General features: G+C 40.4%; 2 protein-coding genes, 1 long non-coding RNA gene and 1 pseudogene across 5 annotated transcripts; 1 reads left to right on the top strand and 3 right to left on the bottom strand.

Annotated features, from left to right (window-relative positions):
- Positions 1-29,246: 29,246 nt before the first annotated feature.
- On the bottom strand, positions 29,247-69,944 carry dnajc18 (DnaJ (Hsp40) homolog, subfamily C, member 18). Of its 3 annotated transcripts, none has more exons than XM_043703703.1 (8): positions 69,741-69,944; positions 64,303-64,474; positions 62,317-62,462; positions 56,429-56,614; positions 52,110-52,219; positions 51,340-51,449; positions 45,309-45,481; positions 29,247-32,853 (listed from the first exon to the last, which is right to left on the bottom strand). In XM_043703703.1, exons 1-8 carry the CDS (start codon positions 69,871-69,873, stop codon positions 32,729-32,731), a joined length of 1,155 nt encoding a protein of 384 aa, XP_043559638.1. In that variant the 5' UTR covers positions 69,874-69,944; the 3' UTR covers positions 29,247-32,728. The 3 variants fall into 3 exon arrangements, with proteins under 3 accessions (XP_043559638.1, XP_043559640.1, XP_043559639.1); XM_043703705.1 differs by having other exon boundaries at positions 64,303-64,452; positions 69,810-69,829; XM_043703704.1 differs by lacking the exon at positions 69,741-69,944 and adding an exon at positions 69,600-69,663.
- Positions 69,945-70,129: 185 nt separating this feature from the next.
- On the top strand, positions 70,130-126,400 carry LOC122556678. Its single transcript, XR_006313607.1, has 3 exons — positions 70,130-70,200; positions 75,816-75,904; positions 124,308-126,400. It is a non-coding gene; the product is annotated as an uncharacterized LOC122556678 (long non-coding RNA).
- si:ch211-39i2.2 (DNA damage-inducible transcript 4-like protein-like) lies at positions 94,313-96,926 on the bottom strand. Its single transcript, XM_043703702.1, has 2 exons — positions 96,566-96,926; positions 94,313-95,523 (listed from the first exon to the last, which is right to left on the bottom strand). The coding sequence occupies exons 1-2, from the start codon at positions 96,786-96,788 to the stop codon at positions 95,036-95,038; spliced, it is 711 nt and encodes a 236-aa protein (XP_043559637.1). The 5' UTR covers positions 96,789-96,926; the 3' UTR covers positions 94,313-95,035.
- A 4,270-nt stretch (positions 126,401-130,670) lies between the features above and the next one.
- Positions 130,671-131,045, bottom strand: LOC122556994 (annotated as a pseudogene).
- Positions 131,046-144,179: the final 13,134 nt, after the last annotated feature.

Below are 144,179 nucleotides of genomic sequence, written 5' to 3'. Positions count from 1 at the left end.
TTCAGCTGAGGCAGCTGAACCCACAGCCACCAAATGATATGATGAATAAATTGACAATGTGCAAGAGACTGAAATCAATGGAGCACAGAGATTGTAAGATAGTAAGGCTGGAAATTACAGGGTGAAAGAAGGGCAAGGCAATGGACGGATTTGAAAACAAGGATAAATAAGCTAACGTTGAGACATTGCCAGACCTTTGCTTATCTTTGTTCTCAGTGCGTGGAGCTGATGAGAAGTGAGTATAAGGACACAACGCAGAAATATTTTGTGACACAAAATAATAAGGAAGTCTTTAAACATACATCAGAAAGTTAGTTAGATCTTTTCTCATTCTATTATGAGCAATTCAGCAGTTCAGTTCCACTTTCCCACTTTGCCTGTCACAGTATCTTCATTGGCTGCATTCATCCATAGGAAGGTTACCTACAGGTCACATAGAAAGCTTAAATTGAGCATTTTCACTGATTTGGAGTTAATTATTGATTTGAACTGATTCTGTATTCTGCTTTGATATTTCCTACTAGTTATACATTTCCAAACAATCAAATGTAGTCAAGACAAGTCAGTGAGTAAAGAAATTTTTTTGCATGAAGAGATCCTTTCATAAAGGATCAGCTTTAGAATGACTGCTTTGCTTTTATAGTTTGTACCGGTTTGAAAAATTGATTTTCAATGTTTGTATTAATTGAATTTTTTTTTCTATTTTTTGCATTTACTGTCTGGTGCAACATATTGATATGAATATTATCAGATTTTAAAGATATATGAATGTGTACTCAACTGCTTGAACCTTTGCATTTTGCAATGGTCATGCACACAGACATAGAAGCGACTCTATAGTGGAGAAGCCAACATGACGTACTATTTATAATCTTTCTTATCGTAAAACTCCAGCTAACTTCACACATATGTCAGGCAATGATATATATATCAAAGAAATATAACTCTGTTATATAATTGTTTTAATGAACAGATTCCTATGTATATTTGTACTTTGACACCATAATCTATTCTAGTAATTAGCAAAGTGAAAAAAGATAAAGACATTAGATTTAATAGATCCAGCAATGATACAATATGAAGTCTGCAATCAATTGGAAAAAAGATATAATACTTTTACCTGGTATGCAGGCTTTTGCAATGACCTTCAGAAATAAATGGAAAAGTTGAGTGTGCATATCCTTAACTGGTGAATAAAAGATACATTTCCATTTCTCATCTGGAATCCTTTCAGTCTAGTCAGAGAAGTCGATGGTGTCAGCAGCCATGCACAACCAGACTGAGGCTATCACAAGCACAGCAGGTCAAAGGCTCCATGTTATAATTTTAGTCGAAGAAGCATGACAACCCTTGACTTACAGCCAACACAAATGTGCATGCTCCCAGTGCTTAACTCCTGAACCATACAACTTGAAGATATGTACAACCAAAACACTGTTCCTTGTGTTTGATTTGTTAAGCTGTTACTATGATCAATGCTGAGGTTGCTGACACCATTGTAATATACAGTCAAATCTTCTGCTAAAACAAATTCTACACACATATTAGATTTTTAAAAAAGACTACCTGTTTGAAATGGCTACAAAAACTTCCACTAGCAATAATTCCTTTTAAACAGGCACTTTTGCTTTTGCTCCAAATGAACATGTCCTTGTCTGTAGCAAGGTAGTTATAGTTAACAGCAAGTGCCAAATCCACACTCAGGCAACAGAATATGAAACCTTCTGCTGGATTTGTCATGTGAATAGCTAAATTTACCCTTCAGCTAGAATAACAGCCATGAGCAAATCCTACTTCAAGTAATTGAAAAAGTTAAAATCACATTTCAAAATTTGGGGCTAGTTATTGTTTTGTAAGCTTGAGGAGTTTAATATAAGAACAAAATTGTTTTCCACAATAATATTCTGTAACTGTGTTAGGGCACATACAAACTTATAGTCAAATATTTGTAATGTTTAAAAATATATACAGATTGCAACTTTATTTCATAAATGGATAATAATCTGCTGCAATTAAACTTAGTCATTTCTCTTAAAAGCTTATCAGACTGTATCAGGTATCAGAACAAGACATAGTATGTTATTTCTGCAGTCATAAACTAGGGACAGGGATCTTGTGTCCAGTGACTATCCACTGACCACTGTTAGAAATTGCATATAAGCAGTTATTAGATGAGGAGAGCATTGACACCAACCGTGATGCTCCCTAAACATTTATAACATAAGATCACATATAAGAACCGCAGCTGAGTGTTATACTTGAAGACATCCAGAACTATCCCAATCATAGTCAGCAACGTCATGTAGGACAGTAGAAAGGAAAACAATACATTTTTTTGTTGTTGTACTAATAGACAGCACCAGGTGGAAAACATGACAATGAATTAAGATGGTGGATCCCTTTCATTTTAAATTTGACTGTCATTTTAAACTAAAGTATGTCTAAGGTAAAGAATTGTACTCTTCCTGGCAAGAAGTTATTTTTTAATTTCCCTTCAACGCAAAGAAATTGACTGATCTATTCTTTCTTTTGATGATAAAGCTTTTGCAAGAAAGAAAATCTTTTTATTAATTGAGTAGAATAAAATGGTGGACTTGTCCACAGCAATATCCCTCTAAGTTGTTCTGCAATTAAAACTATTTTTCATTGATGATTTATTCAACTTTTGTTCAGTTTCCAACAAAAGTGTCATTATACTGTGTGCAACTGAATACAGAGACAAACTCTAATTAATAGTTAACTGAAGCATTGTTTTCTATGTCTACTGCTACAATATAATTGCCTTACAATCATTGCTGTCATCCCTCAGTTACTGTCCTCAGTGTGTAATAGACATGGGACGGTCTTGTGGTGCAAAGATAATGTTCCTACCTCTGGGCCATAAAAACCTCAGTTCAAGGTTGACATGTTCCAAACACAAGTGATAACATCTCTGAACAGGTTATTAGAAAATATCCATAATAAACATAATCACCACTCTGTAAGAAAAGAGCAGCCATATTATCCTCTAAAAACATGAGAACTTTTTTTATAATAGGCACACCATCTTATCTCAGAGAACAGTCTGAGTCAGATTTTTACTTGACTCCCTCCTTTTGAATGTTGAAACATCAGAACTGTTGAGATCTTTCTAAATTATGTAATACAATTGCAGATCTATCTTGGTCTATGGCTCAAAGCCAAGGTTAGAGCTACTGGAAAATATTTCTTGCATCATTTAAAGCTTTTTTGTGATGTGATGTGACTGGTGGTAATTAATAGTCTAGACTTGGCTTAGTTGAGCGAATGTTTGCCTCTGAGTCAGAAGCACATGTGTTCAGGACCCAGGCCAGTGATTTTAGCAGAAAATCTAGACTGATACTTCAGTGTGGTACTGAGGGAGTGCTGCAGTATCTAAGGGGCCACTTATGTGATAAGACATCAAACTAAACCAAATCAAATCAGACCATCAGGACAAATCACTGTCAGTTTTTTTTTCTCATTGTTGGTTGTAGGAACTTTGTATACATATATTTGATTGGGCGTGATTTTATTGAGATTGCATAAGTGAGAAATGTGGCATACGGAGGTGATTTTTTAAAAAATGAAATGTGAAATGGTGATTTCCTGATGGTGGAGGGAGATGCAGATTTAACAGCAGTAGCATGTGTGTGGCATGTTGAGACACATCATAGAATCATGGAATCCTTATAGTGTGGAAAGAAGCCATTCAGCCCATCAAGTATGCACCAAGCAAGAACATCCCATCCAAACCCAATCCCCCATCCTATTCCTGTAGCCCTTGCTTGTCAGCCGCCTGTCTTGCATGGGTACAAATTTTAATACATTTGCATGCCATGAATTTGAATAGAAACTTTATTTAATCACATCCTACAACCAAGATAAAGTCAGTGGTACTGAAGAGTCTTATTGGCACACAATTCACATGCATAGCAGTTTTCCTCATTTAACTTTCTGGCACAAAGGAGGGGATAGTGAGAATGGCAATTTACAAGGAGACATGGGAACAGCAAGGTGAGTCAAGAGTGAATCAATTTCAGTGAAGTGGGTCAAGTACACAAAGAAATAGAAGAGGCAGGGGTCTAGCCTTCTGAGTATGGAGGGACTGGGGTTTGAGGGGAGTGTGGTGATGTCCTTCACACTGCAAAGCAGAGCAGACCAACTGAGCCTATAAGTTCAAATATGTCCCCCAGAGTAGCATGTATATGTTGGACATCAAAATCAACATTCAACAAAAAATAAACAAAAACACACAGCATTGTTTATGCTACAATACAGGATATGCCCTAACAAACCTGTAGCATCTATGCACGTCAACCACAAAGGGTAACAATATTATTAGCCTAAACAAGTCTCAACAAATAGGAAAACATATAAACAATGTGAAACTAATATATTATGAAATAATTACAAGTAGATTGGAAAACTGCAAATGTGTTATTCGAGACAAGAGAAAGAAAGCAAGGAATTATAGGCAAGTTAGTCAAATAGTTGTTATAGACAATTAGCTACAATCTGTGTTTAAGGACTTATTAAGAAACTTAGAAAATCATAATGTGATCAGGGAGAGTTAACATAGTTTTGTGAAAGAAAATTATGCTTAATTTATTTATTACAGCAATTTATTACAGAGGATAAATGGGAACCTGTAAGTTTGGTATATCTGTGACATTTCATAAAAGACCACATCAAATTTTACTAGAGAAAATATAGTGTAAATGGGAACTTATTAGTATGGGTAAAGGGTTGGTTAGCCAACAGGAAGCAGTCTGTAGGGGAAAACAGGTCGTTTTTGGGTTGACAAGCTGTAATTAGTGGAGTGCCGCGGGGAATCAGTCTTGGAGTTGTTTACAATTTATATTCATGACAAGCACATGGGAACCAAATGTATGGCAGATAAACTTGCTAATCATACAAAGGTATGTAGTAAAGTAATTTTTCAAGAGAAGGTAAGGATATAAGTAATTTAAGTGAGTAGGCCAAAATGTGGCAGATTACATTTTAATCTGGAAAATGTAATCTTGTGCACTTTCCCAGGAAGAATAGAAAATTAGCATATAATTTAAATGCAGAGACATTGCAGAATGATGAGGTACTCAGGGTCTCAGTATCCTGGTACAGAAATCACAAAAAGTCCATTTGGAAGTACAGCAAATAATTAGGAAGAAAAACAGAATGTTGGCATTTATTGCAAGGGGGATGAAAGTAAGAATAGGGAGATTTTACTCCAGTTCCAAAGGGCTTTGGTGATACTTCATTTGGAGAACAGTATACAATTTAGTCCTCCTTTTTGTTAAAAGGATATAATTGCTTTCAAGCCAGTTCAAAGAAAGTTGTTTTGATTTCCTAGGATGAAGAGCTTATTTTAGGGACAAAGATCAAACAGGTAGAGCCTTTAGCCACTGGAGCTGAAAGCCGTCATTTCTGTCATTTCCAGTGAGATGCCACTACCAGACACATATTCCCCTCCCCCTCCCTTCTCAGCCTTCTGCAGGGACCATTGCCTTTGGGACATCCTGGTCCACTCTTCCTTCACTCTCAACACACCCCCCACCTCCACAGCCCCACAGTGCTTTCCCCTGCAACTGCAGAAGGTGTTTGCCTCCTCCCTCCTCAGTGTCTGGGGGCCTGAGCACACTTTCCAAGTGGGGCAGTACTTTGCCTGCCCTTCACACAATCTGGTCCACTGCATTTGCTACTCATGGTGTGTTTCCTCTGCATTGGGGAGGCTAGGCATGGACTGTGTCACTGCTTCACAGAGCATCTACCTTTTGCCTGCAAAAAAGGACCCTGGGCTTCCGGTTGCCTGCCACTTCAGTGCATCACCCCGGCCCTGGCCAGTATGTCTCTCTCAGGTGTACTGCAGTGCTCCAGCAAGGGTCAGTGTGGACTGGAAGAGCAACCCCTCATTGTCCTCTTCGGGACCCTACAGCCTTCTGCATTCAGTGTTGGGTTCGATGGCTTTGGGGCTTGGGCTCTCCCATGTCCTTGCCTCTGCCCCCATGCACCAGGCTTTGTTGTCATGTTGTCTGCTGTTGCACGCAGCCCATTGTTGCCCACTGGTGGTCCCCATTGATGGCTATTCAATCATCTATCCAGGTTGTTGTCCACTCTTTTGTCTGTCCAACTGTTCTTCTTGGTTATGTTGCAGCTATACAGGATGATGGTTAGACCATTTTTAGAATATTGTGTGCAATTCTGGTCTCTGTCCTATAGGAAGGATGTTGTGAAACTTGAAAACATTTACAATATGTTACCAGGGTTGGAGAATTTGAGCTGTAGGTAGAGGTTGAATAGACTGGAGCTGTTTTTCCTGGAGTGTCGGAGGCTGAGGGCTGACCTTATAGAGGTTTATAAAATCATGAGGGGCATGAATAGGATAAATAGACAAGGTATTTTCCCTGGAGTGCGGGAGTCTAGAACCAGAGGGCATAGATTTAGGTTGAAAGGGGAAAGATATAAAAGGAACCTAATGGGCAACTTTTTCACGCAAATGGTGGTACATTATGGAATGAGCTGCCAGAGGGAGTGGTGGAGGCTGGTACAAATACACCATTTAAAAGGCATCTGGAAGGGTATATGAATAGGAAGAGTTTGAAGGGATATGGACCGGGTGATGACAAGTGGGAGTGGATTACGTTGGGATATCTGGTCAGCATGGATGAGTTGGACTGAAGGATCTGTTTCGTATTGTACATCTCTATGACTCTATGACTTTATGAGTAAGAAGTGACCTTATTGAAACATACAAGATCCCAAGGAGATTTGACAGCACCTAAGAACATGCTTCCTCTTGCAGGAGAGACTTGAACTAAAAAGGACACAGTTTAAGAATACTTTTAAGATAAAAATTAGAAGTTTTTTTTCTCACACAGGATTGTTAGACTGTACAATTCTTTTCCCCAGAAAACCTTGGAGGTTGAGACATTGAATTTATTCAAGGTGGTGTTAAATGTGTTTTTGATTGGAAAGGGAGTCAAGGGTTACAAGAGGCCAACAGGAAAGTGGAATTGTGACCACACCTAGATAAGGCATTATTTTATTAAATGGAAAAACAGACTGAATGGAACAAATGGCCAACTCTGATTCCAAATCTGATACTCCTGAGTAATTTAATTTTGAAAAGCACCCATGCTATCTTTGTGCTCTGAGGTCTTATATTAATGGCAATGGAGTTTGGCCAGAAAGTTGCGGCTGTCATGGTGTGCCTGCTTGTTGAATCAAGAAGCTTTTTACAGACCACTATAAAAATCTTTGTCACAGTACCTCATGCTTTCTATCATAAAAGATTTATTTTTACTTGGCTTCATTAACACTTGTCATTGCTCTTCTAAGGAAGCTCCTTTGTTTTGGAGTTTGAGGTTTATGAAAAGATTCAATGCTAATTTGAGGTATCAGGGATGATCCATCTTTACCTGCTACAAAATTATCCAGATACCTCAGAAATATTACAGAGGTATCCTTGCAGAGAAAGTTGAGGCTGCAACGTGTATCCCCTACCTACTTAGATGCCAGAAATAATTGTTATAATTAAAGTTAATTGTGAAGAATCCAGAGATCAGTTCACAGACAATACATGACAAGTATTTTGTTATGAAAGGGAGAAAAGTGAAACAACTACTTACATTTCATATCTAAGTAAACTTAAATAGGATGAGATAGATACAGTCCACAGTACATTAGTCAAGTCGATTAAAAGTTTACTTCACAAAAGATCAGTGGGAGGCAACCGAAAAATAATTTTATATGATATAGAACAAATTTATGCCACTAAGAAGCAAGAAGGCTATTTGAACAAAAAGCCAGCCATGGATGACAAAAATGTGAGGAATAAGATAAATTAATACTTATAGCACACAACATACAATGCATAGTACAGATGTCAGCAACTGAGAGGAATGCAAGGAAAAACAGTAAGTAATAAACTAGTGAGAGCTAGAAAAAGAGAGTATGTAAATAAACTTGAAAGAGTTATCAAAATTAACAATTTGTTTTTGATGTTAGGATATAGAGATTGCTCAGGAACAGCAAAACCCTTGAAAACTGGTAATAATCATATCATCAATGAAACAAAAAAAGGAGACATGTTGAATAATTTGTGCTAGTATTTACACAAAAATATAGGATATAGGAGCTGGAATTGGCCTTTTCACCCTTTGGGCCTTGTTCACCTGTGTCTGCACAACTTTCTGCTGCCGACGTTGCTGACCACCTCATTCACACTAAACTCTTTGGACACAGAGGCCAGCAGAACAAAAGAGATGTTGAAGGATGCAGAATAATCTTGATAGCAAGACCTGGTGGTTTCATCAGGCAACACTGGGGCACTTATGTCTGGATTTCTCTGACAGAAGCAAGTGAATGCTTGAACTTCCAAGATTCAGAGGAGGGCAGGCCATCAATGGATTATTCTAAGAAGAGTTATCTGATAACCTCTGTGTAATTCCTCCTTGGGCTGTATGCCTCCTGGCAACACCATGTCTCCTTGTAAGGAAAGTGTACCTGAAGTACATGCCATACCTTCGGTCCTGAAGACCAATAGGTGTGGGTGATGAAATGCGAGGTGTGGGCATGTCTCTAGCAGACTCTGAGGGTGTTTGAACCTAGCCTTCCATGGCAGCCGCCAACCTGTCTGTGGAGGCAACAAATCAGTTGCATAAGTTGCTGCTCTGCTCAGCTTCTAGGAAACGAGAGCCATTGCCTCCCACATTCCTGTCTGCTGCTTCTGTTCCTCCCTGTGAATCCCCACTGAAGGGTCAGTATCTGAGCTAGTGGAAAGTGTAGGAGGCGGCCTCACTGAGGCTTCTTCTGAGCCCCCGTACTCTCAAATTCTGTAATTTAGCATGTTTTCTCAATTCTAATCTGGAAAAATACTCATCCAGGTGCCAATGTCAGAGTTGATGGAGGAGTCAGGAGGTACCCAATGCTTCGTCTCCACAGTTATGGTACAATTGGAGGCATCGTATTAACTATGGTGATGGCAGCAGCCAGAACGATGGCACCACGACTGGCTTTGTTACATAGCAGGGAGGATCAAAGTGCAGTCGAGCAGTCATAATAGGGAATCCTATAGTCAGGGACACTGATATGCATTTCTATTACCACAAGCAAGACTCCAGGCCAATGTACTGCCTCCCTGATGGCAGGGTCAACCATGTCTCTGACTGGGCATGGGACATTCTCAAAAGGGAGGATGAGCAACCAGAGGCCATGGTACATATTGGAACTGACAACGTAGGCAGAAAGAATGATGAGATCCTGCAAAAAAGGAGTTCAGGCATTTAGATACATTTGAAAGCAGGACTTGTAGGGCTATAACCTCAAAATTGTTTCCTGTGCCACATGCCCATGGAAGGCTCAGAATAGGAAGATAATACAGTTAAATAAATGGTTAAAGAGCTGCTTTAGGAAAGAGGCCACGCGTGTCATAGAGATGTCTTCTGCTGGGTATAACCAGTACTGTTGCTCCAGTATATAATGTGTGGGACTGCAGCTGAGAAGCTTATCTGGCAGAGTAAGTGCACTGGGGAGCTATCTCAACACAGGAGCTCTTCTATTTTCTCCATGACATGCCACCAGCCCCCGCCATTGATTGATTGTCTCCAGACTGACAAAACAGGGACGAAAATTGTGGCGTGGGAAATACACAGCAGGTCAGGCAGCATTCAAGGAGCAGGAGAGTTGACGTATCAGACATAAGCCGTTCATGAGACAGAACAGGGGGCCCTGCCTGCCAGTTTATGGGACAATTAAGAGAACTGATGAGAGAGAGAGAAGTGGCTATTAAAAGTCACTCTCTTGCCTTCAAACTGTTGTCTTCGCACAACTTCCACATTGCAAACCCTTCAAAATGACAACTTTACGATGATCTCAGTCAATATGACTGCATTTTAAAGTGGTTGCTGCCCTCCAACTGTCTTCAGGTGGGGTAGGACACCTTGATTGAGGGACCTGATTGGTCATGGATCCTGCTAGTTAACACGTAAGTGTCTGAGTGGTAATTGATCAAGTGGGATTGCTTGCTGGTGGGTTTGCAGGGTATTTTGACTATAAGGACACCAGGATCCAGAAATAGATGGCAAACCCTGGTCATTAACATTGATTATTTGGCTTGCCATGAATACATTCAGTCCTGCTTAGTTATTCCAACATTTTCTGTATTCATTTCTAGCTTTGATCATGATCCAGGGACCTAAAGTAATGACCTGCAGAGAATTACTCCACCACCATTTGAGAACTTAAAATCTATTAATTAAATTGAATCTGGAATGAAAAGTTAGATATTAATAAGAGAGACCTTAAAATGTCAATTAAAAAAGAATAAATCTGGTTTGCTAATGTCCTTACAGAAAGTATTCTGCTGGCATTCCCAGTCTGTTCTATGTGTTACTCAGGCCCACAGTAATGTGGCCAACTCTTAACTAGCCTCTGAAATGGCCTGGAAACTTGTGTTACAGAAGGCAGATCACCATTTCTCAAGGCAACTAAGGATAAGCAATTAATGCAGCTCATATCAATGACTCCCATATTACAAAAAAGGAAATTGCACATGTCATTTTGTAATTTAAGAAAGGCGAGAGGGGAAACCAAAGAATCATAAACCAGTCGGCTTAGCATCTGTTGTCAGGAATTTTTAGAATCTATAATTGGGGTTGAGTTACCGAATACTTTGAAAATATTCAGTGGACCAGAGATTTGTAAAAGTTGGCTCATGCCTGTAGAATCGTATTGATATTTTGAAGAGTTGGCTGAAGTAGTAAACTGGAAAATATGCGATTTTTGAGAAGATTTGTAGCTCAGGTTAAGGTTCAGGTTGTAAGTTAGCTCACTGAGCTGACAGGTTTGTTTTCAGACATTTCATCACCATGCTCAGTAGCTTCATCGGTGATAGTGTGGCTAGAGTTTCTGGGCTTGTTGTGTCTACTCGTTTGGGTTTGTTGTTTAAGAATCGGTGGACTGTGTTTATTGGGTCTAGATTAGAGTGGTGCTGGAAAAGCACAGCAGGTCAGGCAGCATCTGAGGAGCAAGAAAATCAATGTTTCAGGCAAAAGCCCTTCATCAGGAATCCTGGTTTCCAGCATCTGCAGCTAATCTAGACTTTGGTTTCCAGCGTCTGCAGCGAATCTAGACTCTGGTTTCTAGCATCTACAGCCTCAGATGCTGCCTGACCTGCTGTGCTTTTCCAGCACCACTCTAATCTAGACTCTGGTTTCCAGCATCTGCAGTCCTTGTTTTTACCAGTGTATTTATTGGGTACCCATTCTTCTTGAATACACTGTCTAGGTATTTTTCTTCGGCTGCTCGTAGATTCTGGGTGCTGCATTATGTTGTGGCCCATTTAAATAATGTCCTGATGCAGTGCCATTTGTGGGTATTGGGATGATTGCTTCTGTAGTACCTGGTCTGTGTGTGTTGCTTTCCTGTAGATGCTGGTCTGCAGTTCTCCATTAACTGTTTGTTCCACTGTGACATTTAGGAAATGGAGTCTGTTACTGTTCTCTTCTTTTGTGAAATTTATGCCAGTAAGAATGTTGTTGTTGATGTTGTAGGTTTCCTCTAATTTGTTCCATTTTATGATGACAAAAGTGTCATCCTCACAATGGACACAAAGTTTGGACTGGATTGATCCAATTTGGACAAACATTTTGATTGGATAACTCTAGCCACACAATCACACATCAAAGGCATCTCGGAGATGACTACCAGACTACTCTGACCCCTTGGCATCATGGTAGCCCACAAACCTACCAACACCCTGAAACAGCTACTTATGAACCTAAAGGACCCTATACCAACAACCAGCAAAATGAATGTCATTTACAAAATACCATGCAATGACTGTAACAAACACTACATCTGACAGACAGGCAGAAAACTAGCCACCAGGATACACGAACACCAACTAGCCACCAAAAGACATGACCCACTATCATTAGTATCCTTACATACAGATAAAGAAGGACACCACCAAAACACCCACCCTAGGACAGGCTTAGCAGAGATACGGGAATTCCTAGATGCCTGGCATTCAAACTGAAACTCCATGAATAAACACATCGATTTGGACTCCACTTACTCTGAGAAAAAGAACCAGCAATTATATCACCACCTTAAGAGACCAAAAACACATAAATAGAAAGCGGGACAGAATACCAGCGCTTCACTGGAGGCTCACTGATGATGTTACCGAGCATGGTGATGAAACATCGGAAAACAAACCTGCCAGCTAAGTGAGCAAACTTACAACTTGAACTGGAGAACATCTATACGTTGTACTCAGATAAATTTTCAGGCTGTATTTTATTACAATTCCTCTACAGACTGAGAAGATACCATTGAGTGATATAAGAATCATACAATATATCATGTTTTATGACTTTAACTGCAAAGAACAAACCGAAATCAACACTAACTAAATTTTATTTATTCAAATAAATACACAAAACTGTAGGGAACTTATTCTAGTTCCATTTCTGGTCAACACTAAATCCAGGATGTTGATAGTGGAGGATTTGGCAGTAGTAATTCTGTTGAATGTCAAAGGACAATAGTTGGATTCTATCTTGTTGGAGATGATCATTGCTTAACGCTTATATGGTGTAAATTGCTAAATGTCCTGAAGCTGAAATGACTGACACTCAACAACCACAGCTATCTTCCTTTATGCCACACATGACTCCAATCACTTGAGAGTTTTTCTCCTGGTTGCTTCAGCTTTGATAGGGCTCCTTGATGCCACACTCAGTCAAATGAGGCCTTGATGTCAAGGGCAGTCACTCTCACCTCACCTCTGAAATTCAGCAATTTTCTCCATGTTTGAAACCAAGAAGTAATGAGGTCAGGAACTGAATGCCTAGACAGAACTCAAATTGACTATCAATGAGCAGATTATTGCTGAAGAAGTGCTGTGTGATAGTTGATGTCACATTCCTACCACTTTACTGATGATTACAAGTATACTGGCAATGTAGTAATTGGCCAGGTTGGATTTGTCCTGCTGGACATAGCTGGGCAAATTTTCACATTGATGCTAGTGTAGCTCTGCTGGAACAAATTGGCCAGGGGCATTCCAAGTTCCGGAGCACAAATCTTCAGTATTATTGCTGGAATAGTGTCAGGGCCAATAGCCTTTGAAATATCCAAAACTTAGAAAAGTGTCTGAAAGTGCCAAATGAGTAACCTGAAAAACTTAGAAAAACTTAAACATTTCTTATTATCACATGGAGTGAATGGAATTTGGTGAAGACAAACTGTGATGCCAGGGCTCTTTGGCTGAGATGAAGTAGAACAAAAAACATTGCCTCTAAGCTGCAGTGCTACTCATAAGTACAGCAACTTCAAGATTCTGGGGACTGCAACCATGGTATTGAGTTCCAGTTCTGAATGTCACTGCCACACACAGACTTGGAGGTACACACGCAGCCGGAAAGTAAATTAGAGAGAATGCTGATCATCAATCTGCCACTTCTGGCAAAAGGCTTTTGAAAACCCTTCAGCGTTACCTTTTACACATACATACTGGGTTTCCCATCATTAAGGTTGGGAATATTGGTAGTCCTGGAGATAGTGAGGACTGCAGATGCTAAAAAGTCCAGAGTCGATAAAATGTGGAGCTGGAAAAAGCACAGCAGGTCAGGCAGCATCAAAAGAGCAGGAGAGTCAACATTTCGGACAAATCCTTCATCAAGATTCAATTTTAGTAGGCCAGCATTTTTTAGTGAATTATTTAATTGTCCACCACCTTTCATGAAAGTATGTGACATGACTGCAGAGCTGCTGGTTGTGGAATTGCTTAGCTCTGTCTATCATTTGCTGCTGAGGTAGGAGATGGCACAGGGCAGGGTAACACTAGGCACACGGACACTCAAGATGGCCGCTGAGCCATAAGGTGACCACTTGACACACAAGATGGCCGTCAGACCACAATATGGGGAGAGATAACAGACACTGCCTGGGGCCACCAGAATGCCAGCACAATGCACTCACAACCAAGTTGATTAGTTTAAGGCGGGTGGGAGAGAGAATACACATGAGTAACATAAACTGCCTGCCGAAGTGTCTGGGTCCAGCCAACACCTTTGATAGAAATGCTAACTGTTTGAAATGGACTCAATACAAAGTGCTAATAGCCAGGGTTGCAGTAATCGTCTTTCTCAGGGAGACTGATTAGCACCCATTACTATAGCAATGGATATTGAAACTGACAATGTCTGCACTGAAACTGACAACGACCGCACTGAAATTAACAAAGGCTGCGCTGGAACTGACAATGACTTCATCAAAACTATCAACGATTCTGCAATGTTTTCAACAAACAAACTATGTTACAGAGACAATAACCTCATCACTGACCTATTATATCACAAAATGTATACAAGTATCTTGACATGTGCTCCAGCTTGAGAGAAAACTCGCAGCTGACCACTGTACTGTTGGTGTCTTTCTCTCCCTAGAGCTCTAGTATTTCCTGTGTAATAAACTCTGTCGTTGAACCCCGACTCTGACTCCGAGGCTGGTAATTTTCCTACAACAATTGGCGCTGTGAGCAGGGCTCTTATTACTGGTGCCCTGGTTGAAGGCCATAATTGGGGGCCAGGATAAGAACCAATTCGTACCTGCAAATGGGAAGAGTCAGACCGGGCCAAGGACACAGTTTAAAAGGTAAACCAATTATAATGTCTAAACTTGCTACAATACTGAGTTAAAAAAGCTAAGTGCCTGTTTGTGGAGAATAAGTGTTAACTGTATTAACTGTTGTAAGAACCTGCTGCTTGTGCTGAGGACAAGCAGAGGACAAGGTAGTGCCCGTCTCAAAAACCCTGCCCTAAACAGGTTGTTAAGAGGGGTAGCCCCCCCCCCCACATGAAGGTTGGGATTTGAAGTGGGAATTGAGGTGCCAAGGGCACTAGGAGTTGTGAAGCACAAGTGGTGAAGTCAGGTAACATTGGACTCTGTGGGGGTGAACAACGCAGAGTCCAGTTAGAGTTAAGTTAAAAGTTGGGTGCTGTTTATATTTGTAATTTGCAATATAGTGAGGAAGAGGAGCTGATCACTCTGACCAAGAGCCAAACCTTAGCGGAGCGCACATTACCAAGGTGGGGAGAGTGGACACTATGACTACCGTGAAACCCTGTCAGTCCGTAGTCAGAGCTTGAATAGTGGCGGTGGCTGAGAGGGTAAAGAGTCCCATCAGAAGAGATCACACCAGGCTAGAGGTAGGTTTCTGGCCCTATTGGGAGGCTTTGGGTCAGTAGAGGTGACCGGGAGGGTAGAGGACTCCTGGAAGAGAGCACACCTATGGAGCCAGCATTCCCAAACAACCAGTAGGTACCGTCTGGTAGTGGTGGCTTGGAGGGTAGAGAAGTCCCATCAGTAGAAAGCACACCTTGCTAGGAGGCTCCTATGGCCATATGGATGGTGCTGCGATGGTATTATTGGCTAGAGGGTAGAGATGTCCCCACTGGTTCGGAACACTTTACTGTTGGTGGTATCCGGGGGTACACAATCTACTAAATGGCAGATCAAAGTTTTAAAGGGGATACTGTAGGTTCCCATTTTGAGAAATACAAGGCAGACAGACAAGGGTTGACAGAGCAAATGAAGAAAAATGCTTGGGATCCATCCCAGACATTAGTATAACAGAGAGAGTGGATGGATAAACAGAAACGGAATAAAACTAAAAAGATAGGGGTAGTGTTAGTGTACCAATTAGCAGGCCTAATTGAACAAGTGAGAGCCTCCACAAGTAGGTAGAGAAAGGACCAGGAACAAGTTAAAGAGTTGGAGGACAGGGTACAAGAGTTAGAGCAGGGAACAATGTAAAATACTGTAGCCACTGCAACAGAATAGGACACATAGAAGCAGTGTGCTGGGAAAAGCATGGGGCACCCCCAAATACCACCCAGAGCACAGCGGGAATCCCGAGGTCAGCAGACCTGACAACTAGCTGCCCCCACTCCTGAGGGTAAGGGACAGGGGAGAATTTACGTACCCGCAGTAATATCTATCACAAAACTTACCTTTACCCCAAACAAATAAAATGATTCACTTAACTGGGGTAGGAGGGGATAAAGCACCAGCTTACCTAAGCAAAGCTACCCTCATAGAAATAAACAATATATCTATCCCCATGAAGTTCTATGTCTGACAAAATAACGAGGGCACCATAATGGGCAATGATCTCATGAAAATATAAAATGTTCTAATCGATTGTGCAAAAGGGAAGTTGATTTGTCCCAGACAGGATGGTCGAAAGACTGAGATTGGGAAACTTACAAGTCACCTTGAAATTATTACAGTGGCTACAAGCACCAGTAGGGATTGAAACCTTCAGAAGGGGAGATTTGGAGCCATCTGCATCTCTGTCCCCGGAGCATGGGCAGAAACAAAGTTAGGTACAGGTCTAGTTAACATAGACCCAATAAGGGTTCCCCGACCGGAGCATAAGCCCCACCAGCAATACCCAAAGAAACCCAAAGCAGAAAAAGCAGTTGGTGGAGATAGTGAAAGGACCAGTGAAACAGGGAATCCTGAAAGTAACCACATGTACAACTAATCCCTGGACGTAGCCAGTAATAAAGCCTGATGGGAGCTACAGGGTCACCATTGATTATACAGGACTACAAAGTCACCCCCAAATTGCACCCCATTGCAGCAGACCTCTCCATCATTTTAAACGGCTTGACCCCTGAACACAAGATTTTTACTGTTTTAGACAGAGCCAATGGATTCTGGTCTATCCCGTTACACCCTGAGTCCCAGGATAAATTCACTTTTACAGTAAGGGACAGGCAGTAGTCTGTCTGCCACAAGACACAAAGGTTCTGCAACAGCCCCACTATTTTTCACAGGATGATAAGCAACATTCTGAAGAGATTAGACTTACCAGTAGGTAGCACAACCCTCCAATATGTAGATGATATTCTAATTGCCTCAGAGCCTGAGTCAGGACACCAGGAAGCTTTATGTCGCATATTACAGGAATTGGCAACCACAGGGTTAAAAGTTAGCACCACAAAGACACAAATTGGCAAAACATAAGTCTTATATCTCGGACACCTCATATCCCAGGGACTCAAACAAATGTCCAATGACTGCAAGAAGGCAATCTAACAGATGCCACGACCTGCCACTGTCAGGGGGGTAAGAAAGGTCTTGGGGCTGTTCAATGACAGTCAGAGCTTTATTCCCGAGTTCGCAAAACTGGCTGAGCTGATCCAGAGATTAATTAAAGGAGGCAAGCACGCCTTGGAACCTCCTGAAGAAAACAAAGACTTTGACTGATAACTTTAATTTAACTGCAAAATCTTTATACCTGTATGTATTTTACTGTGTTTAAGTGTCACAACTGTCAGGAGCATGTCAGGATTTGAAGATAACCTTTTCTATTAAACCCGCCTAAGTTTACATGGGAACCGAACTGTCTGTTTCGCACTGGCGTGATCAATAGAATCCCTATTTGTGACCACCCAGCGTGGACCCCTCGCGACCTGTATACAGTAGACACCTTGGGAGTGCCAGAAAAGAGCAGATAGGAAAATACAAACGGGGACTCCAGGGTAGATGTGTGCAGCTGGGCAGGACCACCAGCCCATGGAGTCGGATCTCCCAGTTGAGAGAAGGGAAAACCCACTTAAAACCTGGTAATTACCCACTTTGTTTCACTTTGGGGATGTGTTTATGCCCTGGTTCCCAAAAATAGTTCATGCGTCCAGACACAGTGCACTTATCAAGACTGTACAGTCACCAGGGGACAGTTTACCTGCACCTGCATTGAGCAGGCATGCTTGAATGTGACCACGAGCAGATAATTCATATGTGGTCAGTGCAATGGCACCCAAGTCAGCTCTGCCACATGAACATACCCATTTGATACTTACCAGCTCGGGGGTGGCACCCAGGGATCAGGGGCGATATGGGTGGATGGACAGACAGAAGGACAGGACAATGTATGTTACCGAGCAGCGCAGAGATTTGTTTTTCTATTTAAGGGGATTTATGCGACAGACATCCCAGGCCTCCCAAACCTGTTCACAGTGGGGACAATTGCACCCCTCACGTACCATGCCCAGCCAGGGGACATGTTCGAAGAATGATAGTGACCCGCTCCATCAGTCAGGAGTTCTGTGCTGTCTGGCAGATCCCCACCTATTTGAGGTCATCATTGGAATATGGATTCTTGGGATCTCTATCTTTGGGAGAAGCAGCAGGGCTTGTTAGTGCTAAAAACTGAAATTACCTTCTATGTGGCCTGACTATCTTAGGCAATAATACCTCGAAAGCTCTGAAAGCAATTAATACAGAGTTGGCTGAACTCAAACTCTACACATAGCAGACACGTTATGCGGTGGATTATCAATTAGCACAGCAAGAAGGAGTTTGTACAATTATTGGTGACAATTATATCACCCATGTTATTGATGACTCTTATAACGCTACAAAAGCCATCAAGAACATCTAAGACCAGCTAGATAATTTACAATAGGGAGCCAGAATTACAGACAGCTGGCTAAATTGGTTGATATGTAAATCTTGGGGACCCAATTTGTCACACAGGATAGTTCTCCTCATTGCACTCATGCCGTTATTCTGTGTGGGCCTCGGGTGTTTAAAGCTCTGCTGTAAGGCTCTACGGACGAGAACTGTACCAGCAGTGAGTGTCACCATAGAAGAACCCCCAACGAAAATTAACACTTCATGATACCCCTCGAGAGGAGGAGCTCCTAGAGATGACCTACCTCTACATGTAAATTGGGTGGTCTGCAGGAGATTTCCGAAGTCGCCTCCTTGACCACAAAGGGGGGAGTGAAGTGGGAGATGGCACAGGGCAGGGTAACACTAGGCACACGGACACACAAGATGGCCACTGAGCCATAATTGGCCACTTGACACACAAGATGGCCGCGAGACTACAATGTGGAGAGAGACAGCAGAGCAAACACAGATACTTGATTAGTTTAAGGCGGGTGGGGAAGAGAATACACATGAATAGCGTATACTGCTCGCCAAAGTGTCTGTGCCCAGCCAACACCTTTGATAGAAATGCAAACAGTTTGATATGTACTCAATACAAAGTGCTATTAGTCTGGTCGGGGATCCCCCTGTGGTGGTGAACCCTCTTCTGCCCCCATGCCACCATGTAGTCATGGACTACAACGAAGGCATATTGACTGTCTGCAGTAATAGTGCTGCAGTAATTGTCCTTATCAGGGAGAGCGATTAGCGCCCATTACTACAGCAATGGACTTCTGTGCAGAAATTGAAACTGACAATGTCTGTGCTGAAACTGAGAATGACAGCGCTGAAATTAACAAAGGCTACGCTGGAACCAACAATGACTATATCACAACTATCAATGATTCTGCAATGTTTACAACAAACAAACTATGTTACAGAGACAATAACCTCATCACTGACCTATTATATCACAAAATGTATAAAAGTATCTTGACATGTGCTCCGGGTTGAGAGAAGAATTGCAGCTGACCACTGTGCTGTTGGTGTCTTTCTCTCCCTGGAGCTCCAATATTTCCTTGTGCAATAAACTCTGTCATTGAACCCCGACTGTGACTCCAAGGCTGGTGATTTTCCCCACAACACTGCCTTATGCAGTTTGGCACATATGGAGTCCAGTTTTGTAGTTTCATCCATTTGACATATTATTTTTAGGTATGCTTGGTGCTGCTCTTAGCATACCCCCCTGCATTCAACATTGAAACAGGGATGATTCACCTCCTTGAAGTAAATATGATTCATTTTCAAAGCAAGGAACATTGACCGAATGACGAAAAGTTACTAATGACTGATAATTGTAATTTCTAAATGTTGCTAACCTTGAAATTCAAAAGATGACTTTGTGATTCTTGAAAATAGATAATTAAACTGTACATAAAATAATTACAAAGGCTAATGGAAAGGTGACCTTTATGTCTGAAAGACTGGAATATAAGGGGATGGAAGTTATGTTAAAACTGAAATTATAGATGTGCCCATGGAGTAGAATGAGCCAGTCTGATCACCAGAGCTTAGAGAGGATATATTGACCTTGGGGAGAGAGTAGCAAAGGTTTAGCTGAATGATATTGTCATGACTCATTGGAGTAGCGTGCTGGAGAACCAGCCCTACTATTCCCAGAGTTGATACAAGTCTGAAAGGATTTAATCAACTATCCAAAATTCCGACTTAGCTGACTGATGAATTCAGGTTAAAAGAAAACATTCAACACAATTTTGTATTTAAAATGAAAATAACTGTTTACTATAAACAAATTGTGTTAAACAATGACAAGGTGGAAATAACAGGTACTGTTTTCACTGGCACTATCTTGCTCTCACCAGCAGTAGTAGATATTTCTGCTGCTGAGTATTTGTAGATTTCTTGCTGCTGGCCACTGTACTTAGAGCCCAGTTCAGACACGGCAATCAGGAATTGGAATTCTCATTGCCAGTGTGAGAAGATTTATTTTGGAGATGGTTGACAGAGGCAGGTTGGCACCCTGCTTTGCCAGTGGACAGGGTGATGGACAGAAGGGCTGTATTCTTTCCTCAGGGCTGACAGAGGAGACCACAGCACCAGACCCTGCTTGCCTGGTCTCAGGTTCCCACCAGGGTCAATGTAGTTTCCGTGGCGTGGCATGGAGGAATATTTACTGCCGAAGATTAATGACTAGCTGTGCTATGTATGGGTAAGTGACACACATCTTCTCTCTGTTACCTCACACTCATTTTAACCATGCCACTGACATATTTCTCACCAAAGATTATAGTCTACAGCTCCCTTTGTGGCAGGCAGCATCTTACCTCAATCAGTCCATCACGATTCATACCCCCAACCTATGAACCTTTCCTGCTTAATAGTTCCTACTCACTCACTCAGGATACCTCACCATGTTGCACCTGCATTTGCAGCTGTGCCAGCCATTTACATCTCACTCAAATATCACTCAATTCCTCTCCTGTCTTTTTGCAGGAGAAAATGCCCCACAGTGGGACCGAGAGAGCCTAGATAGTGGAGTGTACAACATTCATTTTATCAGTTTACTATCAGGAGAGAATACTTGCCTTAATGAGAGCATTGCAACTGTTCATCTGGTGATGTTGAGACTTCCATGAACCAAGTAAGATTATTTGCAATGTATTATGCTGCTCTCCCATTACTAGCAATGTAAATGTATTTTTATAATGCCCAACTTCTTACCCTATTTTACATCTCATCCCTTCTTGTGTCTTTTGTAGAAATGGTCAGTATCTACACAACCTCTGTCATGAAATGAATAGCCCCCTTGGACATCACCATCTCCTCCAATTCTGATCAAGAAGCCCGAGATCCCACAGAGAATGCACCAGCAAGGCTATCTTCTGCACCCTCTACCAGCTGAGATACTGACACCTTGGTGCATACTGTAGACAGATGAAACTCAAGAACACATTCTGATGAGCACCTCACTGGCATGCCTCAGCAGCTGGTCAAGGATGCATCATCCAAGGTGACTGGCACTCAGAGGACTGACGAAGACCAGGTAACTGTTCAGCCCCAGGCACCACCTGGAGAGGATTCCAAGTACTTAACCATGAACAACTTTGTCAAAATGCACAAACAGACACAGGAGCAGCAAGCAAGTTTGTCACAGACACTCAATAAACTGAATCAAAATTTGAAGGAAAACACCAACTGTACCATACTGGATCATTATGCAGGCACCTTGATACATCAGTGGACAGGTTGGCGTCTGCCATGATAGTCAAAATCCAGCAGAATGCTTGCAGGGCTGGAGATACATGCAGACCTGCACTTCATCACTATAGCCATTGGTAGCCACCACCAACGGCAAAGCAACAGTATGACAAGGAACTTGACCTCATTCTAAGTGCCCCTTCTTCACAAGGTGTCAGGGTGGTGCCAGTAGGTATGAATCCAGAGGAGAGACAACATAGAGGCCCCAAAATGTGTCCTCTTAAGACTCACTAGAGATGCTGAGCCCCTCCACATTCACCTTGCCTGCAATCTCCAACACTGTAGGAGTTCAAGCCAAAGAGAGTGAGCATGCCTCCAGCACTCTCAGCATGTCCAAGCCCAACAGCTCCTGAGGTCCACCTAAAAGGCCCAGGCTTCAATTGAGGACAGGGTGCCTCCATTCCAACTACAGACACTGAGACTGCTCAAGAAATAGTGCAAGAGAAACTAAAATGACAGTTCATAGGTGGAATGAATAAAACTCCATTGTAAATAAAATCTCATATTTATAATTATGTGTTCACTTTACATTATGACCTGTGTGATTGACTTCTCAGCTGCAGCTACAAATCAAAGGTAGAGAGGATAGAGATTCTTAGTGCCACAAGATGTTATAAGCCTGTCTGAAGGATAGTTATTCTTTCCTTAGAGCCTACACTAGCATAAAACATTCTTCTTATTGAATGAGAAACATCAAATATTGTGAAGGCTTTCATCAGTTTGTAACATCAACTCTTAGTAAACAAGAAGCAAAAGGAGGAGACATGTATTGAAGGTACATTTGCAATTGAGATTATACAGGGGATGCTGGCCTCTCTAGTATCAAATCATTTACAGTCAGGAAATGACTTCACCTAAGTCAGTTTGGTTGAAAGTGGTTGCCAACGAAGTCTTGATTACGACAATTGTAGTGGCCGACTCTATTCTGAAGTAGGATGGTAAAGGTGATATTCCTTCTGATGAATACTCTCACTTTCATACTTTGATGAATTCTGTGGCTCACAAAGATCCTCATAGTCCAGCAGATCCCCTCATTGCATGCTTCAATTGTCCAGATTCAGCATGCAAGTGTTATGCAGTGCTCTCTGTCTGTCCTGCACTGCAACATAGCCCCAGACCTGTGCATATATGGTAACTTCTTCATCTGGAGACACCTTATGCCCCCAGTGACCACAGTAGGAAACGTTGTTGCGTTGACCATTATCCGTGTCCATACTAGAACATTCTGCACCTAGAATGCTCCATGGAACACAGGTTTGCCATGATGTCTCGGAACAGGCTCACTCAGTTATACCCCTGTGCCTCACTCATCTGGTTGATATCCCATCTAAGACAAAATACTTGGGGTCTCCTACACTTTCTCTGTAATACAGGGGATATTTTGACTGGAAATCCTGCAATGGCAAGCTCTTCCACATCCAATGCAGGTTGTTACTCATCCTGGGTTTCTATACACAAGTTTTCCCATGTGTAGCTGCTTGTAGTATAGCAGACATAAAGAAGATAACAAATTCTCTGCCTGGAATCATTGATGGTGTTTCCAAAGAGCTTTATGAGGAGAGAATCAAAAATAAATCTGATCCTCAGTCAAGTGATCAGTCAGCAGTTACAACACATATGAATGACATTTAACCAAGGACCTCCAAACACTGGGATATGGAGATCTTCAGCAGGGAGGGCATTAAGATGCCTTGACTTGAAAGTTTTACAGAGGTAGACCTGAATGTGATATATACCTCACAAGACGTGGCATATATCGAGTAAGAGATTGTGAATATGTTAGAAAGATCTTCTCCCCTACATCCACCTATTATAAAATCAAGAAAAGGCAGTATTCCATATAAGATAATAGCATTAACATTTTATTGTTCAAGATTTGGGGTAAATAGCTCATGGGCCTTATGCAAACTATGAAAACTTGGAATGTGTTTGTGAATCTTGGAGACAGGTGAAAATTTATAGGTCATTTGACGATATTTCTGCTTCAAAACAACTAATAAGATTAATTTTTCATGATCAATGACATGGCCAAGCTTGCTTGTGGTCATGAATTTTAGTCAAGAGAGTTGGTCATTGCATGAAGTTCATATTCAGAATTCTGCGACTACGAATGTATTTAACCTATGCTGTGTAAGTGCCTGATTAATTCACATGCCCTTTGGAGGGCCTCTCATTAGTCACAAGTACACTTGTTTAGACTCCATCCATTCTGCATGTGCTGTAAGCCATTTTTCATTTCCGTTGAGCACTTGCAATTTGAATGAGGATGGAAGGCAACATTAGCTTCACAGACTGAGTTGCAGGCTCAGCATGTCAATATAGTGACCACTACTTCCCCCTTACTCAATCTTCATGTTCCTGTCAGCTTTGTACTGTCTGTAAATTTCATCAGGTTTGAGCTTCCCCACATCCCTAACTATTCTACTTAACTGTTCATTTCCCCACTTTACTCCCTGAGACCTTGGCCTGCAGCTTAGTTATGCATTGCTTCCCCCCATCCTCATCAAAGTCACAGTCATGGTGGACCATTAATGAAGCTTGTCCTGAAATACCTGGCTGATGTTCGACTGTCTCCCATTCTTACATGTTGAGTTGCCCTCTCCTCCAACACTTTTGTAATTATTGTCCCCTCTGGATCTGAGGATGTTGCATGTAATCCCCACAAGTGATTTTCTAAATATCCCTACCACATCAGTAGCCTCTGGTAACCTTCCTTGAGTTTAACTTAACAGATGACTATGACTGACCGTGGCCCAACCTCCTGACCAAGGTAGAACAGCCCAATCTCATAATTAACCAAATCCCTGTGAGATCATTAATCCCGCATATGGTTAGACTCAACTGCAGAACAACAAAGGTCCATTCCCAGGCTCAAATGTTATGAAATCCTAACCCTAACTGTAACCTTGAACACCCAACTGGCATTGCCAAGCCCCTAGACAGATATTGGAATGATGCCCTTGCTTTTCTGTGGTGGTACCCCCAACCACCCCACCCCACTGTGGACAGTCACCCTTTTGTTTTATTAAGGACTGTTATCCTTAAACTTTGAGACATGGCTATTTGGTTGAAACAAGTGCAATGTATTTGCTACATAGGCTGTTAGTGCAGGTGTCATTTGCAGGAGCACAATGCCATCGAGAAACAAGTCATTCATCACTGCTCATGGCTGGCAACATGATACATTACCTGGATTGGTGTCTGCACTAAAAGGCAAGACTATGTGAGCCTGTACATTCTGAATGTAGTGCCAAAAAGGCCAAGTCAAGACAGAGGTACAGTGAGCATCCAAATATGTGAAATGAGTGAGCATTTAGAAAGCAAGTTCAGAATCCAGACACACCAGTGTCTGTCACTAAATGCAAAGCAGCAGGCACTTTTGTAGATTTGCCAAAATGACACAGTAAGACTGGTGCATTTTCAAATCCAACTTGCATGGACAGAGTACAGGCTGTTGCTGCCCATGGGATATGCCCCAAGATGTTGGGGAATTCTAGTTATTCTGAATGGTTGTCCAGAGAAGATGCCTGGAAAAATGAGAAGTTAATGCATGCAAATGGACTCCTAGTCTGTTACTAGTGAGATTCTCATCTAGCCATTGAAACTTTTTTGTGGAAATCACTTTCCTTTCCTCAGCATTGGAAACCACATTTTTCCTTCTCACTGTATTTTCCTGTCTTGTCATTATCCATGTCATTCAGGCCTGGGAAATTTAAGCCCAAGGAATTCTAGTTTTACAAGCTTGGCACAGCTGAAGACACTGCCTTCAGTGATGAGGTGGTTAAATTGAGGATGCACCAGAGTTTGTGTATTTGTTAGTTCAGCAGCATTTGACAACATCCAAATATCAGAAAGAGAATAGACCTTTTGGCCCCTTGAGCTTGTTTGGTCATCAATTAGATCAAAACTACTCTACAACTCAATCTTTGTCATTGCCCCATAACCATTAATACCTTTGGTTATCAAGACTCTATTAATGTCAGATTTAAAGTTAACAGTCAACCTTGAAGTAAGTCAGGGATGAGAGTGATTGAACACCACATATACCAGAAAATTAGTGACCAAAGAGAAAACGATCTGTTTTCTGACAAGGAATCATGACATTATCGCTTTTGCAATTTGAAATGAATGTAAATGCTTCCAGAACACTTCAAAAAGTTGATATTATTAGACTTCAAAAGTGTAGAAACATTTGCTTTCACTTTGTTTACCTTCTATCACTGTCAAGAGGAGAAAGTGAGGACTGCAGATGCTGGAGATCAAAGTTGAGAGCGTGGTGCTAGAAAAGCACAGCAGGTCAGGCAGCATCCGAGGAGCATAAGCCCTTCATCAGCCCTTCATCCATTCCTGATTAAGGGCTTCTGTCCGAAACATCGATTCTCCTGCTCCTCGGATGCTTCTTGACCTACTGTGCTTTTCCAGCACCACACTCTCGACTATTACTGTCAAGACTGTGGATAAATGCTTTTGGATCTAGTCACTAATCCTATCTCAGCACTTCTATGTTGAGTGCAGTTGGTATCTGTAATACAGGATGAAGTCCATACTAACATAGCACCACTGGATAATGCAATTGTGAAACACAGGACTGTGGCAGAGCTTCAAAAGCTATTTTCCAAGTCAACCCATTTAAGCTCAGTTCCAACTTCTCAATGACAATTAGTGATAGGCAACAAATATTGGTTTTACCAACAATGTTCACATTCTCCCATAAAGCAATATTGTAAAAACTCTTGAAAATTAGCATAGCTGCAGATGCTAGCAAAAACTGTAATAAAGTAATGTATCAACAGTCAGCATATAATTATTAAAGATCAAATAATACACAACAGCATAAATAACACATCATATTAATAAGAAAATTTGTGTTTTGAAGTACTTTGCACATATAGGTAGATTGCAGTCAAGACCTCCATGTTCCCTGGTGACTAAACTCTCTTTCTTCCCTCCAACCTCCTTCCTCTCTGATACCCACCACACATTCACACATGCCCCTCTTCCCAAATGTTTAAGAAAATGGGTAAAAGCAGACATCATTTTAACTATCTTTAACAAGCTACATTAAAATTACTGATTCCTATAATCAGTAACATCTTTGTGAAAATACAATTTCAAATAATTTTCAGCAGCTTATAATATGCAGCCTACATGATTTTATTCATTTACATAGAGTGATAGAGTCACAGAGCACGGAAACAGACCCTTCGGCCCAACTCGTCCATGCAGACCAGATATCCTAACTTAATCTAGTCCCATTTGCCAGCATTTAGCCCATATCCCTCTAAATCCTTCCTCTTCATATAACCATCCAGATGCCTTTTAAATGTCATGATTGCACCAACCTCTACCACTTCCTCTGGCAGCTCATTCCATACACATACCACCCGCCTCATGAAAACATTACCCCTTAGGTTCCTTTTAAACTTTTTCTTTGTCACCCTAAGCTTATGTCCTCTAGTTCTGTACTCCCCCACCCCAAGGGAAAGATCTTGTCTAATTACCCAATCCATGCTCCTCATGATTTTATACACCTCTATAAGGTCACCCTCAGCCTCCAACGCTGCAGAGAAAACATCCCTAGCCTATTCAGCTTCTCCCTATAGCTCAAATCCTCCAACCCTGGCAACATCCTTGTAATTCTTTTCTGAACCCTTGCTAGTTTCACATCTTATGTAACATAAGAATTGTCGAGATGTTAATGCAAGTTTCAAAAAATAATTTGTAAACGTTGCTTCTAATTACATTTACTTTGAAAAATAAACTATTATGTGCTCAATGTTTCTGAAACTTAATTAGAATTAATTTCCTTTAATCCCCTTCTAATTGACTCATGTACAGCTTGTTTCATTTCACCAGCAGCCTTCTATGTTTTGGTGAAAATGAGAGTTAGGAGGTTATCTCGACACAGGGGGCCCCACATCAAATCTATGTCATCCTCAATCTGATTTCACACAAATTGACTGGTTAACACCTCCACCCACATCTAATATCCAACGCGTCCTCTGACTGAAGCCAAAGTCGCCTTGCTTCCTAATATCTTGTATTCAATTCTCCTACCCTTGAATTTCTAATGTTCACATTCCCTAATATCTGATGTCCAACTCACCCTACATGTGAAGCATTCAATTCCCACACACCTCAATCAGAATGACCCTGCCTAACTCAGGAGAAGTTTTGTGATAAGTTGCTTCTATTTCCTCAAAAAGCAGTTTAAAGAACAGAGTTGACCACCCTCTCCATCACATCATTAATCATACCCTTATCATGCTGAACCATGACAGCCCAAAACACTTAGCTTGCTCAAGACAACTCAGTGTCACAAAGTGAAGTTGGACTAAATTGATCTCCTCTATTTCACCAAGAATGGCTCGTTCTGCGGATGCAAGTAATAACGGGGTTCAGCCAAGTACACAAGACTGCATGACAGAATGCCTGCATCTGCTTCAGATTCATTCCCAGCCAAATGAACCCTCAGATATCCCAGCCCTACATCAACCACAGACGGTTTCACTGCGCGCTGCATGCCTATCATTATACTCTCAATGCAGATGGCAAATCAGTGGGAATAACATGGGCTTCAATGAGATCAATTTGTCAGGTCCAATGACATTGTGGAAAGCACCTCAACCAGCATTTGAGCCCTGAATATTTCACATGTTCAATGACATGATTGGAAATGGAGTGTACTGTATTTTACTAGTGCATATTTGAAAAGTTTTGCCCTTTCATTGTTCTCCAGTCAAGCAGAAGTAGAACCAATGTTTTCTGCCATCCAATTGACTTGTTGTTGTCCACGGCATTTTCTAATTATAGGTCACTTCTAGCAAACAGCCAGTGAAGGAAGGGTTGACAATTCATGGTGCATACCCTCAGCACCAGTCTTGGCTTGGTCATCAATTACACTCGTGGAGTCTCCACAGTCTTTTACCTTGCATTACCCAGGCAGCCTATTTGCATCCATATGTACTTCATCCTTTCCATGTGGAAACCCACCACATAGAACTCCATATCCCCTAGCATTCCTACCCCGTACCCCCCATGCCCTCCCCCCAGTCAACAAAAGTACTGACCAGATTCCTGTACTTTCAGCTCCCCAATGGACGGTACTATTCTACCAAATGCTTCTGATGGCTGTACCAGACTATACTGCAATGTACTCCCTGACCATGACTGACCCAGCAGATGACTCTCAATGGCCTGACCCCTGGATTGTGCACCGACTTCTTTTGAGTGATTGCATGGAACCCCAAGCGATAGCAACATCCTTTGACTTGATGTAGGTTAAATCCCTATATTTTGAGACACGGCCATGAAAAGAAAATCAGACAGTGTTTGCCACACAGGCATATTCCTTGGTGTATAGCATAATTTCTGCCAGCCTGATCACCTGTGGAGTTTCTGGTTTGCGGTCGGTAATTTGCTGATTTTTCGGTGGTTTGTATCACTCCCAGATCCCTGGTTCTGACATTAGCCTTATTTAGGGAATGTGAAATGAAGCAGAAAGCAGACATATGTTTCAGGGCAAAAGAATCTCTATGTTTATTCAACTACAAAAAGGTAAGCATAATACAAAAAATAAAAGGCAAGTGCAAAGAAACAGTGAAATGAACACAATTATACAGAGGAAAGTAATTAGATACACTATTAAAGTGAATATAGGTTAAATAGCATTAGAACTAAACTGCAGATTTTTATCACAAAAAGTATTTTTGGACTTCCTACTCTGTACTGCACTCTAACCACCCATCTCCCATTCCCTGCTAGATTGGATTCTTTGGAGTCTCAGGAATTAAGCTTACCACTAGGGAGAACTCACAATTTTGAAGTACAAGTGGCTGGTCCTGTTTGCCATACCCAGTGCCACGATGAAGACTTCAGACAGTATAGGCCTTCAGGCTGAGTTGAATCCGCTGATACGGTAGGACATGTATTGGATTTATCAGGCGAGTACTTGGCTTTCCTCACTTTCTGGTGGTTTTTGCGAGTCGGTTTTCACCTCAGGATGTGTCTGAGGCCTTGTGGTGTTGGTACTTTTTGGAGGTTGTCGGTGCTCAGATCAGCTGGTTGTGGCCAGACGACGGGTATGGTACTGGTCTGTGTTAACTTTTCGTGATCGCTGTGCAGATAGTTCTCTGGGAGAATTATTTTTGTGGATCCTTCTTCTGGAAGATAGCCAGGGAGAATAGCTTTGGGGGGGGGGTAGCTGCAGGGGGGGGGGTAGCTGCAGGGATAGCTCTCTCATGTGAGATCAAGGCCTGCAATTATACTAATTGTGGGCCTATTATCTTCATGCCAAATCTGCGTTGCCCATTGTGTTACTGGTGTTCTCTTTTGAGGTCAATTGACTTCCTGATAGATAAAAGTAGATGCAAATGTATTTTGATTAAGTGGAATGTCTGTTATCTTTCTGAATGAATATTGATCGAAGTTGAATGCCTTGGTATCTGTATAGGCCCCATAATGTCTGGGTTGGGGTAGCCACACAGGTAACCAGAATGCTAGGTCTGGTTAATTGTTCTTTTGGAGTTGAAGTGTAAATTGGATTTTTTGAATGAACAATGGTTTCGGGCAGCTATGTGTGTCGGTCTATTGTTCTCAGAGCATAGCCCAGCTGCCATTTTTCTTTTAAAAGTTTTGAAAAGTCCAGGGTTTTGGTGCAGTATTTTGAATGATAGGGATTTTTGTCAAGGGTCTGCATGAAACAACACAATAATACTGTAAGTGCTTAGTCTCTGGCTGAAGCACCATTACATTAAAGGGCATAGCAAAAGAATGGAGGCAGTGATGCTGTGAGAATCTAGGTAGGCATTAAGTGAGCATGTGCTAAGATTGTAAGCAAGGTTTCTAGAATTGTAGCCTAGCTCAATCCATGAGCTGGATGCTGTGCCTGCACACAAATTGTTCTTACAGCTCTTATCAATCCCAGTTGTTGGTACACTCCAAGGCACTGGTTTAAAGTGCAGAAGTATCTTGCAATCAGAGAGGTGTCATGAGAGTCCTGAGAACATGACAGAGGATACCAGCTTTTGTGAATGTAGGGTGCATGCTTCAGGGTTCCCATGGAGCATTTCAAGAGATATTGTTGCCACATGTCTAAGATAACAACCTGCAGGAGCAAGCAGCAAGTCTGATATTGCCAGATCCAGACAGAAGTCTGTATGTAACTGGTCAACTAGTTTCCTTGAGGCAGATGTTATAATAGGAAGGTTCATATTAATGAGGTGAGATTCGTTGTTAATAAGACCACTAACATGCAATAATGCCCTCTAAAAAAAAATGCAAGAATCTCTTTTATACGCTCCAAACTCTTGTTTGCAAACACAACCAGTTGCTCTTAACGTCCAGAAAAACTTCACTCAACTTCTCACATGATTCTCCTATATACCTCTCCATAGCCCTCATCACCCCTATAAGAATCCAGACACAGTTCATTTGGTCATGTTAAATGAATATGTGGTAGATAGTAAAAAGCTATACAATAATATTCAAATAACTGAGCTAGTTAAATTCATAAGTCTCCAAATTTCCTTATAAAAATGAAGACTTCGGCCAGATTCAGCAATGAAGTTGCCTGAACTATCACTCTGATTGTCTCTAGTTGCACTTTCATGCTGCTTTGTTATCATCAGTGTTAATGGCAAACAGTCAATATCAGTATTTGTGACCAATAAATGATGTTGCAAGTGGTGGGGATTGTACTAAGATTTCATACATAAGCCAACTATTAGTATCAGTAGAAAATCAATCATTTATACAATGTAGATGAAGCTGTAGCATAGCATACGCCTGGCAAATCTACAAAAGAATAAGCTAACCAAATACTACACTTTTTTTAAACTGAATTATTCACCATTGAAAAATAATTTTATTCCAATAGCTTCAAAGGTTTGATATTGTGAAATTAGATACTATACAATGTTTATCAATTGGTTGATTTGTTTAAACCTCAAAATACAATAATTCCACTGAAAAATATTGTACTTGGGATTTATTCAGTTAATAATTTATACCTTACTGCATGCAATTTCACTATCTTAGTATGATAGCTTTCAATAAATATTACATTAAATAATAACATACAACAATTCCTGCACTAGTTGCAAATCTGGAACGATATTTATAAAATATATTAATACAAACAAGTATACTTTAATTTGTATACCACATGCAATTGGTGGAAAAGGCTCCTCAACATGATAGCTCCAATTATACTGTATTTTTGTTAAAATTATCTCTGTATTTAATCAACATCTCAAATGATTTTTATTCAGAAATTTGTTGTTAGAAAGGTTATTCAGCGGCACAAACCCATTAAATAGTATTTACTGACTTTGCACCTTTTAGAATATGATTAAGTCAAGTCTCTTTCCAAATAAAAAAAGTTCTTCGATTGGCACTTTTGCACTATTCAGAATTTTCATTGTGCAAACCCTCTGTGACAATAACCTTGGAATTTAAAAAAATTGTAGAAAATTGGAAAGCTTCAAATATGACAACTTCTACATGTTTGTGGTGATTAAATAATTAAACTGATCAATATGGAGAATGCCTTATTAATAATGTACTATACTTTAATTACAATTAAAACATTTAGAAAAAAATGAAAACACTTTTCAGTCAATACCTAGTCAGTAATGTGTTACAAATCCATACTATTCATGTTCAAAACGTTCAAACGAGTTTAGAATTGGAGTGAGACACAGAACTACAGAAATAAATTAAAACAATCTACCCTAAATGTAAATAAATAAATATTCCCCATGTGCAAAAAGGAAGTACTGACCTAAGATTAGTAAAAGCCTTAGTGCTCACTATGAAACAATTTAACTTAGCCAATAATCTCAATTGATGATTTTCTGCTTAGAACCACGTATGATGACACTTTAAAAAGTGCATTTATGTTTCAATTAAAGTTTGTATCTGATATTAAATCTCAGAATAGAACCTTCTTCATTTATTTTAATCCACGTTTTGTGACATGAAGCTACAATTGTTGTCATCCACCCCTCTGAAGTTCAACAAGCCTGGACAATTTTTCACAGTTCTCAGTCTTAAGAGATTCAGCTTTCTGCTTCAGGCGTTCATCCCTGTATAAAGTGGCTAAGTTCTGCAGATCAGCTTCTGTTAAGAAAAATCAAACTCATGTTAATGAATAATACCTGCAACAAAGTTTGTTTAGAACAATCCAATTATAAGATTAGAATAAAGCAGAGGGCACTGTCTTGGTGGCTTCATAACTGCATACTAAACAAAATATGAAAGTGTATTTTGCTTGGTATAGAATGATTATGAACTCAGCTCAAGTACAACTCTCCTGTCCCTCAGATGCTGCCTGGCTGGCGTGCTTTTCCAGCACCACACAGTGACTCAAATACAACAGAACAATTCATCATGCACTTCCATCTAAAACAAGCCATCTTAAACAGTTTGGGGAAATGGAGAGGTTAGAGACTATCCAAATTAAAATTTTTCAGAATGAACAATATACAGAAAAAAAACCAAGGTAAAAATACAAAATAAATAAAATGTCCATTGAACCATGCCAATATTCAGAACAGATACGAAAACAAAGAAATTAAAATTGTCCTACATAGGACCAGCTCTTCTGCCTTGAAGTACCACAGCAGAATTCATGTGTACTTTATAATCACTCAACAAATGCCTGTTTCATTGGCAAGACCAGCATTTTCGCCCACCACTTATACCTTCAAAAATGTGACAATGAATCACTTTCTTGAACAACTGCAGCCCATCAGATGTAGTTACACCTACAGTTAGTCAACAAGGGAGTTCTGGGATTTTAACTCCGCTTCCGTGAAAATGCAATGGCTTAGTTCAAAGTGAAGATGGTGTCAGTTTTGGATGGGAACTTGCAGGTGATGCTATGCCTATCCATTTGCTTTCTCTGTCCTTCTAGATGCTAGTTGACAGGCACACAGAAGGCAGTGTCAACAAATTGGAATCCATCTTGTAGATGGTGCAGAGAGAGAGCATCAGTCTTAAGATTTTTCAAGCACAAGAAAATCCCCTGTCAGTGCTGGTGTAAAACATTCATTTAACAATACTAAACCTACTTTCAAGCAATTGGCCTATAGCCTTGTATGCCTTGGCATCGCAAGTGCACATCTAAATATTTAAGTGTTAGAGATAGAAATCGCCATATCACCCTTAAAAAGACAGGAAGTTCCAGATTCCCATCACCCTGCAGGCAAAATAAATATTTCTTCATGTTCCCTCTAAACTTCCTGCCCCTTACCTTAAATCTATGGCCCCTGGTCATTGATACCTTGGAAAAGGTTCCCTCCTGTCTATCTATGCCCCTCAATGTCAATCACGTTCCCCTTCAGTCTCCTGTTCTAAGGAAAACAACCCTGTTCTATTCAAACTCTCTTTATAAACTCTCCAGCCCAGGCAACATTCTGCTCCCTTTTCAGTGCAATCACATCCTTTATGTAATAAGAATTCCAAAATTGCACACAATAATCGAGTTATGGAGTAACCAACATTTTATACAGTTCCAACATAACATCTCTGCTCTTCAATTCAATGCCTTGGCTAATACAGGCAAGTATCCTATATGGCCTCTTAACGACAGTGAAAGCAGAATCAATATTTAAATAGGTAGGTGAGGTGCTGATCAAAAGGTACTGGATAGTGTTGGATTTTTTTTTCCAGTGTCATATATGCCATCAAATCCCTATTAGAGCCTTACACATGGTTGATCAAGCTTTGATGATCAGAGGTGTTCAGTCTGCAGAACTCTTAATCTCTAACATGTAGAGGTTAGAAACCTTATAGAAACATTACTCATATCATTGGCTTAGTTACATTTCTAGCCAATGGTAACTCCCAGGCTGATGATGGTGGAGGATTCAGTGAAGGGAAAGCTGTTTAACATCAAGGGAAGATGGTTACATTTACTTTGATTGGAGGTGGTCAGTACCAGGAATTTATATGGCAAAAATATTATTTTCTATTACCATTCCAAAGCCAACTGAATGTTGCCTAAGGCTTACTGCACAACAGTAAGCTTTAGTAGGAAAAGGAAGTACAAATGATATTAAATATAGTTCAAATACCACTTTTTTTTTTTTAAAAAGTGATTTCATGAGCATCACTGGTAGAGGTATTCAATTAACGTGCAGTCGTTGTCCTTCTGGGTGGCAGAGGTCATCAGAACCCTTGACAAGTTGCCAGTATTTCTTGTATATAGCAAACATTTTTTGCCATAACAGTGCAGTAATGGTGGAGGAAGTAAATGCTTAAGACAGTAGAGAAGGATGATAGCGGATGATCAAGTGGACTGTTTTGCCTTGCATGAACATAGCTACTTTTGACCTTATGATGGAGTGAAGGTCATTCATGAAGCAGATGAAGATGGTTTGGCCAAGAACACATCACAATATTGTTATTTTATCACAATTTTGACGATTAACCTTGGATCCTATTGTCTGTTCTAATACCTGGGATACTCATGGACTGAGATAATTTTAAAAGAGGAACCAAAAACACAGAAAACCTGACCCAGTGTAGGTTTACCAAAAGTAAACCTGAACTAAAATTACTTGTTCCACACCCCAAACCAACAAAAGCAACCAGAAACCTCAGCCCCATATCACCACTGGAGGCATGAAAAGGTTCTCTCCAAGTGGAATTACACCAATGAGAATCTTCACGTCAGTTTCCATCTCCGACTGCCCGAAGGCTACATGCTTATGATTGGCTCTCAACTTATATTTTTATAATAGCAGTAAACATTATATTTTATTAATTGAGAGGCAAAGCCTCATACTTAAAATAATTTAAACCTTTTGACCAACTGGGGAGTTCAAAAATGGGACCCGACTCAGTCCTTCTTGCCTAATCATATCAATCTTCACAGAGGAGGTACGCTGTATGGTCTTCAGGCTGGGAAGATTTGTCTTCAATAATCATGATCATGTTCCATTGCGTTAGGTATGACAGCAACTAATGGAGAGCTTTATTTCTGAATCCCAATTACTTCAATTTTGCGACATTTCTTTAGTGCACTTGGTTAAACAGTGGTCTGATGTCAAGAGCAGGCAGTCTCACCTCAGTTCTTGACTTTAGCTCTTTTATCCACATTTGTAGCAAGGGTGTAACGAGGTCAGGATCTGAGTGGCCTTGGAGAAGTTCAAACTGAGTATCAGTGAGCCAGCTATTGGTGTGCATGATTGCATTGTCAATGACACCTTATTGGTGAATCAAGAAGAGACTAATGGGTTGGAAATAAACTGGATTGGATTTGTCCTTCTTTATGTGGATGATATTTCTTTTTAGATTCCCTATAGTATGGAAACAGGCCCTTTAGCCCAACAAGTCCACACCGACCCTCCAAAGAGTAACCCACTCAAACCCATTCCCCTGTCCTCTATTTACCCCTGGCTAATGCAACTAACACGATGTGCAATTTAGCATGGCCAATTCACCTGGCCTGCACATTTTTGGATTGTGGGAGGAAACTGGAGCACCTGGAGGAAACCCACGCAGACACGGGGAGAATGTCTGTGTGGAGTTTGCACAGTTGCCCGAGCCAGGAATCGAACCCAGGTCCCTGGTGCTGTGAGGCAGCAGTGCTAACTACTGAGCCACCGTGTCACTCATTTCTGTGCAACATTTCATGTCAGTGTATGCCAATCTTGTAGCTGTAGTAAAACAGATAGGGAAAGGTATGACTAATTGTAACACATTCTTCAGTAATACAATTTGTATGTGGGCAGGTATCAGGAGTCTTCAGACATTTCTCAATATCACTGAGTGAAATGTATTAACTGACGCTGGTGAAGGCGCAGATAGATTTGTCCACTCAACAAATCTATCAGAAGATGGCTGCAAATGTTTCAACCTGATCTTTTGCATTGATATGCTGGATTTCTCCATCATTGAAGATGTTCGTAGAGAATCCTCCTTAGGTTAATTGTGGTTCAATATAACTCAGTTCCTGATAACCCACATTGTTCATGAATTTCAGTTTTGAGCCACAATGTCTGTTATAAAAATTCCAATTAGCACACTCGTAGTGTCACACAACACAGCCATAGTGGCATCCTCAGTGTGAAAGTTGGCCTTGTCTCCACAGGACAGTGTGATGGTCAATCCTTCCAGTACTTCAAAGGCAAATACATTTGCAACAGGCTGGTTTGTTAAGGCAAGTTTGAGTTTCTTTTTACCCCCCTTTGGTGGTTGTCACTTACGGCAAAATCTAGTATGGCAGGTATGTCCTTCAGGACTCAGCAAGCTATGCTAGTTGTGATGCTACCAACTCTCTTGGGATGGACACAGAGGTCCCTCATCCAGAGTACATAGTGCCCTTGCTAAGCTCTGTACGTCTTTCAAGTAGTGGCCAGCATGGAGGAATTCATCACTTGATGGAAGGCAGTAGGTGGTAATCAGCCTGCATATGTTTCACCTAAAACCATGAGACGTATTCAGGTCTGGAGTCAATATTCAGGATGCCCAGGGCAAAGCCCTTCAAACTCTTAACGTTGTGCTGTCACCTCTGCTGGATTTGTCCACAGCCATACCCTGGAATAGTGAGGAAGGTCTCTGGGACTTTGCCAGATAGTCATATTTACTGAATCATGCCTCTGTCTGGATGCTGCTCTTCCAGTTTTGGTAAATGCCCACAGAGTTAATATGGAAGACTCCCCTGGTTTGACTGATCAGTACAATTGTCACTTCTACTGCCTCAGTCCACACCAGGAACTCCTTCCAGCTTTTTTACATTTGGACTTTTCTGTCATGTTTCAGTACAACCAAACAGCTTTCTTGGCTATTTCATGGATAAATTAAGACCCAGATTTTGTTCCTAGGTCAAGTGCACAAAAGCAGAAGAAATTCTAGCTCTGCATCCTCTACATTTAAAACAAAACTGAGTCACTTACACTTCCCATTTCAAGCCAGGGGCTGGATAAGTTGGAAATCTGACTAGATGACTTAAGGCAGACTGGGCAAAAAGCCTGCCTGGAGATTCTAGCAGTATTCAAAATCTTAAAATAAAGATTAAAACAACTCCTGTTCTCACCCCTCACTCTCTCTGTCCCATCCATACCAAACTATACTACCTCACACCCTATATAACCCTATTATGTCAAACCACCCATGACAAGCCATGCCCCCTGTCCATCTCAACAATTACCGTATGTCAATGTCACCATATACCCTATCAATTTCCCATGATCCTGACATCTCCTGTACCCACCTACTTCAAATCAGTGCCAACTGTACCTTCCTAAACACACATACCACCCTGTGAGTTTTGAAAAGATTTGTAGCTCAGGTTGAGGTTCAGGTAGTAAGTTTGCTCGCCGGGCTGGTAGATTTATAAGACCATAAGACATAGGAGCGGAAGTAAGGCCATTCGGCCCATCGAGTCCACTCCGCCATTCAATCATGGCTGATGGGCATTTCAACTCCACTTACCCGCAATCTCCCCGTAGCCCTTAATTCCTTGTGACATCAAGGATTTATTAATTTTTGCCTTGAAGACATTTAGCGTCCCAGCCTCCACTGCACTCCGCGGCAATGAATTCCACAGGCCCACCACACTCTGGCTGAAGAAATGTCTCCACATTTCTGTTCTGAATTTACCCTCTCTAATTCTAAGGCTGTGTCCACGGGTCCTAGTCTCCTCGCCTAACGGAAACAATTTCCTAGCGTCCACCCTCTCCAAGCCATGTATTATCTTGTAAGTTTCTATTAGATCTCCCCTTAATCTTCTAAACTCCAATGAATACAATCCCAGACATTTGTTCTCAGACATTTTGTCATCATTCTAGGTAACATCAGTGAGCCTCCGATGAAGCACTGGTGTTCTGACCCGCTTGCTATTTATCTATCTTGGTCTGTTGTGATGGGAGATATCACTTCAGGCTCTTTGAGGTTGATGGGATCAAAATCAATGTTTGTTAATAGAGTTCCGGTTTGAATTCCAGGCCTCTAGGAACTCCCATGTGGTGTCTTTGTTTAGCCTGTTCCAGGATGGATGTCTTATCCCAGTTGAACTGGTGTCCATCTTAGTCTGTATGGATACCAGTGATAGTTGGTCATGTATTTTGGTTGGCTAGTTGGTGTTCATGTATCCTGCTGGCTAGTTTCCCGCCCGTCTGTCCAATGTAATGTTGTTGCAGTCCTTGCAGGGTATTTTGTATATGATGTTCATTCTGCCTGTTATTGGTATGGTATCCTTTAAATTCATCAGGAGCTGTTTCAGTGTAGTAGTAAGTTTGTGGGCTACCATGATGCTTAGGGGCCAGAGTAGTCTGGCTGTCATCTCTGATATATCCTTAATGTTTGGCAGGGTAGCTAGAGTTATGGACTTACGGAAGAAATCTAGCAGGCAGTCAGAGAGACAGCAGCACCAACACTAAGCAGAAAGAAGGGAACACCCTCAACACACTGGAAAGGAAAGCCCTGGAAGGACTTAAAAGACAAAAATATCGTAATCCAACCGGCAGACAAAGGGCGCATGACTGTCATCCTAAACAGAACACAATACGTTGAAAAAGCAAACAAACTACTAAGAGACTAATACCTACCAACACCTACGTTCTGACCGCAAGACAGACCCAAAGCTTCCAGTTGCCTACCACTTCAACTCACCAGCCAGCCCCACAGACCTTGTTAACAACCAATCGGCTATTAAACACAACCACAAACAGTCCCCATTAACAGTTATTCACTCTCCCAGCCAGGCTGTCATCCCCTCCTTTGTCTGCTGAACTGTTCTCTTCTCTTCAGGCATTATCCCCATCTATCATTAACCCCTCGCCCCATCGTCCCATCACCACCACGCCCCCAACCATCTTCTACATATACACTGACATTTTCCTAGCTACCATCAGTTCGGAGGAAGGGTGTTGACCCAAAATGGTAACTGATTTCTTTCCACAGGTGCTGCCAGACCTCATGAGATTTTCCAGCAATGTCTGTTTTGGGTATTAGCACATTTGATTTTCACTCAGGATTTCATACTCCAGGAAGCACAAAATCTAAAATGTTATTGAATCATTGAAAATAGCCAGCTACCAGAACTTACACTTAACCAAAACACTGCCCTCAATCCTACCCTGTGAGAATGGGAGTTGCCAGGTTAGGAGTGGGATATGGGATTTTTGACTTGAGTCAGATATACAGCACAGAAACAGACCCTTTGGTCCAACTCGCCCATGCTGACCAGATATCCCAACCCAATTTAATCCAATTTGCCAGCACTTGGCCCATACCCCTCTAACCCCTTCCTATTCATATACCAATCCAGATGCCTTTTAAATGTTGTAATTGTACCAGTCTCCACCACTTCCTCTGGCAGCTCATTCCATACACGCACCACCCATTGCATGAAAAAGTTGTCCCTCAGGTCCCTTTTAAATGTTTCCCATCTCACCCGAAACCATTGCCCGCTATTTCTGGACTCCACCACCCCAGGGCCAAGACCTTGTCTATTTACCCTATCCACACACCTCACAATTTAATCAACTTCTAAGGTTCCCCCCTCAGTCTCCAATGCTCAAGAGAAACAGCCCCAGCCTATTCAGCCTCTCCCCAGAACTCAACTCTCCAACCTTAGCAATATCCTTGTAAATCTTTTCTGAACCCTTTCAAGTTTCACAACATGCTTCCTATAGCAGGGAGACCAGAAATGCACACAATATTCCAAAAATGGCCTAACCAATGTCCTGTACAGCTGTAACATGACCTCCCAACTCAACGCTCTGACCAATAAAGGAAAATATACCAAAGACCTTCTTCACTATCCTATCTACCTGGGACTCCACTTTCCAAGGAGCTATGAACCTGCACTCCAAGGTCTCCTTGTTTAGCAACGTTCTCCAGGACCTTAACACTAAGTTTAAAAGTCCTGCCTTGATTTGCTTTTCCAAAATGCAGCACATCGCATTCATCTAGAGTCATAGAAATGTACAGCATGGAAACAAACTCTTCGGTCCAGCCCCTCCATGCCAACCAGATATCCCAACCCAATCTAGTCCCACCTGCCAGCACCCGTCCCATATCCCTCCAAACCCTTCCTATTCATATACGCATCCAGATGCCTTTTAAATGCTGCAATTGTACTAGCCTTCACCACTTCCTCTGGCAGCTCATTCCATACACGCAGCATCCTGTGTGAAAAAGTTGCCTCTTAGGTCTCTTTCATATCTTTCTCCTCACCCTAAATCTATGCCCTCTAGTTTTGGACTCCCCCATCCCAGGGAAAAGACTTTGTCTATTTATCCTATCCATGCCCCTCAATTTTGTAAACCTCCATAAGGTCACCCCTCAGCCTCTGACGTTCCAGGGAAAACAGTCCCAGCCTGTTCAGCCTCTCCCTATAGCTCAAATCCTCCAACCCTGGCAATACCCTTATAAATCTTTTCTGAACCTTTTCAAGTTTCACAACATCCCTCCGATAGGAAGAACAGAATTGCACGCAATATTCCAACAGTGGCGTAATCAATGTCCTGTACAGCCACAACATGACCTCCCAACTCCTGTACTCAATATTCTGACCAATAAAGAAAAGCATACCAAACGCCTTCTTCACTATCCTATCTACTTGCAACTCCACTTTCAAGGAGCTATGAACCTGCACTCCAAGGTCCCTTTGTTCAGCAACACTCCCTAGGACCTAGGATTAAGTGTATAAGTCCTGCTAAGATTTGCTTTCCAAAAATGCAGCACCTCACATTTATCTAAATTAAACTCCATCTGACACTTCTCAGCCCACTGGCCCATTTGATCAAGATCCTGTTGTAATCGGAGGTAACTTCTTCACTGTCCACTACACCTCCAATTTTGGTGTCATCTGCAAACTTACTCAGCATACCTCCTACGTTTACATCCAAATCATTTACATAAATGACAAAAAGCACTGAACCCAGCACTAAACTTTGTTGCACACCACTGGTCACAGGCCTCCACTCTGAAAAGCAACCTTCCGCCACCACCCTCCTTCTTCTACCTTTGAGCCAGTTCTGTATCCAAATGGCTAGTTCTCCCTGTATTCCATGAGATCTAACCTTGCTAACCAGTCTCCCATGGGGAGCATTGTCAAACGCCTTACTGAAGTCCATATAGATCAAATCCACCGCTCTGCCCTCAATCCACTTTGTTAATTCTTCAAAAAAAAAAACTCAATCAAGTTAGTGGGACATGATTGCCCACACACAACAATCTCTAATCAGTCCTTGCCTTTCCAAATGTGCCCTGTTCCTCAGGATTCCCTCCAATAATTTGCCCACCACCGATGTCAGGCTCACCAATCTTTAGTTCCCTGGCTGTTCCTCACCACCGTTCTTAAATAGTGGCACCACATTAGCCAACCTCCCGTCTTCCAGCACTTCACCGGTGACTATTGATGATATAAATATCTCAGCAAGGGGCCCAGCAATCATTTCCGTAGCTTCCCACAGATTTCTAAGGCACACTTGATCAGGTCCTGGGGATTTATCCACCTTTATGTGTTTCAAGTCATCCAACCACCACCCCCTCTGTAATATGGACAGTTTTCAAGATGTCACCATGTATTTCCCCAAATTTTATATCTTTCATTCACTCTCTACAGTAAACACTGACACAAAATAAATACTCATTCACTATCACCCCCATCTCTGACCTGCAATAGTAAGCAGAGTGGGTTTTTTTTGATAATATGTTTTATTGAGATCTCTCTCTTGATTAAGTTTTAAACACATAAAACATAGGTGCTATGTTAGCTTGGAGCAGTGTTTTTTAGAGCAATAAGGTGAAACTATTTTCTGGGTCTATAGATTGTTAAAGAGCAAAAACGGATTCTACTAGAGTGATGCACTCTTCCTGTCAGATGTGGGAGATTAGGGAGAGTTTCCATGTTATTGATGAATATGCCTACAACAAGGATTTTTGTTGCGAATCCTATCAGACTGTATGGATTAGTTGGAGCGGCAGTTACAGGCAATAAGAAACTTACAGGAGCCGGGAGTGTGATGGATGACAATTATAGGAAGGGAGAAAAACAACAGATAGAGTCAGGTAGATGGGTTACTTCCAGGAAAGGTAGGAGAGGGAGGCAGACAGGCAATAAGAAATTTACAGGAGCCGGGAGTGTGATGGATGACAATTATAGGAAGGGAGAAAAACAACAGATACAGAGTCAGGTAGATGGGTTACTTCCAGGAAAGGTAGGAGAGGGAGGCAGGTAGTGCAGGAGTCTTCTGTGGCTATCCACATCTCAAACAAGTATGCTGTGCTAGAAAATGTTGGGGCTGATGGAAGCTCTGGGGAATGTAGCACAAACAACCAAGCTTCTGGTACCGAGAATGGTTCTAACGTAATGAGGGGTACATCAGGTTCCAAGCAATCATTGTGATAGAGGCCTCTCTAGTCATTGTCTCAGACAGATGTTTCTATGGCCGGAAGCAAGAAACCAGAATGGTGTGTTGCCTCCCTAGTGCCAGGAACAAGGACATCTTGGAGAGGATGCAGAATATTCTCAAAGGGGAGAGGGATCAGCAGGAGGTTGTTGAACACATTGGAGCTAATGACACAAGAATGAACAAGAATGAGATTCTGAGGGGAGAATATAGAAACTTAGGCAGGAATTTAAAAAGGTCTTCGAGGGTAGTAATAGCTGAACTCCTCCCTGTGCTACGAGCTAGTGTGGGTAAGAATAGAAGGATAGAGCAAATTAATGAGTGGTTGAGGAGCTGGTGCATGGGAGAAGGGTTCACATTTTTGGATCACTGGAATCTCTTCTAACCCAGAAGTGACCTGTACAAGAAAGACAGATTGCCCCTGAATTGGAAAGGGACAGATGTAGTGGCAGAGAGATAAGCTAGAGCTGCTTGGGAGGATTTAAACTAGTATGGGGGAGTGTGGGACCCAGGGAAATAGTGAGGAAAGAGATCAATCCAAGACTGGTACATTTCGGAAAAGGAATGAGTCAAACAAAACAGTCAGGGCATGCAGGAACAAAGTAGAGAACGAAGCAGGACTGATAAATTAAACTGCATTTATTTCAGTGCAAGATGCCTAACAGGGAAGGCAGATGAACACAGCATGGTTAGGAATGTGGGACTGGGATAGCATAGCAATTACAGAAACATGGATCAGGGATGGACATGACTGGCAGCTTAATGTTCCAGGATACAAATGCTATAAGAAGGATAGAAAGGGGGGCAAGAGAAGAGGGGGGAATGGCATTTTTGATAAGAGAACATTACTTAGCTGTACTTAGGGAGGATATTGCTAGGAATACTTCCAGGGAAGTTATTTGGGTGGAACTGAGAAAGAAAGGGATGATCACCTTATTGTGATTGTACTACTGACTGCCTAATAGTCAGCGGGAAATTGAGAAACAAATTTGTCAGGAGATCTCAGTAATCTGTAAGAATAGGGTGGTAGGGGAAATTAACTTTCCAAACATAGACTGGGACTGCCATAGTGTTAAGGGTTTAGATAGACAGGATTTTGTCATGTGTGTACAAGAAAATTTGTGATGTATTTACTAGAGAAGGTGCAAAACTTGACCTATTCTTGGGAAATAAGGGAGGGCAAGTGACTGAGGTGTCAGAGGGGGAGCACTTGGAGTTCAGCAATCAAAATTCTATTAGTTTTAAAATAGTGATGGAAAAAGGATAGACCAGATCTAAAAGTTGAAATTCAAAATTGGAGGAAGGCCAATTTTGATGGAAATAGGCAAGAACTTTCAAAAGTTGGTTCAGGGCGAATGTTCGTAGATAAAGGCTGGAAAATGGGAAGCTTTCAAAAATGAGATAATGAGAGTCCAGAGACAGTATACTCCTGTTAGGGTGAAAGGCAAGACCTATGGGTGGAAGGAATGCTGGATGACCCGATAAATTGAGGCTTTGGACAAGACAAAGAAGGAAGCATTTGTCAGGTATTGACTTCAGCAATCGAATGAATCCTTAGAAGAATATACAGGCAGAAGAAACATATTTAAGAGGTAAATCAAGAGGGCAAAAAGGGAGCATGAGGTATCTTTGACAAATAGGGTTAAAGAGAATCCAAAAAGATTCTATAAATACATTAAGGATAAGAGGATAACGAGGGAGAGATTAAGGCCACTCAAATGATCAGCAAGGCAGCCTATGTGTGAAACTGCTCTTCCAACATTTTTGCCATGGCATAGACACTCTCCACCACAGTAGAAAAGAGGTTAACTGATGTGGAGAAATTATTAGTCAAGAATATGTATATCACGACCAGCAGATCTAGTCATGACACCAATGGCACTTCAAAAGGCTGAAACCCATAGACTGTGGTCCTGTTATGTAACCAATGGTAATTGAGCTCCCTCACATGGTTGAGTTCAGTAATACACTATTCTAATCTGAAAATATTCCAAAAAACCTAGTACAAATTAATACAAAATTATACTTTCAAATGCTTTCAGCCAAACCAAATAAGTTTTAATTTTGAGCATGCAGAAAACATATGCCATTAACCAGTGAGATAATGATTTCCAAAGCGTGACTATCTTTGGATGAAAATAAAATCACAAAAGTGGGAATGCAAAAAATATTTAACATCATTTACAAAATGAAATGTGTTCTTACTCTGCTGTTTCTCCTTCCGGCAGCTATTTTGAAGGTGGTCAATATAGTCCTTCTCAATTTTATTTTCCATGTTTTGTAGGGCTATGCCTTGGTAGTCTTTCTCAAATCTTTTGTCAACAAAATATTCTACTTTAAAACGTTCAGTTTCTCTGGACAGAATATGGCCCAATGACCTGGATAATCAAATCAGGAAGCAGTTACACAGTTAGACATTATATGGCTTCTACACAATTTATTTTTAAAAGCCACATTAAACAAACATCTATGCTACAAGTTTATGACAAAATCAAGAATGTAGGATTGGGTTTTTTCAACAATTAGTTGTAGTTTTGTTACGTGCAATAGACAAACAAGAAAGGTATTAATATGGGACTGTTTAATGATGGCCAATGTAAGACTGGTATCTCGACATGGATGATCCTTTTTGCGTGTGTTTATGCATTAACTGGAGTGCCACATTGCCTCAGGTCAAAATAAACAAATGCAGGAACTTTCTTTTTTGGCTCAAACTAACAAACCCAGATTAGAAAATGTGAAGATACTTTGGAATAATAAAAGCTTTTATTCAAAGGCAGTGCTTTGTTACTTAAATTGGATTAGTTATGTACATACAGTACAATAGAATTAACTTATGGAATAAGTTTCTTGCAATGGTCTTTGAAGACAACCTGGGTTGTACAGTTTAGGTAAAGTGATACAATTGGATTCTAGTAATATGACTCTTACTCTTTGGAGAATAAAGTAACTTTAAGTTATTCATGGCAATAGCTATTATGAAATCATAACAGTAATTTTAATCAAAATACATTGACAGGCTTTGGAATTTGCCAAATACTTATATATATCAATTAAGCATTTGGGACAATATTAAATCATTAGGATGTGACAATACATATCTTTCATGCCAGTACTTCCCAAACCATTTTCCACGTGCCCCCATTTTGAGGCTTAAAAATTGTTGTGTGCTCCAAGAACTATGATGTGGGGAGACAGACTTGCGAGGACAAGAGGCTGGGGCTGTGTTTTAAAGAGAGAGCTTAGATGTTATGACTTGGTCTTAACACTACAGTAGCCACAGCTGCCCTGATGCTTATAATCCAAAAATTTCAGCTCACGTTGAAGATGTCAGTAAGATGGCCATCGCCATATTTCACAATAAATACTGACCTAAATAATGACACCCACATTCCATGAATAAAATATAATTAGATGCTAATCACAAATTGGGTACATACCATAAAGCAAATTTGAGATTGCTCATATGCTGTTCCCATATTGGCAGGGAATCAGTTCAGGATGCCACTGATCATGCACAGGGGTAGTGACTAGCAAGGGTTAAATGACCTTTAGTGGTTAGGTGCACAGAAAGAACAGAAGAACAATTTCAGTCATCAGACAGAAGTCATGCGATAGTCAACTACAAGCCCTTCCCACTCCCTTTCCAACATGACCATTCTTGGCCTCCTCCATTGTCACAACGAATCAGATCGCAAATTGGACTCAACATTAAGTTCTCCAATTTCAAATAACATCCCTTCCCATCACTCGACGCCCTTCCCAGCCCCCCTTCCATTCTTCTCAAGGACCCATCCTTATAGCCACCAATCAGATTCATTCCTCCCATTGACCAACCAGGTTGTACCTTCCACCTGTCTTCACCTATCCCCACCTTACCAAAACTTTGGCTTCTCCACCTCCTGATGCTGTCTGGCCTACTGTGTTCTTCCAGCCTCCTGCTCGTCTACCTTGGATTCCAGCATCTGCAGTTTTTTGTCTCTAACTACAGTCACTAGCTGTACCATGTGGACCAAATGAACCACTGCTTAAGAATGCAATCAGTATTTTGAACTTCTTGAAGAATTCTGTAAAACTGAGGAAATACTTTCATACCTGGAGTGGTCTTATGGCGAATCAGGACTGAAATAATTTTAAAATTGGCTCTTCCAGCTCAGAGTATAATTGTAATTGACAGAGATCTTCCAATAAAAGTTAAATTAAACACTTCAGGCCTTGTATGAATTAATACAAAGATCAATGTCATCCTTTTTTTTTTGGTTTTCCTACTTTTGCAATCCAGTGTTGAAAATATATTGTTAGCAGTAGGACCAAGATATCTATATACTTTTTTTTTTAAGCAGGTCACAATAACTGGTTTTATTGCTTAAAGGGTACAATGACAGTGGGGATTTACTTTTACAAGTGTAAAGACACATTTTTTTGCTTTTTAAATCGTGATTTAAAATGAGAAAGAATCGATTTAAAAGCAAGGAATTACAAAGAGCGGCTGGATGTTTTGAAAGCAAGCAATTTGATACCTATTACAAACTCTGTGGTTGTGGATTCCAGTATTATGCAGACAAACTTGAAACTGGGGGGGTTGTTTTTAAGCAAAGCTCATTGGCAAGGTACAGTGGCCAATTTTCATTGACTGGAGTCCTCTGCTTGTCAAAAACCATGCGATAGGGAGAGAAGACAGAGAGAAGCTAGTCAATCCAGAAAAGGATCTAGCAGGTCTGCAGCCTGCCAAAAAACTCAGTTCCTTGCATTAAGCCATTTTAAACCAGAGATATACCAACTTGTCACACATGCATCCAAATGTACAACATGGAAACAGACCCACATCCATGCTGGCCAGATATCCTAAATTAATCTAATCCTATTTGCCAGCATTCTGGCCAAATCCCTCTAAACCATTCCTATTCATATACCCATCCAGATGACTTAAATGTTATTGTACCAGCCTCCACTACTTCTTCTGGTAGATCATTCTATGCGCACACACCGCCTGTATGAAACAGTTAGGTCCATTTTAAATCTTGCCCCCTCACCTTAAACTCATGGCCTCTAGTTTTGGAAACTCCTACCCTGGGGCAAAGATCTTGGCTATTCACCCTATCCATGCCCCTTATGATTTTATCAACTTCTGTAAGATCACCCCTCAGCTCCAATGCTCCAGGGAAAAATAACCCCAGCCCAATCAACCTATCCCTGGCAACAAAGCTTCTCAAAGCCTCCAACCCTGGCAACATCCTCAAATCTTTGAACCTTTAACAACATCCTTTCTTTCAGTAGATGCTACAAATTGTGACTTTGAATTAGGCAAGTGTGAGACATTTCACACAAAAAAAAGCCACCCTGTGCTTCTGCTTCTACTGGCTTCCAGTTCAGACAAAAGTCAAGGAGAAACCTTTGGATCAGCAAGAATCAACCCAACAGATCCAGTGAACAAAGATTATGGAATTGCTTTTTCGGTTTCACCTCCATTCATTTTTTTTTCCCTGTCTGTGTCTTTAAGGGGAATCTTTGAGGAGAAAGTGAGGTCTGCAGATGCTGGAGATCAGAGCTGAAAATGTGTTTCTGGAGAAGCGCAGCAGGTCAGGCAGCATCCAGGGAACAGGAGAATCGACGTTTCGGGCATAAGCCCTTCTTCAGATTCCTGAAGAAGGGCTTATGCCCGAAACGTCGATTCTCCTGTTCCCTGGATGCTGCTTGACCTGCTGCGCTTCTCCAGCAACACATTTTCAGCTCTGATCTCCAGCATCTGCAGACCTCACTTTCTCTTTAAGGGGAAACTTATTAGGGGCTTTGACTTTACAAATTTAAAGTTTATTTAATTAAATTTAATTTTTACCTGTAGTTACAATCTAAATTACACATGATAGATTAGGTAGTGATTCTTGTTAAGTACCAAAACCTGGTCCACATTTACTATTAAACTGGGTATGAAAATCAGGTAGGTTTAGGGTGTTTTTTTGCATATTCTTCTAAAATCTTAACTTGTGATCAGTCAGAATAGCAGGGCTTCAAATACACTATTGCAGTGAGCAAAAACAAGCTTGTACATTCTTGTGCAACAAATGTATTAATGATTTGTAAGGCACTATTTCTTTGTTATGGCCATCATCTTGTTCAGCTTTCCAATATCTATGATATTTTACAATTCTCTTTCCATGCATACCCAACTTTTAAAATCAATTTTCAGTACATTTCATTTTTCAATCCAGCACGAACATTAAAATGTAATTCTGCCCTCTTGTGGTTGTACTAAACCTAGAAAACCGATGCATATGCCCTTATTATTAATATCCCATTTATTTTGTATTGATACTAAATTAGCATGCTTGCTCATTAAGAAAAGATACATTTACACAGAAAAACTTGATCTCTTCTCCCACCAGGAATTCTCTCATTTAGGGATTCTGAAATAGTATTTCACCAACATTTGCACTCCTCCTACAACGAGATTTTGTGTATCAATAAAGAAAGTGAATGCTGGATGTAACCAGGAATGACTGAGGAAAGGGTCATGACTGTGAATGCCAATTCCATTGCCAATGCTGGTATATAATTTGAAGCTAGTAACTAGGAAGAAAAAGAAAGCCTGAGCAAATATCTTCCATCTTGTATCATGCACCTTATTTCCATTGCAATCAGGTTTATTTTTTCTAACTTGCTGGGATAAATAAAGGACATTTACATAGTGCCTTTTACATTCTCTGGACATTGAAGCCTTTCCAACTAAACTAGTTACTCCTCAAAGAAATGGTTACAATTATTTTATGTAAAATTGGATATGTTCACCTATAATGTCCCACAAAAGCAACATACAAGATAAATAACCAATGAAAACAAATTAATTGGTGCAGGTGAATTTTAACAGAAAATCGGGAAGATATCTACCTCTTTTTTGATAATGTACCACGTTCACGTTTTTACTTGAGTAGGCAGAGTTTTATCTGATTTATCACACATCTTGCTCTCTCATTAGAGAGACACAACTGGTGGTAGCTTAACCAGAGGAGTACCACACCTTAGGCAAGGAGAACTTGACGTGGGACCTTCACAGTAACTGAAGCTGGGATGGAAAACAGAAGCCACCCACCCATCGCAAATCATCTGTCCAGTAAAGTCAATTAACCAACACCCCCATCTAAAAGCAACATACCAAAGTATATAATCTTTAAAGAAATAGAACAGTTTAATCTACAAAAATATAGTAACCAAAACACACTAATCAACACTAAATCTAGAGGAAAAAGTGAGGACTGGAATCAGAGTCGAAATTGTGGTGCTGGAAAAGCACAGCAGGTCAAGCAGCATTTGAGGAGCAGAAGAGTTGACATTCCCTTCATCAGGGAATGAGGCTTGTAAGCTGAGGAGTGGAGAGATAAATGGGACCGACTAGGGTAAGGTAGCTGATTGTGCAATAGGTGAAATCCATATTGATCCCATGTGGTTGGAGGGTGAGAAGGAAGATGGCCAGGTAGGGTAGTACCGAGTTGGAAGGTTGCATCTGGGATAAAATGGTGGGGGGGGGGGAAGAGAGGAGGGGACATGAGGAAACTGGTGAACATTGATCCAGTGTGGTTGCAGGGTCCCAAGGCAGAAGATGAGGCTTCCATCGCCAAACCCTAAACACCCAATGCCTGGAAGAAGAACGCCTCATCTTCTGCCTTGAGACCCTCCAACCACATGGGATCAATATGAATTTCACCAGTTTCCTCATTTTCCCTCCCCAACCTTATCCCAGATCCAACCTTCCAATTCAGCACTACCCTCATGACCTGTCCATCTTCCTTCCCACTTATTCACTCCACTCTCGTCTACGACCTATCACACCCCCCCCCCCCCCAAGCTCACAAGCCTCATTGCTGATGAAGGGCTTTTGCCCAAAACGTCGATTCTCCTGCTCCCTGACCGGTTATGCTTTTCTGGCACCACATTCTCAACACTGAATCCAGATCCTATTGATAAAGGAATTTACAGCACCCTCCATTTTTTTCCAATGTAGTTTAAAAACAAAATGGACTGAACAAGTCCAAATAATCAAAGTCTGATACTTGGCAAATCTTGCCAGCTGCAGGAACAAATACAAATAAAACTGTTAACACTGAACTATTTAGATTCTTTTAAAAAAGCAATATATCATTTATATTCAACTTCCACTTAAGAATTATGACCACTTACACCATTCCCTCACCAATTGTAGAACAATGACAGCATGATAATATTTTGAAAATATTAAACTTACGGTTTGTAGTAAAGACTGTAAGGAGGGTTGATCACTGTTAACTGGGCGACAAGTGATACAAGAACTAATACAAATATTGGCAACAGCTGCAAAAATACTGAATATGTTCCCTGCAAAATGGGCAAGAAAATAACAGTCAAATTAACAAAGCACAATGGGAGAAACCTTGTTTTCAGTATTTCCTTAATCCCAGTAGCATAATATTGTTTCCCAGCAACTAAGTTCTTTCCTTATTATGTATAATCTATGTCAATTCTTTGCCTATACATACATTACACATATGCTTTAAAGATATTTTTAAAATCATTGCTGCATTATTAAAAAAAATACGTAAATCATAGTCTGGTTATTTAGAGCAGGGACCTTCGTATAATATCACCATGTTGACTATACATTAAAATGTCCTTCCTCCCTGATCCCTTCTGTGTATAAAACGACCAATTAATTATGTCAGGAGGTTTTTCATCAACACTGGCTTTAACTGGATGGCAATCGGATTCAAATGGAAAAGAGAAGCCAGTCATACAATTTTACCACAGATTTGATCATCAAATCTATTCCACTGCAGAAACTTGACCATTAATTACAATTAGGTCTAACAGGCATTTAACACAAGATAAAACAAACATGTTAAGTCTATAAATTTTAGGAATACAGGAACTTTCAGTTATTTCCAAATGAAAATGGTATTAAGGAATAAAACTGAAACCACTATACTGTTTAATGGCTTAATCTGACATGTTCAAGCTCATAGAAATGTTAACAGTAACCTGAGATCTAGCCTCCTGTTCTTCTTCTTCCACATGGTCATTCATATAACGACGCCGGCGGTAAATATGGGTGTATGTTGTTGTTCCATTTGTATAGGCATGAATATTACCTGTCAAAAAAATATGGTCGTCAGAAGGCTACCCCATTTAACAAATGCAAACAAACTGAGAAACTGGTATAGTGAAGTGCAATAGTAAAGCTAATAAAATGGTTCTCTTCTTCCAATCAGAAGTACTGAATTTTTCTACATTTCATTGATATGCGAATGATAAACATTTCATATACTGACAGAATGTCAGGTCAGCAAAGTCTTAATTAAGTGTAACCAGTTTTGAATTGGTCCTAGCTATTCTTAGATTCATCAGTGCTGTACACTTAAGAATCCAAGCATCTTACATTTATGGGCATGCAAATACTGCCTATCAAAATATATTATAACAGGCACATAGTAATGTATCTTTTGAACATAGCTACAGGGAGATGCTGACATAGTGATAACATTACTGGATAAGTAATGAAGAAACCAAGGCTCTGGACTGAATTACTCAGAGTATGTGGGTTCAAATCCCACAGATGTAGCTCGTGGAATCAAATCAAATGAATAAATCTGGATGATGACCATGTTGCACAGACCAATTTGGTTCACTCCTTGAGCCCCAGAGGCCAAAACATTGTTTGATTTTGAGGAGTTGGAAATAGCCTTGGGGCTAAAGGGTTCGAATGATATGGGAGTAAAGCAGGAGCAGAGAATTAAGTTGGATGATTGACACAATCATAATGAATACTGTAGCAAGATCAAACAGCCAAATGGTCTACTCCAGCTCCTATATTTTATGTTTTTAATATACCAATTTTGAATGTACGTTCATTTCTGTAAAAGATGATGAGCTAAACATATCAACCTCAGTCTTTTTACCTTCATCGTTTTCATTATGCAATGGCAAAAAAAATTAAAAGACTGCCTCTACATTAAAGGGAGGGTAAGTGGGTTTTTTCTAGCTGTTTGAGCATGTGGGCTCTACTTGTCAGCAATGCAAGGGGCAGTTCTATTAATCAGACACTTACGCAGTACAGATTAAAGGTATCTGTAATCACAGTATCCTGCATGTGAAATACATGGCGTGCAAATCCTAACCACAGATAGGCTGAACAGTGTCAGTGATCTCTGAAGCAGAAGCAATCACAGATGACTAAACAATATCACCTGAAAGTCATAATTCAGAATCTCATAGGCTGTGCGAGGGCATAGAGCTGATTTCCTCACATTGGATGTATTTGACAGCACATTCTTCTATACAATGCATGTATCCTTGGGTGACATGGACGATAAGGAGGCAAGGTTTCAGTAACCTCCTAAAGTCAGTTCTTCTATAACACAATAGTTATATTCTTGTGCAACCCCACATTATAGAAAAATTGCACTTTACAAACAGTGCTTAAAGTGTTGGCACTATAATCGCGATACAGCCAACACACATTTTAAAGATTCATGCTGTAGAAACAGTGTCCTCAGTTTGTCAATCGTTGACGAAACACGCATTACAACAGAACAACCTGTACACTTAAAATCTCCAACTAGATTTGCATTGTACTGCTCCAATCAGAATAAAGTCCACTATATCAAAGGCCCAAAGGATTACAATGGTCCTCTTTGTCACACTGTATTGAGGACTACTTTTTAAACCCTCACTGTGCAAGATGTTAATGCTAATTGCTCACTTTACCAAGAACTTGTTCTGTTTCTGAAATCCCCAGACAGGTCCATTACAAAGACCAATGGATCCAACCACAGCAGGGATTATCGATACCATGGCCACTAGACAAATGAAGGTGCAGGCAAATGTGCGAGCAAGCCAAAGACCTGCACCAACCTTCCCTGGCTGTTGAATAACCCCACGAAGCAACTGCAGCAGAAGGAACACTTTTGGCGTGAAAGAGGTACTAGAGGCAGAGAGATATCATCCTTAATGTCATTTCCTCCAGATGAGTGTGGCATTGGGCACCCCAGACTAAGGATGTCACTGGACATGATCAGAGAACTATGCCATCTGCTGTTGTGGGACTTGCAACTATCTTGACCACCTCATCAGGTTGCATTAAATCTATATGCAACTTGCTACTTCCAATGATCGATTGGGAACCTGTGCGGCTTCTCTAAATGCACAACCCACAAACTCATCAAGGTTATTCAGAAATTATTTATAGTTGTGAAACACTCGAAAACCAGAACTGCTTGCATATCATGGATGCCTCTGTTTCATTGCCTTCTTCCATTAAAGATTGCTAGTATAGGTTTTAATCAGGTCAACTTTCACGTAGAAACAAAACATTGAGGATAATGGAAATCTAGATTTGCAAAGCTACTGGAATCCTTGATTATACACTAGCCGATTGGTGAGAGACTTGTTCTGAACAATGCCAATCATGGGAAAATGACATACTTCTCCATCCATGCTTGTTATGGTTAAGCTAACTGTTGCCCAAATGTAGAAGGGTGGGTACGGTGTGATGCGGCACAGAAGAGCTGGGACCACCCCTTAAGTGTAGTAACACACTACAAAGAGATTAAAATTGCTAGGCAAGTTTAATAAATTGTGTAGAGCATTGTTTAATTTTTTTTGTTTCTTTTAAACAATTAATGATATTGACGAACTGTAAGTGTAATAAATTTGTTATTTAGAATTTCTGAAAGAAATAATGTCATTACATAGAGTCATAGAGATGTACAACATGGAAACAGACCCTTCGGTCCAACTCGTCCATGCTGACCAGATATCCCAACCCAATCTAGTCCCACCTGCCAGCACTTGGTCCATTTCCCTCTAAACCCTTCCGATTCATATAGCCATCCAGACGCCTTCTAAATGTTACAATTATACCAGCCTCCACCACTTCCTCTGACAGCTCCTTCCAGACACATACCACCCTCTGCGTGAAAAAGTTGTCCCTTAGGTCTCTTTTATATCTTTCCCCTCTCACCCTAAACCTATGTCCTCTAGTTCTGGACTCCCCCACCCCAGGGAAAAGACCTTGTCTCTTTATCCTAACCATGCCACTCATGATTTTATAAACCTCTATCAGGTGAGCGCCTCAGCTTTCGATGCCACAGGAAAAACAGCGCCAGCCTATTCAGCCTCTCCCAATAGCTCAAATCCTCCAACCCTGGCAACATCCTTCTAAATCTTTTCTGAACTCTTTCAAATTTCACAACATCCTTCCAATAGGAAGGAGACCAGAACTGCACACAATATTGCAAAGTTGGCCTAACCAAAGTCCTGTACAGCCGCAACATGACCACCCAACTCCTATACACATTGTTTTGACCAATAAAGGAAAGCATACCAAACACCTTCTTCACTATCCTATCTACCTGTGACTTCACTTTCAAGGAGCTATGAACCTGTACTCCAAGGTCTCTTTGATCATCAAACACTCCCTTGGACCTTACCATCAAGTGTCTAAGTCCAGCTAAGATTTGTTTTCCCACCTCACATTTATCTAAATTAAACTCCATCTGCCACTTCTCAGCCTATTGGCCCATCTGATCAAGATCCTGTCATAATCTGAAGTAACCTCCTTTGCTGCCCACTACACTTCCAATTTTCAGGTCATCTGCAGACTTACTAACCATACCTTTTATGCTCACATCCAAATCATTTATATAAATGACGAAAAGCAGTGGACCCAACACCGATCCTTGTGGCACTCCACTGGTCGCAGGCCTCCAGTTGGAAAAACAACTGTCCACCAGTACCCTCTGTCTTCTACCATCGAGGCAGTTCTGTATCCAAATGGCTTGTTCTCCCTGTATTCAATGAGATCTAACCTTGGTAACCAGATTTTCTTATTTACCATATCTGTGATGATTCTTATTGAATGATTGAGCACAATGAGTGAAGTGGGTAAGAGGTCAGGACGATACCTGGGTAATTTAATAGACAGGTGAGTGGTAGGTAGTTAGTGATAATAATGGGATCAGGTTCTGAGGTAGGGCAACAGGTCAAGTTTTACAGTTCCCCAGAAATTAGAGCAAGTTTACTAAAATTTCTTGGATAACTACACACATAAGAAATCCAGAACACTCCTGCCTATTCAGGCTCAGAAATGCTGTCCCAGAAGGTTCCAAATGCTGGGAATGTGTCCATCAGATGTTTAACTACCAGTACAACTTGTGCACGGTTGTGTCCAGACTTCTGCATGGTATTCATTTGTACTGCCAGTCACACTGCTGCAGTAACCATCTTTCTGGACCATAGTATAATTTCCATTTAGTTAAACTCCTTAAATATAGCGAAAATTATATTTTTCCAAGACCAACCTGTGGGGAATCTTCCACCAAAGAAGATGTTGAACAGATCTTCAGGCGTTACATCTGCTTCAAATTCTCTGTAATAATTTGAACCACCAGCATAAGGACGATGGACAGTTGGTGGTTGCTCTCCATATTCATCATATTGTTTTCTTTTTTCTGGGTTACTCAGAATAGCATATGCGTTTCCTATTGCTAAAGTAGATATCAGTAATTTCAGTATTTAGTATTTTCACCATTAAATTCTTGTTAATTTTGTTCATGTCTATTCTAACAATATTATTCAACACAGTGATAAATTTAGAGAGAGTACTACAGAAATAGCAAACATGCACCATCAATAATCAACTTTCATCATCAGACTTTTAAAGATGACAAATACAGACCCAAACAGAGATATACTGATCTCACCCGCCCTTATTACATTAAACTAACTACATTGTTTTTGAATAAAATGCGAATTTCAAAGACTGTGAAACCAGACTACTAATACAAAATCAAAAAATTTGCACCTCCTGCTTAGCTCACACTCGTAAGTTAAATTACCATATTGGAGGAATTAAAGATTTGCCTGGAGTTTTCAGTTTGGAAAGACAATGGAGCTAGATTCAGGAGTATATAAACAAATCACAATTTAGTAATTTTCTTGGCACAGCAGAGGGAGAATGAAACAGATTCATAATAATACCAAGAAAGTTTTGTCTCAAAATTTTAATTATTTCACAAATATTGAAGAAATCTGACAACAGCTAATCACACTCAATGCTAGGTGCATTAGTTAGCGGTAAATGTAGAGTAATAGGGTTGGGGAATGTGTCTGGGTGGGTTACTCTGCAGTGGGTCGGTGTGGACTTGTTGGGCCAAATGGCCTGTTTCCACTGTAGGGATTCTATGACTCTAATAACTTTAAAATGTATAAGATGCTCTCACCACCCCATCCACTTACATTTTTACATTTATAACCTGTATATGTAAAACTTTTTAAAAATATTTTATTCTGTTTTCCTTGAGATTAGTAGGCAATAAAATTCTTTTTTCCACTCGATAGCTTTGAATTGGCTCCTTAATTTTGATTAATTAAAATTTAGTTTTTACACTTTGAGTAAAAGTAAGTGCTTAAAAAGAAATAATAAATATGCATTGCATCCAACCAGAGGAGATTAAAAAGAGCCAATTCTCTTGCCTCCTGAATTGTGACAAAAACCAAACAAATACTAAATGTAGAGACTTTTAGATATTAGTCACACGTAGATGGAGTCAGCGTCGTAAAGAATGGAAACAGACCCTTCTGAGCAATTAGTCCACACCAACCATGGTCCCAAACTAAGATTAGACATACCTACCTGCACTTGGCCCATGTTTTTCCAAACCTTTCCTATGCACTCACTTATCCAAATGTTTTTAAGTGTTGTAACTGTACCTTCGTCCACCACTTCCTCTGGTGGCTCATTCCACACACTAGCCACTAAAAGTTGCCCCTCATTTTATTTTTAAATCTTTCTCCTCTCATCTTAAATATATGCCCCCTAGTTTTGAACTCACCCATCATACGGAAAATAAACCTTTGTTATTAACCTTAGCTATGCCCCTCATGATTTTCTAAACTTCCATAAGATTCTCAACCTCCGACACTCCAGCGAAAGAAGCCTCAGCCTATTTTTATAACTCAAACCTTCCATATTCAGCAATATCGCATAAATCTTTTCTGAACTCTCTCCAGTTTAATAATATCTTTCCTATAACAGGACGACGAGAACTGAATACAGTACTCCAGAAGAGGCCTCACCAACATTCAGTGCAACTTCAATATGATGTTGCAACTCATATACTCAAAGTCCGAGCAATAAAGGCAAGCATGCTAAATGCCTTAACCATCCTACCTGTGACACAAATTTCAAACAATTCTGTACCCCTAAGTCTCTCTCCTCTACAACAAGGCCCTACCAATAATTGTGTAAGTCTTGTCCTGTTTGTTTTACCAAAATGTAATTCCTGACATTTATTCAAATCAAACTCCATCTGCCACTACCAATGATTCAATTGATCAAGATGTCTTTGTAATCTCAGATGACCTTCTTCATTTTCCACTATACCACTAATTTTGGTGATGAAAATTAGATTAGATTACATTAGTGTGGAAACAGGCCCTTCGGCCCAACAAGTCCACACCAACCCGCCGAAGCGCAACCCACCCATACCCCTACATTTACCCTTTACCTAACACTACGGGCAATTTAGCATGGCCAATTCACCTGACCTGCACATCTTTGGACTGTGGGAAGAAACCGGAGCACCCGGAGGAAACCCACGCAGACACGGGGAGAACGTGCAAACTCCACACAGTGAGTCGCCTGAGGCGGGAATTGAACCCGGGTCTCAGGTGCTGTGAGGCAGCAGTGCTAACCACTGTGCCACCGTGCCACCCACTATTATGCTCCTAACCAGCTATAGAACATAATTTGGAAATGAAGTACATTGATAAACAATAAATTATTTTCATGAGCAATAACCAGATGGTAGGGAATTAACACAGTTGAGAAAAGAACCAAAAATTCAAATTGGGTTATGCTGGTCAGGAATATACTGTTAAACAGTGTGGTGAAAGCAGTTTCCTCCATAACACAGGAAGAATATGGAAGCTTTAGATCAAGTATGAAGCAGATTTATTAAGATGCTTATAATGAAAAGGTCATTGTCTTCAACTAAATTTCCAGAATCTGCAGTATATTGCCTTGTTTCATTGGAAAGATGTCCAGTGTAAGTAAAATTCTACACATACACAAAAATTAATCACTTTCTTCATTACAGCAAAGTAGATCAGGGAACAGTAAGACAAAAGCAGACAGGATTTCTTCATTGAACTAAACAAGAATGAGGGACTAAAAATACCAGATTGAATATAGGAAATTTGGAACAGGGTAGGAGAAACATCTATACTAATGTTTTGCAAGGCTATAGAGATCATTCACCTGATTAATGGAGAAGGCAGAAGCTTTGTCGATACATTTAAGAACATATGGATAAATGACTGAGCAAACAAAAACAAAAGCGTACTAGGGATATGGGAAAAAGGTGGCAATTAGTAGTATTACAGAAAATGGCATGATTTTGTTATATGTTTGGTACATATTATAGAATCCCTATCGTGCAGAAGAGGTCCTTCTAGTCTGCACTGTCCCTCCAAAAGCATCCCATTTAGATTCTCGCCCTGTAACCCTGCAGCTCCCATGGCCAACCCACCTAACCTGCATATATTTGGACTGAGAGGGGAAACTGGAGCACTCAAATGAAGATATGGGGACAATGTGCAGACAGCCACCCAAGAGTGGAATTGAACCCAGGTCCCCAGCACTGAGGCAGCAGTGCTAACCACTGAGCCACTGTGCCACCCAAATGTTCATGTATTCCCAAAAATGTCCACAAGAGATTTTCAGAAATTGAGATGGGTAAGAAACAGTTGCATTTATTAGGCTAAACCCTCATATCTCACAACACATACAATATTGGAACAAGATGTATTGGTCCCTTTTATCTCCCTCTTCACAAATATGAGCTCATCTAATTTGGATGATGATATGATCCTGCTCTAAGGATATTTTGTTTATTACAACTTCATAATGGTTAAAAGGTTTTTTGCAAATTCCACCTCATGGAGTCCATCTTTCTACTTCAGAGAGACTGTGTACCTGCTATGTCAATGATCAATCTGAACTGCATGTTCAAATTCATAGCTGAAAACAAAAGCCCATTTATGGTTCCACTGACTTTGAAGCAACTTTTCAATGAGTAGGAACAAAATGACAGATCCTCAGAATTATTTGCAAAGTTTCCAACAGGTCAAGATACTAGAGTGGAACATTTTATTTCCACTCAGAATTGAAAAACAAAATCCTTAGTAACTTATCTTTCTTCCATGTCTCAACTGTAATGAACAATCTGCAGAAAAGTTAGGTAGAAGGCAAAAATGGAAGAGGGAGATGGAAAAATGGAGACATAGTAAATGTTCTAATTGTGTATATGCTGGTGATAGTATAGTCACTCAGTCAACAGTATAATGATAAAGAAGCACAAGATGATGGGAAAACTTAGAAGGTCTAGCAGCATCTGCGGAGACAGAAAGAGCATTGATATTTTGAGTCCAGCATCACTCTTCTTCAGAATTTAGCATATTGTTATTGATGTTGCCATTTCCCACTGCAAAGTGCAATAGGTGCTGACAAGCTACAGGTCCTGTTCTTGAAGTAAGTATTGGATCAAAAAGTAGGGCCATTTATATCAGTGTCAAGCACTGTATGTCAATCTGTTTTGCAAAGTTAATTGAGTAGGAATATGGGTGGCAGTTAACTATGCCAAGTAGCAGGAACAGGTAAAGCAAGGAGACAAAAGATTAGCGAAGCAGGAGAAAGTTTTTTTTAAGAAGTTCTGAATATTAAGTAATGGTTATGAGAGAAGATGAGTGACCACAGTGTACGGTGCAAAGTTAGAACTTCCCTTCATTATACTGTACTGTAAAGGATGAACTACTTAATAATTCAAGAGTGTGAATTCTGGGAGGACAATAAAAACAAGAAAACCCATACATATTTCTCCCCAACTTGGGTGAAGTCATTAACCTTTTCTAACATGATGCCATGATTTCAGAACTGCACAAGTTACATTTCCAAGGCATTCATGACACCTAGCATCAATGATCAGTGGTCCCTGTCTTTGATTTCTTTGAGAAAAGGGTTTTCAGTGAAATTCTGTGTTCATTATATCCACCCTGTGTCATGCTTTACTACCTCTTACAACAAATGCAGTATATGTAGTTGCAATTGTGTCCAAGTATGATGATTAAAATTCAGGAAGAGTTAAGTAAAGGGTTATTGGACTCAAAATATGACTCTGCTTTCTATCCCTAGATCTGCCACACCTGAGGTTTTCCAGCAATTTCTGTTTTCTGTGCATCTCTTACTTGTTTGTCATGTGTTTCTTATCAAGCAACAGACAGAAGCTTCACTGGCTTTTTAAAAACATTAAGCCTTTAGGTGGCTTAGCTGTTCGTGTCTGATTTACTCGAAAGCAATAAAATCAGTAAATACCTTTTTGGGCCAACAAACTTTAAAGGTTCTTTAAAAAGAGGCAATAGCAGTCAAATTTATTTCAAAAAGAAATTCTATGCATCCATTTCATGCATTATTAAAAAAAATGCTCAGAAGGATTAAATTGGGAACAAGTCCAATTTGACTACAAAAAAGCCCAAAGTACAGATGAAAATTTATCTCCAGGAAACTAAAAAGAGAAACAGTAACAGAGATAATGCTGTGATAATCCTATGATAGAGAGATCATCTAGTTCCGATCAAAATGTTCTGAAAAGAGCACAAAAAAAATCACTCAAATTTTAAGCAGTGATTTCAGTAACCCATCCATTGCATGTGATGTACACTGAAATATTAGGAGGAATTTGGAGAATACATTCAGACATGAAAACATACCTTAAAGTTTCTAAAACTGATAGTGGTTTTCATTAAAATTAGAGATGTCTCGTCAATCGAGATGTCTTGGTGGCACAGTGGTTAGCATTGTTGCCTCACAGCACCGGGAAGCCTCGGGTAACTGTCTGTGGGGAGTTTGTACATTCTCCCTGTGTCTGCGTGGGTTTCCTCCAGGTGCTCCGGTTTCCTCCCACAGTCCAAAGATGTGCAGGTCAGGTGAACTGGTCATGCTAAATTGCCCAGTGTTAAGTGCGTTAGTCAGAGGGAAATGGGTCTGAGTGGGTTTCCACACTGTAGGGAATTTAATCTAATCAATGCTTTAGGTATTTAATTGTACATATTGGACTAATTATTTAGTTCCTCATCCTTCCCCCTATTGTTTAGGACTCTATATCATTGCAATAAACTTTCAGTTTTGTACCTTTAAATGCATCTGTTGCACCAGGAGCACAGTTTTTATCAGGATGAAACTTTAATGCCAGCTTCCTGTAGGATCTTTTTAATTCTTCTTCATCTGCATTTCTGCTAAGTCCCAGAATTTCATAATAATTCTTACATCTTTTTATCCTGTAAAACATCAAAACAGCAATTAACTGATAGACTGTGATCTGGAATAGATTGATCTAGAGTAGATTCTCTTCTGGGAGAACAGCACAAAGATACATTTTAAATGCAGTTTTTTTTATGTCCATTTGTTTGCTGTATTCAGAGTCAACATTAAAATTCTCAGATCAGTCATGTCACAGCCAAAGATAAATTAAGCTAAGTACCAGGGAACTCCAATTTCATAAATCTTCCATATCTCCTGATCGAAAAATCAAATTACTGCTAGGATACAAACGAAACTTCAAAGTGCAATACTATATCAAGCAAAGTGCTTAAATATTCTAGTTAAGATCCATACATTCCATATAAATTCCACTGTTATAATTATGGCCTTTCAATGTAGAATATTATTTTTAAATATACACAGCCTTGATATTCTATTCATAATATTCAGAATAGGAAAGTTGGTGCCAAATCATAGCAACATTTGGATCAAGCATTTGATTTAAAATTCATTCTATTACAGTAAGCTGATGTAAGATTTACCACTCCTATTAACATATGCTGATTTCTAAACTACAATCTTATTTTGTAAATTCCACTTCAATTGCATTTCACTGTTATATTATACTGCTAAATAAACATTTTCTGCATGATAGAATCCAAAGTTCAATTACACTATTTTATTGGAAGAAAATATTGGATTTGCAGTCTTTTTTCCTCTCACATCAGCAGAACATTACAAAACACTCCACAGCTGTTGAATGATTTTGGAATATAAATCACTACTGTAATGAAGAAAAAAAAACAGTAGCCAGTCAATTTGCAGCTCGCAAAGTTTCACAATCAGTGATTTTGTTTGAGGGAATGGAATGCCACAGGAATGGAAAGAAGTGCAAGTTAAGAAAATGACGTTGAAGGGAGACTACATCATATGATTCTATTAAGCTTTTAAGTCAGTTCAGAACAATACTGGTTAAGACCTTGAAGGGCAGAAATTGGAAGGTAGCATGGTGAAATCAAAGGTGAAACAAGAAATTTATCTTCAATATAAAAGATATAAATCATGAATAGGAGTCAATAATAAATGAGATTTAAAAAGTTATATTACTGTCAAGGTTGGAGGCAGCTGAGAGTGTTCCAATTTTCTTACTCTCAAGACTTAGCTGCTTACAAATCAAAGACTGCTTTCTAATTTAGAGCTTTATATAAATTCACAAAGGAGATACAATCTTATAATACTCACAAAACCCCATTTATTTGGTATTTAGAAAATGTGACAGTTATTTCACCCCTTTTATTTCTGAAATCCCTAGCAACCCACTATCTGACATTCAATTTTGTCATTCTCAACTAACCTGACAATGTCTGCTTTTCAATTTGTCTATCTGTCAATCAGCATTGTCCCAGATCAGCACAGTTAAGTTGGAGAATTCTGTAGAATTGTGGCCACACATACTTGTCACTTTTCTGTGGAAAACTATTGGTATTTCAACACACCATCTTATTACGGTACTATGAATCAGTGTTAGAAGAACAACTAGAACAAACTAACAGCATTTATGCAAATACATAACAAGAGGCAGGTGAATTGTAAAAAAACAATGTTTCTGCTTTTAAAAGTACAATTGACCCTTAATTTGAGGTCTTTGTTTTCCTCAAAAATATCAGTCATTTCAATTAAGTGGTTTAAGTTACCACAGAAGTGTTTTTTTTTGAACATATTCAATCAAACAACAAATTTGAGCAATTGAGAGGGGGATAAGCAGCTTCTTGTACAACTTATCTAAACTTTATCAATACTGAATAAATGCATCTCTATAACTTAAGAGTTTGTGCAATATATTTAGTGCATTCTCACCTCTGTACACCCTCCAGCTGCTCTCGAGTGTAACTCTTGGCAGCTTCACCGATTCCTGTAGGTGCATTCACACACCTTTTCAATCTATTGGATTTGTGTGCAACGTTATTTGTATCCCGGTCACAGTTCCAGCCAGCTGAGTTTCCAGTTCTAACAATTAATTGGATTAGTGCTAAAATTAAAATAAAATAAGCACAGGAAAACAAAAAACAAAATCAACAAAACCTATTTTTTTAGAAATGTTGCATTTGAACCTTGAGAAACATATGATTTATAGATTTTAAAGAAGCACAATTTAAAATTTCTTTAAATAGCAAAGTCTTCACTTGTGATTGTGATTACCAGGTATTCATAATTCAAAATTTACCAAAATGTTTAAGAAAATTGTATTTCCAAATATTAATGTTTAAACCATAGCTGTTGATAGTAACTGCTGAAACAAGAGATAAACCCAAACTATATATGCTGAATAAAATAACATTGATTTGCATTTATTCAAAACTGACTGCAAATTGCCCAATAACTCCCAAAAAAGTGATCATGAAATTCTACAATACAAATGCCTTGCCTCAATCAAGTTGCATGTTACACGGTCTTTGAAATTCTGCCCATTAAAAAGATACAGTTCTACTGCAGGTTACAGGTACGCTGTATTAATGCAAATTGTCTGCCTTGCAAAATGAATGGTTAAAAACATTAGGTCCAGTTGTTAAAAGTCCAACAGCCAATAGAAAGGTTTAAACAGCTGGTGAGTCTGCTTCAGGACGTAGCTGAAGAGCTTCAGGGTAGAGGAGATGACTTGGGCGGGGGGATTCACACACACATGGGTGGGGGATAGGGAGGAGACAGAGAGACAGAGAGACAGAGAGACAGAGAGACAGAGAGACAGAGAGACAGAGAGACAGAGAGACAGAGAGACAGATCCTTGTACAGAGAGGAGGAGACCTTCTTTAAGGTAGGCATCCTTGGAAGAGGTTTCGCGGTAAGATTAAAATCAACTAGAAGAAAGTGAGAACTGCAGATGGTGGAGATCAGAGTCAGGTGTGGGGTGCTGGAAAAGCACAGAAGATCAGGCAACAAAGGAGCAGGAGAATTGACATTTCAAGTATGAGCCCTTCATCAGGAATGCTTTTCCAGCACCACACTCCCAAATCTGATCTCCACCATCTGCAGACCTCACTTTCTTCTAGCTTTAAGCAGCTGTTGAATGTTCAACTTGAGGCAATTGTAAAAGACAGTACTCCAAAAATGGCCTCACAAATGTCCTGTACAACCGCAACATGACATCCCAACTCCTATACTCAATTTTCTGACCAATTAAGGCAAACATCTACCTGCCACACCACTTTCAAGGGACTATGTATCAAATCTTTCGGTGTCTCTGCTTGACGATGTTCTCTAGTGCCTTACCATTAACTGTGTAAATCCTGCCCTGGTTGTCCTGTCAAAATGCAACACCTTGCATTTATCTAAATCAGAATCCCTCTCATCCTTCTAAATGCCATTGATTATAGTGCCAGAGTCCTCAAACGTTCTCATATGTTAAGCCTTTCATTCCTGGGACCATTCTGGTGAACCTCCAGGGCGAATACATTCTTCCAGAGGTACAAAATTGCTCACAATACTCAGTGTGGTCTGACCAAAGCCTTATTAGGCCTGAGAAATACATCCCTGCTTTCATATTCTAGTCCTCGAGATGAATGACAACATTGTATTTGCCTTCCTAACTACCGACTCAACCTATAAGTTTACCTTAGAGAAACCTGGACTGGGACTCTCAAGTCCCTTTGCACTTCAGATTTCTGAGTTTTCTCCCCATTTAAAAAATCGTCCATGCCTCTATTCTTCCTACCAAATTGCATGACCTCACACTTTCCCACACTGTATTTCATCTGCCACTTTGTGAAGTCTTCCAACCAGTTTAAACTCTTCTAACCTCTCTTCTTAAACAGAGGGGTTACATTAAGCAATTTTCCAATCCTCTGCGACCTTTCCTGACTCCAGGGCTACCTGAAAGACCACAACTAAAGCCTCCACTATCTCTTCAGATATGTCCTTTTGAACTCTAGGATGTAATCTTTGAAGAGAAAATGAGGTCTGCAGATGCTGGAGATCAGAGATGGAAATGTGTTGCTGGAGAAGCGCAGCAGGTCAGGCAGCATCTAGGGAACAGGAGAATCGACATTTCGGGCATTAGCCCTTCCTGAAGAAGGGCTAATGCCCGAAACGTCAATTCTCCTGTTCCCTAGATGCTGCCTGACCTGCTGCGCTTCTCCAGCAACACATTTCCAACTCTAGGATGTAGCCCATCTGGTCCAAGTGATTTATCCACTTTCCGACCTTTCAGTTTTTCCAACCACTGTACTCATTGTGTATAGCGTATCAACAGGCAGGGAAACAGGTTCTGAGTTTTGTGAAACAAGAGGTTCAGCTGAACATGCCTCAGATCAGATAAGAACTTACAGTTAACAATGGGGTGGTGGAGGCAAGGGAGATGGATTAACAAGGTGGAATAGCAGTCATTATGTAGAGCCATTTAACAATATTAGAAGCATTCAGTACGAAAGGCCAGTTAACAAGGTGAAAAGTATTTATTATGTGAAGTCAGTTATTCATTGCCTAACAACAGATGGCTTAACCCTCATTATTTACACTCACTGATTGTAACCCAGTCAATATGTATGTTGCCTTATCTGGATGCTCCTCACTGTAAGGTGACTATATAGTTCATTGAAAAACTGCTGTTCCAGAGACTATGAACTCATGTCTCTGTGCACATAGGCAATCGTTCCCTGTCCCTCCAGGGCCTGGAATAAAGATGAAGGAGGTTTTGGGGCATTTTGCTTTGACTGAGGTGGGGGGAGCAGGACGAAATTGGGATAGTACTCTGTCTTCCACTGTAAAGACTGACACAAAGTACTTATTCAACTCCTCAGCCATTTCTTTGTTCTCCAGTACTACTTCAGCATCATTTTTGTGATCCTATGTCCACTTTTGCCCTTTATGTATCTAAAGAAACTCTTTCAATCTCTTAACATTTCCAACTACCTTACCTTCATATTAATCATCTTCTTTACTTCTTTCTTCACTGTCCTGTTGGTCTTTGTAGGCTTCCCAATCTCCTTTGCCACATTATATGCTTGCTCTTTTGCTTTTATGCTGTCCCTGACTTTCTTGGTCAGCCATGGTTGCTTCATCCTCCTTTAGGTATGCTTTTGTCCCCCCCATTGGGATGAACTTTTGCTGTGGGTCACAAATTACTCTCAGAAACTCTTGCTATTGCTGTTCCACTGTCTTTCCTGCTCAGCTCCTCTCCCAATCATCGAGTCATAGAGGTGTTCAGTACGGAAACAGACCCTTTGGTCCAACTTGTACATGCTGACCAGATATCCCAACCTAATCTAGTCCCACCGGCCAGCACCCGGCCCAAATCCTTCCTATTCATATATCCACCCAGATGCTTACTAAATGTTGTAATTGTACACGTCTCCACCACTTCCTCTGGCAGCCCTTTCCACACACGCACCACCCTCTGCGTGAAAAAGTTGCCCCTTAGGTCTCTTTTATATCTTTCCCCTCACATCCACTGACCCATCTGATCAAGATCCCATTGTACTCTCTAGTAACCTTCTCTGCTGTCCAATACACCTACAATTTTGGACAGCATACCAAATGCCTTCTTCACTATCCTAACTATCTGCGACTCCACTTCCAAGGAACTATGAACCTGCACTCCAAGGTGTCTTTGTTCAGCAACACTCCCAAGGACCTTACCATTAAATCCTGCCTTGATTTGCCTTTCTAAACTGCAGCATCTCATATTTATCTAAATTAAATTCCATCTGCCTCTCTTTGGCCCATTATCTCATCTGATCAAGATTCCATTATATTCTGGGGGTAACCTTTGCTGTCCACTACATCTCCAATTTTGGTGTTATCTGCAAACTTATTAACCACACCTCTTTTATGAGAAACTGCCATTCTAGACAAGACCATTTATATGTCTTTTTGTGTCTGTGTTTAACAGTCCCAGAAATATTATCATCTGTATTTGAGGTTTATAACCTGTGGAATTGTTCTACTACGTCTTATGCTGAGTTGTAATTTGAACCCAGCCTTCTTTCAAGATCTCCATTTCCTTCCTCACCACAGCACTGTCAAAGTCCTTTAACCACTCCATGAGATTGGTTACCATTAGCCAGGAACGGAACTGAATCACATGTATAAAAATATGGGTAGAAGAGACTGTTCTAAGAGAATTCTGCAGCAGGTAACTGACTTTCTGCACCCCAAAGCTTCTGCATAGGAAGAGGGCACAAGTCAAGAGTGTGATGGAATGCTCTTCATTTGTCTGAATGTATGCAACTCCAACAATAATCAAGAAACTCACCATAATCCAGCAAGTGCTCTGCTGATCCATACCCTACACATTTACCTTACATTCTTTTAACAGTTACTCCCTCCAGCACTGACAGTGACAGCAGTATATACCATGTACATACCAGGTATTGCAGCAAATTACACACCTGTAACCTTCACTATCCAGAAGAACAAGGACAGCAAATGCATGTGGAACAGCACCTTCACTGATGCAGGGTCAAATTCTTAGAATGCCATTCTTCACAGCACTGTGTTTTATAACACCAAATGGACAACAGTAGTCCAAGACTGTTTTATTTTCCAACTGTATTATGTCCTTACAGGTAAAGGAGTCACAGGAGAACAAGGTGCTTTGAAGAACTGCACATTTGTAGGTAGCAACTGAACATGTTTTATACAAAAGGCTCTCTCACAACTCAAACTATTGGATGACCTGGCATCACAGTATAGATGGATATAAGCTGATTTTGTTTGTTAGCAAGTTCCATTATTAAATATGACTCTTTGACTCTATAACATGTGCAGACACAAAGAACACAGTGGCAGATGATTTTGAGAACAAAACACATCCCAGGAAGGCATAACCCTGGATAGCACCATAATTTGGCTTTTTGACATCTGAGGAAATGCAGGTCAATTAGTCACACTGATGGCAACAAACTCCTACTTTCCATTGTTGATGGTGGGAGATTCGGTATTGGTGATGCCCCTGGATGTCACATGGAGATGGTTTGAGCTGATGTTGGAGATGATCACTGCCTGACGATGGGCAAGTATTTAATGGGCACTGATCATTCCGCAGTCTGAATACTAGCCAAGTCTAGCTGCCTGCGTCGGAGCAACAGGAATATAACTGTTTACCACGAGGCTGATCCTTCCCCAAACATTAACCGTCCCATATGTCTCACTGCTCTCACCAATAGTTTGTGCACATTTACAGCTGCTCTCCCTGAGATCGGCATGCATCCTCTATACTCCAGCACTGAACGATCCTGTGTCTCAGCGGGGCCTGGGCTGAGGCCACGACAAACCCCTGCATTTCCCCAGGACGCTGTTACCTTTAGCTCGCTGGGTGGGATACCTTTGCTGTGCCCGGTACAGGTAGTGCAGGGCCTCCTGCCGCTCACCGCATTTTAAACAACGCTGCGCCGCTTCGACATAGCGCTCCGCCTCCTCCAGCCCAGCCTCCATTTCCCGAGGCCGCCGCCGCCGCGCGCTCCCTCGGTGATAACCGTACTCCACAGCGTCGCGACCCCGACGCGACCCGCCCACATACCCTCGCCCCGCCCCCGTTTACCATCCTCCTCCAATCGCCGCTCACCGCTGATAAATCCTACTCTCACCCCACCCCACCCCCTTCCTAATAGATCCCGCCCTCTCCGCCGTGGCCCGAGCCCTGTAGGCTCGAGGATCAGGTGCCAGTTGCGCGTGCGCGGCGGCCATGTTTGTTGGGGGCGCTAACCGGCGGAATATTGCACTTCCTTAGCAACGTGTTGCCAGCTCGTGGCCGCAAGTGAGGTAGGTCACCGGTTGTTCCGGAGCTGATCGGAGGCATCTTCATCATCGAGTACAAGGATGGTCGCGAAAACCTAGGTCAATGAGAACGGCGCCTTTTTGATCGCAGGGTAGCGAGGAAAAAACTCAAAAATGGACTGAGGAGTGGGCACTCGGCGGGAAGGATTAGGGAAAACCCAAAGGCGTTCTTCACGTACGTGAGGAATAAGAGAATAATCAGAGAGAGGGTAAGGCCAATCAAGGATAGTGGGGAGAACTTGTGCCTGCAGTCTGAATAGGTAGGGGAGGCCCTAAATGAGTGCTTTAGTATTCACTCGAGAGAAGGACCTTTGTTGACAGTGAGAACACCATGGACCAGGTTAATAGGCTTGAACAGATTGATATTTAGAAAGTGGATGTGCTGTAAATTCTGGGAAGCATCAAGATAGATAAGTCCCCAGGACTGGACCAGATATACCCGGTTACTATGGGAAGTGAGGAATGAGATTGCTGTGCCTCTGGCAATGATCTTGCACCCTCACTCTCCACCGGAGTAGAACTGGATGATTGGATGGAGATGAATGTTGTTCCTCTGTTCAAGAAAGTGAATAGGGAAATCCCGGGAATTACAATCTTACATCTGTGGTAAGCAAGGTACTGGAAAGAATTCTGCATAAGGGTTTATGACCATTTGGAAAACATAGTTTGATTAAAGATAGCATGGTCATTTTAAGGTGAGGGCAGGTCATGCCTCACAAGCCTTATTGAGTTCTTTGAGGATGTGATGAGACAAGTTGATGAAGGTCGAGCAATGGATGTGGTAAGACATTAAGAGCACCTGGCGCAAACCCACGCAGACATTGGGAGAATGTGCAAACTCCACACAGTCATCCGAGGCAGGGATCGAACCTGGGTCTCTGGAGCTGTGAGGCAGCAGTGCTAACCACTAAGCCAAGTGTTGGTGAGTGAGGTAGTTCCACTTGACTGGACATGATGGAACTGGCATTTTGATAGGGATAGTATAAGCAAGTTGGAGGTCTATTTAGTTCAATTGGCTGGACGATTGGATTGTAAAGCTGTATGATGCCAAAAGCATGTGTTCAATTCCCATCACCAGCTGAGGTTACCATGAAGGACCGTCCTTCTCAATTTCTCCTCTCGCTTGAATTATGGTGGTCCTCAGGTTAAATCACCAACAGTCTAATGAGAGAGCAGCCTTGTTGTCTGGTTAGACTGCAAGGGTCAAAGGCTGTAGTGAAAATATGAAAAGCAAGGAAGAATAGATATGAGTTTTTTTTCAAATTCAGTACCATTATGAATAACGTTTGGCCTCAATGCTAGTTACTGCCTGTTCACTATCTTCCTTAATTCCCTGAGAAACCAAAAACCTGTCTATTCCAGCCTTAAGTGTGGCAAATGTGACTCCAAGCAGTGTAGAGTTGTCCCCCCGATTCCCATTGAATCCAGTTTTACTCAAGCTCCTTGATGCCATACGCATGGGAAGTAAGAGAAAACTGTGAATTATAGACCAGCAATCTGACATCAGTGGTGCAAAAGATGCTAGAGTCCATTATCAAGGATTTTATAGCAGAGCAATTAGAAAACTACAGTAGAATCAGAAAGAGTCAGCATGAATTTACAAAAGGGAAATCAAGCTCATGGCAGCCAGCGGGAAGAGTGTGACCAGACAGCCCTGGTGGGAGAAGGTAGTCTGGGGGGGCTAATGCGAGAGTACAAGCAGGCAGCCAATGATTTGAATAGGAGCAGGGTTGAAACTTTATTGCTGGAACAGCACAGCAGGTCAGGCAGCATCCAGGGAACAGGAGACTCGACGTTTCGGGCACAGGCCCTTCTTCAGGAACCATTCCTGAAGAAGGGCCTGTGCCCGAAACGTCGAATCTCCTGTTCCCTGGATGCTGCCTGACCTGCTGTGCTGTTCCAGCAATAAAGTTTCAACTTTGATCTCCAGCATCTGCAGACCTCACTTTCTCCTCATTTGAATAGGAGCAGGCAACCCAAGTGGCCAGCAGCAAGAATAGGAGCAAGCAGTCCAGGGTAGACAGCAGTTAGCAGGAACACGCTGCAAAGCATTGATATCTATCATCCCGGGACTGTCTTTTGCACTGGTTTACTAGGCTCCCACATTGTTGAGAATGGGGTAACTCCTCTAGTGAGTTGTTTAGTGCTTAGATTATCTATCACTAGCTCTTTATGTTGTTCAGCATGCAAACCATTCTGTTTCGTACCATTGTTGAAAAGTGTGGTGCTGGAAAAGCACAGCTGGTCAGACAGCATCAGGATGAAGAGCTTATGTTCGAAACGTCGTCTCTCCTGCACCTCTGATGCTGTCTGACCAGCTGTGCTTTTCCAGCACCACACTTTTCAACATTGATTTCGAGCTTCTGCAGTCCTCACTTTCTCCTCTATTTTGTACAATCACCAAGTTGACAACTCATTTTCAGTTATGACTTGTTCTGGTGTTGGCATGCCCTCCTGCACTCTTCATTGAACCAGGGTTGATTCCTCTGGCCTAATGATAATGGTAGAGTTGGGGATATGTTGGACCACAAGTTTGCAAATTGTTATGGAGCATGATTCTACCTGTGCTGATGGACTACAATGGATGCCCAGTTTTGAATTACTAGATAGGTTTGAAATCTTCCCATTCACTACAATAACCATGCCACATAGCACAACTATAGTGTATTTTCAGTGTGAAGTCAGGATTGTCTCCACAAGGACTGTGTGATGGTCATTCTTATTGATACATATCCCCTACATTTACATTGAAAAGGTTAATATATATACAACCTGTATTTGTATAGACAATCGTCAATAATGATCCTTTGTTTCCTGCTACAGTCAATTTTGTGTACAGCTTGCTACATTCCCCAGGATCCAGGGGCTTTGACATTTTTAATCAATCTCCCCTATTGGACCTTTTCTAAAAGAAAACTAGCTAAAATCCATGTAAATCACTTCAAGTACACTATCCTATGAATTATCCTTTTTATTTGCTCAGTCAATTAGGTTAGTCAGGCACAGTGTTCCCTTGGCAAAGACACACTGTTCTCAATTAATCCCTGTTTTTATAAGCAACTGTTTATTCCAATAACTTGCCCAGTACTGACATTAAACAGACTAGCCTGTAATTATTATTTGGTCCTTACCTTGCTCTTTCTTTTTTAAAGGTACAACAGTGCAGTTTTTCAGGGGGAAAAAGTGAGGACAGCAGATGCTGGAAACCAGGGTCGAGATTAGAGTGGTGCTGAAAAAGCACAGTAGGTCAGACAGCATCCGAAGAGCAGGAAAATCGACGTTTTGGGCAAAAGCCCTTCATCAAGAATGGAGACAGGGAGCCTCCAGGGTGGAGAGATAAATTGGGTGGGGGGAGGGGGGCGTGCTGGGGAGAAGGTAGCAAAGAGTACAATAGGTGAATGGGGATGGAGGTGATAGGTCAGAGGAGAGGATAGGTGGGAAGGGAGATTGGCAGGGACAGTGCTGAGCTGGTGCTTTTCCAGCACCACTCTAATCTAGTGCAGTTTTTCAGTCCCACAACACAACACCTATATCCAGTGAGATTGGAAAAATAATGATTGGACCTTCCACTATTTCCTCCTTAGCTTTTTTGCATTTCATCCAACCCTGAAAATTTATGCACTTTTGTGGATGCTAGTATCATTAATCCCTCCACTCTTTCTGCTTATAAAATCTGAAATTTCACATTCTATCTCTGTATTTACAATGTCTGCATCACCATGAAGACATGCAAAGAATTCTTGAACAACTTTTATCTGTGTCAAAAAGATCCTCAATTATTTTCTGTTCTCAGTGGATTGAAATCACATCTTTGGATACTCCTTGATTTTAATTTACAATATTCTTAAATGCCATCTGTTTGCTTTCCTAATTTTCTGTTCTTCATGTGCCATACTCTTTTCAGCTTTCTTTTGCAAAATTTTTGTGTTGGACACAAGCTTTCCTTTTCTGCTTTACCATAAGCTACAAACTCCTTCATGATCAAGAATCTCTAGATTTTACAATTCCATCCTTTTTCTTTGTAGGAACATATTTAGTCTAAGCCACTTGGTTCTCCCCATTGAATACTCTTTGACTGCTTGAGACTGAAATAGCTTTTTATTGCATTTTCATTAAATTACTCCAAATTTACTTACCAACACTCATTTTCATTAGTATTTACAAATTGAATGATTAAACTCTCCACTTATTAAATTTTCAGGGTTAGATACCTGGAAAAATATGGTCAACTTTTATGTAAAGTACAGATACAGTGTCTAATGTCCAGTAATGCAAATTGGGCATTTATTCTTTCAGTGCTGCTCATGCAAATGCAGGAATGAAGAAACCACACTTGAGCTATTGTGGAAGAGCGGAATCAGTGAGAGTTGTGAATAGCAGATCTGACTCCATTGCAGTACTTTAGGACCTGCTTCCCTGGTCCTCCCTGTTGTCCAGATACACAGCTATTCTCCAGATACACAGATTCCACTGACAAGAACAATCCAATTGCAACATTCCCAGCTGCTTTCAAGGGAGAGTATCAGAAATTAATCATTTCTGCCTGTCCCATTTCCCATTTCAATTTTTAAAACTTTGTATTTCTGCTCATAACATGCACTCCCCATCCTGTGATCCACAGCAAAGTCATTTTTTATGACATCAATGTGCTTAGGAGCACGTTGGATCCAAAATTTGGGAAAATCCAAATATTGTATGCTGTGGTCCTGAGGATACTAAATTTGGGACACCATATCTGTACAAAAAAAAATGTTTTCTTAGGCCAGAAATCATAGGATTGACTTTTATGGGATTAAGGTTTACAAATTTTTGTGATAATTACTGCAAAGAGATTCTGAAACTTAATATAGCCATACTTTCAGTTGGATCAAGGCCTCTGATGCGATGCCCTCTAACAGTAGTACACATGGTTATGATCAAGGCCTGCCAGTTGAGACACTCAGAAGCTGTAGTTCTGTGCCAAAATATAGCTCTGCACAAGTTATAATAGGTGTGACCTCTGAAAGCAATGATGTGTTTTGACACGGGGTAAACCCTCCTACTTAATGTAAAACCAGCAACACTGAAAAGATTTATCTCATGCAATAATCTGTCAAAATCGAGTGGCCAAGAACTACTTTAAGAAATAAAGTCGTTAATTTTTACTTTAAGTATAACAGAGAATAATTAACTAACCACTATTTACAATTTCTTTCTCTAACCTATCTTTTAGCTTCCTTCTATAATACTAGTCCGATTAAAATTCCCAATTAAAATTTACATTACAACACTTCTTATCTCAAAACCAGGCAGCTGTAGGTTCTTGTCTTCGGATCTTCCTGTGTCTTTTTTCCTTGTTAGGAATTTCTGCATTACAGGTTATTGATCAAAAAGGTACTTTTAAGAGAGAACTATTTTCAAACAGTCTGTTCACATGCTGGGCCGCGGCAGTTCTCCTCTCAACTGTTAAATTTTCACCGGTTTTATACTCCAGAGCATCAGATTGTGTCATTGGCTTTTAAGATTGCCAATATACTCAATTAAAACTTGATTAGAGTTTATTATATTTTGGATATAATTTAAACTGATTGGCTGAATTCAAATTTGTTTTTGTCTCCAAGCAACGAGCTAATCGAGTGGTTCGACCCAGTGTTGCATTGTTACCATTAATGAGTACTCTTGGTGCTGGATCCGGTATACTCTCTCAAAGGTATATCCACATCTTCATAACAATGTATAACTACAGAAATAGAAATTCTTAAAATTAATTTAGGTGAGAAGATTTAATCACGCAAACAGGTATCAGACATTTGTGTTCCTTAGTACCATTGCGCAAGTGAGTTAAATGAATCAACTTCTGTACCTTAAAGCTTCCACAGCTTCTTAATTTTTTAAAATGTGAAATCACTTATTTCTGTAAACCTCTTAATGAAATTAAGAAACAAAAATATAGTTTTTGATGTCCTGAAAATATGGCAAATCTTTCTGTAATACTAAGATTTTCCTGTAGAAGGTGCTAAATCATAGATCTTATTACATTACTGAACATAAAAATACAAAACAGAGAAAACTGAGAAAACTTTTTAATAATAGCCATAAAAAAGGGGTTAGAAATTATGCAATATTTCAGTGATGTTTGCATGCAATACAATTAAATAATTATCATATTATTTCATCAAATTTAATTGTGATCTAATGCATAGTCGTCTATTTTTCCTGATTATTGTATCCTTACATTAGTATTAAATGAATCACATTAGAAAATCTCATGTATGACTTGGTGTGGAGCTAATTTCTTAAGTTGATGCAATGTTGTCAAAATCTTAGTTAAGAAATATGTCATAATACAAAAAATATAATGCTTTTCCCATTCAGGTTTTGCTTCTCTATTGTTTCTCCCAATCTGCCTATTCTGCTATTGAAGTAACCATGATAGATATATAAATAGTAAACTTGGGTGACTGCCTCTCCACCCCTTCCCCCAGTGTCCACTTCTGTCTTGCGCACACAATTTCTGGTCCTCACAAACAGTATCTCCATTTCATTCAGCAGCTTCTCCAAATGATTTAAATTGGGGGAGCAAGCTGTGCATGGTCATGGTGTGAATCCTACCTTCCTGTTTCACTCTGGCATAGAAGGCTTATGGTATAACCACATAATCATGAGCAGTAACAGTAAGTGGTGAGGGGTAGGAGGCCACATAGCAGGGTAGCTGGACCAGTTGAACACACCCTCTTTGGAGGAAAGGGTGTCTTTGGAGGAAGGAGACCCAATGAAGAGAAGGATCACATAGACCAGGATTTCCTCAACTACATGTAGTTTTATATATTTCTGTGAAACTTAAGTTTGTAGCTAATCTCTGATCATTAATAAATTCCTCATTCACTCTCCAGTGTTACGACAATCGTCTGAGCAATTGGCTGTGTATGCTATACCAATAGAAAGCATAATATATGGGAATAAAGTAACATTTGTTCCAGAAAATAAAATTGAAATTGAAGGTAGGCCTGGTAATTACAGACCAGTAGTTTAAGCTTAGTGCTGGGGAAATTTCTGGAAACAATTATTTGGTAAAGAATTAATGGACATACGGAAAACATGTAGATGGATTCAGAGAGTCAGCATAGATTTAAGGGAAAATTTGTCTAATTTGCTTGAGTTTCTTGAAGAGAGGGTTGACTCAAACAAGACAATGATGTACATATGGATTTCCAAAAGGCATTTAATACAATACCACTTATAAGAAAATTTATAGTTCATAGAATAAAAGGGACTGTAGCAACATGAATAGAAACTTGCCTGGGTGATCAAAAACAGAGTAATAGTTAAGACAGTGTTTGCTGACATCCACAACTGCACACCAATCTAGAAACACGAATGCGCATGATTTCAAACCCAGTTTGTCATCATGTAGAATTTACATATGGCATCACACATAAAGGCCACACTGCGCATGCACAGAAGCATGTGATTTTTTCCAATGGCATTCACCGGTGGGGTGTGAGGAAGTGGGACAGGATGAGACTGAGGATGTAGGAGTGAGTGCGGAAGCAGGATGGGAAGATGGAGGATGCAGAATGCAGGGTAGTGAGTACAGGGGTTGGGGCGGCAGTGAGTACACAGAACAGAGGGTAGTGAAGATGTGAAGGACACCTTACACTGATGGACAAGAGTGGGGGTAGGAATGAGGGTGTCAGATGTGAAACAGGGTGGGGGGAGCGGCAGTGAGAACTCAGGGTGTGGGTGGAGAATAGTGAAGATGGAGGTGAGGAAGGAAGTGAGGATATGGGACAGAAAGAGGATGGAAACAGAGGGGGGAGTGGGGATGAGGAAAGAATGGGAGAGTGAGGGCACCGTAACTGGGGAGGCCCCCTCAAGTTTGGACCAAGCTAAACCCCTTCAAACATATCAAGGAAGTAGCCTAGACCCTAACTTTTATCTTTCTGAAAGGCAAGTGTAAGGCATTGTGTTCCTGATGTAATTCAATTGGTTATACTACTCCGCTTTAAGCAAAGTACATTTTATTCTTTCCCTGCATTTAAAATACAAATGAAAGAAGAGTTGGTATAGCTTAATTTATTGGAAAACTAAAAATAATAGATTAATAATAGAATAATATAGTAACATCCCATATACACACCATTTGGTAAAGGCAAATTCAATTAAATAGATTGTCTTGCATACAATTTTTCTCCAGTCCAGGAAGAAAGAATATCAAGAAAGCATTCTGGCAGAGAGCAAGAATACTCGTGTTTTGCTGTAGCAGAGAGAGATGTATGGCAGCTTCAAAACCCCAACAACTACTGAAAGCTAAAACAAAACCCTGGTACTGTAGGAATCTGATTTCACCCATTCTTGCTGCTTCTAGTGTACCAACTTTTTTAAAAAAGCCCGAAGACCTCTCAAGCTGTTTACTTTATTGGGATGGAGGAGACAGCTTGTTACTATGACTCAAAACCTCTCTTCAAAAAAAAAAATCACCTCTTAAAGCAACCCTACCTCTTTTAGGTCCCTCTGTGTACATCCTCACTTTTCCTGAATTCCTCTGCCTGACACCTTCCCCCACTTTCCTCTCTCCTGATCCTCTGCTTCCTTCTTTCCTCCCATCCACCATTCACCCCTCCACTCTCTCCCCTCTTCCCCACCTCTTGCCCTTTCCCTCACCTCACATCCTTCTCTCCCTCCCCTCAATCCCATTTCTCAAAACCGTTTAAACGCATACACACTTAAACCAGCAGTGCATTAGCAAATCACAGCCACAGTTAACATGTACAGTATTTTTCAGACAAGAGGAAGTTTTGTAGTTGAGTTCTTCAGAGTTAATGTTGCTTTTCCTGATGGATATAAATGACCTAGATCATGCTGAACTGAGGATAACTTAAGTTTGGAGACAACAGAATATTTTCAACAGAGATGGAAGTAAAAAACTTCTAAATCACATTAACAAGTGGGTGAATAGGTGGTAGGTAATGATCATTGTGGGGAAATTATTACTATTACAGAGTCATACAGAACAGAAACAGACCCTTCAGTCCAGTTCATCTGTGCTGACCAGACATCCCAATCTGACCCAGTCCCACTTGGCAGCTTTTAGCACATATCCCTCTAAGTCCTTCCTATTCATATGGCTATCCAGTTGCCTTTTAAATGTTGTAATTGTACACACCACCATCACTTCCTCTGGCAGCTCCCTCCATAAATGCACCACCCATTGCATTGAAAAATTATCCCTCAGGTCCTTTTTAAATATTTCCCCTCCACACCTTAAATCTTTGCCTTCCAATTTTGGACTTCCCACCCTAGAAAAAGAGACCTTGGCTATGTAAAGTGGTACACTTTGATGCAACAAATACGAAGAGACAGTGTAAGGTCTAATATTCCACAGGTTTTGCAGGAGCAGAGAAACCTGAGTGTATGAGTGCACAGATCATTGAATGTGGCAGGTTGGGTTGTCAGAGCTGTTTACAAACATCCATACAGTATTCTATGCTTCATAGTTAGGGACAGAGTATAAGAGGGAAGCAATGCCGCCTAAATGGGACACTGGTTAGACTTAAGCCATAGTCTACAGTTGTGTCTGTCAGACTATAGGAAAGATGTGAATGCATTTTAAAGATCACAGAAAATTACAAGAATGTTTCAAAGAATGATAAACTTTGGTTGTGAGGATAGACGAGAGATGTTGGGACAATTTTATTTGAAGAGGAGAAGGTTTTGGGAAGATTAGATGGAACTTCTCAATCACAAGGAGTCTGGACAGCATTGGTAGGAAGAATGTGTTCTTGCTCAAATACAGATTAAGAATTAGAGGGCATTAATTTGAAATATTTTGCAAAAACAGCAACTGAGAAATTGGAAAAAAAAACTTTGTCATACAATATACAGTTTGATTTGGAATGCACTGCCTGCAAGTATACTGGGGTCAGTTCAATTAAGGCATTCAAGAGAGCATTGTTTCAGTTTAAATATCCAATGTGCAAGGCTATGGGAAAAGGCAAGTGTTTGGCATTAAGTTAAATTGATCAGAGAGTTGATGCTGCCATGATGGGCTGAATGACCTCTTGCACTGTATAATTCTGTGAAGAACTAAAAGCAGGAAATGCTAGAAATAGTCAGCAGTTCAAGTTTAAATGGTTCTACAAATAATGATGTAACAATCTGCTACTAAACTTCTCAGTTTGCACCTCTTCAGTTTAGTCTGTTCACTTTTTATGGTGTGTTTCTGAAGGTTATTGGGCCCATACTGACATAGTGTTCTGGAATGTAATACATAGAGTTATAGAGATGTACATGCTTAAAATGCCTTTCTCATCAGAAATGACTGTTAAATCTTTTGTTTAATTGGGTGATACTTGTCCAAGTTCTGAGGCACTGTAGCTTAAATATTAACTCCCAGTGTGAGTGACAAAGGACCTAACATTTGATTCGGTGGAAGATTTCCCTAACATGCCATTCACATGCCCTCTGCCTTTTTTTTTTAAACAGCACCCGATATCGTGATATCCAAGTGTTCTGTTGTGGAAAGGCAGACTACCAAATTATTGTGGGTGCAATTGAAGCTCAATTTGTAAAATTCAGCGCTGCTGAATGTTTTCCACGGATTGAGAATTGGGAGAATAAAAAGGTGTCTCTCTTACCCATAATGTCAGGATAGTTGAACTTCCCTGTTTATTTAGCTGTATCAAATTTCCCTACTGTCCTCCCCCCACCCCCACGTCATAATGTCTGATCTCTTCTTTCTCTTCTCCTACCTCAAAATAACCACAATGACTGTACTCAACTTCTGATCGCAAGCAGCCCATTTTCAATTGCCTCTCTACCCTCTCCGTCACCCTCCCAGCCCAAATACCACTCCACCACCCATCAAGGCCTTTTTCTCTGCTAATAAGTTTCAATTATTTCTTCACAGTTGATCCTACTATGATAGTTCTGTAGTTATACATTACCCATTTCCATTCTTCATGGAATAATACTTACGAATTTCCAATCATGCTTTGAAGCTCAACCACTGATCAATCTATTGAATCAAATTTATGTGAAGGAGAATGGCAACAGGAAACCAAGGTTTAAAAAAAAGTCACGTCATAATACCATCTCTTTTTCTATAATAATCTTTTCGAAACTACGAATAGTTCTAACCAAACATGTCAATAAGGCAATTTAGCAACATTGATCAGAAAGGTTGATTCCCTTCACATATTTTTTAAAAAACTAAATTTGTGCATCAACACATTTCAACCATCAGTCTTTCACTGCCTTCTTCCTTACGGTTGCAGATTCTAATATGTAATATCATCTAAGAAATTATTTGAGAAATGCAGCATATTGTTATTTGTAACTGAGTGAAACTGCTCCACCTGAGTACAAACCTACAAAGTTGCAACATAAAGATAATTCTTAAAAAATGTTAAACATAATTACATTCTGGTGATTAGTCTGTGCATTTATAAATGGGATGAAACCTCTCCAAGTCAACTGATGAAGGATTTGATTCTTAACGATCCTCATCCTTCTTCAGATGGGTTCTTGTAAACATTACCAAAGATTGAAACTATTTTTAGAGTCATATTTAGATTATGATTAACAACGCTCTTAACAATTTTGTCATATTTTAAGATATAATGAATTTCTTGTAATCACTGCCAGATAATCATTGTTCTTTCTGTCTAAGAAACAAATTTGTTTGATAACATATAAACTCAATTATCGTTGAACTTTGCATTTCACACTCATAGGGAGCTTTAAGTTTTTTTTGTGAGTAGTCACTGTTTTAGCAGTAGCTGTTGGCTAATTTGCACAAGCAAGCACCCCGCAAACAGTATCTAACTAAGTGCATTGCATACCTACCAAATTAGTAAAATGGGAACTATCATTGCTTTGTAATTATAAAAATTCCATGTTGAAACTCTCTATTTAACTTTCACATCATTTTGGATATAACTTAAAAAGTGGACATACATCTACTTTGGGAAATGCATGATTTTTTGATAATCATACACAGGAATTTACACCTCTCATATACTTTATGTCAAATTAGTAGTGTTTAGAATGGAAATTACAGCTTTCATTTGTATAAAATGGAAGTTGGGCAACTATTAAGCTACAAGAAAGGGCAATTGTCAATTGATCAGCTTCCTGTTTAACACAGATTTTCTTTGACCTTAAAGGATTTTTATGTTATTATGAGGGCTATAGTGAATCTATTCAACCAATGTACATCTAATTTTTTTTATTAATAGTTATTCCATTAGGTTAATCTGTGAATAATTGTGTGATTGTGGGTAAGTTTTAGAGATGGACAATGGAAATTGTATGTGCCAAGAAAAATGACACAGAATTTAACTTTGTACTTATATAAATTGTTATCTGAACAATTAGGCAATTAACCAAAGCAAAAGGCTGCTTTCAGACAAATGTTGAATACATCTTGTTTGATTCTGATGCTTGTCCTATAAAGTTAAGCCGATGCAAAAATACTTCGGAGACATATGGACTACATTTCTCCGAAATAGCTCATCGGCCCTGATCAGCTGATTGCATCCTAGTGGCTTGTGGGATTGTTTACTACATATTTTCCAGTCTGTGAAAAGAGAAGCTGAATACAGATTAGATGAAGATTTATCCTGCTTTTGGCTTTGTTCAGTATTGCAATGCCTGCCAGACCCATGAGATCTGATGTGGTTTCACTGTACCAATCAGCAAGATAGCCTCTAAACACTTATTCCTTTTGAGGATTATTTTAGCCATGGTTTGTTCAATATGTGGGAAGGTAAAAATACCATTTTTTTAATGCTGGATCAATGGCTTTGCTGAAGATGGTATTACAATTATAAAACAAAAGTGTGAATCATAAAATCATGAAATAAAAGCCACATTTATATTATAATGTCCAGTGTTTGAATAGATTTGTTAATATTTGCAGAACAGTTTATGAATTATAATGGTTAATTGTATAATTGTAATTTTTAATTGATCACTGGAATGATTTATGATCCACTTTTTATGAAAGTGGCTTTATTATAATGTATTACAGTAATGACAAAAGATTTCCAAATGGCTCTTCAGAAACAAATAAAAATGCTTGACAGTTCACAATTATTGTCTACTTTAGAAGTTTGAAAAGGCTTGCATACATTATAATATTCTTTTGTAGCTCAATGAATCCTAACGATTCATCTTGCAAAAATGTGTTATATAAAGATGTTTATACTAAGATGAATTACATAACAAAATTAAGGGACATCTCTAAAGAAGTTTTATTTCTCTGTTATTGCATTTTATAAGAGAAAATGCCTCAGCTTCAGAGTTAGTGACACACTCTCAAAAGCCCAGAGAATAGATGTTAAAATACAAAGTATCCATTTGATGGCAAAATATACGTTGTCAACTCCCTAAAAGGCTGAAACACAAACAAAGTCCTGGAGAAACTTAAGCAGGTTTGGTAGTATTGGTCGAGAGAGAAGCAGAGTTAAATTAGTTTATCAGTAAGTTCTGATGAATCATCACAGGACTTTAAATATTATCTCTGCTTCTCTTTGTACAGATTCAAGGAACTATGAACCTGCACTCCAAGGTCTCTTTGTTCAGCAACACTCCCTAGGATCTTACCATTAAGTGTATAAGTCCTGCTCTGATTTGCTTTTCCAAAATACAACACCTTGCATTTATCTAAATTAAAGTCCACCTGCCACTCCGCAGCCCATTGGCCCATCTAATCAAAACCCATTGTACTCTGAGGTAACCTTCTTCGCTGTTCACTACACCTCCAATTTTGGTGTCATCTGCAAACTTACTAACTGTATCTGCTATGTTCACATCTAAATCATTTATATAAATGACAAAAAGTAGTGGACCCAGCACCAATCCTTTTGGCACTCCACTGGTCACAGGCCTCCAGTCTGAAAAGGCAACCCTCCACCACCATCCTCTGTCTTCTACCTTTGAGCCAATTCTGTATCCAAATGGCTAGTACACCCCGTATTCCATGAGATCTAACCTCGCTAACCAGTCTCCCATGAAGAACCTTGTTGGACGCTTTACTGAGGTCCATATGGATCACGTCCACCACTCTGCCATCGTCAATCCACTTCGGAAGACTCAGTCAAGTTTGTGAGACATGATTTCCCATGCACAAAGCCATGCTGACTATCCCTAATTAATCCTTGCCTTTCCAAATACATATAAATCCTATTCCTCAGCATTCCCTCCAACAACTTGCCCACAACCAATGTCAGGCTCACTGGCGTACAGTTCCATGGCTTTTCTTTATCACCTTTCTTAAATAGTGGCACCATGTTAGCTAACCTCCAGTCTTCTGGCACCTCATCTGTGACTATCGATGATACAAACATCACAGCAAGGGGCCCAACAATCACTTCCCTAGCTTCCCACAGAGTTCTGGAATACATCTGATCAGGTCCTGGCGATTTGTTCACTTTTATAGCTAACCTCCAGTCTTCTGGCACCTCATCTGTGACTATCGATGATACAAACATTCACAGCAAGGGGCCCAACAATCACTTCCCTAGCTTCCCACAGAGTTCTAGAATACATCTGATCAGGTCCTGGCGATTTGTTCACTTTTATACATTTCAAAACATCCAGCACTTCCTCCTCTGTGATATAGACATTTTTCAAGATGTCATCATTTATTTCCCCACATTCTGTATCTTCCATATCTTTCTCCACAGTAAACACTGATACAAAATACTCATTTACTATCTCCCCCATCTCTTGTGACTCAACACATAGGCTGCCTTTCTGATCTTTGAGGGGCCCTATTCTCTCCCTTACCATTTTGTCCTTAATATATTTATAAAAACCCTTTGGGTTGTCTGTAAGTCTATTTGCCAAAGCTATCTCATGTCCCGTTTTGGCCCTCTTAAGTATATTCCGGCTGCATGTTACTCTTAAGGATTCTCTCGATCTCTCTTGTCTATACCTTAGAAATGCTTCCTTCTTTTTCTGAACCAAAGCCTCAATTTCTTCAGTCATCCAGCATTCCCTACATCTACCAGCCTTTCCTTTCACCCTAACAGGAATATATTGTCTCTGGACTATTGTTATCTCCTGTTTGAAGGCTTCCCATTTTCCAGCTATCCCTTTTCCTGTGAACAACTGCCCCCAATCGGCTTTTGAAAGTTCCTCCGAACACTGTCAAAATTAGAACTTCAACTTTTTGATCTGGTCTATCTTTTTCCATGACTATTTTAAAACTAATAGAATTATGGTCACTGGCCCCTCGGTGCTCCCCCACTGACACCTCAGTCACCTGCCCTTATTGCCCAAGAGTTTTGCAGTCTCTCTTATAGGAACATCTATATACTGAATCAGAAAGTTTTCTTGTACATTCATAACAAATTCCTCTCCATCTAAACGCTTAACACTATGGCAGTCCCAGTCTATATTGTAAAGTTAAAATCCCCTACCATAACCACCCTATTACTCTTTCATATAACTGAAATCTCCTTACAAATTTGTTTCTCAATTTCTCTCTGATTATTCGGGGGTCTACAATACAATCTCAATATGGTGAGCATCCCTTTCTTATTTCTCAGTTCCACCCAAATAACTTCCCTGGATGTATTTCCGGGTATATCCTCCCTCAGTACAGCTATAATGCTATCCCTTATCAAAAAAGACCCCCCACCCCCCATCCTTCCTATCGCATTTGTATCCTGAAACATTAAGCTGCAAGTCCTGTCCTTCCCTGAGCCTCATTTCTGTAATTGCTATGATATCCCAGTCCCACGTTCCTAACCATACTGTGTTCACCTGTCTTTTCTGTTAGGCCTCTTACATTGAAGTAAATGCAGCTTAATTTATCAGTCCTAACTTTGTTCTTTCTTCCTTCCTTCCTACCTACCCTGACTGTTTGACTCACTCCCTTTTCTAACTGTACCAGTCTCAGATTGATTTCTTTCCTCACTATTTCCCTGGGTCCCATCACCCTCCACCCCACCTCACCTCACTCATTTAAATCCTCCCGAGTAGCTCTAACAAATCTCTGCCAGTATATTTAGTCCCCTTCCAATTCAGGTGCAACCCATCCTTTTTGTACAGGTCAGTGTACCCCAGAAGAGATTCCAATGATCCAAAAATGTGAACCCTTCTCCCATGCATCAGCTCCTCAGCCATGCATTCATCTGTTCTATCCTCCTATTCCTTCCCTCAACAGTTCGCAGCACCAGGAGCAATCCAGATATTACTGCCGTCAAGGACCTTATTTTTAGTTTCCTGCCTAGCCTTTTATATTCTCCTTTCAGAATCTCATCCTTTCCCCTTCCTATGTCGTTGATTCCAATGTGTACAATGACCTCCTACTGGTCCCTCTCCCCTTTGAGAACATTCTGAACCCTCAGAGATCTTTCATCCTGGCACCAGGTAGGCAGCACACCATTCTGATTTTTTGCTGCTGACGGCAGATACGTCTGTCTGTGCCTCTGACTAGAGTCCCCTATCACAATCGATTGCTTGGAACTCTATGTACCCCTCATTACATTAGGGCCTGTCTCAATACCAGAAGCTTGGCTGTTTGTGCTACATTCCCCTGAGGATACATCACCCCCTACATTTTCCAAGACAGCATACTTGTTTGAAATGGGTGGGCGGCACGGTGGCACAGTGATTAGCACTGCAGCCTCACAGCGCCAGAGACCCGGGTTCAATTCCCGCCTCAGGCGATTGACTGTGTGGAGTTTGCACATTCTCCCAGTGTCTCCGTGGGTTTCCTCTGGGTCCTCCGGTTTCCTCCCACAGTCCAAAAATGTGCAGGTTAGGTGAATTGGCCATGCTAAATTGCCGATAGTGTTAGGTGCAGGGGTAAATGTAGGGGAATGGGTCTGGGTGGGTGCGCTTCGGCGGGTCAGTGTGGACTTGTTGGGCCGAAGGGCCTGTTTCCACACTGTAAGTAATCTAATCTAATCTACCTACCTTTCCTGGAGTTAACCCATCTATCTAACTGCATTTCTGGCTTTTCTCCCTTCCTATAATGGCCATCCATCACATCCCCGAGCCCTTGTAAATTCCTCATTGTCTCTAACTGTTGCTCCAACCAATCCAGTTGATCTGATAGAATTCACAACCAAAAACACTTCCTGCAGACATAATCCTCAGTAACATGTAAACTTTCCATAAACTCCCACATCCAACAAGAACAACATATCACTCTACTAAAGGCCAACTTTGTTCCTTCACAATCTACAGACACAGAAAATAGCACCACTCACTTGTTCTAAAACAAACGTGCTTCAGGCTAACTTAGTACTTATGGTTTGTATTTTTAAAATTTTTAATCAAGACAGATTTCAATAAAACATATACTCAAGAAAGAACCCACGATACTTACTAATGTAGATTTATGGCAAGGTTTCACATTAAACGCTATGCACTTATCTGTACCTATGTTGTGAGTGCCTCTACAGATTCCTCCAAGATCAGTTGTGAATTTTGCTGTTTGGTATGTTTTCTTAGATGCGCTCTGATGTCCAGAGATGCATTAATTCAAATAGCAAAGGCAGTAACTGTGCAGATTCAGTTAGCAATGTTGGTTTCTTTCTCTTCCCTCCATCACCCCCTTGCTAACCACGTGCTCACTGTCTTCAGCTGTTTTTTTTCCCTTTTAGAAGTGCCGTTGGATCTGGATGGGTATATGAATAGGAAGGGTTTAGGGGGATATGGGCCAAATGCTGGCAAATGGGACTAGATTAGGTTAGGATATCTGGTCGTCCTGGACAAGTTGGATCGAAAGGTCTGTTTCTGTGCTGTACATCTCTATGACTCTAGATGCTGCAGACTTGCTGAGTTTCTCCAGCACTTTTTTTTTGCATTTCAGATTTTCAGCATCTATAGTTGTTTGCCTTTGCCTTAAGGGGTCAGTGTTGTTTTCTAAGCAATCAGCCACAGTGATGTGTGTAAATTTTTGTTATTGGCCTTTTAACTTCCCACAGCAAGTGTTATTAATTTTTTTTTAATTCTGATTTGAAAATAAGTTATAAATTGTCAAAATAAGATCAATGTCAAAAATCTTGGGGAGGCAATGGGAGGCCTGCTGTATCGTATTCCATTCACACACTCAGGGAGGGACAGGCCTTCCCTACATCAAGGAATTCTGGGATTTGGTCCCACTCACTGAGAGCAACCAAAAGGCCAGCTCCACTATTGAACAATGGGAAGCAGTCGAAGGGGGCATGTTTCACAGCAAAGGCAGGGTGCTGGCTCTTAGTGAATAAAGGTGAAGTTACCATTGTCCTAGAGGATCATCTGGCTACTCTCTCATTAGAGAGATAACTGGTGATGAGTTTATGGTAAGAGGGTCATCACATTTCAGGATAGTAGCAAGGCTGGGAAGTTGGGACCTTCATGGTAACCTTATTAGAATTGAATGCATGCTGTAGGTATCACTCTGCATTGCAAACCAACCTGCAGCCAACTGAGCTAACCAGCCTCCAACAGGACCAATGGTAGTCCAAAAGTCAGACATTGAACGGGTTAGAATGAGTGAATCCCCACCTCACAAGTTTTATTGTTGTGTTATGTTCCATATGCCATTAAATTATACCACCCGTGATGGGAGAAGGTGTCTAAGTTTGCATTATTTTCCAACTTAAGGGCCTGAATTGACAACAGGAAAGAAGGTATTCATAGACTTTCCTGCCATAGGCTAAGTTCAGACGAAGGCCAGAAACCCAACACCCTCATACCTGATTAAGGAATTCAGCCCAGACAGACTCATCACAGGGAAGGGTACAAGATTCCAGCCAATGAAAACATAACAAAAAGGAAAGATTCTAATAGTAGTAAAATTTTGTCAATATATTAACAATTTAGATTAGATTAGATTAGATTACTTTACAGTGTGGAAACAGGCCCTTCGGACCGACAAGTCCACACCAACCCGCCGAAGCGCAAACCACCCTTACCCCTACATTTACCCCTTACCTAACACTACGGACAATTTAGTATGGCCAATTCACCTGACCTGCACATCTTTGGAACTGTGGGAGGAAACCGGAGCACCCGGAGGAAACCCACGCAGACACGGGGAGAATGTGCAAACTCCACACAGTCAGTCGCCTGAGGCGGGAATTGAACCCGGGTCTCTGGCGCTGTGAGGCAGCAGTGCTAACCACTGTGGCACCGTGCCGCCCACGGTAATCAATTTCTTTGATTAGGTTTAACCAAGACATCTGGCGAAGACATCTGGAATTGTATATGCATTGCTGAAGTATAAGTTCCTACAGCTTGAACAGTTAGCAAAGTTTTTTGAAGAAATGGTAACTGCAGTAATGATTGACATAAGGCTCACCAGTTTGAGGCTGAAGGACCATCACACAGCAAGTACCTACTTAGATACAACGAAAAGTGCTCTGGATAGCTTATGGTTTCAAGAAGAAAAAAAATCAAGTTTAATTTAGCCATGACACGATCATAAATCTGAGTTATATCACATAAAAATAATGTTCAAATTTGCATCAGCCTCACGTTAGTAGCATAATCAACAATTTGCATTGATAGTGTGCCTTTAATATAAGGCACATATTATCTTCAAGGAGTATAAATTGGAGAAAATGCATTCCCAGCTGAAATGAATGGGATTAAATACAGATGACAGTTTTCTCTGCATTTGTGCTAATATAATTAAACCACAAGATCATTGAGAATCAATCCCAGTAACCTTCGAACTGTGAAAATGAAAATATGGTTTATTTACAACAGTAGGGTGTTAAGCAATCAGGCATGATATGGCTGGACTTGATCATGGTCGTAAATGGGAGCGATATATGTTTGGATAAAGCACATTAGTACCCCAAATCAACATTCCTCTGAAATAACGTTATTACTTTACATTGCTTCCGCTTCCGGTTGTCAGTTTCAGCTGTCCGCTGTAGTGGCCGGTATATTGGGTCCAGGTCGATGTGTTTGTTGATGGAGTTTGTGGATGAGTGCCATGCTTCTAGGAATTTCCTGGCTGTTCTTTGTTTGTCTTGCCCTATAATGGTAGTGTTGTCCCAGTCGAATTCATGTTGCTTGTCGTCTGCGTGTGTGGCTACTAGGGATAGCTGGTCATGCCAATATTCCAGCCACTGCAGCGGACAGCTGAAACTGACAACCGGAAGCGGCAGGGACAGGCCACTATAAATGCCGGAGGAAACACCACAGAAGCGCTTCACAGGAGGCTCCCAAGCACTGAGGATGTCACCTAGACAGGGGACGAAACGTTTGCAACAAAAACTTCCAGCTCGGCGAACAGAACCACAGCAACGAGCACCCGAGCTACAAATCTTCTCACAAACTTTGAATTACTTTACATTTCTCAGTCTTCATTTTTAGCTAAGGGGGTTAGAATGGCTGCTTTGTCATCATTCCAATCTTTGATCAAATATATCAAACTGAATTCACTGGGAATCATTGGAACCTCCCTACCATCTGAAGTCATCTCAAGCTCAAAGAACATGATTGTTAAAGTGGCGCTGGAAAAGCACAGCAGGTCAGGCAGCATCCAAGGAGTAGAAAAAAAAATCAACATTTTGGGCAAAAGCCCTTCATCAGGAATAGAGATAGGGAGCCTGCAAGGTGGAGAAATAAATGAGAGAGGGGTGGGGGTGGAGAGAAAGTAGCATAAGTACAATAGGTGAATGGGGGTGGGGATGGAGGTGATAGGTCAGAGAGGAGGGTGGAGTGGATAGGTGGAAAGGAAGATAGGCAGGTAGGACAGGTCATGAGGACAGTGCTGAGCTGGAAGGTTGGAACTGGTGTGAGGGGAGGGATGTGGCGAGGGGAAATGAGGAAACTGGTAAAGTCTACATTGATGCCCTGGGGTTGAAGTGTTCAGGGGCGGAAAATGAAGCGTTCTTCCTCCAGGCGTTGGGTGGTGAGGGAGAGGCAGTGGAGGAGGCCCAGGGCCTGCATGTCCTCGGCAGAGTTGGGGGGGGGAGTTGAAATGTTGGGCCACAGGGCGGTGGGGTTGATGGGAGCCTTCCACATCTTCCTTCCTCACCTCCATCCAAGGCCCCAAAAGAGCCTTCCACATCCAAAGTTTTACCTGCACATCCAGTGTCATTTATTGTATCCGTTACTCCCGACACGGTCTCTACATTGGGGAGACTGGACACCTCGCAGCAGAGCACTTCGGGGAACATCTCCGGGACACCCGCACCTATCAACCCCACCACCCTGTGGCCCAACATTTCAACTTCCCCTCCCACTCTGCCAAGGACATGCAGGTCCTGGGCCTCCTCCACTGCTGCTCCCTCACCACCCAACACCTGAAGGAAGAACACCTCATCTTCCACCTCAGACACTTCACCCCAGGGCATCAATGTGGACTTCACCAGTTTCTTTATTTCCCCTCCCCTCCACCTTTCCCCAGTTCCAGCCTTCCAGCTCAGCACTGTCCTCCCTTCCTTTCCACTCCACACTCCTCTCCACACTCCTCCACCTTCATCCTCACCCCCATTCACCTATTATATTCTATGCTACTTTCTCCCCACCCCCACTCTCATTTTTCTCTCCACCCTGCAGGCTCCTGCCTCTATTCCTGATGAAGGGCTTTTGCCCGAAACGTCGATTTTCCTACTCCTTGGATGCTGCCTGACATGCTGTGCTTTTCCAGCACCACTCTAATCCAGACTCTGGTTTTGAGGATCTGCTGTCCTCGTTTTTACCTACACGATTGTTAAAGGTTAGTTGTCTAAGCCCCAGGATAGAAGTCCATGAGGATCTTAGGGCTATATCTTAGGCTTTTTTTTTAAAAAAAAGCTGCTTCATCAGTGGCCTTGACATTCTCACTTCTGAATTTTGTGATGATGTTTACAAATAATTGAATGAATATTCAACTCCATTCAGCTTTAAAACAGCTGTTTAGGATTGGCTAGTGACCCTCAAGATATTCAATTATATGGTTTCTTTTGGGGGCGAAAGAAGGTGGAGAAAAAAAAGAGAGGTTTCACAGTATGAATCACATCATCCAATCTCTAGGGTTTAGTCTGTGTCTAGTGCACTCTGAAACAATATCTACACAAGAACTTACCATTGTTTGATATCCATTTTGCCTCAGGACCTAAAGATGAAAGTTGTCAGAGCTAGGAGCCTCACCAACCTTGAACTTTAGCATCATCTTTTGTACTTCCAAAAATGCATGTTGTTTACTTTAAAAATTTACTCAATTCTAATATTTCTTAACACCAACAACTTGGATGTTATTGCGATTTCAAATCTACCTGTTGGGATATGTTACAATACTTGTCTGGCAGATGGGACTTTAACTTGATACGACAACTGTGGCAAGATCCCAATTTACAATTATTTTAATCAACCCATTCAGATGTGTTATGACATCATTGAAGTAGATGAAACTTGGACCCAAGCCTTTGTACTCCAAGATGGGGGCACTATCAATGCCACAAGACCCCGACATACATTTGTACTTATTTTGAAGTCCCAAGAAAGTTTCATGAAAGTAATCAGATACAAAATGGATACTGATTTTTGTAAACATTGAATGATACTTTCATAAAGTACTAAACTCTTTATTCAGACAATATTTCCATTGTCATTGTTGAGTTGGTTAAATCTACTTCATAACTTGTTTTTCCTGACTTATTTGAAGAATGTAGTATTTGTTTTATATAAACAAACAGTAGGAAATCCAAAATTAAAAAACAGGAAGTGCTGAAAATACACTCCAACATCTGTGGAGAGAAAAATAGTGGGTAGAATTTACGGTCCTCTCCAGGAAGAGGCTAGGCACAGGTAGGCTGTAAGATGGAATAAGCAGAGAAGATAGAGAATTTAGGAAAGGCAATGGACTCAAACAGGAAGGATCAAGCATAGTCTTCTCATCTGATGTTAAGTCGAGGTCCTTAAATGATTTTTAAGTCTAACACCGCTGGTACTTTCCACTCAAACTCCAGAGAACCCCTTGATAACAAGAGGGGCAAATTTCTTTAGTTGAAAATCTTCCCCTTTAAAATACCTGTGCCCTTTAAACTGACTTATGTTCCTCCCTATTCTTCAGGGCATACCTGCCTGACCCTAATAAGTTTACCCCCTGATCTCTGGGTTCCAATGCTCCATTGATGGAGCTGTGGCCTACAGTAGTACTGGCAATGGTGTAACCATTTCCACAAGTTCCAATATGGTTAAAAACTGGGTTGCAACTATGTAATTAGTCATGAGACCAGCCCCCCCATCCCCACCCAGTATTTATATTGCCCCTTGTGATTTTTATTTTAGGCTAGCTTTTCCTTCTCATTCTTTTCAACAGTTTACATTTGTTTATATTTAAAAGTCACCTGCTTTTTGGTAATGCTTTCAAAGCTTTGTTACTAAACCAAGCCTGTTGATTATACCACTCTGCCAGCTATTTTTCCCCAATCACAGTCCATTTCTTTCCATGCTTCTCAACTACATTTCCATATTATTTCTCCTCATTCCACCTATTCTGAGTTTTGTCCAATAATCTTAACTTTCATTGTAATGCTTTCAACAATAACTAAAAGAAACAGATATACATTGGAGGAGATTTATGTCACTATTTGTATTCTAAAGTGGGAAGTTAGGGGCAATATGATCATTTTAATACCTTTGAAAAGCATAGGTTACACAGATTTAGTCTAGTTCTGCAAGTTTAGGGCTTTAGACAAAAAGGTGCATTAAATTCTAGAGAGGTTTATAAAAGAGGCAAAGAGGAACTTTATTACACAAACTTGATAGTGCTTCAAGGAACCTGGAAGTGAGTTCCAAAACCTAAGTGTCAATATGAAAGCTAGATTCAATAGTTAGCTGGAAGAAATGGAGACAAAGGGAAATGAGAGTATACTGAGTAAATGAAATTAGGGTCATTTGTTTACATGGAGGGTAAATGCTGACTAGGACTAAATGCATTGAATGAGCTCTTCATCTTGTAACTTGTTGGCAAGTGAATGACACAGAAGCACACCACTTTAAACATTTGGTGATCTCACCTAAAATTATTTTGCAAATTCATTTTGCAACATTATGTTGTAACTCATTATGATCTGGATGAGCAGCAGTTTTGGCAATAGTCAGAGTTATCCTTGTGGTATAAAATTGGTTGGGAGATTTTATATTTAAAAATAAACCAATGGAGAAAGTGTTTATTTTATAAAAAAGGTTTATTGACAATCTCTTACACTTCAAAACCAGACATAATCATAGCACTGCAGTAGATAAAAGGTAGCAATTAACTACCCTGCATCCACTACAGGAAGCTTGCACTGTTTGTATAAATGCAAGGTACTATGTTAGAGCAAGTCCAGCATGCCCATACAAATACAAAAATGGTTCAACTGATCAGTGCAAAAATGTGCAAACATTTAACAATACTGAACATCAGTAAAATAAATATCACAACTTTAAACTCTATTTTAATCTAGTACCACTTGCAACTAAACGTTAATGTAGAGTACCTTCACCTTCCAAAAGAAAAAAAAATTTACAGACGTGTTTCATGCTTTCATTTCCTTTCCCTCAGACCCCCATGCATGTTGCTCACTATACCATCACTGCATGCTTTTAATTGTCCTCATCCATAACCAAAAAAGTCTACTTCTAACAGTGGTATCAGTAAAAAGACAATAGGAAAACTGCATGAAAGTCCATTGTGGATCCTCTGCCTACTGCACTACCAACTTAATGCGATGGATGCTAGAGTAGGCATTATATATACACACAATATTCTGAATCCAAAATAATTAGTGAAGTTCAAGTTATTAACAGTTGTATTTTAGAGAAACACTTCTATTGCTGGCTTAATAGCACTTAAGTCTTATTCTTAATAGCACAAAAATTACCCTTGAAGAGCAAGTTTGGCATTCAATCAGCATTCTTCAACAATTGGTCCCACAGAAGAATATAACTTTCTTTTGACTAATCTAAAGCCTGGACTAAGTTTCAGAACCCTTCTTGATGATTGAGAGAAACAGGCCCCTATAGCGAAGAAGTCACTCAGACTTGGCCAGCTGTTATCATCTTGTTTAAAGACTAGAGTCAATTCAAAGGTAGGAATGACACTGCTGTCATAAACAATTTTGCCCAGCTTCTTACTTGTGTTCTCATGCTCCAGATTGATATAGATCACTGCACCACGCAGTCCACAAGGCTCATTGGCAGCCATTCGAAGTACATCTCGGGCTATTCTCCTACTCATGTACTGGGGGATCAAGAGCTCTTGGCAGTGCAGCTGAGATTTTTTTGAATTAGACAAGCAATGCTCTATCTGCTTAGCAAGATTTTGGCATGTCCTTTCTTCTAAGAATTCCTCCAGAAAAATAAAGTCATTACCAGATTGATTCAAGAAATAGGCATCTGAAAAAAAAATGTAATATGTGAAGACCTTTGAAATGCATTTTTAGGTAATGTATACTGACAAATATGATTCAAGATGATTTTATCCAAATCTGAAGTCAAATATTGATTTCAGCCATCTGAAGTTCACACCCTATGCCCAAAACTACGAGAATGTGGTACATTATCAGGTTCAATATTAGATATTATCTTCCAGCATTCAGGACATCTGAATGTTTTTCAAATAATATTCTCAGAGCCAAAAGTCTGATTGACTTGGAGTTACCATTTTAGAACAACTATTATTCCACATACAAGGGTGCATCTAGATTTTTTTTAATCTTTTCACTAAGCAAGAGTTTATTTAAAATTTAAATTTGCTGCACAAGTGCATTTACTGGTAAGTGATACTGCAGTATTAATATTCATGAAAATAAAATACAATACATTTTAATAGGGTATTACCATATTTAGTTTCAAGTTTGTGATTTCTGCTATGGACCATCCATTTAACTCCACTGAAATCTTTATCCCCTATGCGTTGCTCGTCAAAGCAACTAAAAATGGAGCATTTAATGCCATCACCTGAACAAACTTAATATTGCAGTTTTACCACATTTAGAATGGTTCTGTTCAATGCTTGAGAGGGGTAAGCGGTTACTATTTATTATTATGCAATTGCTATATCTTTATTCTGAATTCTCGATTCTAGAATAGCGATGATGTAACTGATTAGTTTGAATCGGAATTCAGATGGAAAATATTTTACAGAAGAAATGTGAAACAAAAACGCACGTTACTTCATAGGTTTGAGAGAGACACAAAACCTCATTTGAAAGGAAACACGTCAGGGTTTGGTCAGAAAAAAATCCCATAATTCAGTTTTAAGATTGCAGCAGTTTATCTAATTATTAATTTGGACCAGTTTAGGAAAAGTTTATATAAATTGAGAAAATTTAGAAAGAACCCCGAGTACTGAAAATGCCAAGACTTTAGTCACTTAGTATCGACTTGTTGCAATCAGCCCCAAGAACAAAGCGACCGAGCGACCCCATCAGCTCACCTGATCCAGGAATAAGGCTTTCGTCATCTGCGTTATAATGTCTCTCAAAAGGGATGTCACCATGTTTTATTTTCTTTGAACTTGTCACCGCTTCGCCTGCGAAACTGTGCTGAATGAGTTTCTTCACCAGCTGGACTACACTATCCCCTTCATCGCCTGTAGGGCTTGTCCTTTTACTGTAAACAGTCGTGCCCCCAAAAGTCTGAACGTACATCATCACCATCACTGCTAAGTGATGTGTCCCACCGTGTCCGGCCAGCTCTTCCTCTTCGTTAGCAGTACCGAATACAGATCAGAACCGACTGCAGCCACCGCTTTCTACTCGAACGTTGCATCAGCTGTTGAGAGGCACATGATCTGATGTCAAAAGACTAGGGCCCAACCCATCACACTCATTGGCTGTCGTACCAGAATTGATACATTGTAAAACCAATGAGAGAATTGTTACTATGTGCTGCGGTGAGTCCTAGATACAGAGGCGGAGCCTTTGTGACTCACTTTGACTGCAAGACGGGGTGGTAGAACTTTACTGTCTTTTCCCCTGCTTTAAACCAATCAACTAAGGTTTTATTTTAATACAATTTTGTCCTGAAACAGTCTCCTTTGTATTCTTCTTCTTTGAGATAAAAGTAACTTTCTCTTCAATTGTTCACTATTTTTGTTTTTGTTATTCCATGGATATCGATTATTATTGATCATGTCCGAAATAGCGAATATATTGATGGTGCCGTTAACATTGATTAATAACGATATCCAGTTTCTGACTTAAGGGGCATGTCTGTTGGAGAGTATATTTGTGGATTGTGCCTAACGCATTACAAAGACACATAGAGCATGTGGAGATCTGAAATTCGTAATACTTGGTGGTGGTCGTAATAGAGGAAGGGTGGGGAGATGTGGAGACTAGAATGAGTGTAGAAGAAAATTGGAGAATGTGAGCCCAACATCAAATTCCTTTGGTTCCATGGGTTGTTTCACGAATAATGGAATTGATGGGAAGTTCGGGGATGGTAGAGGTGAAATGGAACTGACCTGGGAGTTAGGGGTAAAATGCCAGGCTCATAAAATTACATGGATGGGTATATGAATTGGAATAGTTTAGAGGGATATGGGCCGAATGTTAGTTAATGGGACTAGATTAATTTTGGATATTTGGTCAGCATGGACATATTGGACCTAAGGGCCTAATTCCATGCTGTACACCTCAAACTGTAAGTGTGACAAAATGATGGGAACAATTGATATAATATGTTTTTCAGAAGCTATTCTAAAAATTAAAGATTCACTAGATTTGAAAGAGAAAGGTTTTTAAAAAGTGTGTTGAATTAAAAACATAAATTAGCATTGATTCTATTGACAAAGAAGATGACAGTAGTCTATATCCTCTAGAAATTCTGCACAGCCTAACTCCAGTAGACTTGCAATTGCGTAAGCCTAGACTTACTGTGACTATTAAAGAAGAAGGAATTATGGCATTGCTGCAAACCTTGAATCCTGAACAAAACTTTGACATGGAACAAGTTGGTAGATAGGAAACCATTTTACTCAATGGTAGATGATGCAAGTAAAACAGATAGATTTACAAATTCCTAAAATAACATTGAGCCTGTTCCCAATTAACTTTTGATATTCTATGTTGATGGACATGTAAGAAGGGCTCATGCCCGAAACGTCGATTCTCCTGCTCCTTAGATGCTGCCTGACCTGCTGCGCTTTTCCAGCAACACATTTTCAGGACATATAAGAAGGCCAGAATTTTGAAAAAAAAGTTTATCTGTGTTCTTATGTGTATGTTTGCATATGGCTAGCTTAATGTAGATTTTTCAATGTGAGAAGTTTTGATTTTGTTAAAAGTTTTTGGTGAAAGAATAACTAAGCATCCAGTATTTAAAGAAGTACTGTTGCAATAACGATACCAATTTCAGAATCAACTTAGTGTTATCATGGAGAAGGACATTCAGTCCATCACATCTATACAGACTCTCTTAATTAACAATCTTGCTTCATGCTATTCTCCTGCCTTTCCCCAATATCCTTGCATTTGTTTCAATTTAGGTATTCATCCAATGCCTGCTTGAAAGCGTCAATTGAACCTGCTTCCAATATATGTGCAGGTGGTACATTCCAGATCCACACCACCTTTTGTATGAAAAATACACTTTGCATTTGCTTCTTTGCAAATTACTTTAAATCTGTGTCATTTCATTATTGATCCTTCTACGAGCAGGAACAATTCCTCACTATCTATTCTATCCAGTCCCCTCATGATTTTGAAAATGCTATCAGTTTTATTTTAGCCTTCTTCTCTCCAGCTGTTCCAGTATCTCCATTCTATCATCCTAACTTATCCCTGGAACCATTCTTATCAATTTCTTCTGCACTCTCTCCATAATATTCACATCTTTCCTATAGTGTGGCACGCAGAACTGTACACAATGCTCTAACTCAATGCCTTACATAAGTTCAGCATCACCTCATGTACTTTAAATTCTATTATGGCAGCAGGAAGGGAGGAGCTCGGCCAGGAAGGAGAAGTCACTGGGCAGCAGGAAGAAGGGCAGAATCACCAGTGACCGGAGGAAGATGACCAAAGGAATTAAGGTCCAGATGCCTGGAGGGCAGATTTGGGTGCCTCAGAAAGCAGCGAAGGAGTGCTGAGCTGCTATCTGTGGGGGGGGGCCCGAAACCCAGCCAAAGTTGGGAGGAGGAGACAGTGGTCCTGTGGGCTCTGGGCCAGTGGCAGGGGCTGAGGGAGCAGAGGAAATTAATTGACCTGTCAAGTAAAAATAAGAAATAAAAAAAAGCCCAGGATACTTTTTATTAATTGCTCTCTCAATCTGTCCTGCCACCTTCAGTGCCCGTGCACATATCCACCCAGGTCCCTCTATCTCTGCATCCATTTTAGAATTGTACCCTTTATTTTCTACTGTCTGCCAACATTTATCCTACCAAAATGCATCAGCACACACTTCTCTGCATTGAATGTCTCTTTTAACTACCTGCACACTCTACCAACTTGTCTTTGTCCCTAGGTAATTCTACACTGTCTCCCTTACAGTTGATAATGCTTCCAAATTTCATATCATTTGCAATCTTTGAAATTGTACCCTGCATACCAAGATTTAGATCATTAATATATATCAGAAAAAGCAAGGCTGCCAATATCGACCCCTGGGAAGTTCCATTACAATCCTTCCAACAACACAAAAAAGATCCATTGATCATTACTCACTTTTTCTAATACTCAACCAATTTTGTATCCATGTTTCTACTGCCCCATTTATTCATGAGCTACAACTTTTCTCTCAAGGCTGTTTTGTGGCACTATATGGAACACCTGGAGCTCAGTGTCTATCATGTCAACATTACCCTCATCAATGTTCTGTCTTCAAAAAACTCCCAACAAGTTAGTTAAAATGATTTTCTCTTTAAAAGTTTATGCTTGCTCTTCCAAATTAATCCACATTTTTTTCTCACGTGACTATTAACTCTACCCTGAATAATTGTTTTTAGAAACTTCCCCACCATTAATGTTAAGCTGACTAGTTTGTAATTGCTGGGATTATTCTAAAAGTTTTGTTTAATGAACCAGGGTGTGATATTTGCAATTCTGCAGTCTTCTGGCACCTCCATTAAGTTTGAGGGAAAGATTATGACGAGTGCCCCTTCAATTTCCAGTTTCACTTGCATCAATATTTTGGGATACATTTCATCTAGTGCTTTTTCAACTGAAAGGACCAACCAGTAATCCAATGCTTCTAATTAATTTTAAATGCTTTTAGTGATAAATAGGGAATGTTTCTCCTGATCTGCCTTTTTATGTCCCTCAGAACATTTGCATTTCAATCAGATCCCCCTTCAACCTTCCCTCTCTAAGGAAAATTACCCCAACCTACCTAGTCTCTCTTCATGGCTGAATCATGAAAACTACATTCTGGTGAATTTCATCTGTACCCTCCCTAGTGTAACCACCTTCTTCATATTGTATGGTGACCAAGACTGCTCACAGTACTCTAGTTGTAATTTAATTGAGGTAATAAAATGCTTGCTCTTGTTTTCAATGCTTTGATTAATTATCACACCTATCCTATATGCCTAAATGTCTTAACCATCTTATATATCTGTCCTGATGCCTTCAAGGATCTATGAACATGCACACCAAGGTCCCTATGATCGTCTGGACTTGCTTGGATCCTATCATTCTGTGTATGCTCTATTGCCTTAGCCCTCCCAAAATGCATCACCTCTTGGTGAAATGTATCACCCTCTAACATTCTCTCTTACTTCACACATATTTTTAGATTAGATTAGATTACTTACAGTGCGGAAACAGGCCCTTCGGCCCAACAAGTCCACACCGACCTGCTGAAGCGCAACCCACCCAGACCCTTTCACCTAACACTACGGGCAATTTAGCCTCGCCAATTCACTAACCTGCACATTTTTGGATTGTGGGAGGAAACCGGAGCACCTGGAGGAAACCCACGCAGACACGGGGAGAATGTGCAAACTCGGGAATTGATCCCGGGTCTCTGGCTCTGTGAGGCAGCAGTGCTTACTACTGTGCCACCGTGCCACCCACAATCTGCCGAGTTATTTTGTTAATTGCAAATGTTTTGTGGACTTTTGTTAATATATAGGAATTGTAAATAAAAACAGTTTTATAATTTCAAAATTGCTTTCAAACTTTCAACTTAATTGTTTTGGGTCATTTAGTTGCGAACTTCTGGTGCAAGTTTGACACTTAAATTTCTAAAACATTATTTACATTACTCATTTTCTATATTCCAACTTTTCTGTATGATATAGTTTATATATTTTGATAACTGTACAGAGCAACAAACATATAAATAATAATAAGCATTTCTAGATTCTTTCCATTTCATTTTGAGGATTCTTATATCAGTTTTAATTTGTTTTCGAAAATGTGAACGATATTGACAGAGATGCACTTAATTTTTTTTCTCTGTTATTTCATGGGATGAGGTCAGTGCTGACAAGGTCACTATTTGTTGCCCATCCCTAACTAACCTTGAAATGAGTGACTTGCTGGACCATTTTAGAAGTTATTAAAAGTCAACCACATTATTGTGGATCTGGAGTCACATTCGGCTAGACGAGATAATGACGGCAAATTTTCTTTCCTAAAGAATGTTATTAGACCAGGTTAGTTTTAGGAGAAAGTGAGAACTGCAGATACTGGAGATTGAGTCAATAAGTGTGTGCTGGAAAAGCACAACACATCATGCAGCATCCATGGAGCAGGAGAATCAAAGTTTTGGACATAAGCCCTCAACAAGAATGAGGGGGGAGGTGGGAAAAGGGGACTGAGAAATAAATAGGAGAGTGGGACTGGGGGAGAAGGTAGCTTGAAAGGTGATAGGTAGATGCATATGGTAGATTATGGTGATAGGTCGGAGGGGAGGATGGAGCAGATAGATGGGAAGGAAGATGTACAGGTAGGACAATACAAGAAGGCAGTGTCAAGTTAGAGAGTTGGATCTGGGATGAGGTGGGGGTAGGGGAGATGAGAAAACTGGTGAGATCGACATTGATTTCTTGTGGTTAGTGGGTCCCAAGGCAGAAGATGAGGTGTTCTTCCTCCAGGTGTCAGGTGGCTTAGATTTGGCGGTGGAGGAGGCCTAGGACTTGCATGTCCTTGGCGGACTGGGAGGGGTAGTTGAAGTGGTCGGCCTCAGGGTGGTTGTGTTATTTAGTGCATGTGTCCCAGAGTTGTTCCCTGAAATGTTCATCGAGTTGGCATCCTGTCTTCCCAATGTAGAGGAGACCACATTGAGAGCAATGGACACAGTAGGTGAGGTGTTTGGATGTGCAGGACAGTCTCTGCTGAATGTGGAAGAATCCTTTGGGGCCTTGGACGGGAGCTATGGGGGGAGATGTGGGCGCAGGTTTTACACCTCTTGCAGTGGCAAGGGAAGGTGCCTGGAGTGGACGATGGGTTGGTGGGGAGGCAAGGTGTTCAAAGGCTGAAGTGCAGAAAGTAGAGGAGATACGCTGGAGGGCATTGTTGACTGTGGGAGGGGAAATTACGGTCCATGAAAGAGGAGGACATCTGGCAATTGCTCCTCCTGGGTTAATTATAGTTTTACAAAAGTCAATAGGTTTATGACACCATTACTGACACTTGCTTAGTATTCCAGATTTATTAATTGAATTTAAATTCCAGCAGCTACCATGGTGGAGTCTGAATCTCTCGCCCAGTCACTGATTATAAGTCCAGTGATATTATTTCTGCACCACCACCTTCATTTTGTGTTATGTTCCTACTTTACCTGAGGTGCTGATAAGCCCTTTAGAACCATGGAAACATAGAAAATAGGAGCAGACATAAGCAATTTGGCCCTTCAAGTCTGCTCCTCCATTGCAATTATGGCCATCAACCTTGAATCCTTAAACTCCAAGAGTTATAACCAACTTCTTCTCAAAATTACACATTTTTTTGGCCTTGACTGCTTTTTGTGGTAGCAAATACCATCGGCTCATCAGTCTCAGGGTGAAGAACGTTTTCTCTATCTCAGTGCTAAATGGTTTAACCGTATCCATAAATCATGGAACCTGGTTCTGCACTCCCATGTCATCATGAATATCCTTCCTGTATCTACTTTGTCTCACCCTGTCAGAATGTTAAACATGACTCTAGTACTATGAGCTTTCTATTATTAATTGTATATCCTTGTTGATGCAAAGTAAGGAATTCCACAATTTTGACCAAATACCAAAGAAGAGATGTGGGATCCAAGAGAGGATAGTATGTACTTTAGAGGTAATGATGTTTCCATTCTTCTATTGGCTTTCTTGCTGTAGATGTCTCAATGCAGTCAGTTCTGCTATAATGTACATTTCTTCAACATAAATTGGCTATAACATGATTGAAGAATTTTGACCATTATTTGTAGAATGTAAACTTTCCTTAACTGTATTGGCTATAATGCGATTCGAGTCCCATTGGCTGAAAAGGTGCTGCTATTATGCGATTTTCTTCTAATGTAGGGTGGCACGGGAATAGAATTATCACGTTATATCAGAACGGACTGTATATGGACTGTTGTTGAAGTTAGTTTGGCAGATTATAGAGTCATAGAGATATACAGCATGGAAACAGACCCTTTGGTCCAACTTGCCCATGCTGACCAGATTTCCTAACCTAATCTAATCCCATTTGCCAATACTTGACCCATATCCCTCTCAAACTTTCCTGTTCATATACCCATTCAGATGCCTTTGAAATGTTGTAATTGTTTCAGCCACCACCTTTGGCAGCTCATTGCAAACATGCATCAGCTTCTGCATAAAAATGTTGCTCCTTCGGTCTTTTTAAAATTTTTCCCCCTCTCACCCTAAACTTATGCCTTCTAGTTCTTGATTCCCCCACCCCAGGGAAAAGACCTGATCTATTTACTCTATCCATGTCCCTCATGATTTTATAAATCTCTATGAGGTCACCCCTCAGTCGCCGATGCTCCAGGGAAAATAGCCCCAGCTTATTCAGCCTCTCCCTGTAGCTCAAATCCTCCAACCCTGGCAACATCCTTGTAAATCTTTCCTGAACACTTTCAAGTTTCACATCATCCTTCCGATAAAAGGGAGAACAGAATTGCACACAATATTCCAAAAGTGACCTAACCAATGTCCTGTACAGCCGCAACATGTCTTCCCAACTCCAATACTCAATGCTCTCTGTCCAATGAAGGAAAGCATACCAACCACCTTCTTCACTATTCTATCTATCTGCGATTCCACTTTCGAGGAACTATAAACTGCACTCCGAGTTCTCTTCGTTCAACAACACTCCCCAGGACCTTACCATTAAGTGTATAGGTCCTGGTCTGATTTGCCTTTCCAAAATGCAGCACCTCACATTTATCTGAATTAAACTCCATCTGCACTCCTCAGCCCATTGGCCCATCTAAAGTTGTTGTTTTATATCTTCCTGCTGGTTAACAGTACAGAAACAATATTTTGATGCTGGAAGGGTGGTTGTCAAATTAAAGGCAGGATTCTAATTAAAAAGAGTTCTCTGTCTCGGATAATGTCAAGTTTCATTCATATTCTAACAGGTGGTAGTATTCTCAAATGTTGGAGGTGGTGGTTCAGTATTAAGGAGTCTCAAGTTTAACTCCTCAGACTCCCCAGCTTTATCAGTGAACAGCCACATGAAGATGACAAAGTATTATTCCAGCTACCAAGATGCTTTACCTTTTGTGAACCACATTGGCTTTGGACAAAACTAAGTCTCCGTATTTCGATGCACATACCATTTGGAACAAAACAGATTAACCGAAAGCGCAAATAGAAATAAATAAGAATGATCTGATACCCATTACTGTACAGATGAATGTTTGAATATTGAAGAATATAGAACACCTAGAAAGGACAGGAAGCCAGGAAAGGTTTGGAGGCTGATTCCGTTAATTAATTATGGTGTTAGCAAAATACAGAGAGATGGCCTGAGCTTATGAAACCAGGAAATAGAAACAGTTTAGGCCAAAATAAGAGATGACTAAAAGGAAGAAGCCACTTTGGAAGTAGTGTACAGGGTCCCTAACATCAACCAGTAGGATTGAGTATAAGGGAAGAAACAATGGGAACTTGTCAGGAGAGTATGATGGTAATCATGGGGGATTTTAATCTACATAAAGATTGGAAAAATCAGCTGGATGAAAATAGCATAATTTCTTTGATCAACATGCTCTGAAGCTGACCAGTGAGCAGGCTCAACCTGGTATTTTGCAATGAGAAGAATGAAATAATGACCTCATTGTGAAGATGCCCCTTGCTAGAAGGGAATATAATATGATTGAATTTAGTTTTCAGATTAAGGGGAAACAGAGTACACAAGGTCCAAGATTAGACTTTTAAACTTAAAGAAAAGGGCAATTATGAGGCATGAAAGCAAAGTTAGATAAAATAAACTGAAAAATTATATTAAGGGATTGATCAATAGAAATACAGTGACAGACATTTAATGATACATTTCAGAATATACAAAACAGATAAATTTCAATGAGAAAGAAAGGTTCAAGGGAACGACTAACCATGCATTGTTAACTAAAAATAAGTCAAAAATAGTATCAGACTTAAGGAAAAAGTTTATAATTGTGCAAAGTTTGGTGGGGAGTCAGAAGATTTAATAATATATACTTAAAAACTAAGAGATGAATAAGAGGGGAAAAATTAAGAGTACGAGAGAGATCAAGCTAAATTAAATAATTGATAAAGAAAAAAGAGAGAACAAAGTAAACATTGGTCCCTTGAAAGGGAATCTGGCAAATTAATAATGAAAAGAAAGTAGATGACTGATGAATTGAACAGGGATTTTGTGTCAGTCTTAACTGTAGGACCTAAAGAAAATTACAATCACCAGGGAAGTGATAACTAAGGAAATTGTTGGAGGTACTTGCTAACAGTCCCCTAAAGTCCTTTAGCATCTTAAAAGAAGTGACTAATGAGATACTTGACTCCTTGTTCCTAATTTTCCAAAATTCCCTTGACTGAGGGAAGATTTCATTATATCAGAAAATAGCAGATGTAGTTTCTTTATTAAAAAGGAATGGAGACAGAAAGCAGGAATTTATAGGCCAGTTAATTTAACACCTGCCATAGGCAATATGTTAATGTGTTGAAAGTAGTTCAGAGAAGGTTTACAGGGCTAATGCCCAGAATGAGCAAATTGGCTAGAAAGGCAACGTCTTTTTCCTCTGGAGTTTAGAAGAGTCAGATCTGAGATAATTGAAACACATAAGGTTCCAAGGGGACTTGTCCATGTAGATATTGAAGGAATGTTTCCCTCTTTTGAGAAAGTCTAGAACTCAGAGTTAGCATTAAAAATAAGGAGCTGAAAATGTGTTGCTGGAACAGCGCAGCAGGTCAGGCAGCATCCAGGGAACAGAAGTATCGACATTTCGGGCATAAGCCCTTCTTGAGGCTGCCTGACCTGCTGCGCTGTTCCAGCAACACATTTTCAGCTCTGATCTCCATCATCTGCAGACCTCACTTTCTCCATTAAATATAAGGAGGCAGTCATATAAATTAGAGATAAGGAAACACTATTGAATAGCAGAGCAGGCTCAAAGGGGCCAAGTGGCTTATTCTTGTTCCTTATTTGAATGTTTGAAATATAATTGAATGGCAGAATAGGCCCAAGGAACTGAATAAATGACTCCTTTTCCTGTTGGATGAAGTAGTGCTTTGTAATGCAAATGTTTGTAATGGAAATAAATGCTTCTAAAAATTTGTAATAATTGGCTCCAATTCAATCCTTCACTGTCTGACTTTCTTGAATAGAATATTTGATTGGTTGCCTTTAGATATACTAGGAAAATGGACCTCATATTAAACCTTTGAAAGACTGAGGCATATCGATCAAACTGTCAAATGTAAGTGCAGATTGTTGGGAATATACATTATGCTCAGTTTTCCTGAATCTAAAAGGGTCATTCTGACAACAACCTTGCTAGTCTGCTTGAAACTAAAATGTTTGTTAAATAGATGGTGGTATTAATATCTGTTGGTATAACTAGCATGGTTGCTAAATATTTAATCATTTTTATCCTCTTCCTTTTTGGAAACTGGATGAATTTTCATTCCTGTAATTTAACCCAATCCACTACTATTTAGCTTATTTGCCATGTAAGCTTATATCCATGCTTTGTTACCTCTAAACTCAATTACTTAAATATTCTCCTGGATGCAAATGATTTTGCAACTCATCCAACCTTGACTTCATTCAAACCTCTAGCTTTGAATCCTACACAGCACATCCTACATACCCAAGGTCTAGCATTGCTTCCCAGTCCAGCACCATTTCCTTTTTAAATTGCCATCATTGTTTTCAAAGCTGTCAACAACCTTACTCAAGAAGTAGAATGCAGTATTAAATTTTATTGTCATGTGTACTCAATGTATGACTACAGTAAAAAGTGTATAAAGTCACCATTCTCCAATACCATTGTGGTTACAAAATCAGAATCTCAAAAAAGGACAGCAGAAATAAAAGAAAAATGTCCAGATCGCGCAAAGTCTAAGTCTTCTCTCCATAAAGATTTTTGGAATCACCAATGCAGGCACTCGGACCTATATACGGCTTGGTGTCTCGGTCATTGTGCGGTCTGACATTGATCGCTGCAATGAGCCATGTTCTCGCTGCCGCTGATGCCGTCGCCATCTCCGACCGCTGGAGGGGCTTTGCCATCAGCGCTGCTGTCACCGACCCCAAACAATGGGAGATACCACCATTCCGCACAGCCCACTCTTGCTGCTGTGTCGATTAGCCCTCGCAAGAGGTTTGCTCCTTTTGCTTGCCAGGACTTGTTATTATTCAATCTTTCCATGCCAGGTAGCTTTCACTTGCCGGGACACAGAATGACTTAGCTGATGCTGGCTGAAAGTAGTCAGTAAGAAACTGGTCAGGTTCCTTTGATTCCTGCTTCCAAGTCCTTTTCAGTCATGGAGAGAGAGAGCAAGCAAACGTTTTGAGTCCAGATAACCTTTCATCAGAGCAGAAGTGAAGTGTGGAGGGGACAGCATTTATGCAATGGTTTGGCGGGGTGGTCTGCGTGTAGGGTGCTAGTGGAAAAAAGGATGTTGATAATTCAGGTTAAGTGATTGGAATGGGAGAATGGCAGAACCATCCTGCCAGACATTAAAGGACAGATAATCTCTCTTGGGGTGGGTTGGGGGAGGGGGTTGGGGGGTGATGGGGAGAGTGGATATAATAACAAGCTAAAAGAAAGGGAAGAAATGGGAGCTGGTTCACAATTTAAAGTTGTTGAAAGTCCTGCTCGCATACCCATATGTCTTTCCTCAGCATGCTGCAATGTTCCAGTGAATCGCAGCGCAACTGGAGGAACAACATCTCATCTTCAGACTAGGCACTTTACAGTCTTCTGGACTTAACATTGAGTTCAACAAATGAATAAGTAGAGATCTCAATGTCTAGGCAAACCAGTTGACTCACAGTGATTGCAATTATTTTTCAGATTTTAACTGGTCTTAGTGTAGTCATTTTATTACACATATTTTTATAGTCTTGAAACTTAGTTATATTTAGTTTAAGGTAGCTTTAATTTAACAATTAATTATTGAATAGAAGAATTCAACACAGTGGGAATATAGTACTTGGTGTTTGGAACAATAATCAGAATCTGTGTTGGATAGATTTGCTTTCTCAGCACTAATAATGAATATTGGCTTCTCTCAAGTAGTTTTACAAAGAACACATTGTGTCTTTATCTTTATACTACCACCATATTATTTTGGCAGATCATCCTGTTTTATTAGATTGTCTTTTCTGTGGATAAGTTGTAAATATTCCCATATGTGCAGCAACATCTACAGGCAATGATTTTGGTTATGTGAGCATTGTGTCACATAAACAGTGATGTACTGCAAAAAGTTACAAGAAGAACAAAACCAGATGGAGCACATGATGTTATCTTAGGGACTGGACATTACAAAGGCACACTCTAATCCTACAAAGTTCTACACACTAACTTCAGGTGATTTCTGTCAGAGCTGTCTCACAGCCTATCAAGCAGCAGCTGACTTCCCTATCAGACAATGTCCCAAATTATTCCATCAGTATCCCTAGGTATGTCCTGTCCTAAATGCAGAATAGACTCACTATAAGTGGTTGTACAGTGACATACAATTATGGAAGATTAGCCCTGGGCTTCCTCAATTTTGATTTAACATGAAGTTTCATAGCAACACACCAGGCTACCTGCTGATGAGTCTGTACTTCACCAGATTGAACATCACTGGAAAAAGCAATGAAAGTAGAAATGTAACAGAACATACTTCCGACATGTCCATGACCAAGTGTGACACAGTAGCATCAATACTGACTGAATTGGTCTAGTCCTAAAGGATTTAACTGCCAAATTAGGTTGAAGCAACTGCTGAGAGAACAAACACTGGGGAAAACCAATTTTTATAAATTTGTTTGTTGCAGAGATCTCTGTCTGTGACTATATTCGTAGAAACAACATCTCTCTGTCCTTTTATGTCTTTTTGTGTTATGTGGAGTAGAATCAAAGCTGAACTAGCAGTTCCAAGCTAGGCGTTCATGTGGCACTGGAAGCTATCAGCAGAATTGTCTAGGAAGCAGCAGAATTGTATTCTGTCACAATCTGTAACCTCATGGTCTGGGATATCCCTCACTTTACCACTGCCATCAAGCCAAGTAACTGTTCAATGATGAATGTAGAAGGGTTATGTCAGAAACAACACCAGGCATATATAAAAATGAGGTGCTAAACTAGTGAAGCTACACTAGTAAAGTTACAATACAAACTCAGTGCATGTTAAATAGCAGAAGCAGTATGTTAGTCACAGAATTACATGAATAATAAAAGATTACTGCACAAGATAAGAGCTCATGATTCTAATATTAATGCATTAGCCTGGCTTGTGGATTGGTTAACACATGGAAAACATCGAGTGAAATTAATAGGTGTTTTTCTAGGTTGGACAGACGGAACTAGTGGAGTGTCATAAAGATCAGTCCCTGGGTCCGCAATTATTTGCTATCTGTGTTAATAGTTTGGAAGAGGGACTAGGGAATAATGTATCCTGATTTGTTGATCACACAAAAATAGTTGGGAGGGCAAGTTTCGATGAGGAATAAGAAATCTGCAAAAGGATATAGATAGGTTGAGTAAGTGGGCAAAACCTTGACAGATGGAATTAAATGTAGAAAGTGTGAGGTCATGTTCTTCAGTAGAAAGAATTAAAAGGCAGACTATGACTCCAAAAAATGCAGCACAAAGGGATCTGGGTGGTTTGGACATGAAACACAATAGGCTAGCATTTGGTGCAGCAAGTAATTAGGAAGGCAAATGGAATTTTGACCTTGATTGCTTGGGAGTTGTAGTTTAATAATCGGTAAGTTTTGTTACAGCTGTACAACCATGTTAGTGAGGTAGCACCTGAATTGCTGTGTGCAGTTATGGTCACTCTATTAATGGAACCCTAACATCACACTTACCTTATATACTGTACTTACCACTTAATAGCAATGGTTAAAGTGGCCCTTGTGACCTTTAAATTTCTATGCTGCAAAAGACCTGTCAGCATAGAAGTCTGGTTCTGCATTTCTGAAGGAATTCTGATCAGAATCTCGTATCAGAAATGCGGGGCTCTTTTGTTACATATAAAAGGGAATGGATGGGCAATCTGGGTGAGATTGCCATTCCTTGTAAAATACAGCCCATTGTTCCAAATTATTCTCCTGTGTGGACTAATACATCGCTCAAGTAAAACTATCCACAGTCATTGCTCTTGTTGTAATTGGCTGAATGTTTTAAGATGTACTTCCAGTAAATCAAAACATCATGTTTATGGAGATATCCATGCAGCAGTTGTATTCATTTGAAAATTTAAAAACACAATTAGATCATACTTTTGTATTGATGCATCAGTGTGAAACACGTGGTCATAAATAAATGTGTTACATTCCAATTCAATACGCAAACACTTTAACAGCAAATAATGTGAGGCTCCTCAAAAAAGAAACAAGGTTGCTGCTTTGAGGTTGCTTCAGTTGGGGTGCAATATTGGGTTGTTAAGAAATCACATTTGAAATGTTTGAAGGAAATTATCCTGACAAAATCATGGAGAATGTTTTTATTGGTAGATGAAGCAAGCATTCTCATCTATTCTGCAAGCATTAAAAAACGAGCTACCAGAAGATCAAAGCCCCACAACATGTCAAAACAGACAAACACAACACATCAGTGAAACAGCACCTCAGGGCCAGTTAGGCTGAGATCTGAGAGAGAATACAGTTCTCATATCATAGTCAGACAATACTGTGATACAGTATTAAAAGCAAACATTGTGCTTAGTTTGGTAAACACCAGTCTGAGCACCAGAGCCAAAATCCAGTCTGATAACTTATTTTGTAGTTCGTTACCATTGAAATTGTTAAGAAACATAGAAAATACTACAAACTCCTATATTGAGGTAGGGAAGATGTACAGAACTGAATGTTCTTAAAAAAAATACATACACATATCAATTAAAAACCAAAAGAACTGTGGATTCTATAAATCAGAACCAAAACAAATTGCTGGGAAAGCTCAGCAGGTGTGGCAGTATCTGTGGAGAGAAATCAGAGTTAACGTTTTGGGTCCAGTGTTCCTTCCTCATAACACACATTAATTGATGCTCACAAAACCTTCAATAGCCATAATATATTTCCCAGCTCCATGCTTAGAGTATTTGATGAGAACATCAAATGAATGTGAAACAAAAATGAATGGGAAAAATGGATGTTAGGCAAAGGAATGGGCTTTTGGGTCAGGCAGTAAAAAATTTACCTTAATGAATGTTTCAAGGAAAGAGCAACAGGGAAGAGGTAAAACATTTTATGACAAAAACGCAAAAGCATAGCGTCATTCTGGCTATAAGCATGGATATAGTTATCAATAGGACAGATCGAGTGAATCCTTAGAAGAGTATAAAGGCAGTAGGAGTATATTTAAGAGTGAAATCAGGAGGGCTTGAGATAGGGGAAGAGGGGGACATGAGATAGCTTTGCCAAATAAAGTTAAAGAGAATACAAATACATTAAGGACAAAAGGGTAACTAGGGAGAGAATAGGGCACCTCAAAGATCAACAAGGTGGCCTTTATGTGGAGCCGCAGGAGATGGGCCAGATTCTAAATGAGTATTTTGCATCAGTATTTACTGTGGAAAAGGACATGGAATGTAAAGAAATAGATGATGACATCTTGAAAAATGTCCATATTACAGAGGACAAAGTGTTGGATGTCTTGAAATGCATAAAATTGGATAAATCCTCAGGACTGGATCAGGTGTGCCCTAGAACTCTGTGGGAAGCTAGTGCAGTGATTGCTAGGCCTTTTACTGAGATATTTGTATCATTGATAGTCACAGGTGACATGCCAGAAGACTGGAGGCTGACTAACGTGGTGCCACTGTTTAAGGAAGGTGGTAACGACAAGCCAAGGAACTATAGACCAGTGAGCCTGAAGTCGGTGGTGGGCAAATTATTGGAGGGAATCCTGTATTTGGAAAGGCAGGGACTGATTAGGGATAGTCAACATGGCTTTGTGCGTGGGAAATCATGTCTTAGAAACTTGATTGAGTTTTTTGAAGAAATAACAAAGAGGATTGATGAGGGCAGAGTGGTAGATGTGATCTATATGGGCTTCAGTAAGACTGGTTAGCAATGTTAGATCTCATGGAATACAGGAAGAACTAGCCTTTTGGATACAGAACTAGCTCAAAGGTAGAAGACAAAGAGTGGTGGTAGAGGGTTGTTTTTCAGACTGGAGGCCTGTGACCAGTAGAGTGCCACAAGGACCAGTGCTGGGTCCACTACCTTTCGTCATTTATATAAATGATTTGGATGTGAGCATAAGAGGTATGGTTAGTAAGTTTGCAGATGAAACCAAAATTGGAGGTATAGTTGACAGCGAAGAAGATTACCTCAGATTCTATGCTCCCTTGTTATTGACCCCACTACTAAAGACAAAAGTGCCACCTTATCCATCCTACATATGCCCTTCATCACCTTGTACAGGTCTATCAGGTCTCTCTCAACCTTCACTCCCAAGAGTAAAACATTGCCAATGTAGCTAATCTTTCCTCATCTCAGAGCCTTCAGCCCAGGCACCATCCTGGTAGATTTTCTTTATACTATTATAATCACATTCTTCCAATAATGTGGTGACCAGAATTTCACACAGCACCCTAGTTGTGGCCTAACCAGCATTTTATACCGTTTCAGCATAACCTTCTTGATTTTGTATTCTGTACTTAGGCTAATAAAGGGAAGTATCCCATATGCCTACTTGACTATCTTATTTACCTGGCCTACTGTCTTCAGCTATCTTAGGATATGCACACAAAGGTCTCTCAGATTTTCAGTACTTTCCAAAGTCCTGTTGTTCATATTGTCATTCTTTGCCTTGTTAATCCTTTCTAAATGTGTTACCTCAAACCTTTCAAGTTTGTCAAACTCAATGTCCCTTTAATAACACCACGCTAACTATTTCTGATTACTCCCTGTCTCTCCAAAGCACACATTCTGTCCCTCAGAATTCTTTCTAATAACTTTACCACCACCAGGATTAGACTGACTGGCCTGTGATTTCTTGATCTATTCCTTCTCTTTTTAAATAATGGAACAACATAGCAGTCCTCACCTGTGGCCAGAGACAATTTGAAAATTGTTGCCCGAGCTCCAGGTAACTCCTCCCTTGCCTCCCTCAGTAGCCTGGGATAAGTCTCATTGGGCCTGAGATTTATCCATTTTTAAGTTTGCTAAATCCACCAGTACTTTTCCTCTCTATGTTAATTTCTTCTAATATTTCATAGTCCTTCACTCTGATGTCTGCATTATTCATTTCCAATGTGAAGACTGACACAAAGTATTGATGACTGACTGACATTGACAACTATGTCCACATCTTTTGGGTCCACACATCAATCTATTCTTTCCCTAGTTATTCGTATGCATTTTACACATTTATAAAATAGGATTTGGGATTTTCGTCATTCTATCTGCATTTCTTTCTCATGCACTATCTTTCCTTTCTAATTTTGTGTTTATATTCCTCTAGTTAAGAATGGATGAGAATGCCTGCTTCACCTAGTAATAAAAACATTCTCCATAATTTTCTCAGGATCAATTCCTTCAAACTTTTCAAATGTGATTTCTTAACAGCCTGATATTGCACCCCAACTAAAGCAACCTCAAAGCAGCAACCTTGTTTCTTTTTCAAGGAGCCTCACATTATTTGCTGTTAGAGTGTTTGAGTGTTGAATTGGAATGCAGCAATTTATTTATGATCATGTGTTTATTTATGATCATATGTATTCATCCTACTGTATTGAGTCCACAGTGCCATAAGTATCTTTTTTATTTAGTTAGCTGTCAATTAAGTGAAATTATAATTAATTGAACATATTGTTGACAACCCAACTCACCTCATTAATAATCAACTTCCAGTCTTACTAAACTTGTCAAACAAGCTAGACATCAAGAAACTCAGTGTGGAAACCAGGACATCCTAGGCATTGGCCTGTGCCAATCCATCTTGGCCATCACTGATACACTTAGGAAGAATGTTGGAGGGTGCACCAGAAAATTGAAAAGCTGTCGCAAGGACAAGCAACCAGATCATAGATTGGGACAGGCTGCATGCATCTCAGGGCTGCTTGTTGCTCTCTTTGGGCTCGCTTAGTTAACGCTTTTCTGTAATGCATCCTTGCAGCATCCATGTCTTTCCATGCTATTAACAACATGCCTGTTAGTGCATTGCACTTCAGCCAGAGCCAGAGGAGATTAATATTGTTGTACTGAATTGCTCTTTATTGTAGACAAGGGCAGGTTGGTTTGCAGTGGGAATCTGTCTGGGGATGGGGAGCATCTTGACAGTACAACAAGAATCAATCTAACACCTAAAACATGTGCCAGCTGCTTGAGCACAAACATACTGCATGTTCTTAATCAAAAGGTCATGTCAGAAAGTGGGTACAAGCTTTCCCATCACCTGGCTGGGGGAGGTGAAGGGATGGGGCGGGGAGGGTGGTGGTTGTTGTTGTGCTGCCAATCGGGGCAGCTGTTAAGGCATAGCCTGCATATAGACCACAGTCAGTCATCAACTTGGGATGCTCATGATCCAGTGATCTGTGCCAGCACAGCTTGAGGCATGTGCAGTGGTCCATACTGTACAGCCTGCATACTCAGTCGAGGCATTATGTATCATCAGCTGCAACGACAGTGGTTAGGCATCTGGTCGTTCATATCTAGGGGCTATTCAATGAAGTTAGTCAGAGATCTGGAGTGAATACAGTCCTGGGAGTCCTTCCATCATTCTTTCAGGAAGGTTCATGGAAGGCCTGTAGGGACATGGGGGGATTCATTGCCAGAAGGAGTGGGTGAATCAAGACTGAGGGAGGGAAACACAGGCATTTGTAGAAGTGGAGACAAGTATGGTGAAAGGGACAGCACAAGGTATATGAATGTGTGCAGCACAGCTTTGGGGGACATTGAAGTCTCGTGATCAAGAGCATCTTACCCCATCTTTTATACTTTTCACAAAGGTGTGGAGAAATTCTTGGAAAGCAGTAGCATGATGCCAATTAGTGGAGACTAACATTTGTCAAATGCCTCATTAATACCGAACTTACCTCACTAATCTTACCAAACTACCAAACAAACTAGATGTCGGTAAATCTCAACAAAGAAACTGGAGTGGGCATTCAACTTGCTACTTGTTCTAAATGATCAAATGTTGGAAAGCAGGCACAAACATCTCAACGTGTACTGATTGGCACTCACCACACACATATCTTTGTCCATAGATAATGGCATCCAATCATTATGGCAAATTTCCAATGCATTTACAGGATGCTCCGCACTTCCATGCTGCATGTAGGACTGCACCAGTTGCTCATTGCAATATTGCAGCAAGAACACTTTGTGCTCAAGGACATGCACCCAACCACGGACTGGATCAGGCTTTGAATCTTTGATTGGTATGATAGACCTTACTCATTCACCTACCTGACTGCTCAGACCATCGGCTTACATTACGTTTGTTGTGCCATGCTATTTAGTGCAGACACAAAGCCAAGATATTCACATAGTTGTCAGGAGACTTCAGTCAAATCAAAGCGATAGCCTTTTTTCAGAGGTTTCTGGCATAGTAAATCAAGGGCAGCCTCTAATATGAGCATAGGGCCTGCTCAGGGCTGGTCAGTGTCGGCATTGTCCCCTTGTAAATAGTAATGAGCCAAAAGCGAGGCAGCACACCACTTGTTTTCACTCTTTCTGCCCTGATGTGGGCTCTTTTCTTCCTGCAATGAAAGAATGGTAGGTCTACTGTGATATGAATTTGGCTGACACATCTTTTACTTTTGAGGGAGACAGGGAGAATGAGCAGATGCATGATGTATCCATTAAGTTGTCTGAAATATTTAATTCAGGATATTAAATGCAAAAATAAAGTCATGCTAAACCTTTACAAATTTCTGGTTAGGCCTCAATTGTATAATTTGTACAATTCTTTATGCCACATTTGAAGAAATGTATAAAGTCTTTGGAGTGAGACAAGGGGTTTTAATGAACTAAGTCTCACACACACAGAGAAATTAAAGAATCTGGGATCATGCTCCTTACGCAGGGAAGGTTAAGGGCAATCTTGTAGAAATATTCAGAATTATAAGAGATCCCATTCAAAGAGAAGCTACTTCCTCTGGCAAGTGTGTTTGAAATCAAAAGTCATGGATTTAAAATAAGTGGCAAGAAGATAGAGGGGAAATGAAGGAGTCTTTCCACACAGAAGGTTGTTATGATTTATAACACACTACCTGAAAGTATGATGAAATCAGATTTTATTGGAACTTCCAAAAGGCAATTAGACACACACTTGAAGATAACTGATGTGTAGAGATAAAAAAAAACCATTATGTAGGGTTATATAGAAAATGGTCAGATGAGGGATTAAATTGAAATTAAATGCTTTCAGCTGCCCTAGCATTTGCTCAATAGCCAAATAGCCTTCTTCTGTGTTATAAGGTTTTAACCAGATTTTGGAATCTCCTGAATTCATTTCTAGAAGTTATTCCTAATTTTTTTTAGCTTAGTCTGGCTGAATTGGAAATCTGCAAAGAGTCTTAGCTGTAAACAATTGTCAAGGTTGCAGATTTTTAATTACTACAGAATTAAAGGCTGAACGTTATCCCTAATTATTGCCTAATCAAAGGTTGTCTGGATTTACTAAGCAGCCAATTTACAGCTATTTCCATTGTTTTGGTAAAATTGTCATTGAGAAAATGGCAACTTCTGATACATGATAGGCAGATTAAGTACTACAAATACTATGTTGGTCTTTATGAAACAAATGCTTGTACTTCACATGGTGTCTATATAACCTTGGGCCATCAAAGTGTTATTCAGCAAAATGAAAATTCATTAGTGTTGGAATGGAGAATATTAAGTAGAGTTGTAAATATGTGTTGAACAATTTTGGTGCAATGTAATATTCCCATGATGGAACTACAACGTAGCACAAACAAAATGAGGATTGTTATATGATTGCATTAAATGGTTCTGACAACAAGCTAATTCCAAAACGGAATGAGCATTAAATACATTAAATGCAGGACATAGCATGTGAAACAATTTTTTTGTAAAATCAAATCAAAAGGTATGGCTCAATTTCAAAGCAACACTTTAAAAATCATCAAGTAAAAGGTCAAAGAAATAGACTCCAAGAGCACCTTCTAGCAATGTATTCTATACCAATTGGTAGCTCAGGAATTAGTTCATTTTCCTTTGACATTGAATAATTTCTCAATCTTCCTGTTCTTAATGCTGAGAACCCCCCACAAATAAAGTCAGGTAATTATACATTATTGTGGTATTGTAACAAGCATTTTTTTCAATGGTGATTAGTTGGATTGCTTAACTGTGCAGATTAAGACATAAACTTGTTTTAACTGAATTAATGCGCACATTAAAAAAAGACATATATGGTAGGATTTTATAGAGGCCTAAATGACATGGGCTGTGGTGAGATTGACCTTCTTTCTCCATTGCTCTGCATTCCAACAACTGGCTTAAACTGCATTGACTGGGTGTCAATCTTGGACCACATTGGCATGGTCTGGTGTTGTGATCTCCCCCTGTTGGCCTTGAAGGAAGAGGATTCCCTGCATTTTCACTGTCCCATCCAGCAGGACCTCCAGATCCTTGCCTACAAAGCAGGGTACCTACATTTCTCTGTCCACCAAGCCCAGATCAAATGTTAGGAATCATGAACTGCAGGTCCAGACTGATAGTACATGCCCGGGTGCACAACAGGCTTTTAAAGGTGGTGCCATCAATCTTAGAGTAGCACGTTGCTCTGGGAATTGCGTAAGGTAAAATGGGAATAGAATCAGATTACAGTACCAATATAGCAGTGAGGTAAGTAGTTAATGACGTAAATTTAATATATCATGGTGAGAAAATACTGTGCCTTTCAAAACATTTTGGCACTTAACCAAAACACTGTAAGTTTCAGCCTATAGTAATTACGGTATGAAGCCGCCTGGTTATTGTATGGAAATTTCACATCTAAAGTTTTGTGCAGTGCTTAGCTAATTGTACCTGTTAACTCTGAAACAGAAAACAGAAAATGCTAGAAATACTGAACATTAAAAGAAGGAGAAACCAATGTCAATCATTGGTCTTTGGTGGTGCAGAACTTGAACACTATTGAAATAGCAAACATTCTGTCAGGACAGTTGCAAAAACCTCAATTTCAAATGAAGCAACAATTTATCCTGCATGAGAAAAAGGTACTGATTCATTGTTAAGTCAATTCTGACTGTTTAAAGTATTGCCATAGAGAACGCACCAGGAATCTATTGTCCTTCACAATCTTGTTCATGTTAAAAAAAGTGCATTGCCTGGACATATTTTGCCGATGTCACTTCCTCCCCATGGACACTGCTGTAAGCCCCACTTCTGCCCCCACTGTGAGCGCACTTCTATTGGTGACGTCACTCCTGACCCTGTAATCATGCCCACTCAAGTGACTGTCTCCGCCTTTACACCCAGCTCCAGCCCCACTCCAGATCCTAGCTCCCAGCCCTGCCATGTCTTTACTATTCCCCCAGACCTCCCCCTCACTGAGGATGAAGATTTAGTCCTCACCTTCATCCCGCTACACTCTCAAATCAATGAGTTCGATATGCATCGCAACCTTGAACATTTCTTCCACCACCTCCAGACCCTCTTTTTTCAATCAAGACACCCACCCACCTACCGAGGACCCCTTCTCTCATCTCCAACACACCCCATCCCTCTGGGCACCTCATTCTGGCCTGTTACCCACCCTTGACCTCTTCATTTCTAACTGCTACCATGACATTGAATGCCTCAACTGGTCCACCCCTCTCACCCATTCCAACCTCCCGCCCTCAAATGCATAGCTGTCCACTCCCTCTGCTCCATCCCCAACCTCACCATCAAATCCGCAGACAAGGGGGGAGAGCAGTGGTAGTTTGGCACACCGACCTCTACACTGCTGAAGCAAGGTGCCAATTCATAGACGCCTCCTCCAACTGTCCTCTCGACCATGACCTCACCTCCCTTAACCAAACCATCTTCGCCCACACCATCCACAACCTCATCATTTCTGGGGATCTTCCATTCACAGCTTTCAACTTCATTGTCCGTGAACCCCACACTGCCTGATTCTATCTCCTACCGAAGATTCGCAAACCTTACTTCCCCGTCAACCCATTGTCTCAGCCTACTCCTGTCCCATTGAACTCATCTCTGCCTACCTTGACACTGTCCTGCCCCATAGTCCAGGAACTCACCACCAATGTTCGGGACACCACCCATGCCTGTCACCACCTCCAGGATTTTCATTTGCCCAGCCCCCAATGCCACATCTTCACCATGGACATCCAGTCCATGTACACATCCTTCCACCACAATTAAGGCCTCCAATCCCCCCCCCTTTTCTTCCTCTCACGCCATCTCAACCAGTACCCTTCCACCGACACCCTCATCCGCCTGGCTGAACTGGTCCTCACCCGTAACAACTTCTCCTTCCAATTCTCCCACTTCCTCCAAACCAAAGGGGTAGTCATGGGCACCCGCATGGAACTCAGCTATGCCTGCCTCTTTATTGAGTACGTGGAACAGTCTATCTTCCGCAGTTACACCAGCACCACGCCTTACCTGTTCCTCCGCTACATTGGTGACTGTATTGACGTTACCTCGTGCTCCCAGGAGGAGGTTGAACAGTTCATCAACTTCACTAACAGCTTCTACCCTGACCTCAAATTCACCTAGACCATCCCGGCCACCTCCCTCCCCTTCCTGGACCTCTCCATCTCCATCTCCGGCGACCGACTAACCACGGACATCTACTACAAGCCTACAGACTCCTGTAGATACCTACATTACACCTCGTCCCAACCTACCCCCTGTAAAAAACACTATCCCTTATTCCCAATTCCTTTGCCTCTGCCACATCTGTTTCCAGGATGACCAATTTTACCTTAGAAAATCCTAGATAGTCTCCTGCTCCAAGATCGCAGTTTCACTTCCCACATCGTCAACAATGTCCTCCAGCAATCAGCATTCCGGAGAGACCATTTGCTCCACAACTCCCTCATCAGATTCACAACCCGCACCAGCCCACACCCCACTCCCGGCACCTCCCCTTGCCACAGGAAGTGCAAAACCCGCACCCACACTACTCCCTTTACCTCCGTCCAAGGCCCCAAAGGATCCTTCTACATCCAACAGAAATTTACCTGTACATCCACCAATGTCATCTACTGTATCCATTGCACCCAATGTGCTCTCCCCTACGTCAGGGAGACAGGACGCCTAATTGTGGATCACTTCAGAGAACATCTCTGGGACACCCACATCAACCAACTTCACCGGCCCGTGGCTGAACACTTCAATTCCCCCTCCCACTCCACCATGGACATGCAGGTCCTCCGTCACCAAATCCTAACCATCCGATGTCTGGACGAAGAATGCTTCATGTTTTCCTTGGGACCCTGCAACCATAGGGGATCAATATAGATTTCATCAGTTTCCTCATTTCCCCAGTCCCAAGCCTCCAACTTGGCACCACACTCATAGCCTTTTCATCACCTTTCCCAACTATCCACTTCACGCTCCTCTCCGACCTATCACCTTCTCCCTGACCTTCACCTACCTATCACATTCTCAGCTACCTTCCCCCCAATCCCATCCCCCTCCCTTTTATCTCTCAGCCCCCCCGCCCACAAGCCTCATTTCTGATGAAGGGCTTATGCCCGAAACATTGATTCTCCTACTCCTCGGATGTTGTCCGACCTGCTGTGCTTTTCCAGCACCACACTCTCGACTCTGATCTCCAGCATCTGCAGTCCTCACTTTCTCCTATATCCTTGCTTTTAAATACCATCTTGTAAGTGTAAGTGTGGCACATTTTGAGTTCAACAGAAAAATTGGTTGTTAGTGTAAATATGGCACAAGAATCTGGAAGGTCCCAGATGTGGTGAATATTTCTGTACCTCTCACCAAGTAATGTGCCCACACCGCACTTGCATAAATAATAAGATAAGATGATTCACCCTGGTCCATGGCAGATATAACACCAAGAAAGTTGCTTGCCACAAATTTGGAAATTTAAAACATCAAATGGGAAAATCCCAGCCATAGTTTCATTTGCTATATTGTTTGCTCCCATTTTACCATTTTTCATTCATGACCTATCATAATTCTTTCCCAGAACCAATTGATGAGATCTCCTTCCTGTTAAATCAAAACCTTTCAGCTTTCTGGCAAGATTTCACAGAATCAACACACTGAGAAAAGTCAAAAGCATCCAATAGGGAACTTGAAGTGTATAAAGAGTGAGCTTGTCCTCCTCTGACAGAGGCTGGTTTTTGGCTACTGTGGAATGATTGTGTTTTTGTGATAATGACATACAGTACTTCTGAATCATATCCAAGTGTATGGTGAGATAGGTAATAACTTTTCATTTTCAACATAGTAACCCCAGAACGTGAAAGTACATCAGGGACAGGAAAGCACTATTCAGTCCATCAGAATTTTAGCCATTATGCTGTAGTACCTTTGTAAATGCTCAAAGTAAATCTTATCTCTTAAAACCTGTCTCATAGCTTTTCTATTTTAAGTTAGGCTCTGTCTCATTGAATTATCTTGCACTTTTTAAAATACATTTATTTATTTTATTCTCAATTAAGTAATTATAAATAAAGGCAAAGATGGTATTGGGGAACTTGAGCAGTGATGAAACAGACTGCTCTTGAACATGACATAGTGTTCAATTAAATAGTTAACAGTCTTTCAGACTCATTTGATTTCAATTGAATTACTAAAAGCATAAACAATGTTTTATATGTTTAATCTTTGTTTTAAGAGGTGATATGAAAATTGTTAATAAATTCCTTATTTACTGATCTGATGGAAGCATAACCTTCCACATTACAGGTGTACAGAAATTGAGCCAAGCATAATTTTCCAAATCACTTACACAGGCCTACCCATTACACCATTGTAAAGATTTGACATTCCATCTCTACATTTGAGTAAGCCTCTTGTGGAAACATGATCAGCTGCAACAGCTCACACCAAGTATGCTGTTAAAACCTAAGGATGAATTTCCATTGATCCTTGAGCTTCTTGGCTCTTGATGGTCCCGTGTCATTGAATGCTGAGTCTAATAATCTCAGAACAAATTCTATCTGAAAGTGCAGTATTTTTAGATGAACTAAAAGTACAATGAGGTAATTGGTGCCATACACAGGTGTTGTTTGTTAGAACAGAATTAAATATGATGAGGTAATTGTCAGCATGTGCGAACATTGTTTGTTTGTGATAATTCAAGCTGTTATCTTTTAAAATTATGCAGTAATGTCAATATTCCTATTGATCTCAGTATTACATAAGTAAGAGATCATTGAAAAATGAAAAATAATGTAACAACTGATGTAGAAGCTTCATAATTTTTTTCCTTCATGATTGAAACAATAATGTTTTATATAAGTACAAGTAATAAAAATGGGTTTGTATGAATTTAAAATTGAAAGGGTGAACCCAATCATGCAAATTATGTCTTGATTTTTAAATGTCTGTGTCCTTTTGCTCTACAGAAGTGCTTGTTTCTTATATTAATTTGTTATCTCATCAGTTGTTTTCACATACTGAACTTTTCAGTTGAAATTGCAAATTACCAATATCTAGATGGCCAAAACTGATTGCAGCATCAGACGTATTGTCTCCAGGACCCTATGTGAACAATAATAACCACAAAAGGTTTGATAGCTTTTCATCCTAGTTCATCAAGATAGAATAATGAGCTAATTGCCTGTATATTAATAATTCATCACCTGAGTTTTATGAGAACGGCTAAAGGTAAGGCTAGCCTAATCCAGTCCCTTTCTTCATTGGGATTATATAACTAACACAGAGAGAGGTCAAATGATACAACCTTTGATAATATGCTTGGATTTGAATTTGAACAGTGATACAAGCTGCTGAGCTCTCTCTCTCTCTCTCTCTCTCTCTCTCTCCAATTTAAAAGCTAAGCTTTGAGCCTTGTTTGCTGAGTTTTGAACCATGTTTACATCCCTGCAAGCAGACAAAGTTCCACAGGTAAAGCCGTTCAATTTCTACAACAATTTTCCAGAAGAAAAAGAGACATTCCAGTACATTTTAAGACATCATCTCAAAGGGAGAAAGGCAATGTCATGGTGGTAACATGGATTTGAGTCCTACTGTGGCAGGTGGTGAAATTTGAAATCAATAAAGATTGGAATTAAAAGCTAACTAATGGTAACCATGTGACTATTGTTGATTATCTTTTTAAAAGTCTGGTACATTTATGTTTTTTAGACAAGGATATCTGTCATATGTTCTTGATTTAAACTACAAATGACTCCAGACCTATGGCAATTTGGTTAAGTCTTAATAGCTCCCCTAATAGCAACACCAATAATCAATGAATGAATATAATAAAAGGTTGAGAAATAAAAGCCTGTGAAATCTGCAGCCAGATCAGACTGCCAGCTATAAACTGTGAATTATTTCTTTTATTTTGTTCACGACTTTGCATTTGGCTAAATATACTGATCTCTACTTCGAATATGCGTTCGTGTGTGTGGATTTGCTTTTGCATTTTTGGGGCCTGTATTAACCTTTTAATTTTTTTTCCAGGTTGGCTTCAGAACAAAAACCTGACCTTGCACTTAAAAATGGAAAACAAAACTGGTCGAATCTTTACAACTACCATGTAAACAGTTAATTACAAACACGCATTGGCAAATTTGTTTTCTTCAGAAGTTCAGTACATCTATTAAAACCAAATGAGAAGGAAAAGATAGGAAGCCATTCCACCCCTCCTTTCCTGGTCATAACACCAATATGTTTAACAACATGGAAATAAATGTGGGACTAGGTAGCACAAATACTGTTGTCAAGCACTGATGAAAAATAATTAGGTATTGCAGTTAAATAAGCAGAAAATGCCTTTGCAACTTAAGCCCATCATCAGTATTAGGTGTCTGTCTTGGCTTAATGGCGTCTCCCTGATCTCTAAGTTAGAAATTTAAGTCGTTCTCCAGATAGATAATACATAATCTAAATTGAGTGTTCAGTACCAAGGGAGTCTGACCTTTGGATGTTTGATCTGTTGGATGAGTTGTTAAACTCATTTGCCCATTCCTTTGGATATAAAATATCCCATGTGCAGAAAAGAAATGAGTCCTCACCAATATTCACCCCTAAATGGATACAGCAAAAATCTATGTATTCTGCTAACATATCAGTTCTCCTACTGAAGACTTGACTTCTAGAATTAACTGTGCCTGTTTTTAAGGTGTTCTAGCACAGCTACAACACATGCATTTACCCAACATGGAAAATTGTCAAGCTATATCATGCCCACAAAAGACAAGACAAATCCAGTGTGACCCATTAGCACCTGATCAATTTACTGCACAATAAATAGTACTCAGCAACAACCTACACATCAATGCTCAGTTTGAGTTCTGCCTTGGCCAGCCAACCAGATCTCATTGTGAAAGTGGACCATACATGGATAAAAATGCAAATTATAAAGATGAGGTGAGAGTAATTATTCTTAACACCAAGGCATTTGAACAATTATGGAATCAAAACCCCTAGAAAAAATAGCCAAGACAAATTGAGGAAAATTCAATACTGGTTGGAATCGTGTCTTGCACAAAGAAAATTGCTGTAATTGTTGAGGTCAATTATCTTAAATCTCAAGGTTTAACCTTTGGTCCACTCATTTTTACATTTTTCAGCTATTTCATTAATAATCTTTTCACAGTTATAATATCAGAAGTGGGATGTTTGTCAATACTTTCACAGCATTCCATATTTAGATTTAGATTAGATTCCCTATATTATTTGCAACTTTTAGATGATGAAGCAGCAAAGGCCCAAATGAAGCTAGAACTGGACAACATTCAGGCTTAGCCTGATATGTGACAAGTATCATGCAATTGCCAGAAAATGGTCATCGCTAACAAGAGAAAATCCCATTTTCTCCCCTTGATATTCAATACCAGCACCATTGCTGAATTCCCCACCATCGATATTCTAGGCATAATCATTGACCATAAGCTTAACTTGGCCAACCATTTAATTGCTGTAACTGGAAGAGCAGGTCTAAGGCTGGGATTTCTGCAGTAATTAACTCATTTCCTAACTCCCCATAACATGCCCTCTATCCACATATCACAAATCAGGAATGTGATAGAATACTTTCTACTTATCCGAAAGAGTGCAGCTCCTATCACTACATCAAAGCAGTTTTTAGCCACTATCATAAACATTCACTTCCTCTATCACCAGTGCACATTAGCAGCGGTGTGTATCATCTACAAATGAACTGCAGCAAGTGACCAAGTCTCTTTCGACCGCACCCTCCACACCTGTGACTTCTGCCATTTAGATGAACAAAGAGCAAACACATGAGAACATACCACCTACAAATTTCCTACCAAAGAAATATGTGCAGATGTAAATTTTGATGTGGTGGATTTTGAGAATGCTACTGAGGATGTAGGAAATGATTTGTATGAATAATTAAACTAGATAGAAGCAAGTAAAATAAATAAAATATATTTTTCTCAAATGATCTTTTTGTGGATAAACTTTTGTGTGAATTGAAGTATTTGTGTTTCATATTTGTGGGAAGATAATTGTTAATTAATGTAATTGTGTGAAAGAAATTAATCAAGTGAATTATTGAATGAAATCTAATGGAAATAAGAAACATTTCAAATAAATTATTATGGTCTGGTTTTCAGCTTTAATATCTACCTTATTTTGTACACATGTTCATAGGGCAAATATCTTCAACATATGACTTCATTAAAACATTTTATCTTAAATTTTAGATCTTATTTTTAACCTTCATTTCTTTATTTCCCAGACTTAGGATGGGTAGCCCAACTTGTATAATTGGCAGTATAAGAAATGGGGCTAAACAAATTAAAATTAATTGTTAATGAAATCCTACCCTAATTGAATGGATATTTCAAAATTGAAATCTTTTTGTTAGTTTTCCAGTCGCAGTGAGGCAAGATATTTGAGACTCGATGGAACTGTAAGTAAGTGTGTTCAGAGCAACTGTCAGCCAGAAAATCTCATCTCCCCTGGTCCCAAGGCTCAAGAAATTAAAAGTTTTTCACTATCCAAGCCAAAATAATTAAATTATTTTCTTCAAATAACATGCACAAGAATTTTGAATAAAATTCACCCTTTATTGTTTTTTGCTGTATTATTACTAAGTTTCTGACTTATTAAAAGCAGCTCTCTCAATTATTTTATGCTAAATAGAAAGCTTAGATCTCTTAGTATGGCTGCACCCTTGCCAAAGTTGCAATTCGTCATAGTTTTTGCTGTACTTGAAAGGACATCTTTAGAACGAATGACAGCCCATTCTGCTGCTGCTGATTAAAACGTTTACCTCTGCAGGGAGTTCCTGTAAGCCATAATCCCATGAGTTCTGCTGCGGGTGTATTTTAGATTTAGATTTAGAGTCTTTATTTTGTTGATGCCAACTCCACTGGCTGCTCTTTATTTGTGCTAGATATTTCACTTGGTGATACAACATGTAGTTTTGTAATTTGCTGCCAATTCTCATCTGGGAATGTCCTTCTTGAAGAGGTTCTGTTCTTCTTGGCATCAAGACTTCCATTTGTCTATTTTACCTTGATCACCTTCATTGTTTCTTGTTTCTTTTCTCACATGCAATCAGGTGTCTCCCAAAATGTTTTTCACAGTCACTTTTTTTCTCAGCAAATATCTCAAGCTTCAACTGAAATTCAACCTCTTATGTTTCAGATTTGTCCATGATTGCTGTTACCTGCAATGAAATTTCATGTTCCACAAACCACTGCACTTGATGCACTCGTATATTCATGCACAACATCATATGCTACACATAACATCTCCATTTGCAGCATTGATTCATTCTATCTCCACGCTGTCATAGAGTCATAGAGATGTACAACATGGAAACAAACCCTTCAGTCCAACTCATCCGTGCCAACCAAATTTCCTAAATTAATCTAACCCCCTTTGATACCGTTTGGCCCATATCTCTCTCAACCCTTCCTATTCACATATCCATTCAGATGCCTTTGAAATGTTGTAATTGTACCAGCTTCCACCACTTCCTCTGGCTGTGCATTCCATACATACACCACCATTTGTGTGAAAAAGGTGCCTTTTAGGTGCCTTTTAAATCTTTCCCCTCTCACCATAAACCTATGCCCTCTAGTTTTGGACTCCCTTATCCTGGGGTAAAGAACTTGACTATTCACTCTGTCCATGCCCCTCATGATTTTATAAACCTCGATAAAGTCACCAGACATTCCAGAGAAAATAGCCCCAGCCTCTCCCTATAGCTCAAATCCTCCAACCCTGGCAACATCCTTGTAAATCTTTTCTGAACCCTTTCAAGTTTAACAACATCTTTACTATAGGAAGAAGACCAGAAATGAACACAGTATTCCAAAAGTGACCTAACCAACTTCCTGCATAGCCACAACATGACCTCCCAAATTCTGTACTCAGCAATACACTGACCAATAAAAGCAAGTGTACCAAACACTTTCGTCCTGTCCGGTCCACAGTTCCATTTCATCCTTTACATCACCTAACAAGTTAACAAAAACTTCTTTCATCCATTCAGGTGCCAAAGTTTGCAAGCTTCAACAAATCTTACATACCAATATCCTCCAGATACCTTCCTCTGACCCCATCCAATTTCCCAACCTCACATTGTGAAATCTTTTCACTATCTGCTATGATCTTCTCACTCTAACTCTAATGTGCCAATGCTCAGCAAAGGTTCCACTTCATTTCCTACATGCCTCAATGTATAGAGATCACATAATTTTTTTTCTTTAATTTGGATAGTGTAACAAAATGGGAAAAATATATTTCTGTAAACCAAGAGCTATGGAAGGAATTATTACAAATTTAAAACATAAGTGACTAGAACTCATTATTAGTTGTGTTTACACAGTTGTCTTCTCAAGCAGTGAGGCAAGATATTTGAGACTCAATGGAACTGTAAGTAAGTGTGTTCAGAGCAACTGTCAGCCAGAAAATCTCATCTCCCCTGGTCCCAAGGCTCAAGAAATTAAAATTCTCCCTCCTGCATCATCTTCCATCTCTGCTATTCTCCTATTTCCATACCCCCTGATGCATGACATTTAATGTAATCAAGAGATTACTATCTTTAAGTTCCTTTTTTTCTAATTTCTTTCTTTGCTCCATAAGTGCTACTTAAAGACACTTGTCCCTCTTTCTACCTAAGTCAGTAGCACTGATATGGACTGTGAACTCTAAGTAGCAACCTTAAAATGCTTACCAGCTGTTCCAGGAGATCAGTGACCCTGGCACAGTGCGCCAAAATAAAATCCTGCTCTGTTCCCCTAACTATCTAATCCCCTATCGTTATTCCTTTTCAAACATTCATCCTCCTTTCTTATACAGCCAAACCACAATGAGTAATACCACAGACCTTCTTTGGTAGCATTCTGAGTGACTTTGGGTGCAAAATAGCAGAATTGAGGAAGTGCTGCTTTGTTAGAGATGCTACTACCAGATGAGACATAAAACTGAGGTTGCATGTGCTCTCTCAGATTCATGCAGAAGATCCTTAATGTTTACCACAAAGTGCAGGGATCCCTACCAGTGTACTCACCATCAATAGCAACACAAAACAGATTAGTTGCATATTTATTTTATTGCTGTTTTGGGACCTTGATGTGCACCAGATTGATGGTTACATTCCTACTTCACAACAGTGACCACGCTTAAAATGTAATTAATTGGCTGTGAAGTGCTTTAGAATGTCCTGAGGTTGCGAAAAAGAAGACGTAAACTTATTTTTTTAACAGCTGGAAGGAAACTCAGCTGGTGGTGTATAATCACACATGCTTGGAACTCTCTGCTGAGCAAAGAAGTAGCAATTGATCCAGGGAGGAGCCATGTAATATAACGAGGGTACTGCCTGGCCAGAACCATTCAGAGACCAACAGCTGCAATACAAATCCATTATAAAATTTTGCACTTACATCACACATTGGACTGGCACAAGTCAGCTATATTTGAGAATTACAAAATAAATTTCTCTTAGTAAATATTAATATCATTATTTCAAATGGAAGCTTCTAAGTCTCATCCTCTGATTTCAATACCTTTTTGGCAAATCGCTAATGTTCTTCTGAAACAATTAAGTTCAAATCTGAAATAATATGTGAAGTACTGAGGTGTAGCAAATGTAGAAATAGCCTCTTCCTAACGTGAGATCAGAAACTGTCACTGGAATTTTTCGGAAAGATGATCATATGATTCTCATTTTACTGCAGGTAATAATAGGCTGCATTTGATCTGGACTAGTCGCACGATAGAGTCAGGTGATTTGCACTGTGAATGACTCATTCAGTGTAATTGAGAGGATGTATTGCATAAGCGGCAGCCAAACTCTCATCTCAACCAAAGTTACTCTACACCCCATTACATCCTTGTGTTTTAATAGAAATGTATCACATGCAGACTGGAAGGCACTATGCGTTCTTTTGCAGTTTATGAATTGCTTTGCCAGTTATTAAACTACATAGGAGTGTGGAACGTAGAAAGAAAAAGCATGGATTTTTATTCAGGGGTTTTCGATTATAATATTACTGGACCACTCACCTCTATGCAAAAACATGTAATGCATTTGCATTAAATTTATGCCTACAATCACTTTATATTATGCTATTTGACATCATTAGAGCTTGATAGCAATTTTATTAGTGATTTTTTCAAATTAAAGGTATTGAGACCAGCATTATAACTAACCAAAGTGCTAACAGTCTCAATGCACCTGAAACCTTTCAGGCCATTGAACTTCTAACGTATTCAAAAAGGCTAAGCAACTGGAATAGCTTCAAAGATCATGCCATTGTTTTGCATAACATGGGATTTGAAAACACAAATGGCTCAACGTTCAGGAAACATTTTTAATAATCATTTTACTATGTATTGTTAATTTATGGACAGCTGTGCTTTAGATGCTTGACGGTACAGCGCCATATGAATTCTATGCCCAATAGCTTCAGTGGGCAGGTTACTGCTGAACTTTGCACGCACCACGTCATTGTTTCCATGATCACGGGTCACTTTACCCCAAATGATACCAGTCTTGTTTGGTTTACCAACAGGAGTAACAGTGTTGTTCTTTGCTTTGTAGACCTAATTAGATCTCTTGCCGAGGTAAAATTTTGTTTCTCTGTGGCAATAAACACCTTCAATCTTCAGTAGGGTAGTGTCCTCTCTCTGGTTCAGTAAGCCAGGTTTACAGCTTGTAAACGCGGCTTTGTACCACAATTTTCCGGGCAATGCGAGCGCAATTCTTCGCATTTCGAGGGATTTTTCTTATTTCACTGGCATCAGGTTATTACAGATATGAAGGTGAAATTAAGGTAAAACATGGAAGGTACTGTAAATATATGGCTTGGTGGGTTGCGGTCGGGGGAACGAGATAAACAACAAGGGTGTTACCGCCCTGTGCATACAGATACGGGATGTGTGGAGACTGTTTCGCGCGCAAGAGGAGTTCACGTGGAGACTGTTTTGCGCGCAAGAGGAGGTCACGTGGAGACTGTTTTGCGCGCAAGAGGAGGTCACGTGAAGACTGTTTGGCGGGCAGAAGGAGGTCACATGGGGTCAGACATCCAGGAACGTGAGAAGGCGGACAATGGAGTCAGATCAACAGCCAATCAGAAGACAATCCCACCTCAGTGATTGAATGACGTTCTGTACTGTATAAAAGACTGGGTCAGGGATAGGAATAGGTCGGACTTCGTGAACTGACACACTTTGCTGTTGTTCAGGGATGGGAAGACCTAGACCCAGAGCTCAGTATACGTTATCCACTTACTGCTAAAATAAACTAAGAGTTTGAGACTGAATATCTTCTCCTATTGCTTCATTGAAAGAACACGCAAGACTCGGCTCACACATAGAGGAAAGTAAGCTGGTAGATTGAGCCAAAGTCCAACAGTACAGTACTTATATTGAATTATACCAATGGGTTTCATCTGATTGAGGAATGAAATGATGATTAATAACACTATATGTTGCTGTGCATGTGTAGACACAGCCAGCGACATCATCTGGCCATGAAAGGTCTGGCGTAGGAAGTGCTTGCACATATGCCGAGACATCACCATCAGCATACATGCCACTGATGAGATGTTGGGGACAGAGTGGAGTAGAGAGGGGTGGGCCGTCTGGAAAGGAGGAGGCCATTAATGGGACAAGGAGGGAGGTTGACTACTCCAGAATTAAAAGCCTCTTTGTCATTTGATGTTAATTTTATGTCTGCTAAGCACCACCTAGGGGTGCTGTGCATGGGATACACAGCTGACTGGCTGATCCTTCTACCCAAGAGGCTTTCTTCTCCCAGAGGCACCCTTTCTACCAGAGAGAGTCTGTTTTATTGTGCTGCTTGATACCCTCTTTCACCATAATCACCTGCTGCTGGAGCTTCCATTACTCACTTCCCTTCTGGAGGTTTACATCCCAGCAGTTGCACACACTGACTATTTGTTAAGCAGTTGAATGATTAGCAGGTTTAATTGCACAATTTTGGCGAAAAGGTGTGGCTCCACATTTTGGCAGGATTAACTTCTTGCATCATCAATCTGTGCAGATACTGAGGGCTGAGGTGTTGTACAGCATTTGCTCACCAGGATCTCTCTTCTTATCTGTCCTTGTCCCTTCTAATAAGGGACCCAGTCTCAGTGGCAGATCTACCAACTTTGGGCTCCAGGTCAATCAAGTTCACAAGAGTCATGTGATAGGTAGCTTCAATTTCTGCCTCTCAGCAAGTCACCAATGCACTGTTTACCAGGAGGAGGCTTCCCCACACTGATTGCATGCACCACATTTAAAACACCCAGGCCACTGCAAAATTCCTCACAGCTATTCGACTCCACTTCACTTGAGTCAATGTGTAGCACTACCTCAGGCTTTACAATACCACTGAGCTGAGCTGCTTATCTTTACATCATTCACCAGACTCTGGCCTCAAGAGCGCTTTGTGAACCATGTTCTAAAACTGTCCTCCAGCTATTAGTTCAGAAGCATATCTGTGGTTACCTATGTGCGGCTGCTTGACATTTCTGGGGCGATCAGGGTCCCACATATTCTAAATTTTATTCTGACACTGATATTCCAATTTCATAGGTCAGATTTGTCAACCTTACAATCATTCAATGTTTTTCTTCTCAATGCGTCTCTCATAGTCATCTGGGTTGCCATCTCAAATGCCTGCCTTAGCCTCGTGTAATGCTTAATTATCCACTCATTGACCTGGCTGTCTCCATCAGAAAGTGTGATGAGCTCAGATAGATGGCCCATCACAATGATCGCATCTGATCCAAAGAAGTGATATTGTGAAGAATAGCTTACGGATGAATATGGTGGGCTGTAATAAATATAAATCAGCTCCAAAAGTTGAACAACTTCTTGAATGTATTCTCAGGAAGAAAGGTGTGATGACAGGAATGTTGGCAATGCCATAGACCTTGTAAAGCTCATCTAGAATATTACTTTTGAAGTTGCGTCCTGATCATTATGAATCCAACATGGCACACGGAAATAGACATATTAATAGTCTGGCTATAACAGTGGCCTTTTAGTCACTAATGGGAATGGCTTGTGAAGAATTGATGAAGACATCTATGAGCACAAGATGGTAGCCTGCTTGATCATGAACTTCCACAGTGCATAACACTGAGGCCGTCAGGAGGGAATGAATGGCTTCACCTATTTGACCTCATAATGAACCAGCGGGTAGAGAATACCATCCTCTTTCCTGACACTCGTCTAGCACCTCAACAGTTTCTGTGCCTGATGGACTCCCTCTTCAGCTGATGTTGAGTTGGTTTTGGCCCATTCAGGAATGGTGCATCAATCAGCTAAAGTTGTCTGAGGTCCTCTTTAGAGATAGATGGCAAAGGTGAAACCAGACTTGGCTTGACATGATTGGACCTGGTTTGACTCTCACTCAAGTGCTTTGGTGACACTGAATCATAATACGAATATCATTGGAATTTGGAGTTGGAACGGTACCTTTGAGTTGAGGATGGGCAAATGTATATCATCAGCCACAGCCCCTTCCATCAAGCCTCCTTTATGGTCAATCTTCTCACTACTTTTATCTAACCTGTACCAGATCTGGAGTCAACACTTATTGAGCTCAATGGCCTATTGGGTCTAGGTTGCTCCAAACTTGGCAGACGTCTAAAAGTAGCTGAGTAGGTTGTTGTCTGTAAACATATCAAATTCTGCACCAATCAAAATGTCACTGAACTTCTGGAACATAGCCAAACTCAAAGATAGCAGATCGAGTTCCTACTTTAATAAATCTCCATTTTCTTGTTGTTCAGCACCGTTGGTATGAAGAAAGCACTCTTTTGTGTCCTTGAACCCAGGGCAACACTTCTATTTAATATCTGGTTCAGCAATGAATAACTGATTATAGCCATAGGCCAAAATCAAGACCACAGAAAGGTTTTGCACATTTGGGAACTTACAGTATTTCTTCAATCTTAGGCAGAGCATAAGCATCCTATGAGTCTTGTTGTTCAGCACCCAATAACTAACACAGATCCTCAGTTTTACATCGTTCTTCTTCACGAGGACTATGGGGGAGGCATCTGGTCTAGACAACTTTTAGATGGCATTTTCCTTCAAGGACTTCTGCAGATAGTCCTGACCATGTCTCAGTAATGGGCCGGAATCTAACAGGAATCTTGTCTTTCATCTTTCTGCACACTTCTGTGTTATCCCAGACCACAATACCCAGTGTCATTATCAAAGTCACTAAGAGTGTCCCAGACTTGGTAAAAAAAACAAACAATGTGCATCCTCTGGTATCCTTTAACTCACTAATGTCCATTATTGAATTAAAATTAGATGTGTCTCCTTTAATGGGCCATATGTCCATGCCTGTGGCAAGTTTAAGGACATAGAGTCATAGAGATGTACAGCATAGTCCTCGTGAAGAAGAATGATGTAAAACTGAGGATCTGTGTTAGTTATTGGGTGCTGAACAACAAGACTCATAGGATGCTTATGCTCTGCCTAAGATTGAAGAAATACTCTTGGTTAGAGGTAAACAACTTTGTCACTGAAATTGGCATCCTGCAATCTGATGACTTACATGAGCCTTCAAGAACAGTGATGACTTGGTCAGAGAATGGCCTGACTGCCTGCTTCTCCTTCAGTACTAGAATACTGGCCAGGCTGATTTATTTTGATTGCATGGAGCAAGGTCAAAGTCTTCTGAGCCCTATTTGCCAACCTTATAGCATTGTGCTCTTAACAGTCACAATTCATGCTTTTCAAGAATGGCTAGATATCACTTAGCGTGTTCAACCCTGACATTGAACATCATTTCTGTACTGTCCTACCAATTGGGTCACAAAGTATCAGAAACCCGAAGCTATGGAAAGTATGATTGAGGAAGGATAGGGGGAGCTCAATTTAGCCATAGTAAGGGGTGTCAACAGAGACCTGGATGAGGGAAGAGATGTTAATCAGGTCACATGCCTCTGTCAGATAATCATAAAAGGAATGGTGAATAAGAGTTGACACATCTGCTCCTGTGTTAATTAAGCATCGTGCTTCTACCTTGCCAAATTTCATGCTCACTATGGGCAAGTCTCTACCACTCTACGTAAGATCCTATTTCTTCCTGAAGAGCCTCACACCTCACTTGATTGTCAGTAGGAGCCCCAACTGAATAGGGTCTTTGTACCTGACAACAGTGAAGGCCATGATTGATAAGGGCTGTCATATCTGAAGTGCCCAGCCCTGTCACGATTCCAATATTTCCTTGGAGCATCTGAAGGGGAACTTGATTTATTGCAGTCCCATGTAATTAAGTACAGTGAAAAGCTTTGTTTTCCGAGCAGTACAGGCAGATCATAGCAAACAAGGACACACAGCTCACAAGATGCTCAGACAAAATGAGCCATACAAGATTATGGCTGCACAGGAGGTGCACAAAGTAAGATCAACATAAGCAAGATCAGCTCTATTAGAAGTTAGAGAGATCCATTCAGTAATCTAATAATAGCAGGAAAGAAACTGTTCTGGAACCTGTTGGGGAGTGTGTCAAGCTTCTGTATCTTTGGCCTGATGGAAGAGGTTGGAAGAAAGCATTCTGCACTGGGAGGGATCTGTGATGTTGTTGGGAGCCTTTCCATAGCTTTGAGAGGTTGATGTCTGTGATGGTCTGGGCTGCACACACTACTTTCTGTAGTTTCTCATGGTCATAGGCAGAGCAGTTGACATACCAGGCCATTATGAACATGGCTGGAATGCTTCCTATGGTGCATCTGTAAAAGTTGGTGAGGGTCCTTATGGACATATTGAATTTCCTAAGCCACCTGTTGTGCCTTCTTGACCTTCACATCTACTTGGGACATCAGGACAGATTGTCGGTTATCATCATTCCTAGGAACTTGGCGCTCTCAACCCTCACCACCTTGATGTAGAGAGGAGCGTATCATTCTCCTTTTTTCCTGAAGTCAACGATCTTTTGCTGACCTTGAGAGAGACGTTGTTATCATTGCGATACGTCATCAAGCACACTATCTCCTTCTTGTATTCTGATTCATCGTTTAATATCCGGCCTACCACAGTGGTGTGTCATCAGCAAACTTGTAGATGGCGTTCATATGGAATTTGGCTACCAGGTCATGGGTGTACAGGGAGTACAGTAGGGGACTGAGAATGCATGCTTGGGGGATTAGTGGAGGAGGTACTGTTGTCTATTTTCAGTGATTAGGAGAAAGTGAGGACTACAGATGCTGGAGAGTCAAGAGTCAGAAATTGTGGTGCTGGAGAAGCACACAGGTCAGGTTGTATCTGAGGAGCAGGAGAGTCGATGTTCTGGGCATAAGCCCTTTATCAGGAATTTCTGATGAAGGACTTATGCCTGAAACATCAATTCTCCTGTTCCTTGGATGCTGCCTGACCTGCTGTGCTTTTCCAGCATCACAATCTTTGACTCTATCTTCAGTGATTGCAAGCTTTGGATCTGGAAGCTAAAGATTCAGCTACAGAGGGACGAGGCAAGACTTCAGTCTCAAAGGGGATTATGGAGTTGAAGGCTTAGCTGTAGTCGATGAGTAGGAGCCTGGCGTAGATGTCTTTGTTATCTAGATGTTCCAGGGATGAGTATAGGGATAGGGAACAGTTTCAACGATAGACAAAATGCAAGGGCTCAAGGCAGGCTGGGAGGTTCGAGTTGATGTGAGCCATGACCAGCCTTTTGATTATGGAGGTCAGAGCCCTTGGGTGGTAGTCATTGTTGCATGTGTTTTCTTTGGTACTGGGATGATGGTAGCCTCCTTGAAGCAGATGGGGACTTTGGTTTGTGGTGAGGAGAGATTGAAGATGTCAGCAAATAGCTCTGTCATTTGGTCCACACAAGATCTAAGTGCACAGCCAGGGATTCCATCTGGGTCTGTCATTTTCCTTGGGTTTTATCTCAGGAACACTGATCTGATATTTGCAGTGGTGTGTCTGGGGCTGTCCGGGCAGGTAACACCATACCACTGGCATTCTGCTTGAGCCAAGCATTGAAAGCATTATGCACATCAGGGAGAGACATGTTTCTGATCTTTCCCCCAATCCAGATGATGCAACCACAGCACCCTGTGGCCCAAAATTTCACCTCCCCCTCCCACTCTGCCGAGAACATGGAGGTCCTGGGCCTCCTTCACCGCCTCTCCCTCACCACCAGACACCTGGAGGAAGAACGCCTCATCTTCCGCCTCAGAACACTTCAACCCCAGGGCATCAATGTGGACTTCAACAGTTTCCTCATTTCCCCTTCCCCCACCTCACCCTAGTTCCAAACTTCCAGCTCAGCACTGTCCCCATGACTTGTCCGGACTTGTCCTACCTGCCTATTTCCTTTTCCACCTATCCACTCCACCCTCTCCTCCCTGACCTATCACCTTCATCCCCTCCCCCATTCACCTATTGTACTCTATGCTACTTTCTCCCCACCCCCACCCTCCTCTAGCTTATCTCTCCATGCTTCAGGCTCTCTGCCTTTATTCCTGATTACTTTTGCCCGAAACGTCGATTTCGAAGCTCCTTGGATGCTGCCTGAACTGCTGTGCTCTTCCAGCACCACTAATCCAGAATCTGGTTTCCAGCATCTGCAGTCATTGTTTTACCTTAGTTTCTCACTGTCCAATGTACCATTCTCTCTACTTCTGACTGGTAAACTGTCATCAATTTTTCCATAACCTCTTTTCCACTGTTTAAGCTATCTCCATTCTATCCGCAGTCTTGTTATGCACCAGTCTCATTTACACCCACTTTGTCTCATATAATGTGGTTTAATGGCTGCTCATTTTAAGTTACAGCAAAAATCATATAATCAAGGCATTAATTGTATGATGTACAAATGCACTTCTCCAGACATCACTCTTATCAAAAAAATGCATGCAATATCTTTTGCCAGTATAGATAGATGATAATGTTAAATCATTCTGAACAAAACTGTATGTTAGTTCAAGTCTGCCTTTCTTTCATTTGTCTTTGTTAAATTGATGATTTGTAGAACTTGCTGAGCCGTTGCTTCTCATTGAATCTGGAAAGTTTCACACTGTCTTAGTATCCTCAGCTTTCTTCATAGACAGTGCTGTTTCTGACAGCCTATCTCCATTTACTTACCTTGTTTTAATATCAATTCCAAATTTTATCTCTGCAAACAGTCACCTTTGAGCAGATAGAGGTTGTTTGAGAAAGATGCTTTGATATGGCCAGTGGTCAGACTCTACTCTTATTTTGACTATTCCAAACAGAATTTGACTAGCATACTCATGAGGAAGGATACTCTTTTGCAATTTGCGCATAGCATCATTCAACTTAGGTTAACACCATGGATCGAAATGCAATTGGTTGTCTTTGCTGAATAAGAGTTGATCCAAGACCAGTTTCTGCAAAGTGACTCAATCGTTGATGTTGTTATACCTCTGCGTTGGCATTGTCATCATTAGTTGCATGTTTCGAGTGAAAACTGCTTCTTGATCCTTACCCATATGCCACTGCTCATTCTTATCAATGAGCTTGCCGAGAGTTTCATAGTGACACATTATGTAAGAACGTTGCTAAATTGTTCACAAATCCAACACTTTGTTAGATTGCATTTATAGCCAACATTCATCACATTGCTGCTACAGCTCTCACCATGTTAGAATATGGACTAAAACATTTTCACTGTCAGTAAATGACCTATATATTTGACTTAAGGTATCTTCAATTGCTTCTTTTTTCTTCTAGTTTCACTCTTTTTCTTATCATGGTTTTTCTTCTGCTGTTCGATTAAGACTGTCTCTTTTACTTTCACTTGTGTATCATCAGTTGCAAGTTCCTCAAAGAATAATTTGGTTTTATTATCTTTGCTTTTCCCTTTTGCATTACTTCCTAGGGCAATAGAACCATTGAGTCCTCTATTTTGTCTTTCATGCTGAACTTGAGGACAGAATTAGAATTAGAATTCCTACAGTGTGGAAACAAGTCCACACTGCCCCTTTGAAGAGTATCCCGATTACTCTACATTTCCCCTGAATGCACCCAATCTATACATCCCTGAACACTGTGGGCAATTTAGCTTGGCCAATTCACCTAACCCTCACATCTTTGGACCGTGGGAGGAAACCGGAGCACCTAGAGGAAGCCAATGCAGACACGGAGAGAATGTGCAAACTCCACACAGACAGTCACCCGAGGCTGGAATCAAACCCAGATTCATGGAGCTGTGATGGGGCAATGCTAACCACTGAGCCACCATGCCACACCCTAAGCTGTAACACTTCTTAGCAGATACTATGTTGTTTGCACACTCACATCAACCTTGAGATTATATTTGCCAGTAAGCCATCCAGTCATGTAAAAACTTCTTTATCATTTTCTCAGATCTGTTCAGCAGCAAATGGCTTCATTCGAACCATTACAGACCATTTATCATCTTTAAATGTGCCAGTACCAAACTGTTGTATGGTGCAGATAGTCGTCAGAATCATCATTCTGCAGTCATTTTTGCAGATTGGCCTTGCTCCTTCCTACTTGAACACTTGCATGCAAACCAATTCAGCTTCTTGCAGTTATCTAATGCTGGACATGTTTCCTTTTCTTGTGTATGGTGTGCTTTCCAATACTTATCCCTGTACTCTGGCTTTGATGTTTCTGTTGGTCCTTCTTTTCTTTTCAATATGTTCTTACTTGGCCTGAAATGTCTCTCAGCAAAACGTAGAATCTCACCTGTTCTGTTAATATTCTCTAGCTAATGGCAACCTCAGACCTCAGCACATAACAAAAGCACAGCTAACAGAATTATTAATTTTATTGTCTTGTCCAATTTTGAAGCTTGTTCAGAATTTTGTTTCCAATTCTGTCTTTCATTTCACTTTTCATTTCCACAACATTGGGACCTGGTAAATTCACAGCATTCTTATTCTCCCAGGGATTACAAAATTGCTATTCTAATATTTCCTTGCTATGTCTTACAATAATTGTCTCTCTCACAGCTCTGAAAGTGCTCACAATTTCAGCTGGACGCTTCCGATACCACATTTCATGTATATGTATTTTAGTGGCTGCTCATTCTAAAGTGAAAGCAAGTTACGGCAGAAGTTACATGACTATGGCACCCCACAGTTTTACAGTGTTCAAACACATTTCTCCAAACACTTTATAGTGTCCTTAAAGCTGCAAAATGCCTCTGTGATAAATGTGCACACTTGTGGGTGTGAATTGCATTTGATGCAATGTTGTAGTGGATGTGTACAGTCAATATCAGCCAAAATGGTACTACTGGTTTCAACTCAGCATGATAACATCATGAATTATTTGCCCTCTATAGGTACAAATCCTGTCTCCAGAATCTCCTCATAGGATAGCATTTTTGTTGTTAAATGTTAAAAAGCCTTGACCTCTCATATTCAACTTTCTGTTGTATAAATGCCTCTGCTGAGTTGTTGACACAGCTTGGAATCTATGCAGTGTTAGGAAAAATGTCGTGTTTGTGGAAGGTTGCCTTTAATTGTTTAATTATCAACCTTAAATTGTTTTCCTGCCATCAGACTCAGTAGCCAGAGGCAGGAACATGTTAGTAAACCAGCCTGATACATTTTCTATTTTGTTCACACCATGCTTCCAAATTCCCCTCCAAGCACAGGATCAAATTCCCCTAGTGTGCCTACATCTGCACTTCAATGAGAAGGTCCTCACTGAAATCTGCTAGCTGCTACAAACAGAACTGCAATCTCTGAGCAATGCAAGAACCCAGTTGCCAGTGACTAGCATGCATGTGGCACTGAGCCTTTATGTGCCTGACTCCTTCTAAGCTGGAAGTATAAATATTTGGAACATCTCACTGAGTGTCAACCAATGCTGCATAAGGGAAACTAATGGCACCCTCTATTCATAAGAAGCTATTAGATTCCATTCGCTCATCTGCGACACCCAGATGGACTGAGCAAATGATTGTACCATGATGACAGAAGTTTAAACTTCAGTCACAGCAAAATGAACTTCCTCTGTAGTATTCTGATGTTGGTGGTTATTGGATATGCTGCAATGACATTGCTATTTTAGCCATCAAGTTGAGTCAACACGTGTACTACATGAGTTACAGGAGACATCTATTTCATTCCAAAACTGCAGGATCATTGCACAGAGTCTTGATGTGAACGAAAACCCACCAGCTTTGAGGACATCACTTGACTATCATCATAGGCTTTGTTGTTTTTCATCTATTTGATTTCTTGTCCCAAATCTCCCATCAATGGAGGACCACTCATTGATTCTACCACTAGGTATGGGGATGACATGAAAAGTATTAGCTATCACTGTGACTTCAATGTTGAGGAGTTCGTCTAGAATCCCTATAATGTGGAAACAGGCCCTTCAGCTCAACAGGTCCACACCAACCCTCCAAAGAGTAACCCACCTAGACCCATTCCCCCTATATTTATTCCAGACTAATGTACCTAACCTACCCATCCCTGAACACTATGGGCAATTTAGCAGAGCCAATTCACCTGACCTGCACATCGTTGGACTGTGGGAGAAAACTGGAGCGCCCAGAGGAAACCCACACAGGGAGAATGTGAAAACTCCACACTGACAGTCACCCAAAGCTGGAATTGAATTCAGGTTCCTGGCACTGTGAGGTAGCAGTGCTAGCCACTGAGCCACCGTGCCACTGCAATGTTGTTATCCATTCCAACCTTGACAGGTAGTATTGTCATTCTCAAGAAAACACAATCCTGTGAGTGAAGGGGATTTTCATCATTTGACCTTGCTTTGTAGATCACCCTGGTGTTTCAAAAGGACTTCTCAAATCATGATGGGCACCATAGTGTTGGATTTCTTAGGTTTTCTTATTCCACCACTTGTACTTTATGAATCAGATTTGCCTTTGGACATCAGCCCTCATCTGTTCCAATACTACTTTCTTGACTCGCGGCCTTGGGTTGTTCTACAGGCACTAAAGGTTACTTGTTTTCATTCCAGAGAGTTGCATATTTCTGCATCATTTTCACTGAAGCAGACCAAGTGACAATGATGCTCAAACACAATGACCTGTCTATTATATCTCGGCTTTATATAATACCACCATATTGAATCTGTATGTGATATAAGCAGTGGCTATAAGCAGTTTTCCATTTAAATTTCACAATCCTCTCAAAATCTCGATATCTAACTTGACATTTTGTGACATTTTAAAATTGTCTGCAGTCACTAGTTTACACATATCACTTTTATAACTCTTGTCCTTTCCTCTGTGAGATGGCAGATTTTGGCACATTCCAGTAAGTTAACAAGATCAGATATGAAAAATGTACTTGAACATTCTGGTTGAGTGTTAACTTTCCACTGATAATACATTCAATCTAATCTGAAAACACAAGATTGTATTCATATCCTTCATCAGTTTTAGATCTTTCTACTTGCACAAAATGTTACAAATGACAAACAAGGATTTTTTTAACTTGCAGGATAAGCATGTTTTCTCATTAAACTCATAGCAGTGCCTTATCACACACTTCCCAGAAATTACTGCAAGCACTCACACAGCTCTTTGTCACCAACCACAGAAATTCCTGTAAGAATGGTAATTTTCTGAGCTGTCATGAGCTTCCTGTTTTTGCTTTGTCAATGATGACAATTGTTATAACCTGCGTCAAACAATCACATGCATAGACATAGTAAAGGTACAAATTCCAGTCAGTCTTGTAGAATCCTACTCACTCAAGAAGGGATTTGCATCAAAATTCGGAAAATTACCCTACAGGTTAGTCAAACAATAGCCTGATGGAGTCATGCTGAGAATTATACCTTTCAGTCAATATCCCAGACTCCCCCTTTACTCTTCTTATTTTCTGCTTTCAGATGTGTAAGTACAGTCTCTTGCTGCGTAAGGAAGGATGAGAAGGATGTGCCAGGATTCAGAGAGGAAAGTGCTATTTAGTAGAATTACCTTCACAGGGTTTTCTGCAGATCTCAGAGTCCAAGGCGATTGCCTTCATCCTCCCATTGTAACACCATCAGTTGCCTTGCTCAATTGTCCAAAAATGGTCAGTCGGCTCAGTGCCATCCCTGCCACTGGTATAGTTGTGATGACAGCAAAGGAAGATGGGTAGATGGCAGGAAGATTGCCAGCTTGATTTAACAAGCACCTTCCATCAAAGAGGAAGTGTAATATCCGCTTTGTGATTTGCTTCCACTTTGAATGGGATTGATTTCCCTTCAATTAACATGTGACCTATTCCAGATCAGGAGGGTTTCCTTTTATACACAAATTACTCAAATCTAACTTTTTCAATCTTCTTTATTTGTGCTGTAGGGCATTCAACACGTTGAGCCAAGTATACCTCTCTCGTGTAAACCATTCTATCCCCCTTCACAGTCTCTTACACATGACTATACATTTCATTGTTACAACATGACACACATCACAATCCCATTACTCAACAAAATGTAGCTCAAATTCTTTTAACTTTGACTTTGTGTTGCTTATGACTCTGCCATGATGCACAGTAACATAACCAAGCATTTGTCCATGAAAGGCAGCTGAGTTGGTGCTTCCCTTCAACAACAGTATATAAATGATTATGTTTAGATTTTCTTTTCACTTTACCAGAATATCTGATTGTTATTCACCAAATTGTGCAAGTTTAAAATAAAAAGGGAAGAGGGCTCTTGTGTAGTGTCCTTACCTGGAGCTAGAAGGCTGAGATTCAAGTTCCATCTACTCCAGACTTCAACATTTCTGAACAGTTGGAAAATATTTTTGATTTGGAAAATATATACAGGTAAACAAAGGTCTGTAATAATATAAAAATGAAAACCCTTGAATAAATCAGCAGTTCTAGCATGTTTTATTTTTTACTTTTAGTTTTATTTATGATTATCAACATCCAAAGTAATTGGTTATTTTGCAATGGTATCCAA

The sequence above is a fragment of the Chiloscyllium plagiosum genome, chromosome 14, assembly GCF_004010195.1.
Source record: "Chiloscyllium plagiosum isolate BGI_BamShark_2017 chromosome 14, ASM401019v2, whole genome shotgun sequence".
Classification (NCBI taxonomy): domain Eukaryota; kingdom Metazoa; phylum Chordata; class Chondrichthyes; order Orectolobiformes; family Hemiscylliidae; genus Chiloscyllium; species Chiloscyllium plagiosum.
The sequence above is the reverse complement of the archived record's forward strand: the minus strand, read 5'-3'. Positions and strand labels throughout refer to the sequence as shown.

Excerpts from the sequence above, each read along its gene's own strand:
- dnajc18 (XM_043703703.1), bottom strand. The coding sequence starts at position 69,873 with ATGGAGGCTGGGCTGGAGGAGGCGGAGCGCTATGTCGAAGCGGCGCAG. Across the intron at positions 62,463-64,302 it reads CAGCTGGAGGGTGTACAGAG|GATAAAAAGATGTAAGAATT; the intron begins GTGAGAATGCAC and ends GATGTTTTACAG. Across the intron at positions 56,615-62,316 it reads TGCAACAGATGCATTTAAAG|CAATAGGAAACGCATATGCT; the intron begins GTACAAAACTGA and ends TATCTACTTTAG.
- si:ch211-39i2.2 (XM_043703702.1), bottom strand. The coding sequence starts at position 96,788 with ATGGTGATGATGTACGTTCAGACTTTTGGGGGCACGACTGTTTACAGT. Across the intron at positions 95,524-96,565 it reads AAGCCTTATTCCTGGATCAG|ATGCCTATTTCTTGAATCAA; the intron begins GTGAGCTGATGG and ends TTTTTTTTTCAG.